Source organism: Loxodonta africana, chromosome 2 (genome assembly GCF_030014295.1).
Source record: "Loxodonta africana isolate mLoxAfr1 chromosome 2, mLoxAfr1.hap2, whole genome shotgun sequence".
NCBI lineage: Eukaryota > Metazoa > Chordata > Mammalia > Proboscidea > Elephantidae > Loxodonta > Loxodonta africana.
Genome location: NC_087343.1, coordinates 201,748,068 through 201,892,246, shown reverse-complemented (window position 1 = coordinate 201,892,246; position 144,179 = coordinate 201,748,068). Strand labels below are relative to the sequence as shown.

The 144,179-nt window shown below is 44.8% G+C and overlaps 1 protein-coding gene across 3 annotated transcripts; it reads left to right on the top strand.

The window, feature by feature from the left end:
* The first annotated feature begins 84,362 nt into the window (after positions 1-84,362).
* Positions 84,363-128,112, top strand: RASGEF1C (RasGEF domain family member 1C). 3 transcript variants are annotated; one of them, XM_064279285.1, is made up of 14 exons: positions 84,363-84,757; positions 84,938-85,060; positions 86,377-86,514; positions 92,229-92,231; positions 94,338-94,538; positions 95,510-95,584; positions 106,466-106,555; positions 108,570-108,672; positions 109,210-109,289; positions 109,371-109,466; positions 113,932-114,027; positions 116,399-116,522; positions 126,929-127,001; positions 128,088-128,112. In XM_064279285.1, the coding sequence occupies exons 1-14, from the start codon at positions 84,581-84,583 to the stop codon at positions 128,110-128,112; spliced, it is 1,404 nt and encodes a 467-aa protein (XP_064135355.1). In that variant the 5' UTR covers positions 84,363-84,580. The 3 variants fall into 3 exon arrangements, with proteins under 3 accessions (XP_064135355.1, XP_003404754.2, XP_064135356.1); XM_003404706.4 differs by lacking the exon at positions 92,229-92,231; XM_064279286.1 differs by lacking the exons at positions 84,938-85,060; positions 92,229-92,231.
* The last annotated feature ends 16,067 nt before the right edge of the window (positions 128,113-144,179 follow it).

Below are 144,179 nucleotides of genomic sequence, written 5' to 3'. Positions count from 1 at the left end.
TCTGCCATTTGGCATGGCAGCATTGCCCCTCAGCTTTGGGCAAACTGAATAGCTGCCCCATACTCCAGAACTGAGTTGCTGAAGATCTGACTCTTTGAAACTTAGTAGGCTATAGCTCTACCCTTTGAGACCCCAGAAGCCGTACCCCCACCCCCAGACATGGGCACCTCTGCTTTCTGTGCGCCTTCCAACAGTTCTGCTGAGCTCTGAGCTGCTCCAGGGATGGTTCTTTTCTTTTCTTGGAGGACAACAGATGTAGCTCCTTTGGCCTGTTTCCTCCTGTAGAATTCCAAAAGGCAGACAGCGTTCTTTCCTTGCACACTTTTTCTGTCCCCTTCAGTCTAAGCTGGTAGGTTTTCTCCTGTGGTAGTTGGTTAGAATCATCAGTCACAGGCTTAATCTCTTGAACAAGAGATTGTGTAGCCACATCCTTGGTAAAAATTCTAGGACGTGTGTCCTTAGTTTATAGAAGATTTTCCAAATCTGTTAAGTTTTGTTTTCATTTTGCATAGTCCATTTTTAAGACTATCTCTTTCCTTTAGCATTTTACTGTAAGCAGCAAGGAGAAACCACACAACCCCTTTAAAATCTTGCTTAGAAATCTCCTCAGCCAAATATTCAAATTCATCACTTACAAGATCTACCTTCCACCAAACATTTAAACATAATTCAGACAAGTTCTTTGCCACTGCATAAAAAGCATCGCACATCCTTCATTGTCCAATCACATGTCATCACTTTCTTTTAAAGCCTCACCAGAAGCACATTTAACATCCACATTTCTAGCAACATTCTGTTGCTTGTACTATATGTCTTCTCTAAGATGACACCAGAGACTTTCTCTATAGCTCTCCTCACTTCCTTCTGAGACCTCACCAGAATTGCTTTTGATGTCCATAATTCTACCAACAGTCTCTTCAAGGCACCTTAAAATTCTTCCAGCCTCTGCCTATTACCCAATTCCAAAGCCACTTCCACATTTTCGGTATTCGTTAGAGCAGCACCACTACTTCTCTGTACCTTATTCTGTCTTAGTTATCTTGTGTTGCTGTGACAGAAATATCAAGAGTGTGTGGCTTTAACAAATGGAAATTTATTTTCTCACAGATTAGGAGGCCAGAAGTCTGAATTCTGGGTGCCAGCTCTCAGTGGCATCACTAGGATTGGTGTTACCCCCCCATGCTAATTACCACAATATTATAGCCAAAACACCAGAAATTTTAACAAAATCAGCAACTATAAAAACACCAGCAGCAACAAAAACAACAGCACACGCTTGTAGCTCATGCAGACAAAACCACTTGATTCAGAGCACCCTTGTAATTGAGTAATAATGACAGCTCTGACTGAAACACATTAGAAGGTTCAAAAAGTATATTAGCATAGAGTTTTAGCCTTGTCAGGATATCGATACATGTTAGGTGGACTTATGAAAATTTTGTTGCTGTTATAACTAAACTGACCCAAAACCAAACCCACTGCCATCAAGTCGATTCCGACTCATAGCAACAATATAGGACAGAGCAGAACTGCCCTATAGGATTTCCAAGGCTGTAAATCTTCATGGAAGCAGACTGCTACATCTTTTTCCTGCAGAGGGGCTAGTGGGTTCGAATCACCAACCTTTAGGCTAGCAGCCGAGTGCTTTAACCAATGTATCACCAGGGCTTGCTGTAACTATCTCACCTGTATAGGAATATTTTTACAAAAAATAATGAATTTCTGCTGAAACACTGCACAGAGATTTTATAGACACTCATTTTGGTGTCACCCCCTCTGACAGTGTCACCTGATATGGTCTGCACCCCCCTAGGGACACCACTCCTGGCTCTCGGGGAAGTCTTTCTCTCTCTGTCAGCTCTGGAAGATGGTCCTTGTCTCTTTTGAGCTTCTGCTCCTGGGCAGTCTTCTTGTGGCTTGGCATGTGTCTTCCCTGTCTCCGTTTGTCTCTCGCTTGTTTAATCTCTTTTATATTTCAAAAAAGATTAAGTCAAGACATCCCCTACACTGATCCTACATAATTAATATAACCAAGACAACCCATTCCTAAATGGGATTGTGACCACAGGCGTAGAGTTAGGATTTACAACGCATATTTTTGAGGGACGTAATTCAATCCATAACAGGTGGTTGTTAGCAGCATTCAGTTCTTTGTGCGTGTAGGACTAAGAGTTTATGTTTTTTGCTGGTTGTTGGCTGAGGCTGCCCTGGAAGCCACTGTCAATTTCTTGAGGCCACCCATAGTTCCTAGGGGCCACAGTTCCTTGGCACATGGGCCTCCCCAACATGGCCACTTGCTTTTTCAAGCCAGCAAAGAGAGTTTCTACAGCAAATCTGCTAGCAAGATGGAGTTTTGCATAGCAGAGCAGAGCAGGGCAGAGCAGGGCAGAGCAGAGCAGAGCAGGGCAGAGCATAAGCTGATATCCCATCACCTTTGCCTTATTCTATTATTTAGAAGCAAGTCATAACTGCTACCCATACTCAAGGGGTGGGGATTATACAAGGGCATGAATACCAGGAGGCAGGGGTCATGGAGGGGGGCCAGATTGGTGGTAGATGCCCTAGAGTCTATCCCCCACAATAGGGTTGATTGTGTTTGCTAATATTTTATTTTTGCTGAAGTTTTCCCAGTTATCCTTTGGTTGAACAAAGCTTAGCTTGTTATGGATTCCTCAAAAAGGGTTCTTGAGTACAGTGTTCTCTGATTTCTTGAAAGCTGATAACTTTTCTGTACCGTTGACACTTGAAGGATTGTTTGGCTCTTTATAAAATTCTTGGCTTGCACTTTCTATCCTTGAATTTGTTGAAGATGTTGCTGTGGATCATTGTCTTTTGCCGTCAAGAATTTTTATGTAAACATGCTTTTCTGTCCTTTGTGTCTTGATTGTCTTTCCTGGAGCTCTAAAGGATTTTTTTTTTTTTTTAAACCTTTATCTTTAAAGTCTAATTATTGTACTAGGAAATATTTTGGAGTTATCACTTGGAATCAGTTTTCCCAAGTACATGGGCCCTTTGAATATGCGGATTCACATCTCCTTTTATTTCCAGAAAGTTTTTCTTGGATTATATTTTAAGTGTTAGGTATGTTGCATTATTTTGTTTTTCTTTTTCAGTGATTCCGATAATATGTATGCTAGTTCCTGTCTTCCATATCTATGACTTTCTCTATGATCCTGTTTATCATTTTCTTAATTTCACTTTTGTTTTGTGGTCATTTTCATCATTTCCTCAGTGAACCTTATTAAATTTTTAGTGAAATCCATTCTCCCTAAGACATCTTCTATTTTAGTGCTCATTTCTGAGATGATTTTGTCATTTTCTTCATTTTTTTTCCCCGAATTTGGGCAACTATATATAACAAAACATAATCATAGAAGTGATATCCCATTTCCTCTGCCACCTGCCCTCACCAAATTCCCTTTTTCAGCAGACGTGGCTGCCATGCCCATTTTCCTCAGGACACCCCAAAATAAATGTTTACCTATTTTTTATCGTTTCATGTTCTGAGTTTTTTTACTCTATGATTCAAGGTGTTCTTTTCATACCTCTGAATGTTTTCTCAAGGTAATTCAAGTTGGAATGTTGTGTTACATTTTTCCTTTGTAAATTGGTTTGTGTGGAGAATTTTTGTCAGCTCCTTATGGTGGATATTGTCTATTATCTTCTGTTCATTAAGCAATGTTTTTATGTTTTCTTGGACTGGCAATAATAGATGAATGTAGGCTGGAGTTGGGGATTTGAGTAACTAAAGATATTAAGTTTCCTAGTTCAGGAGTATTCTTCTGTTGGTGTTATAAAACGCCTTGTCTTTAATTGATAGTGTTTTTTGAGAGTGGGAGTGTCTTCTGAGTTTACAATTTTCTTTTTTTTGGTAGGTCCTTGAATTTCCATGCTTGCTTCTTCCTTATCCCTTTGTCAAATCAAGCCTCAAAGAGCTGTCTCCACTTCCAAGTCACCTCCCTCTCCCCTAGAAGCAGAGCCTTCCAGAGATAGCTACCTCTGGCCCTGCGCACTTTCTTTGAATTTGCCAGTAGCCAGTGCTTTGACTCACCTCTCAGGCCTGATCTCAGTATTTCTCCACTCAGGGAGGGACTTTCTCCTTCTGGGAGTTATTTTTTTTTCTAAGTTCTTGCCAGGACCCCCTTCTCTTTCCCACACACCCTCTCCTGACTTCCCATACCAGTGGGGGCTCTGGATCGGGCTCTGCAGATTGTTTTCTTAACTTACACCAATTTGTGTCCTAGGTAAGCCACCGGTGTGGGTATGAATGATTTTATTTACTCTTCTAGTTGATTCATAAGGGTTTTTATAATGGAGACATTTGGATTTAGGTGGTTGCCATTGCCTTATGGGGACATGGAGATGTCCCCGACATTTTTATTTGGAAAAGTTTCAAAAAGAATGGTATACTCTGTGTCTAAATCCATCAACTATTAACATTTTTGCAACTCTGGCTTTATCTCAGTGCTCATTATTTTTGCAGAATCACTTAGCAGGAAGTTGCTGGAATCATGACCTTCACCCTAAAGATTTCAGCATGTATCTCCTTAGAAGAAGGACATTATCCTACAAAACCCAAAATGCAGTTATTAACTGAATTTCACAAGAAATTTGACACCAGCAAAAAAGTATTTTCTCCTATATGGTCCGTATTAAACTTTCCCCAATAATACCCTTTCAGGCTTTTTTTTTTTTTAATCCAGGATCCACTCAGTGATTGTGCATTGCATTTGTTTATTTAGATGTCTTGAGTCTAGGACAGTATCTCCATATTTTTTCATCTTTTATGACAATGACCATTTTGGAGACTCCATGCCAATTGTCCTGTAGCATGTTCCATAATTTAAATTTGCCAGACTGTTTCCTCAGGATTCTCTTCAGGTTGTTTGGGGTCGAAGTTGTTTTAAAATTACAGAATGTGATGCTTCTTTAGGAAGAGAATCCTCTGCCCATCCTGGTGCCAGAGGATTGCCAGCAGGGGTGTAGGGGGAGGGGCTGGAGGTGAGGCAGGGAGGGGAGGCATGGACCCTTTGGCTGAGTAGCCACTTGGGGGTGGGGAGTAAGGGCATGGGGTTGAAGGCTTTTCTAGGGTTCTCCATGGAACCAGTTGAGTCCTGCCTCAGTTTCCCTTCCCACCTTCCAGGCATCCATCTAGCCTTCTTCCTGTCACTGTTACTGTGTTCTCCCCAGGGTGCTGGCTCCTACTGCCCCAGCTTCTGGACCTTACCGGGTTCCCAGTTTCAGCAGACAAGCCCATTTCCCATAGGGCCTCCCAAAGGGTCTCACAGGGAACTGATGTACTGGAAGGAGCCCAGGTCACTGAGGCTGGGTGTGAACCCGCCTCCACACACCCTCTCTGAGTGACTTCTCTAACACACCCATGGTCACTCTGGTCCTCAGACTCCCCACCCCCAAAAATGGAGCTAATAATGCTGGTGTCTGGCGTAGAGCAGGCATCCATTTCCTCCCCTTCTTGGGGATCCACATGCCATGGCTTATTTTCAGAAATGGCAGTGAGAGGCCCTGACTCACCCTTCCTTTTGGAGCACCCTGGGGTGGGGCTTCAGAGGGGTCTTGTGCCTCACAAAAACGTGCTGCCTAGGGCCAGACTACCCAGTGCACATCACTGAGGGTGCCCAATAGACTGTGCCAGGAGGGCCCTTTGGACTAGTCTGTAAAAGGCCCACCTGAATTGGGGGCACCTCAGCGCAGGCTACCAGTGTTGCCAGTTAAAGTCCTTTCTATCCTGCTCCAAGGATCATCCCAATGGGTGAATTTCTGCTTTATATGCAATGGAATCTGCTAGATATTGCCTGTGCAGAGTAAACATTTACTTGGTTCATTTGGTCAGTAAATTGTATGTTTGTTTGCTTGCTTGCTTGTTTGTTTGTAAACCTAGACAGCATTCAAAAGTGCTGGCATCTGATTAAATAATAACAAAATGACTGTTACTCTCTTTTATGGCTTAAGCACCTGCACAGTGCCAATGACTGTGCTGATCTCAGGCAATTCTCACAGAAACTTTCACTTATTTTACAGAGGAGAAAATGGAGGCCAGGGGCAGGGGGCAGGGAGGTCACCCAGCCAGTGTGGGCCTTGAAGGTCTTTCAAGTCTGTGCTGATTGTTCCTGTTGTTTGCAGTCTGTGCCATTTTCAAGCCATGTGGCCTGCTCACTCCTCTTACCCTTGCAGGGCCTCTGCGCTCTGCGGAGCTACCCATCTGTCCATCAATGTGATCATCCAACAGATAAATCCTAAGCATCTGCTCTGTTTCTAGCCTGAGTTGTGCTCAGCCCTAGAGCACCTCTATGTTAACACTCAGGTATCTTTCTATCCAGTGTGAGCCCTCTGTCCAATGCCACCACTGCACGGTCCAACCTCCTGGATTCCACCACTGCTTCCCTTCTTTTCCCCAGACACTGCCATCTACTCCAGCAGTTGTCAAGTAACTCACAAAGGTGTGTGCATACAGTAGGATATGCAGGGGTATGTATTCTCAATTGCATAATGTGCCTAACTGCTTCTGGTACCATTAGGGTGGAACTTTTTGGGAAATGGAGTCTGCTCTGGAGAGGCCAAGGAGGGATAGAAGGACATCAGATATAGGCCAGGTCACAGGTGCATGGTCAGTGAGAGTCACCCCTTCCTACCAGTGTAGGTTTGAGGGGAGCCTGGCAGACCCTGGCCTCAAGGCCAGCACACCTGGCTGTATGTTTTGGTTTGGAATTGGGTCTTGGGGCATCTCAAACACTCTCTGGGTATTACCACCCTGGTGTTACTCAGAAATGTTGTTGAATGTTGCTTTCTAATACAGAATACCTATTAAATGCTTGCTATCAGGCATGGTGTGCCAAGTTATTTACAAACATTATCTCATGAGAATGGAGATAAATGAAATAGAAAACAAACAACAGAGGGAAAAGTCCTTTGAAAAGATTAATAAAAAGATGATAAACTCCTAACAAGACTGACCAAGACAAAAGGGGAGAAAACACAATTTCCCAATATCAGGAATGAAAAAAGGGACATCACTGCAAATTTTACAGGCATTAAAAGAACAGCAAAAGATTTTTTATAAAGAACTTAATATCAATGAATTTGATGCTCCAAATAAAATGAACAAAGCTTGAAAGACACAATTTAGTAAAACTGAAACAAGAAGAAATAGAAAATCTAAATAGTACTATTTCTGTTAAAGAAGTTGAATTTGTAATTAAAAACCTTCCCAGAAAGAAAATTCCAGGCCCAAATGGCTTCGCTGGTAAATTTTATCAAACATTTAAGGAGGAAATACCATTACACATCCCTTCAATTTGCAGAAATTAATACTTCTGACAATAGCAAATGCTGGAGAGAATATGAACCCATAGAAATCCTTATAATGTATGTGGGACTGTAAACTGGTACAACCGGTTTGAAAAACAATTTGGAATTATCTAATAGAATTGAGTACTTGATGTATACACTGCAAAGGAGCGGTTCCACTTCTAGGTATATTCCCCCAGAGATTTTGTATACATGTGGTCCAGGAGAGTCCTGTTCTTGATAGCAACAACTGGAATCAACCTAAGTTCCACAGGCAATAAAATGAAAAAAAGAAATTGTGGTGCACTCACTTAATAGACTGTTAAACAGCAGAATTTTAGAAATATTATGTGGATGGTGGATGGAATCTTAGAAACATCAGGTTAAGTGGAAAAACCCAAGTTACAGAGACTACACAGGATGATCCTGTTTTTGTAAAACCTAAAAACAAGCAAACTATACACTATGTTGTTTAGGGATACATATTTATGAGGTAAAATATTCTTAAATGAGTTTTTTTTTTTTTTTTTTTGGAAACCCTGGTGGCAAAAGGGGTAAGAGTTCAGCTGCTAACCAAAAGCTCAGCAGTTCGAATCCACCAGATGCTTCTTAGAAACTCTATGGGGCAGTTCTATTCTGTCCTATGGGGTCACTATGAGTCAGAACCAATGGCAATGGGTTTGGGTTTTTGGGTTTTGTGTAGGGAGGAGTGCACAGATAGATGAAATGGATTGATTGAGTGGAGGGCCTTCAGATGTCTAATTTAATGTCATGCTTCAGGACTTATATATTATACATAATCTTTTTATGTAGCAAATGTACATAACATAATCATTTTCAGTGAATGATAAGCTATTAAGTGGAGTTCCAATATTTCCTTCTGTGCTGGATTAAATTGCCTTCCCCCAAAATGTGTGTACTTGTAAATATGACCCTGTTTGGAAAGAGGGTTTTCTTTGTTATGCTAATAAGGTCATACCAGATTAGGGTGAATAAGCCTATTCACTTCTGAGTTATAAAAGAGCAAAACAGAAACAGAAAACACATGTAGGAAGACAGACACCAAGGAACTCCAGGGACTACCAACAGAACCATGCTCTGATTTGGACTTTTAGCCTCTGAACTGTGAGAAAATAAAGAAAATAAATAATTATTGACTCTAGAGGACAGAGTAAAATTGCCCCATAGGGCTTCCAAGGCTGTAATCTTTATGGAAGCAGACTGCGACATCTTTCTTCCTCAGAGCAGCGGGTAGGTTCGAACCGCCATCATTTTGGTTAGCAGATGAGTACGTAACCACTCCACACCAGGGCTTTTGGAGGCCACTAAGTATCGAACCACACAATCATCAGGGCACCTCTGCACCAGGCTCTGGGCCCAGTCCCAGCGTGTCCCTGAGCTCACACTACAACCGCCTGTGCAGACTCATCAACAGGCAGTGCAATAGAAAGTGGTGTGGGCTGCAGCTGGGGACATTCGTCAGGGACACTCCCAGGAGGAGGCCATGCCCCAGCTACTCTTGAAGGTCAAATAGGAATTGGGCAAAACAGGTGAGGTTAGGGAAGGAAGTGAAGGAGACTTCCAGACGGAGGGAGAAGCAGGGTCAAGGCCCCCAGCAAGAGAGACTCGGCGAGTTCGGTGCCTAGTTCTATGTGTTGACTGTGAGCTGCTTGAGGGCATGCACTGGGCCACTCCATGGTAGCTACCCCTGCAGGCAGAGGCTCAGGTATGCAGGATGGCTCTGGGCTCTCTAGACCAATCCACTTCTTGTTTCCAAGTCAGCCTTCAAACCAAACCAAACCAAACCCATTGCCATCCAGTCGATTCTGACTTATAGCGACCCTATAGGACAGAGTAGAACTAACCTGTAATGTTTCCAAGGCTGTAACCTTTATGGAACCAGACCGCCACAGCTTTCTCCCACAGAGCAGCTGGTGGGTTTGAACTGCTGACCTTTCAGTTCGCAGCCCAATGCTTAATCACTGCACCACCAGGACTCCTTCTGCAGCCCTTGTAGGGAAGTGCGATTTACTGTGACACATTCCCATCAAAATGGTTTAACTTTTTACCACCTTAAATGTTTAACAGTATTACCTATCAGTCACCTGGAAAGTGCCCATATCCTGACCACACCGAGAGCTTTCCCCAGCTTAGTTTTGACAACTGGGCTGTTCTGACAAGCTGTTAAGAATAAAAAATTGCAAACTCAGTGGTTTTTGTGAAAACATGCAAGGCAGAGTGTGGAAATGGTTGAAGGAGGCTGAGATGACAATGTGACAGCTGCTCCCAGGATGTGAATTGCGGGCCTCCAGTGGCCTGCAGTTTGAAAACAGATGTTTCTGCATGAACAAAGCCAAATTGTATTAGCTCTTGGGATGATGAAAAGGACATTAAGTGTCTGCATGTCACAGGTCTGAAATGTTTGCTGCGGGAAATGTACTTATATTTTGCAAACAGCGAGTGTTAAGGAGGAACAAATTAGGTTATTGTGCTGGAACCAATTTTGTGAGCACAGTCGTTGACGGATGCACATTTCATGTGATAAATGTGGTCAGTGGCGTTGCCACTCACCTTAATGAAGAGAGAAAGAGAGAGATGCGAAGCCCAGCATCCTGTCCTGCTGCGATCTTCGCCCCCAGCTCAGACCTCGCCAGGGAGGACGGCCCAGTGGTCCTGCCTCTGAAAGGAGGGAGGGTAGCTAAAGGTTACAAGTGGTCCAGGCGGAGCAGGACTTTCAGGGAGAAAGTCAGAGACTTTCCTCTTTCTTTAACCTGTTCTTATGGAAAAATTAAAAAATGTCAACATGGAAAAAGTAGAATGAACGTGAACCACCACCATCTTGCTTCCACACTTATCAACTCATAACCAGTCTTCCTTTATCTCTGTGTTCTGCCCTGTTATGTGATTACAGCAAATCTAAGACATGCTCTCATTTCCTCTGTCATTACACTGATACCCATCTCTGAGTTGATAGGGATTTTATTGGCATAACCACCATACTGCCATTAATACACTAATGAAGTTAATAATTCCTTAATATCATCCAATAAAATAAAAACCAGCTGTGTCAAGTCCATTCCAACTCATGGAGACCCAGTGTGTTTCAGAGTAGAACTTTCCTCCATAGGATTTTCATGGCTGTGACCTCTTGGAAGCCAATCACCAGGCCTTTCTTCTGAGGTGCCTCTGGGTGGGTTCAAACCATCAGCCTTTTGGTTAGTAGCCAAGCACTTAACAGATTGCACCATCAAGGGACTCCAATATGCCCCACTTACTTCAAAATATCTTTTGGTTTGTTCAGATCAGGACTAAGAAAGATCCACACATTGCATTTGATTTTTATATCTTTTAAATCTCTTAAGGACTATAAATGACCTTTAATTTTTTTTTTAATTTTTGGTGAAAATATAGACAACAAAACATACACTCATTCAACAATTTTACGTTTATGGTTCATTGATAATGGTTACATACTTCACATTGTGTCATCATTCTCACTATCTCTGTCCCTATTGTTTCACCACCATTAACGTGTACTCTCTACCCCTTAAATTCTCATCTATGGTTTATTTAGAGTTACCATTGTCATTTCAATCTCGTATAGGTAATTCTTCAATAGGGCGCAGTGCTCAAGACAGCTAAATTGTTTAGTTTAAAATGACTTCATAAGGTTCAAGGTTCATGAGTTGTTTCTAGGCAATGGATTCGGGTGTCCCTCTAGTGTCGATGTGTCCAGTAAGTCTGGTTTCCAAAAAGAATTTGAAGTTCCATTCCTCAATTTTCCTTCTTTTGATCAAGATCCATCTATTGGGTCCCTGATCAAAATGTTCAGTAATGGTAACCAGGCACTATCTATTTCTTCTGGTCTTGTGGCAAGGGAGGTAGTAGTTCATGAAGGCAATTAGACCTGCAAACCATTCCCATCTCCACTTTATGGATCTCCTTCTCTGTTGCTCCAGGCCATTTAAGGCCAATTGCTGTATCTTGGATGGCTGCTTTTAAGATCTTAGGGACTACCCACTGAAGTAGGAGGAAGGGCAAGAACAGTTAAAATAATATTAGGTCAACTGACTGGACAGGCCCACAAGATGTTTGTCTCCTTTTGATAGCATTTAACGAGTTGGTCTACCCCCCATACTTCTTCTAAATGGGTGGTTAGATCTAGACTGTCCAAGAGAAACATCGAGTGAGTCACATGAGTAGTTTTAAATTTTCTAATAGCCACATTTTTAAAAAGTGAAATTAATATTTTATTTAACCCAATATATCTAAAATATCATTGCAACATGCAATCAGTATAAAAATTACTGAAGGTGTATTTTACATTCTTTTTTCATACTAAGTCTTCAAAATTAGGTGTGTATTTTATGCTTACAATGCATCACAGTTCAAATGCTAAAGTTTCATCAGAAATACTTGATCTGTATTTAGATTGCATAAAAATTACAGTTAAAAAAATAGATTCACATACCCAAGTTGTACCAAAAACACTTAGATCTATGCATTTTCCTTAGGACCTCTTGCTGTATCCTACTCCATTGAACGGAGGCACTGGAATTTGTTTAACCAACACCCTGTCCTGAATGTTCCTTGTTTTTCACCTCACCGCAGTGCACCAAGCCTCTTTGCCCTTGACAGGTGCTATATCCATCTTCTTATTCTCTCTGGATTAGGTCCTTAGGATAAATTCCTAGAAGCAGAATTGCTGGGACAACGTCACTGTGTCGATCCAGGCTGGCTTCTGCCTCCCTGATGTCCACTGTAGTTGCCCTGGGGAGGGTCCCCACAGCTTCAGAGTCACCACGCTCGTGGGCTTTCTGCGCACTCGTGCGCCTTCTCCCTTATCTGCAGCCTTGGCCCACTAACCAGCCTTCCCTCCTGAGCTGCCTGCTCTGGGCTCCCAACAGCCCCTCCTCACTCTCCTCTTCTTCCTCCTGCTGCTCTGGCCTCCTCCCCCAAGCCTTTTTCTATCTTCCTTTCCCCCAGTCTTCCCAGGAGGGCCAAGCTCAGATCCTTGGAATTGTGTGCTATCTTTCTGTCAGCAATTTCCCACCCTCATTCAAATGTTAGCGTGGGCTGCAGGGTTCACCTTCCCAATCTATCCAAAATCCAGGCATTTTTCTCCCTCTCTGTCATTCCAGGCTTCATGAAGCCATGGCCCATTCTTCACTCAACCTTCTTCGCCATTCTTCAGATGCAGCTGCTCAGATTTATGTCCCAGCCCTCCAGGGCTGTCCTATTGCACTTGGCCTAACCCTCCCTTCTCTGGGTCTTGGTACTTGCTATTCCTCACCTGGGATGTTCTTCCCATGGCTGGTCCTTCCTGTCATTCAGTCTCAGGCCAGATGTCACCTCCACACATCAGCCTGTGAGGCGGATATCATTGTACCCATTTTACACATGAGGTTATCAGAGCAAAAGTAACTTCCCCAGGGCCTCATAGACAGTAAGGACCAAGCCCACATCTGCCGTCTTGTCTGCTTGAGTCTAAAGCTAGTGCCCTGCTCACAGCCCACAGCAGACTCACTGCAGCTCCAGCTTGCTAGTGATGGTTCACTCCAAAAATAGGTGGGTCTCTGGAGTCTTGAGTATTAGGAGTCTTTCTACTGCAAGTGGAGAAACTCAACTCAAACAGACATAGGCACAAAAGGAAACTGTATTTGCTTCAGTAAATAAAAAGCCCACGGGTGGACTTCAAGCATGGCTAGATCTCAGTCTCACTGACTCTTGGCTCTGCTTTCTCTTATACAGGCACTTTTAACAAGAAGGCCCTCAGTAGCGTCACACTTACACCCTATCTTCCCTTGAACTGAGCAGAAAGAAGCTCAGCTCCAGCAGCTCAAATAAACATCCCAAGAACTGAGTCTGGTGGGCCCAGGGTGATGTGCCTGTCCCTCAGGCTGGGGGAATGTGATGCACTGAGTGACCAGGCCTGGATCACATCATAGGCCAAAGTAATTCCTGCCTGAAATGGCACTGTGGTCATGTGCCCCCTGCCACAGACAAGAGAGGGAGGACAAATGGGTTCTGTTGTCAGAAGGAGGTGGAACAGATGCTGGGCAGGCAAAAGCCTCAGAGGCCTGAGACCTTGGGCAGCTGCAGCAGGGCTGAGCCTTGGCACAGGACTGGGAGGCAAGCCCGCGGTCCTTCCCCCACATATGGTTTCTGCATACCAGCGAATGAGCTGCTGTGGCCTGGAAAGAGGGACTGGCAGATGCTCATCTGAGGGCCTGTCCTGGGGCTGCTAGAGCTAAGGGGGGCCAAAATTGGAGCCAATTAACAGCCTGTTTCTTTGGGGAAGTTGCTGCGTGAGCAATGCAGACTAAGTGAGAAAAGCAGGCCAGACCCTACACGGGGTAGGAAGGCAGGGCAGGATCAGGGAAGGATCAGGGAGGCTGAGCCAGAGGTCTAGTGGGTAGATGGCTCGAATGCATCCTTTCCCATGTTCCTGGGAGTGCCCCGTCGCTCTGCAGCCCTCTGCCTGCCTCCACCTTACTGCCCCTCCCCCATTCCCGCCTTCTCACTCATAGGGTCTCACTCCCTACTCCGATGCCAGCAAAGTAGCCATCTCCCAGAAGTCTTTCTTGTCCTGCAGGCTCTCCTCCAGACCAGGTTGGCCAAGGTGGGGTGGGAGTCTGCAGCCAGGCCCAGGAGGAGACTCTGGGCAGTACTGGCCCCTGCTGGCCCCTGACAGCTGTAAGTCCCCAGGGGAAAAAAAAAGTTGCCATCGAGTCGACTGTGACTCATGGTGACCTCCTGTGTGTCAGAATAGAACTGTGCTCCACAGAGTTTCCCATGGCTGATATTTTGGAAGTAAATTGCCAGGCCTTTCTTCCAAGGTGCCTCTGGGTGGACCCGAACCTTAAATCTTTCGGTTGTTAACTGAGCATGTAATTGTTTGCCCCACCAGAGACTCCTGGCAGTCCCCAGAGCAGCGATTCTCATTGTGGTTTTGATTTGCATTTCTCTAATGGCTAGTGATCTCGAGCATTTCTTCATTTGTCTATTGGCTGCTTGAATGTCTTCTTTGGTGAAGTGTCTATTCATTTCCTTGCCCATCTTTTAATTGAATTATTTGTCTTTTTGTTGTAAAGGTGTTGGGTTTTTCTGCAGATTTTAGAGATTAGACCTTTGTTGGATTTGTAATAACCAAAAAATTTTTCCCAGCCTGTAGGCTCTCTTTTTACTCTTTTGGTCAAGTCTTTTGATGAGTTTAAGTGTTCAGTTTTTAGAAGGTCCAGTTATCTAGCTTATCTTCTGGAGTTTGTGTGTTGTTGGTTGTTGTTTGTATCTTGTTAATGCTGTGTATTAGGGCCTCTAGCATTGATCCTATTTTTTCTTCTATTAACTTCATAGTTTTTGGCTTTACATTCAGGTCTTTGATCCATTTTGAATTAGCTTTTGTATATGGTGTTAGGTATGGGTTCTGTTTCATTTGTTTTGCAGATGGACATCCAGTTTTGCCAGCGCCATTTGTTTAAAAGACTGTCTTTTCCTCATTTGATGGACTTTTGGCCCTTGTCAAAGATCAGGTGACCATAGGTGGATGGATTTACATCTGGGTTCTCAATTCTGTTCCATTGGTCAATGTATCTGTCATTGTACAAGTACCATGGAAGCCCTTATCCTGAGGATGGGGTTGATGGGCCTGGAAGGCTAAGTCTTTGCCAGATGAAAGTGGGACCTTAGCCATGTCTGGAGCATCAAGTGCCCCCAGGTGGCTCTGTCTGCCAGGAGCCTGCAGAGAACAGGGAGGGCAGACTCCAGACACTGCCTCTGCCTGGAGGGCCACCTGTTGCCGAGGGACGTGGCTTCCCCCACGCCGTAGTCACGTCAGGAGGCTCCTAGGTTTGCTTATGGGATCCCCAAAGCCAGAAGGTCTGGAATTCTGCTCCACCAACAGCTGGGTGTCCTCAGCCCGGGTGTCTCGTTGATCGAGGGCCAGCACCACCACCTCCCCTGGTTGGGCTGAGGATTAAGTTCAGTAACAGGGTTGGTCACGGTTGTTAGTCATTAGGTGCTTATGGGAATGCCTGTTAAAGAACGTTTACTAGCCTATTCAATCCATGAGCTCATAGGTATTATTCTTAAGGACAAATACTAATTTTAAAATGTGAACGGATATGAGGAACGATATTAAGTGAAGAACTCAGGGAGAACACAGGCCTGGGAGGTGTCTAAAGCTGCTTCTTATGTCTTTCTCTAAATGTGACCCTGGAGTGTCTCGTTTAGCAAACACTGAAAGCAAGAGTTTCCTGGCCTGGAGGTCCTCAGCCAGAGGCCTAGCTCTGGACCAGTATGTAGCAGGGGCACCTGTACATGATAGGTATGCCCAGGAGGAGCCCCTTGCAGCCTGGCCTTGCCAACTTCACCTTGTTGGTACCTGGTGTACAGGTGTCCCCAGTCCTGTGAGGCTTCTCCTCCTGGTGAGCATCTTTGCCACACCCTGCCCCCTCAGGGATTCCATGTTCTGACAAGTGTGGAGACCTCCCCCCTACCCCACTCCAGGTTAGAATCAGAGTTTCTGCTACAAGACTGCATTGAACCAATTTTCTCAAGATGATGAAGGACCAGTACCAGTTCAAGTCCCCAGGAGAAGGTGGGGGCAGCCTTGCCCACGACATTTCAGCTTGGTGACCTCTTCGAGCTTCAGTTTTCCCTCTGTGAAATGCAGATAACAACAAAACTGCTTTGCAGCAAGTGTCGAGATAACAGCATCCATGCTCACATGTTTCTGCACATGCTGTCTGAATGTCAGCTGCAGGTACTGGCACCACTGTCCCAGAGGCTGTGGCCAGAAAAAGGCTGAACCCGGAATTCCATGTGGAGCCACCAGGCTGGGGTTTCAGACACATGCATGTGCACACACACACATCCTCCAAGCTTTTCTGACAAGGGCCTTTCCTCTGCCTGCTCTGTGTGTCTGAGAGAAGCCAGAGAAAACAGTATGTTTCTTTGTCTTCTTATAATACTAATGACTTCATCTTTCCTTGCTCTTCCCAGAAAAGATGATGATGAATTTGTTAAGTTCATCTGTGAGAGCCTCCTCTTATAACAATAATGAGACACATCTAAAAGCAGTTTCTTACTTCTCTGAGTTACTGTAGAAAAATGATCCTGTTCGGTGTCATTCGACATTTGTCAGGCCCCACACTGGGCACTCTCGTCTCCAGGGAGGAGAGGTGCCTTGGGCACCAGTCACCTACCTTCGATCTGTGTCTGCCCACACCTGGGATATGTCTGGGCTTCTCGCATGTATGCATCCAAGTCATGGATCACCGTCACCAAAATACTCACACAGGTCCTAACTCGTCCCCCAAATTTCCAAGTTGGCGGGGTGTTAGAGACTCGTGTCGCCCCCAAATGCGTATCACTTGGCTAGGCCATGATTCCCAGTATTGTGTGGCTGTCCACCATTTTGTGATCTGACGTGATTATCCTATATGTTGTAAATTCTTAGCTGTTAATGAGGCAGAATTAGAGGTAGTTATGTTAATGAAGCAGGACTCAATCTACAGGATTAGGTTGTATCTTGAGTCAGTCTCTTTTAAGATATAAAAAAAGAATCGAGCAGAGAGGAGAGGGATCTCATACTACCAAGAAAGACGCACCAGGAGCTGAATGAGTCCTTTGGACTGTGAGTCCCTGTGCCGAGAAGCTCCTAGACCAGGGGAAGATTGATGACAAAAACCTTCCCCTAGAACTGACAGAGAGAGATAGCTTTCCCCTGGAGCTGGTGCCCTAAATTTGGACTTCCAGCCTCCTAAACTATGGGAAAATAAATTTCTGTTTGTTAAAGCCATCCACTTGCGGTATTTCTGTTATAGCAGCACTCGATAACTAAGGGGGGAGAAATGAAAGTCTTCTTTCTCTGTCATTTAATATTTTCCAGACCTATGACAGACACCTTTAGTTAGAAGAAAATGGTCCAGGAAATGATAGTACAAATGGCTGCATCTGCCTTAAACTGTTGTGGTCAGTATGAAGGTCTGGTCTCCCAGTGTGTCGCCAGATGCCAAGACCCCTGACTCAAGGGTCTCCTTTCTTGGTGCCCCAAGCCCCAGACAACCCCAGAGGATGTGATCAATGGATGGCATGAGTAGGCAGGGCAGGGTGGGCAGGTGATGGAGACCATGAAGAGGTGGCTGGGGGGTGCTCCTCTAGGAGGACACCCTGGGATACAACAACACCACTTGGCTCCAGCCAGTGGATGTGACCGAAGACTAGTGTGGCCAGCTCCCTGAGTTTCTGAGAGAAGGCAGAAACCCTACCCTGGTGAAATACCCCAGTGTGTAAACAAGGTCAGCAAATTCACAGTTTAAAAAGGCATTGTGAGGAAACACTGAGCTTCTGTCAAGGGTGATGAAAAATTTCGGAAACCAATAATGGCGATGATCACACAACGTAATGGACGTAATTAATGTCCCTGAGATAATGCATGTAAAAAATGTTGAAATGGCACATATTTTGTTACCTATATATTCACCACACTCTCAAAAGAGGGGCATTGTGCAGAGAAGGACAATTGAACCATTGGTTGGTGGTCTTGGATGACTGACCTGGAGCGGCCCCCAGGCTTGCATTTGGCAGATGTCCATCAGAACCTGTGCTGGGTTGGAGGGTAGCGCCCACCCATGAGCGAGCAGGTGAAAGAGACAGTGAGCAGCAGGCCCTGGCGGGGCGACAAACCCAGAGGGCTGCTTGGAAAAGGGGCTCAGCAGCCAGGGAGGGGTTGGAGGTCAGCTTTCTCTGATCCTCAAGGGCCTTGGGCAGGCAGATTGGTAGGGAAAGGGCAATCTGAGTAGAGGTTCAGTGTGTGCGAAGTCATGGAGGCAGGAAGAGTGCTGAGAGTTAGGAAGGGCAGGTGGAAGGGCTGGGTGGAGAGGCTGCTACACCTGGGCTTCGGAGACCTCTGGAGGAAGGAAGGGTGCGGGCCTGGGTCTTGCAGGTTGTGGCTGGGCTCTGTGAGAGGGTCTGAGAGGAGCCAGGAGTGGGGGCATGTAGGCAATGTCCGGGGGTTGTGTGTGCACCAAAGGTCATAGCCTCTATGTCATGACTTCTGAAAGCCGCGCCTCTGCCCCCCATTTCCTTAGCAACGCCATGGTCCCTGGGACTCTAGCAGCCCCAGTCACACTCAGCCAGGCCCAGGGTTCTAGGCCCAGGAGAGGCAGGAAAACAGTCACTGCAGTGGAGGGACACGCAACCAGGGCTTCAAACCATTTCTTCTTGGTTCAATCATGGCCAAGGAAGCAACTCCAGAACAGATCTGAATTTTAAAAATTTGAGTGAACTGGAACCATAACTGGAACAGGAAAAATTATGATCAAAGCCCTGCTAGAAACTTAATCTCTCTCTTAGTGTCTTAGGCTGGGTTCTCTAAAAAAAAAAAAAAAGGTTCTCTAGAGAAGCAAAATCAGTAAAGCATGTAAATATATATATATAGAGAGAGATTTGTATCAAGGAAATGGCTTATGTGGTTGTAGAAGCTGAAACATCCCAAGTCCGTGGGTTAGGATAGAAGCTTCTGATGCACATAGCCACAGGGGCTGCTGAACCCAAGATCGGCAGATTGGAGAGCAGGGCTCTTGTTCACAGACTGTGAAGATCGACGAATCTCAAAGATCGGCAGGCAAGACTGCAGGTAAGCTGCTAGCTCAAGTCCCAAGGACTGGAGATCAGATGAACAGGAGCCAGCTGCAGGATACCGAACGAGCAAAACCCCACAAGCCTTGCCAGAATATCCACTTACATTCGATGCAGGCCACACGCCCAAGGAAACTCCCTTTCAACTGATCGGCTGCTCACAGCAGAGCCCAAGGGTAGGGTACGAGTTGCATAGCAGCCAAATCTTTTGCCGGTGGGTTTTTGGGCAGTCAGAAACAACGGTGCCCCCCTCAAAGATGGCGGCCAACTCTGCCACTTTGAATGTGTGTTGCTGTTTACAGCCGTGCCAATAATCCAATCTCACACACGAGGCTTCTGAGAGGGCTCGCTACACCTTTTCCAAGTCTCCCATTCCAGGGCTTTGACCTGTAATTTTTGCCATTCTAGTTCTGGTTTCAGATCACCCAAATTTTAAAAATTCAATTCTGTTCCAGTTTTGCTTCATCAGCCATGACTGAACCAGTTTGAACCAGTTCGAAGCCCTGCACACAGCCCAGAGGTGGCACCCAAAGGGCAGGACAGCAAGCTGGGAGTGACTAATGGCTGTCTGGCCATGGTAGGGGCCTGGGTACCCAAGGCGGGGGCCTGGGTGTCCGAGGAGGCACGGATCCCACTCGTATGAGCCCTCAATTTCCCTGTGATGTGGGCTCATGAGAGCCGCTTCTATTGGGATTAGGAGTGGGATCAGTGCTCCTTCAGTATGGCCCTTCTCCACCCCCACCCTGCTCACTGCACCTGAAAGTGGACCAAGGGCAGCCAGACAGGGCTGCCTTCTTTGTGATGAGAGGCACAGTGGGAAAGGTGACCACTGGATGTGTCCCTGCCTCCCTCCCACAGGCCAGCCCAGCCCACAAAGTAGGCCCCTGAGCCTTCCAAACTTGTCCTCTCAAGACCACTGTTCGAAATGACCTCCTAGAAGCTGCAGCTAGAAAACAAAGTGTTTATTTTTGCCAAATCTTTCCCGTTCTTAAAAGCGCCTGAGAAGTGTTTGTCAGGAGGTGTGGGTGACTCATCCAGACACTTGGAGAAGAAATTGGCTATTTTTTGCCCCAGACTCCTGCTGGCTGTAGTGGGGGCAGTGTCTCTGCAGCTCAGTAGACAGCTCAGGATGAGCCTCAAGGGGAAGATGGGGGAGCAGGGGTTGGAGACCAAGCACAGAGGCAGCTCTCAGATGAAATATTAATACATTCCAAGAGTTTTACGTTTTGTTGAAAACAAATCCCTAGGCCCAGAAAACAGCCAGAGTTTGCTGCAGTTCCTGTCAACTTAAGGGTCTCCCCATTCTCTCACGGATTTTGTCTGGGAACCCAGAACCTTGCGGGGGAGCAGGGAAACATGGTCCTTGTGGATGTCCCCTTCCCCCCATTCTCCAGTGTCTGAATGTGAGGGTCACTGCTGAGGCCCCCCTGTCTCCCGACCCCCTCTGTCCTCCCACCCCCCCCCATCCCCCACCAGCCTCCAGGGTACCGGCCCAGGCTGAGCACCCATCCACAGACTGGTTGTATTTCCTTCCACCTGAGGCTTCTTTCAGGGCTCAGCTTTGGGAAGCTGAGAGTCCCAGGCCTTTGCAGCTCAGAGGCTGTGAAACCTCAGCCGAAGATGGCCATTCCTCCCCCATGCTTGGTGGGGCCTCCTTCCTTGAAGAGGTCAAGGGAGTTGGGGCAGGTGGCAGCTCCACTCTTGGGCTGGGAGAAGGCTGCCAGGTGCATAGAATGGGGAGCTCCACCCAGTGTCTCACAGTGGGGTCCTATATCCTGGAATTTAGGGCCACGGCTTCAGACTCAGCCTGTCTCCTGGCACTCTGGGACTCAAGGGTGGCTCTGCAGTGCTTATAAGAACACCCCTTCTCTGTAGGCCCTCGCTGTGCAGAAAGTCAGTGAGGGGTCCTCCTGACTCCATACACAGGAGGGAGACTAGACTCCAAAGCCCTGTAGGCTCAGTCCCCCAACAATGCCTGTGATGTTGGGATGAGAGGGTGGGAAAGGCCCCCAGGCACAGAATTGGGCCGCTAGCTGGGCTGGGCACTGAGCAGGGAGGCATGGAGCCCAAGGGCCTTCAGGAATTCAGGTGACAAAGCTTAGCATGGGGACAGATCCCTCAGGGGTCTCCAGGTTCCAGACCTGACCCTGAGGCCAAGGAGAGTAGGAGTGGCAAGACCTGCCTTGTCGGGGTGCACTCGTTTGGGCTGCAGCACAGAGAAGGGGTCACAGCCAGCAGGTGGCAGGGAGCTGGCTGGCCAGGGAGCAGTCCAGGGAGCTCTGGTGCAGATGGGGCAATGAGGGCATGGCGGAGGCCACAACTTCATTCTAGGACCCGAGAGCCGAGGGAGGGTTTGACAGGTGAGAAGCCTGAGGGGCTGAGTTTGGAAGGTCCTTTGGGCAGAGGAGTCGAAAGAGGGGTGGTGGGCCTGGCCAGGGCGTTGACCATGACCCCAGTGGGGCAGGCAAGGGTGGGCGAATTGGGCCATTCAGCTGGGGCAAGAGTTTAAAAAAAGCATCTAAGCCAAGAACAGTTAGAACTTTCTTTCCCAATCCTTCTGGCTTCACACATCCATGTGACGGATGTGTTTTTCAGACAGAGCCTGATATTCATCCTCTGTGGTAAATAGACACTTGTTCCAACTCAGGACATAGGACACACTCTGCACCCTGCAGCTGCCACCCAGCTGCCCGGCTCCTTAGAGGCAGAGGGTCCTCACTGTCACCCTCACTTCAGGCCAGGCCCAGATGAGCAGTCTGTCCCCTTCCTGCCACCCCTCCTCCACAGCCTGGTGCTATGTCCATTTCCCTCTCAGAAACTGCCATTCATTCGTTCATCACTCACTCACTCACTCGTGCATTCATCCAGCAAGTGTTTCCTGAGTACCTACTATGTGCCATGCCGTTTTAGGTGCTGGGGGTGCGGCTGCGGCTGTGCCCTAAAGGAACTCTCGGCCCCATGGGGAAGACTTGTGACAGACAAGCAAATAAACGACTTCAGACTGGTAGCAATGCCACAAGGAGCGTGGAGCTAGGTGACTGGGGGCAGTACCACAGGGATCAATGCTGGGGTGGGGAGGGTGTCTCTGATGGAGGAGGAAGAGGAGGTGCCAGGCTAAGATTTAGAAAGAGCCAGTGGAGAACAGCAAGCGCATAGTCCAAGACAGGAATGAGCGAGCATGTTCAGGAGATCGCGTGGAGAAAAGAGGAGAGTTAAGGGACAAGATCAGAGAGGTGGGCTTGGAGCATGATCAGTGGGATTTCATGGGCCATGGGAGGAAATTTGGGCTGTGGAAAGTGAGGGCAGGTCATGTGATGTAGCCAATGACAGTGCTGACCACACAGATTCCAGAGCTGTGCTGGGATGTGTGCACAGCCTCTCCACGCTTACATGGGCTTAGTATCCTCACTGTGCATGGGAGAAACTGAGGCTCAGGAAGGTGCCCTGATGACTCCTCATATACCCTCAATGCTCACGTCCACCCACCACCCATCCCCCTCTCCTAGTCAACCAACCCTGCCAGTTCTTCCTCTGTAACCCCTGTTGCTCAGAGGACACTTTTTTCACTCAGTCCCTCTATGGCTGCCTCCAAAATGCATTGGCCCAGGCCCCTGTCTACTGTCCCCTCCCCACGGTGCTCATTCCCCTCCCTCCCAGGCGGGAGACTATGACCGCACTGTGACCACACCTTGCAGTCTTCTCAGCCCACTCCACAGCCCAGCCTCCTGGGATGCATCCAGCCCTCCACACTGCTTCCTGAGGCCAGGCGTTGAGTGGCTAAGGACACTGCCGTAGGACAGCCACTTCCCCTAAATTTCTACCCACCAACCCGAGAGGGGTCATGTGACTGGGGGCTGGTGGGTTCATTCTGCCCCCTCACAGCCATCCCTTGGCCCCTTCTCTCCTCTCAGTGCCCCTTGCCTGCCTCCTTCTCAGTCCTGAAGGTAAACATCCTCCCTGCCGCCCACTCCACACACTGGACCTGCAGCTCCCAGGGCCCGATAATGGTGCCATTATTTGTTCACTTGGGTACTGTCAATCTCTCTGCTGACAGGACATAAGGAAGCTCTGGGTTTGTCTGTCCCTTTTGCGGCTATATCAGAGTTGTGCGTAATGCCTGGACCGTTTGGGGAATGTGAAGTGTTGTCACTGCCCATGGTCAGTTGGCCAGCAAGTGGCCTAGCGGAGGTCGTTTGACCCCAGGCACATGCTTTGCTGCAAGGCACTGTGTCCTTTTGTGGCTGTGGAAGCTGTGGGTAAGCTGGACTTTTCACAGGGGAGCCCGAGCCAGTCCTATTCTTTATACTTCTGCCATTTTGTTTCATGCTAAGTGTAAAGAAAAACTCAATTTACCCATTTTTCCATCCAGGCATGCCAACACTCCCTAGATGGCCTCCTGTGCCCTGTTGACCATTCTGGTATCCAAGTAGCTGAGGGGCCAGCTGCCAGGGTGGGCCATCTTTGCCACCAGAGCAGGCACCTTAGCCTGCTGCTGGGCTCTCATCACTCCCAGCAGCCCCTGCCTGCTGAGGGAAGGCCCCCCCCACACATCTTGCTGTCCTGCAGACTGAGGCCCACATTTAGTTTCTGCCCATCCCAGCTCCTTTTCAAAGACCTGGCCTTGATCAGCCCTTCAGACCACCTGTCCTGGGGCAAGTCACCTTCCCTCCAAGTCCTTGAATGTCCCTAGAGCAGGGGGATGGGAACAAGAAGAGTGTCTTCACAGGACTGATGTAATTATGCTTGTGATTAGCCATCTAGCACTACTTGTTCAGTGTCATGAGCAGCCTGTAGGATCCTCGAGGGCAGAGACCCTGCTTCTCCTCCTACATGCCCGAAAGTCCCACCATAGTGGTGCCCAGGAGGGCACAGTCTGTGAGACAGAGTAAAGCCATTTAACCAGCTGCCAGCAAGTCAGCTCCAACTCATGGCAACCCCATGTGTGTTAGAGTAGAACTGTGTTCCATAAGGTTTCAATGGCTGGTTTTTAAGAAGTAGATCACCAGGCCTTTCTTCCAACCTTTCAGTTAGCAGCTCAGTGTTTGTACCACCCAAGGACATCATTAAAGCCACAGGACAAAGAAATTAAGTTGGAATCCCATCCAAACTCCAAATTGTCTTGGATTTTGTAGCCAGTGTCAATGTGAGGGTAGAATGTGCTTCCTAGCCCACCTGTAGGAACTTGGCCAGCCTTCCATAGTTGAGGGCTGTGGGAACCCTAAGCTCCTCAGGTGTCTGAGCAGAAGATGAAGGAAGGGGAGGAAGCCCAGGACCTGGACTGGGGGAACTGCAATCACCATAGGCCTCTGAGGGGGCGGCCAGCCACCACAGTACTGTCCTGAGGGGCTTGGAGAGTCAGGCTCCCTCTGTTACCTCCGCTCCCATCCACCCACCCATCCATCCACCCATCCACCCACCCATCCATCCACCCATCCACCCATCCATCCATCCATCCATCCATCCATCCATCCATCCATCCATCCATGCATGCATCCACCCAACCATCCACCCACCATTCATTCAACAAGTACTGGATAAGCACAGTTCATGTGCCAAGTGAAGCTTTCGGAGGCCACAGAGGGAACAGGCCAGACCAGGCCCTCTCTCAGCAGAGCCTCATCCCATGGGAAAGGCTGGCCACAGACAAGTGGATAAATAAGTAATTATGCAACGCTCAAAAAAAGGCAGGGTAAGAGGCTAGAGACTTGATGGTGGAGACACTGTCCTATGGGGTGGTCGGGGAAGACCTCCCTGAAGAGGTGGTATTTGAATTGAGACCTGAGTGATGAGCAGGAACCCACGTGCAAAGACATAGGCACAGGCATGCCAGGGATGGCATATGTACCCAGGCCTTGAGCAGAAATGAGCTTGGAGAGTCACAGAAGGGCAAGGCCAAACCAGAGTAGCTAGAGCAAGCAGGAGATGAGAGAGATATGGATATGAGCAGGGCAGAGCTAGCTCGGGGTGGGGGGGGCTTGTGGGCTGTGATGGACATTACCTGTACAGGTATGCCAGGAATGTGCTGTGGGCTGCAGCAGGGAGAGGGATTGCTAGACAACGTCAGGCGCCTGAGGGATCTTGGAGAACTGGCAGAGGCAGGGTCCATCCAGAGAGGCTGGGTCACCTCATGTTTTCTGGCTGGGAGAGAATAGGACCAAAAGGGGAAACTGAGGGACTGGCAGAGGGGGTGAGAGGCTGCAGCTCAGCAGTCATCCAGCCTATCTAGGGGCGGCAGAGAATGAGCTCCACTCTTCAGTGTTCTGCAGTGGCCAGGTGTGCGTGAGCAGCGTGAGGAGGGCGGGAAGACCTCCTGGAAACTGCTTCACACACACAATCCATCCCACTCCCTTTTCTCCCCCACCTCCTACCTGGTGAGGCCTGCCAGCTGCTGGGTCCTGCCTGTGTCCCCAGGGAACTGCCTTCCTCCTCATGGCTGGAAGCAACCTCTGCTCCTGTGCATCCACAGCCCACCCCATGATGTGGACACCAGGGAGCAGCGCAGAGAGAGTGCATGCCCTCACAGAACTTCAGGTTTGGTGCCACTCAGTGGTGGAGGACTGGACAACTGTATGGGCAGAAGAGACAAGGATGGCTTCTTCTAGGAGGAGGCATTGGAGGTGGGCCCTCCAGGGTTACAGTGTGAAGGGTGTTCTAAAGCAGAAAAAACAGTGAAAAGCCTGACTCAGAGGTGGGAGTGTGGGCACAGTAAGTCAATATGTAGGTCTGGTATAGTAACAATATTTTTTGTAAAATTAACTCATTTCTTATTAAAATAAATATATTTTGTGATGAAATTTTATATTCCTACCCTAAATCTCTAGCATCACTTCCCATAAATAGGTGACCATAAGCATTAATGTAATGAAACAGACACTATTAAATTTTTTAAAGAATGAAATTACAAAATACAAACAGCAGAGTTCTGGTTTTGAATGTCATAAGCAGACTTGACTTGATCTCTCCCACTGAATGGGGCTTAAACCCCAGCAGAATGCACAGAGCAGCTATTTGAGGATTCCGAAAACTAAATAGTAACAGCCAGATGGTGGGGGTGGGGGCCGCGGGAAGACCAGAATTTGAAGTACCACTGAACTGACAGTGTGTTTCCTGTTTTGTCTCCTCTGGAATTCCCCAGCATCAACTCAGGGCAGCCTGAAACCTGGAAGAGGCATCAGTGGCAACTGACAGAGCTCTAGAAGTCCTCTGGTTCTGGTTCAAGGAGCAGGAAAGTCTCTTAACGTTCAGAAAGAATGGGGGAAATCCTCTTATTCATTTATTCATCCATTTATTTATTTATTATCTTTCCCCTGTACTCCAATCCCTAAACAATCCCATGGGAGCATTGCATGGGACCTGCAAGAGCTTTAACTCCGAGGCAGGGGAAACTTTCCTCTCAGAGTGAAGGAGCTGTTGCCCAAAAGAGAGTAAGTGAACTCGTTGCTTTTCTTTCTCTCTCTGTCCTCTCATCATTTGGCCCTGCATGCAGTATAGTCATGGAAAGTGCAAAGCAGAATGGGGTAAATTAGGCCCTAGCTTTCTGGATGGAAGACTGAAAAGGAGATCCCCAGGAAACCAGAAAATACCAGATTGCAGAGAGGGCGGAGCTCAGGAAACCTACCCCATAAATTTGTTTATGAACTCCTGGGTTTATACCAAAGCTGCACAAATGTGGATCTGACCCTAAACAGCATACCACTTTGATAAATGAAGTACAAAACAGACTACCTCCCAGGTTTCAGACTGGCTCATGGGTGGTGCACATTCAAGACACATTGGCATAACAATTCAAAGATTTTGAAACAGAACTAACATTGAAACCACAGTTCATAGAAGGTTAGTCAGAACTTTTGGTCTGAGCTCAACTGGGTCAATTGTCTGTTAAATTAAAAAATAGCAATATAAACGCTGGTGGCGTAGTGGTTAAGTGCTATGGCTGCTAACCAAAGGGTCGGCAGTTCAAATCCACCAGGCGCTCCTTGGAAACTCTAATGGGCAGTTCTACTCTGTCCTATAGGGTTGCTATGAGTCGGAATCAACTCGATGGCACTGGGCTTTTTTTTTTATTATTGTCCATAGGATTTAAATAAGACCCAGAGTTCCATAACATGGTATTCAAAATGCCCAGGACACTATCCAAAATTGCTTGACATATGAAAAACTAGAAAATATCAACTCACATGAAAAAAGATAATCAACAGATGTCAATACCAAAATAATGCAGGTTTAGAATTTTATGACAAACACTTAAAACAGCTATTTTAAGAACACTTGAACAAGTAAGGGCAACTGGTCTTGAAACAAATGGGTAGATAGAAAGTCTCAGCAAAGACATAAGAGATGTAAAGAGGAAACACCTGGAAACTTTAGAACTTAAAAATAAAATATCAAAGAAATAAGTGAAAAACTCACAAAATGGGCTCAATAGCAGACTGGAGATGACAGAGGAAAGGATCAGTGATCTTGAAGATAGTTCAATAGAAAGTGCTTCATCTGAACAACAGAGGGAAGTTGAAAGAAAAAGTAACAGCTGTCAAGGGACCTGTAGAACAGTAGCAAAAGGTATAACATATTGTGTCATTAGAACCCCAGAAGGAGGGGAGAAAGCGAGCAGTTCAGAAAAGGTATTTGAAGAAATAATGACTGAAAACTTCCCAATTTAGTGAAAGACATAAACCTACATATTCAAGAATCTCAAAACAAGATGAATCTTAAACAGGATAAAATGCACATAAAAGTGATTCATGCCTAGATACATCATAATCAAACAGCTGGAAGCTAAAGACAAAAGGAAAATCTTGAAATCAACCAGAGAAGAGTGATGCTTTACTTATAAGGGAAGAATGATTCAAATTATCGTGAATTTCTCATTAAAAACCATGGAAGCCAGAGGGAAGTGGAACAACATTTTTAACGTGCTAAAAGAACAGTCTATCCATAATTCTATATCTATTGAAAATATCCTTTGGGAATGAAAGTAATACAAAAACATACCAGGTTAAGGAGAACAAAGAGAATTAGTTGCCAACAAGTCTGCCCTAAAAACACTGTTAAAAGAAGTTCTTTTGGCAGAAGTGAAATGATACCAGGAGGAATGAAGGAAGAACAGCAGAAATGACAAATATCTACATAAATAGTCTTCTCCCCTTCAATTTTTGAAATGTGTTTGATAGTTAAAAACAAAGATAACATTGTCAGCTGGAGTTTTCAATGTATGTGGATGTAGCACATATGATACCTATAATATAAATGTGGAAGGGTAAAGTTACCTACATGGTGGTAAGTTTTCTATGTTCTATTTGAAGTGATGAAATATTAATTCTAAGTAGATTATGAAAGTATGTGTATTGTAATCCCTAGAGTGACTATGGAAAAAACTATACAAAGAGAGATGGTAAAAAACCAAACAGATAAATGAAAATAAAAAACTCAAAAAATATTCAAAGGAGGTGGGGCCAAGATGAAGGACAAGACAAACACTTCCGGCGAGCCCTCTTACAACAAAGACCTGAAAAAACAAGTGAAACGAGTAGATGTATGACAAGCTAGGAGCCCTGAACATCAAAGGCAAAGTTACAAAATAAACTGAGCAGCAGGGGGAGGAAGAGATGGTTCAGAAAAGGAGAGGAGTTACCAAACCTGAATCACTGGGAGCCCTCAGGCACTATTCCCAGGAGCAGCTGCAGCGGGCTGATAATAGCTTTCCACTGCAGTTTTCTCAGGGAGAAGCGGCCAACCGCAAAACCTACTCACACCCCCAGAACCAGAGAAGAACGACACTTTCTACAAAACTAAGTACTTGTGTATATTTTACCATGCCCCCGCCCTCGAGACAGCTTCAGTGGCTGTTGATTTCCCTGGGCCTGAGATAGGCCCTGTTGAGTGCCTAGAGCCATCCTCCCAGCCTTGGAAAAGGAATAAATTCACAATTGGGGGAAAAGATAATTTGCCAGCTCCACTAACTGGGGGAGCTCAGGACAGAAGCTTCTCCTGTCCAGACATAAATGGTCTGTGGACTTTGAGTATGTTTCCCCCCTGCATGGACCTGTGTGGGCCTATTTCAGGAGAATAGGCCCTTGTTGGCAGACTCCAACCATTTCAGCTGTACGGTGGAGAGGTGGGTGTATGATGTGTGACACTGCTTTGCCTATTAAACGGGGTCCTCACCTACCCACATCAGGGGACTAAGGACTGGTAGCTCCACTCAGGTCACCCAGCCACCCATGACAGGGGTCCAAGGGTAACTGGTAACTACCAGTCCTTACAACTAAAAACATTGGGTACCCATGGTCTGTCTGCAGAACCCCCCCACCTGTATGCTCTAGGGAACAGGGACATGCTTTCCTCAGAGACACTTGGGAGACAATTCTTAGCCCCCTGCCTTTTTCAGACTGTGACCCCCTGCTGCAACCAGATACAGGTACCTACACCAATCACCCTTCCTCCCTCTAAGACTGTAGGACAGAGCCTATACCACACACTTCATGATCAGCTACCTAGACATCTGAGCTGAATTCATACAAGAAAAATAAATGGATTCCTAGACTGATATACCTGATAACAGCTCTAGCCATCTGGGGGCAGGACCTCAGAGCTCCAAAGGTAAAAATAAGCTAGCTCACTCAAGCAACCCATCTGGGCATATCAAAACAAAACAAAGCAAGAAGCTAGGACACAGTAAGCAAATATAAACTAATACAATAACATAGATGGCTTGGAGAAAACAGTCAATATCAAGTCACACAAAGAAACACCATGATCGCCTCAACAAGCTCTCAAAACAAAGAATAAAGGGATCTTCTAGGTGAAAGTGCCTTCCTGGAATTACCGGATGCAGAATACAAAAGATTAATGTACAGAACCCTTCCAAACATCAGGAAGGAAGTCAAGCAATATGCAGAACAAGCCAAGGAACACACAGATAAAGCAGTTGAAGAAATTAAAAAGGTTATTCAGGAAATAATGCAAAATTTAATAAGCTGGAAAAATCCACAGACAGCAATCAGAAATTCAGAAGATTAACAATAAAATTACAGAATTAGATAGCTCAACAGAAAGTCAGAAGAGCAGAATTGAGCAAGTGGAAGGCAGAATTTCTGAATTTGAAGATAAAGCACTTGGAACCAATATATTTGAAGAAAAATCAAATAAAAGAATTTTAAAAAATGAAGAAACCTTAAGAATCATGTGGGACTCTATCAAGAAATAACCTATGAGTGATTGGAGTACCAGAACAGGGAAGGATAACAGAAAATACAGAGATAATTGTTGAAGATTTGTTGGCAGAAAACTTCCCTGATATCCTAAAAGATGAGAAGATATCTATCCAAGATGATCATTGAACTCCACATGAGGTAGATTTTAAAAGAAAGTCACCAAGACATATTATAATCAAACTTGCCAAAACCAAAGATAAAGAGAGAATTTTAAGAGCAGTTAGGGATAAAGGAAGAGTCACCTACAAAGGAGAGTCAATAAGAATAAGCTCAGACTACTCAGCAGAAACCATGCAGGCAAGAAGGCATATACAAAGTATTTGAGGAAAAAAATTGCCAGCCAAGAATCATATATCCAGCAAAAGTATCTCTCAAATATGAAGGTAAAATTAGGACATTTCCAGATAAATAGAAGTTTAGGGAATTCGTAAAAACCAAACAAAAACTACAGGAAATACTAAAGAGAGTTCTTTGGCTAGGAAATCAATAATGTCAGGTATCAACCCAAGACTAGAACACTGGACAGGGTAATCAGATGTCAACACAGGCAGGGAAATCACAAAAATAAATCAAGATAAAAAAAAATGCTCAAAACAGGGAAACAGCGATGTTATTATCTAAAAGAAGACAACAATAAAACAATAAAGAGGGACTAAGAAATACAGTCATAGATCTTTCATATGGAGAGGAAGACAAGGCAATACAAAGAAAGGTTAGGTTTAAATTTAGAAAAATAGGGGTAAATATTAAGGTAACCACAAAGGAGACAAACTATCCTATCAAAATAAAATACAAGAAAAAAATAGACTCAGCAGAAACAAAATCAATGAAAATGAATATGAGGAAAAGACGATATATAAACTACTCAGCACAAAAAATTAAGTGGGAAAAAGAAACTGTCAACAACACACAAAAAAGACATCAAAATGATAGCACTAAATTCATACCTATCCATAATTACCCTGAATGTAAATGGACTAAATGCACCAATAAAGACATAGAGAGTGGCAGAATGGATTAAAAAACACAATCAGTCTATATGCTGCCTACAAGAGACACACCTTAGACTTAGAGACACAAACAAACTGAAACTCCAAGGATGGAAAAAAATATATCAAGCAAACAACAATCAAAAAAAGAGCAGGAGTGGCAATATTAATTTCTGACAAAATAGACTTTAAAGTTAAATCCATCGTAAAGGATAAGGAAGGACACTATATAATGATTGAAGGGAAAATATACCAGAAGGATATCACCATATTAAATATCTATGCACCCAGTGACAGGGTGGCAAAATACATAAAACAAACTCTATCAGCATTAAAAACTGAGATAGACAGCCCCACAATAATAGTAGGAGACTTCAACACACCACTTTCAGTGAAGGACAGGACATCCAGAAAGAAGCTCAATAAAGACACGGAAGATCTAAATGCCACAATCAACCAACTTGACCTCACAGACATGTACAGAACACTCCACCCAACAGCAGCCAAGTATACTTTCTTTTCTAGTGCACATGGAACATTCTCTAGAATAGACCACTTATTAGGTCTTAAAGCAAGCCTTAGCAGAATCCAAAACATAGAAATATTACAAAGCATGTTCTCTGACCATAAGGCCATAAAAGTAGAAATCAATAACAGAAAAAGCAGGGAAAAGAAGCTGAACAATACCCTTCTGAAAAAAGACTGTATTATAGAAGACATTATGGATGGAATAAAGAAATTCATAGAGTCCAATGAGAATGAAAACACTTCCTATAAGAACCTTTGGGACACAGCAAAAGCAGTGCTCAGAGGTCAATTTATATCAATAAATGCACACATACAAAAAGAAGAAAGGGCCAAAATCAAAGAATTATCCCTACAACTTGAACAAATAGAAAGAGAGCAACAAAAGAAACCCTCAGGCACCAGAAGAAAAAATAATAAAAATTAGACCAGAATTAAAAGAAATAGAAAACAGAAAAACAATTGAAAGAATTAACAAGACCAAAGGCTGGTTCTTTGAAAAAAATTAACAAAATTGATAAACTATTGCCCAAACTGACAAAAGAAAAGCAGGAGAGGAAGCAAATAACCCAAATAACAAACTAGATGGGCGATATTACAACAGACCCAACTGAAATGAAAAGTATCGTATCAGATTACTATGAAAAATTGTACTCTAACAAATTTGAAAACCTAGAAGAAATGGATGAATTCCTAGAAACACACTACCTACCTAAACTAACACAAACAGAGGTATAACAACTAAATAAACCCATAACAAAAGAAGAGACTGAAAAGGTAATCAAAAAACTCCCAACAAAAAAAGCCCTGGCCGGGATGGCAGAGTTCTACCAAACTTTCTGAGAAGAGCTAACACCACTACTACTGCACAGAAAAGTACAGAATACTCCCAAACTCATTCTATGAAGTCAGCATATCCCTGATACCAAAACCAGGTAAAGACACTACAAAAAAAGAAGATTATAGACCTATATCCCTCATGAACTTAGATGGAATATCCTCAACAAAATCCTAGCCAATAGAATTCAACAACAAACCAAAAACATAATTCACCATGACCAAGTGTGATTCATACCAGGTATGCAGGGGTGGTTCAACATTAGAAAAGCGATTAATGTAATCCATCATATAAATAAAACAAAAGACAAGAATCACATGATTTTATCAATTGATGCAGAAAAGGCATTTGACAAAGTTCAACACCCATTCATGATGAAAACTCTCAGCAAAATAGGTATAGAAGGAAAATTCCTCAACATAATAAAGGGCATCTATACAAAGCCAATAGCCAACTTTATCCTAAATGGGGAGTCTGGAAGCATTCCCCTTGAGATCAGGAACCAGAAAGGATGCACTTTATCACCACTCTTATTCAACCTTGTGCTGGAGGTCCTAGCCAGAACAATTAGGCTAGATAAAGAAATAAAGGGCATCTACATTGGTAAGGAAGAAGTCAAAGTAACTCTGTTTGCAGATGACATGATCTTATACACAGAAAACCCTAAGGAATCCTCAAGAAAACTACTGAAACTAATAGAAGAGTTCAGCAGACTATCAGGATACAAGATAAACATACAAAAATCACTGGATTCCTCTACACCAACAAAAAGAACATCAAATAGGAAATCACCAAATCAATACCATTCACAGTAGCCCCCAAGAAGATAAAATACTTAGGTATAAACTTACTAGAGATGTAAAAGACTTATACAAAGAAAGTTACAAAACACTTTTGCAAGAAACCAAAAGAGACCTACGTAAATGGAAAAACATATCTTGCTCATGGATAGGATGACTTAACATTGTAACAATGTCTTTTCTACCAAAAGCAATCTATAGATTTAATGCAATTCCAATCCAAATTCCGAGGACATTTTTTAATGAGATGGAGAAACAAATCACCAACTTCATGTGGAAGGGAAAGAGGCCCTGCATAAGTAAAGCATTACTGAAAAAGAAGAACAAAGTGGGAGGCCTCACTCTACCTGATTTTAGAACCTATTATACTGCCACAGTAGTCAGAACAACCTGGTACTGGTACGACAACAGAGACATAGACCAATGGAACAGAATTGAGAATCCAGACATAAATCCATCCACACATGAACAGTTGATACTTGACAAAGGCCCAAAGTCAGTTAAACGGGGAAAAGACAGTCTCTTTAACAGATGGTGCTGGCATAACTGGATATCCATCTGCAAAAAAATAAACCAAGACCCATACCTCACACCATGTACAAAAAATAACTCAAAATGGATCAAAGACCTAAATATAAAATCTAAAACGATAAAGATCATGGAAGTAAAAATAGGGCAACGTTAGGAGCCCTAATACATGGCATAAACAGTATAGAAAACATTACTAACAATGCAGAAGAAGAACTGGGAGCTCCTAAAAATTAAACAGCTATGCTCATCCAAAGACTTCACCAAAAGGGTAAAAAGATTACCTACGGACTGGGAAAAAGTTTTTAGCTATGACATTTCCGATGACCACCTGATCTCTAATATCTACATGATACTGCAAAAACTCAACTACAAAAAGACAAATAACCCAATTATAAAATGGGCAAAAGATATGAACAGACACTTTACTAAAGAAGACATTCAGGCAGCTAACAGATACATGAGGAAAGGGTCACGATCATTAGCCACTAGAGAAATGCAAATCAAAACTACAATGAATTGCATCTGACTCCAGCAAGGCTGGCATTAATCAAAAAAAAAAAAAAATGCAAAATAATAAATGTTGGAGAGGTTGTAGAGAGACTGGAACACTTATACACTACTGGTGGGAATGGAAAATGGTACAACCACTTTGGAAATCGATTTGGCACTTCCTTAAAAAGCTAGAAATAGAACTACCATACGATCCAGCAATCCCACTCCTTGGAATATATCCTAGAGAAATAAGAGCCTTCACATGAATAGATATATGTACATCCTTGTTCATTGCAGCACTGTTTACAATAGGAAAAAGATCGAAGCAATCAAGGTGCCCATCAAAGGATGAATGGATAAGTAAATTATGGTACATTCATACAATGGAATACTATGCATCGATAAAGAACAGTGATGAATCTGTGAAAGATTTCATAACATGGAGGAATCTGGAAGGCATTATGCTGAGTGAAATTAGTCTGTCGCAAAAGGGCAAATATTGTATAAGACCACTATTATAAGAACTGGAGAAATAGTTTAAACAAGGAAGAGAATATTATTTGATGGTTATGAGAGGGGGAAGGGAGGGAGGGAAGGAGATGGGTATTCACTAATTAAATAGTAGATAAGAACTATTTTAGGGGAAGGGAAAGACAACACACAATTCAGGAGAGGTCAGCACAGCTGGACTAAACCAAAATCAGTTTCCTGAGTAAACTGAATGCTTCGAAGGCCAGCATAGCAGGGTTGGGGGTTTGGGGACCATGGTTTCAGGGGACATCTAAGTCAATCGGCTTAATAAAATCTATTAAGAAAACATTCTGCATCCCACTTTGGGCAGTGGCATCTGGGATCTTAAACACTAGCAAGCAGTCATCTAAGATGCATCAGTTGGTCTCAAACCACGTGGAGCAAAGGAGAATGAAGAACACCAAGGACACAAGGTAATTATGAGCCCAAAAGACGAAAAAGCGCCACAAAAACCAGAGACTACATCAGCCTGAGACCAGAAGAACTAGATGGTGCCTGGCTACAACTAATGACTGCCCTGACAGGGAACCCTACAGAGAGCCCCTGAGGGAGCAGGAGAGCAGTGGGATGCAGACGCCAAATTCTCATAAAAACACCAGACTTAATGGTCTGACTGAGACTAGAAGGACTCCAGTGGTTGTGGCCCCCAGGCCTTCTGTTAGCCCAAAACAGGAACCATTCCCGAAGCCAACTGTTCAGACAAGGATTGGACTGGACAATGGGATAGAAAAAGATGCTGGTGAAGAATGAGCTTCTTGGATCAAGTAGACACTTGAGACTATGTTGGCATCTGGTATCTGGAGGGGAGATGAGAGGGCAGAGGGTGTCAGAAGTTGGTGGAATGGACATGAAAAGAAAGAGTGGAAGGAAAGAGTGGGCTGTCTCATTACGGGGAGAGCAGTTAGGAGTATATCCAGTGCTATATAGGAGTATATAGCAAGGTGTATATAAACTTTGGTATAAGAGACTGACTTGATTTGTAAACTTTCACTTAAAGCACAATAAAAAAATTTTTAAATATATTCAAATAATTCAAAAGAAGCAGAAACGGAGAAACAAAAGAATTTATAACAGCAGCCCCAAAAAATAAGAAAAAGAAAATGATAGACATGGATCGAAACATATCACTAACTATATTAATTTTAAATAACCTGAACACAGCAATTAAAAGGCAGAAGCTATCAGAATGGTTTTGGAAAATGATCTAATTTTATACTGTTTAAAAGAATCTCATTGAGTGTATAATGATACAGATAGGATAAAAGAAAAAGAATACAAAAAGGATATACCATGAAAACAGTAATCAAATAACCAGGAGTGGCTTTATTAATATTAGAGTAGACTTCAGAGCAAAGAAAATTACCAAAGATAAAGAGGGACATTACATGATGGTAAAAAGGTCATTTACAAAGAAGATATAACAGTCCTAAATGTATATGAACCTAATAATAGAGCTTCAAAATACATGAAGCAAAACTGGCAGAACTGAAAGGAGAAATCCACAAACATAGTCAGAGACTTCAACACTCCTCTCTCATTAATCATTAGAATGAGTAGACAGAAATCAGCAAGGAGGTAGAAGAACCTTATCTACTTGACATTTATGGAACACTCCACCCAACAACAGCAGAATACACATTCTTTTTAAGTGCATATGGAATATTAACCAATTTAGGCCATTATCTTGGATCGTAAAACACACCCTAACAAATGTAAAAGAACTGACATCATACAAAGTGTGATTTTGTATTAGACAAAGTGAAATTCCCACCATAATGGAATTAGATTAGAAATCAAATATAGAACAAAATATTTCCAAACACTTGGAAATTAACCAACACACTTCTAAATAATCAATAGGCTGTGAGGAAAATAAGCCAGTGATGTAATGTCGAGTGTCTGCTGGAGGCAGTTCTGCACATGTGATCTGAGAAGTCCTTGTTGCATCCCAGCTGACCTCTGATGACAAGCAGGAGTTGGTTGTGTGAAGAGTGAGGGACAGGTATCTTGACCAAGGCAGCTGCAAATACAAAGGTATGGAGGCAGAAAAAAGAGTTTAAGGAGAAGAGAGAAGGTGAGATTGTATCCAGTTCACAGGTCTTGCCCTCTGGTGGCCTCCTTTCAATGCCTCAACCTGCCTGCCTTCTCAGAAACCCGGCCCCAGGCAACATGGAGAGCAACCCTGCCATGGGGCTGCAACAAATTCCACAGAGCTTCCATGGTGCTCAGGAATGAGGACCTCGGATCAGGCCCTTGATGTCATTAGCTCTCAAGGTCCATCTAGTCTTTGCACTGGTCACCAAAGGTGAGACACATTCCAGGCCCTGTGGTGCCATCGAGCCCCACAGTTCTCTGGGACAATTCCCACCAGGCTGTCTTTGCTCCTCATACTGCTGGACCTCTGTGAGGCTGTTTTATTAGTTTTGTAGGGCTGCCATAACAAAGTACTACAAACTTGGAGGCTTAAAACAGCAGAGATTTATTGTTCTAGAGGCTAGAGGACTGAAATCAGGATGTTGGCAAGGCCATACTAACTGACAAACTTTGTAAATAATAATCAGCGTAAAGCTGGTTCCTATAAGATGTAGTCAGTTGCTTAGGAAATCCCCTAAGTTTTTTGAAAGAACTGAGAACAAAGGTCACATAAAGTGATTCTGACCCTTGCACTTGCACTCTCTGAAGTTTCTAGGGGAAGATCCTTCCTTGTGTCTTTCCAGCTTCTGGTGGTTCCCAGCGATTCTTGATGTTCCTTGGCTTGCAGCTACACCACTTGAATTTCTGTCTCAGTAGTGACTTCATGGCTATCTTCCTCTGTGTCTGCATCGGGTCTCCTCTTTTATAAGGGCACTACTCCAGTGTGACCTCATGCTAACTTAACTGATAGCATCATCAAAGATCCTATTTCCAAACCAAGGTCACATTTACACGTACTGAGGGTTAGGACTTCAACATATCTTTTGGGAGCAAAGATCAGCCCATAACAGCTGCCCAGGGACTCATGGATGCAGATCTTTGCTACCTCCCTGGGGCACCTTTTTTGGAAACTGGCTTGGGCTCCTCTGCCTTTGGATACCACTCACCTCTCTGGCAAGGTTTTCACTTCCCTGGGGATGTACCCAGAAGCAAAACATAGAGGGAGCTCAAGCCAGTTTCCCTGCCAACTGCTTCCTGTCTCCCAAGCCTGGGAAATATTTTTCTAGTCTGGGGCTGTAGGGGAGCCTTTCCTTTACCCATGATGCTTTCTTCCAGCTTAACACAAAGGCCAAGAAGACAATCCTGTATTCTCTGCTTTCTGCTGCCACTTCCTCCCTGGTGCTCTGAGTACAGGCTGGCTGGCTGTGTGAGTGTGGAAGAGGTATGGAGAAAGGTGAACATTAACAGGGAAATCAGTTACTATTCTCAGTGATACTATGCTTTTCCCCTACCTTCCTTAAGTGTCCATGACTGTGATGGTTAAAATTGTGTGTCAACTTGGTTGGGCTATGATTCTCAGTGTTTTGGCAGTCATATAATGTTGTGATCACTTCCATGTTGAGATTTGATATGTGATCACCTCCATAATGGGATCTGCTGTGAGTAGCCAATCAGTTGAAATGCAGTTTCCTTGGGCGTGTGGCCTGCATCAAATATAGCTCGGGGGCTTTTTCTTGAGCTAGATCCTGCAGCTGGCTCCTGTTCGTCTGACCTCTGGTTCTTGGGACTTGAGCTAGCAGCTTACCTGTGGTCTTGCCTGCCGATCTTGGGATTCATTGATCTTCGCAGTCTGTGAGCAAGAGCCCTGCTCTCCGACCTACTGATTTTGGGTTTTACCAGCCCTTGCAGCTACATGAATCAGGAGAAGCCTCTATCCTGACCCACAAAAAAAAAAAAAAAAAAATTCTTTTTTTTTCAGACTTGGGATATTCCAGCCTCTAAAACTGCATGAGCCATTTCCTTGATATAAATCTCTCTCTCTATATATATATATATTTATACACTTTACTGGTTTTGCTTATCTAGAGAACCCAGCCTAAGACAATAACCTTCCAGGGGCTGGGCCAAATGCAGGACATGTGCTCACTTCTCAGTGTTCTATCCTCTGTCTTTTGATACATTTCCCTTATACCACTGCATTGTGTTATACTCTAAGGACAGATGCTATAAATATGTATGTAAATATCAGTCTATCAAGGAAAATGCCTTAAAGCATTTGTAGGATGTATTTATGAGCCCGCACTAGGGGTCTGCCTGATTTTATAGGCGGGCTCATAAGCTGCATACAGTTATTGCTGGTGTGAGACTCTGAATAGATATTCTCCTACTCTTTTTCTCACACTGTGCTAGTATCCAAAGGGTTAATTTTGTGCTTTTTACCTTCAAGTGCATTTTAAATGCTTCCTCAATACTGCATCATTGGTGACAAGTATGTTGCATGACTAAGATGCCTTCTCTGAAACAGGGAAGCTTTCTCCCCAGAGGCAGAAATGACAGGCATGTGCATCAAGGTTCTCTGGGCATGATGCTGGGATTGTATTAGGATAGAAATATGGATGTGGGCAACTCGGGGGTCTTTCCCAGAAGACCCTGCTACAGGGAGCCAGGTGACGTGACCTCAGGTGGTCATGTGTGTCACCAACATAGGGGATGCCCTCCCCAGTGTGAAGCCCACCCCTGCTGACAGTCTGGAGAAAGGTCTCTTATTTCACAGAGAAGCCTGCCCAGGTGCCTGGGGAGCAGGGGTATCCAGCCTGGTAGCACCAGAAACCAACTGCACATTGAAGACAAGTGGGTGCCTTGATTGGTCCCTGGAGTCCTCACTGCTTCCCAACTGCTCCAGACACAGGCCAGACCTGAGAGAATGGATTCTTGTAGGAGAGACTGGGAGGAGTACTGGGATGAGCCACCAGGAAGAGAGGAGGTTTGTGGGAAAGACCTGTGAGTTAGCAAAGAGGTGGCATTCAGAGAGACAAGGTGTACCCTTGTCTACCTTCCACAGGATAAATGAGGCCATGTGCCCTCAAAACCATGTATGACCACAGCTGGACAGTCATGAGCCCTACGAGCAGGAGTGTCACCTGGGACAATTTTCAATGTCAGAGTTCATTTCAAGTAACAGAGGCCTGGCTCAAACTGGTCAAAATGAAAAATGGGAATTTACGGTTTCACATGTGTAAAGTCTACTGGAGGAGCTGACTTCAAGTACTGCTAGTTCAGGACACAAACAATGTGCTCCAGGCTTGGCCTCAGGTCTGCTTGCCTTGGGTGGTGATTGTGGTGGTGGGGTCTCAGCTAGATGGCCACCAGCAGCTCAGACCTTCATTTGCTCAACCTCTAGTCCCACTGGAAAGTATCAGGAGGGTAGGATGAACACTTGCTCCCTCCTGAAGGCCACTAAAATACAGTAACGGGACCTTTGTCCAAAAAAAAACTCCCAAGGACAGGGAGAACAGGAGTAGCAACGATAGCAAGAATCTTTAGGAAACTGGAAAGCAGATGGGTGAGTAACCAATAGAGCCAAATCTGAGCGATGAAGGCTGAGAAATCAACTAATTAAGGGGGTGGCTACAGTTAGGAGTTGAACCTACAGCTCCTTTTCCCAAACCCAGTATCAGGGTTTCCCCAAAATGGCCCACCCAGATCTCCCCACAGTGATTCCTAGACAGCTGAGGAAAGCGCCCAACATGGCAGATGGAAACCAAGACAAACAGGGAAAAAAGGAAAACTGGAGGAAACAAAATTAGTTCAGGAAGAAGAAAACTTCAAATCAAACCTACTACTAGTATTCTCAGAGAGATATTACATCTATGAGAAACAGAACAGAATATTATATATAAAAAAGGAACATTCAGAGGACAAAAAAGACTTCATAGAAATTAAAAACATGTCGATAAAAATAAACAATAGAATGATTAGAAGATAAAAATTGAAAAACTCACAAAGTAGAGCAATAAATTTTTTTTAATGTAAAATAGGAGAGGAGAGATAAGAAATTGGAGGAAGGGTCCAGGAGGTCTGTCATGGTTTGAATTGTGTCCCCCCAAAAATATGTGTCAACTTGGTTAAGCCATGATTCCCAGTATTATGTGGTTGTCCTCCATTTTGTGATTGTAATTTTATGTTTAGAGGATTTGGGTGGGATTGTAACACCACCCTTACTCAGGTCACCTCCCTGGTCCAAGGTAAAGGGAGTTTCCCTGGGGTGTGGCCTGCACCACCTTTTATCTCTTAAGAGATAGAAGGAAAGAGAAGCAAGCAGAGAGTGGGGGACCTCATACCTCCAAGAAAGCAGCATCAGGAGCAGAGTGCATCCTTTGGACACGGGTTCTCTGCACCTGAGAACCTCCTTGACCAGAGGGAGATTGAGGACAAGGACCTTCCTCTAGAGCCGACACAGAGAGAAAGCCTTCCCCTGGTGCTGACACCCTGAATTTGGACTTGTAACTTACTAGACTGTGAGAAAATAAATTTCTGCTTGTTAAAGCCATCCACTTGTCGTATTAGTTATGGCAGCACTAGATGACGAAGACAAGGTCCAACATCGAGTACTGTCTTGGTCATCTAGTGCTGCTATAACAGAAATACCACAAATGGATGGCTTTAACAAAGGGAAGTTTATTTTCTCACAGTCCAGTAGGCTAGAAATCTGAATTCAGGGTGCCGGCTCCAGGGGAAGGCTTTTACTCTGTCAGCTCTGGAGGAAGGTCCTTGTCATCAGTCTTCCCTTGGTCTAACAGCATCTCAGTGCAGGAACCTCGGGTTCAAAGGACACGCTCCACTCCCAGAGCTGCTTTCTTGGTGATATGAGGTCCGTATGTCTCTCTGCTCAGTTCTCTCTTTTACATCCCAAAAGAGATTGGCTTAAGACACTAATCTTGTAAATCTCATCAATATAACTGTCACTAATCCATTTCATTACATCATAGTTGATAGGATTTACAACACATAAGGAAATCACATCAGATGACAAAATGGTAGACAATCATACAATACTGGGAATCATGACCTAGCCAATTTAACAGATATTTTGGGGGGACATAATTCAATCCATGACAAGTACCAAGAAAGCTGGAGAGAACACGAAGGCAAAAAAATCATCAGTGAAAAAAATTTTTTTCCAGCACTGGAAACCCTGGTGGCGTAGTGGTTAAGTGCTACAGCAGCTAACCTAAAAGTCAGCAGTTTGAATCCACCAGGAGCCCCTTGGAAACCCTATGGGAAAGTTCTACTCTGTCCTGTAGGGAAAGTTCTACACTGTCCTGTAGGGTTTCTATTAGTCGGAATTGACTCAATGGCAACAGGTTTGGGTTATTTTTTTTTTTTTGAAGGACATGAATTTCTAGCTTGGGATGCTGGAAAGTGCACAGAGATGTAAGAAGACCCACATCAAGGTGTATCATTACTAAATTTCAGAACACTGGGGACTGGGTGACTAACCATCCTGGTTTTCCTGGAACTGAGGGGTTTCTTGGGACACAGGACTTTCAGTGATAAAACCTGGACAGTCCTGAGATGATTGGTCACCAGGATGGTTGGTCACCATACTGAAGACAAAGAGAAAATTCTACAAAGTTCAGAGAGAAGCAAGAAAACAATGAAGCAATGCCTTCAAAATTATGAAGAAAAATGATTTCTAATAGAGAATTTTATACCCTAATAAACTATCAACCTTACTGTCAAGTATGCAAGTACTATCAAGCATGTAAGGTCTCAGAAAATATACCACTTCTCAAAATGTTACTGAAGGAGGTGCTCCACCAAAATGAAAGAATAAACCAAGAAAAAGGAAATACAAGGTACAGGAAATTGGAGACCCAACACATAAGAGATGAGTAGGGACTCTTACGGAGGTGGTGAAGGGTGATCCCAGGGTGAAAGCTCCACAACAAATTTGGAGGACGGCACAGCCATATTGTAGCAGTGTGACCCAAGAGGCCTGCTTCCATCAGGCCATATTTTTCACCTGAAGATCAGAAGCCCAGGAGAGGCAGGCCCAGATTCTCATCTGCACTTGACTTGTCTTGACCATGTGCTGATGAGTCTGTCCCTCCATGCTCTTCTAAGGACACATATATCCTTCACAGAAGTTTCCACCTATTCCCCCTGAGAGCTGGAAGCAGGCAATGGTGAGCTCAGAAGCAGAAAATGGTGAGCTTAGAAGCAGAAAATGCAGAGCAGCCCACTCCTTCTGACCATATTTTTGCTGCTTCTCCATTATCTGTCAGCCCTGCCAGACGCCCACCTCTGTGAGCCCCTAAGACTCATGGATGACTTTGCTCATGACTTCCTCAGAAGGGCGTTGTCATCTCCCAGAGAAGCGGAGTTCAGACACCACCCAGCTCACTACTTCCGGAGCTTTCTCTCAGCAGGTTTATACAATTGCTGTGTGCTTGCCCTCTGCTTTCAAACCTAGACACTGTGTTGTTTAGGGATAGAGAACATGAGAGTGTTAGAACTGAACAGAAAAGCAATTAACACAAAATCAGGGTAGCTGTTATCTCTGGAGGAAGGTGAAGAGAGTAGATGCTGCCACTTCTGAGGAGTGCTTCTCAGATTTAACAAGCATGAGATGCACCTAGAGACCTTGTTAAATGCAGATGAGGGGATAGGGCTGAGAGTCACCTTTTTTTTTTTTAACTCTTGATTTATTATTGTGATTTCCCTATCTGGGTTAATATCTGGTTGCTCTGTCCTGTGTTCTAGTCTTGGGTTGATATCTGATGTTATTGATTTTCTAACCAGAGAACTCCCTGTAGTATTTCTTGTAGTTTTGGTTTGGTTTTTACAAATTCCCTAAACTTCTGTTTATCTGGAAGTGTCCTAATTTTCCCTTTATATTTGAGAGAATATTTTGCTGGATATATAATTCTTGGCTGGCGATTTTTTTCTTTCAAAGCTTTATATATGTCATCCCATTGCCTTCTTGCCTGCATGGTTTCTGCTGAGTAGTCCAGCTTATTCTTGTTGACTCTTCTTGGTAGGTGACTTTTTGTTTATCCCTAGCCACACTTAAAATTCTCTTTTAGCAAGTTTGACTATACTATGTCTTCATGACTTTCTTTTGGAATCTACCTTATGTGGGGTTCAATGATCATCTTGGATAGATGTCTTCTCATCTTTCGCGATATCAGGGAAGTTTTCTGCTGGCAAATCTTCAACAATTCTCTCTGTATTTTCTGTTCTCCCTCCTTGTTCTGGTACTCCAATCACTCATAGGTTATTTCTTTTGCTAGAGTCCCACATGACTCTTAGGATTTCTTCATTTTTTTTAATTTCTTTGTCTGATTTTTCTTTGAATATATTGGTGCCAAGTGTTTTATCTTCAATATCACTAATTCTGACTTCCAGTTCCTCAGTTCTGCTCCTCTGACTTTCTATTGAGTTGTCTAATTCTGAAATTTTATTGTTAGTCTTCTGAATTTCTGATTGCTGATTCTCTATGGCCTCTTGTAGCCTATTCAATTTTTCATTATGTTCTTGAGTAACCTTAATTTCCTCACCTGATTTATCTGTGTGTTCCTTAGCTTGTTCTGTGTTTTGCGTGATCTCCTTCCTGATCTCTTGAAGAGCTCTGTATGTTAATCTTTTGTATTCTACCTCTGGTAATTCCCAGAATACCTCTTTGTCCAGATGATTTCTTGATTCTTTGTTTTGAGAGCTTTTTGAAGATCATGGTCTGTTTCTTTATGTAATTTGATATTGACTGTTGTCTCCGAGCCAGCTATAAGTTATTGTATTAATTTATTTTATGTTTGCTAACTGTATCCTAGCTTCTTGCTTTGGTTTGTTTTGATATGCCCAAATAGGCTACGTAAGTGAGCTAGCTTGATTATTTGTACCTTTGAAGCTCTAACATCCTGTCACTAGATGGCTAGAGCTGTTACCAAGTATGTGAGCCTAGGAGTCCATTCACTTTTCTTGTATGTATTCAGCTCAGGTACCCAGGTAGTCATGGTGCAGGCTCTGTCCTAGAGAGGCAGAGATGACTGGTGTAGGCACAAGTATCTGGTTGCAGCAGGGGTCATGCTCTGAGCAAGGCAGGTGGCTGACAACTGTCCCTCGAGTGTCTGTGAGGAAAGTGCATCCCTGTTCCCTAGAGCTCACAGGTGGGTGGGTTCTGCAGCTGGACCATGGGCACTCAGGCTTTTAGTTTTAAGGACTGAGAAGCACCACTTATCCTTGGACCCCTGTCATGGGTGGCTAGGTGACATGGGTGGAGCCACCAGTCCTCAGTCCCCTGATGTGAGTAGGTGAGGACACTGTTTAATAGGCAAAGAGGTGTCACATGTCAAAAACCCACCTCTGCACTGCACAGCTGAAACAGTTGACATCAGATCTCAGGCACATACACCATTGCAGTCTTCCAGCAACATCCTAAGCTCCTGAAATGGGCCCACACAGGTCCTTGCAGGGGTGAAAGGTATTCAAAGTCCATGGACCATTTGAGCCTGGACAGGAGCCACTTCTGCCCTAAGTTCCCAGCTTAGGGGAGCCAGCAGATTATTTTTCCCCCAATTGTTAATTTATTCCTTCTCCAAGGCCAGGAGAATGGCCCAGAGTATGCAATGGGACCTATCTCAGGCCCAGGGAAATCAACAGCCACTGAAGCTGGCTTGGGGGCTGGGAGCACAGTAAATTAGACACAAGTACTTAGTCTTTGCCAAGAGCACTGTTCTTCTCTGATTCCAGAGGTGTGAGTAGACTGTGCGGCTTGCTGTCTCTCCCTGAAGAAATCGCATCCCAAATGCTGCCAGCCCCACCACTGTTGCACCAGGGGATCGTGCCTGAGGGGTGCTGGTTCCCAGCAAGTCAGATCCAGCAACTCCTCATGGCTTCTGAACCATCTCTCACTCCCCCTGCTGCTCAGTCCAATTTTCTAACTTTGCCTTTGATGTTCAGGGCTCCTAAAATCAGGGCTCCTAGCTTGTCATATTTATAATCATTTCACTTGTTTTTTCAGATCTTTGTTTTAAGAGGGATCACCTGAAGCGACTGACTGTTTCGCCATCTTGGCCCTGCCTCCCCCCCATTTTTTTTTTTTTAACCTTCCAGGTGATACTGGGTTCTAAAGTACAGGTTCTGTTGTTTCTTGAGCAATGGATACATGGCAAGCTTAGAAGCAGAAAATGCAGAACAGCCCACTCCCTCTGACCATATTTCTGCTGCTTGTCCAGGACCTGTTCCACACTGCAGCCCTGCCAGTTGCCTACCTCTGCTGAGCCCGTTTACCAAGACTCATGCATGACCTTGCCCACAACTTCCTCAGAAGAACCTTGTCAACTCACAGAGAAGGGGAGGTCAGACTAGGACCTAGAGACGCTGCCCAGCTCACTCTCCCTGGAGCTGCCACTCAGTGGGGCTGGGCTGCTCCTCCTTACACAGCTAGCTAGTGCTTGCCCTATGCTTTCAAGCCAGGCACTATGTTATTTAGGAATAGACACACAGGTAGAACTGTAAAGAAAAGCAAAGGAATCTTTAACCCAATAGTCAGATAGTCATTAACTGGGGCGGGAGTTAGGAGGATTGGAGCAGAATTGATTGGCGAAGGTGCATAATGGATTTTAAGATGCTGGTAATGCCCTTTTTCTTAACCCAGGTAGTAGTTCACAGGTGTTCTTTTATTATCATTATTTAAATTGGACATATTTATGCACTGTTCTGTAAGAATGATACATTTAAGGGAAAAAGTGAGAGGAAAAATGTTAAGAACATCTTTCCAGGGTTGTCTTCAAACAAGGCCAAGGATTCACACTGATTGGATAGCCTGGGTCCCCTGCCATGGGTGGTAGGGGGAACACTGTGTTCCCATTGGCCGGGACCCAGTTTTCCCCTCCCCTACCAAGGCCGAGGGTGGAGCCAGTGGGGAGGACTGATTCCTGGATGCAGGGAACTCTGCTGGCTGTGCAGGCAACAACACAGCCCCTTCTCTGTGGTTTAGGAGAAACTTTGGGCAGGATATCTCGAGCCCCCTGGTCCTTTGGTCCAGTGCCTCTGCTAGAAATGTGTCCTCAGGAAATAATCCAGGATGTGGACCAAGAATGAAAGTAAGGGCCTGAGTAGATTGCAAAGCAGGAGAGAGGCCATCTTCCCTCTTTGGAGAGCTCTTATTTTTAGTTACTGATGTGGGATGGGTCTTGGTTGCTGTTACCTTGCAGCCAACAGATTGCCTGTAAATCCAGCCTGAGCATTCCAAACCTGAGTTTCCCAGGATGTGCACCCAGCAGGCTCTGCTACCTGAGCTGAGGGCCATATGGAGCCCAAAAATAACTCAGGTCACTCCTCCCCTCACAACCTCCCAGGGCAAGGCCAGGTTCTTGCCCAGCCTGGCCAAGCAGAGCCTCTGGGCTCAGGCCTGGGGGAGACCCTGATTCTCTCAGGGGCCTATCTACAGAAAATAGCACCTATGGCACTTCCTTTTAAATTGCTGAATGATCTCTCACATCTGGCGATGGAAACTGTGATGACCAATAAAACTGCTTATTAGTGACCCTCTTCAATCTCATGTGCCTTACCTGCCATGCCTTAATTACACCTCTGGCCTCCCTCTCCCCAGCATCCTTCAGACACCAGGGAACAGGGAGGCTTCATTGGACCAAAACTGAAATAAGTGTCTGGCTCCATGCTTTGTCAGGGAAGGGAGAAGAGGAGGACACCAGGGTTTGTTGGGGTGGTACAAGAGGCTGCCAATTCTCAGAGCAGCTGGCAGGGTCCAGGCCCCCACCAGGTGGGCCCTTTCCTCCCTGAGGTTTCTAGGCGAGTTCAGAGAAGGGCTGGGCTGTGGGCTGGGGCCTCTCCTTCAGCCCAGTCTATCAGGGGAGACTCAGGGGGCTCCCTGCCTCCTGGAGGCTGGGCCAAGTTGGGGCCCCCATTATGCAGGTTACCCACCCCCCACCCCCCAAGCTCCAGCCCCTGAGTCTGGCTTCCTCACTGAATCATGGGGCCATAGCTGTCCTCCATTCAGCTAGACATGGAGTCAGGAGCTCTGTGATCCAGGTGAGTCCGCAAGTCACCAGCTGGTGACCTTGTCCACAGGGCCTAGGTGTTTTCATCTGTGAGGTGGGGCAGTCATTCCTAGATGCCTGGAATCCTAACACCTGTACCTGTGGTTGTAATCCTGTTTGTGAACAGGGTCTTCCTTGTTAGGTTAATGAGGCCATATCAATGTAGAGTGTGTCCTAAACCTAATCAGTTCTGAGACATAAAAAGAGCAGAGTAGACACAGAAACAAGCAGAAAGGGCACAGAGGGATGCAATGTGAAGATCGCCAAAGAACCAAGAAATAGAAAAGCTGAGACAAAGATCTGCCCACAGAGCTGACAAAGAGAAAGAGTGAGAGCCTTCCCCTATAGCCAGTGCTCTGAATACGAACATCTAGTCTCCTGAGCTGTGAAAAAATTAATTCTCTTCTTTAAAGCCACCCACTTGTAGTTCTGTTGCAGCAGCACTAGGGAACTAAGACAGTCTCTGAAGAAAGTAGGAAAGGAAAGAAGGGCCATCCTAGCAGGCTGTGCCTTCCTGATTCTCCCACCGCATTTATACACTTGTCCCAGCAGACAGTTCGCCTTGTCTCCTTGAAACTTTGCCCGCTTCGGAGGCCCCACAGCAGGGTAGGCTCTGAGTGGTCAGTACTCACCCTGGAGCAGGAAGGATGCCCAGTTGGGCACTGGTGCAGCATCAGAACACCCACCTGCAGGGTGCTTTTTGGGGTCTTCTCCTCTGTGTCAGCCACAGGGGACCCAACCCCACACAAAATCCAAGCTGTCCTTAACTGCTGGGGGGAGGCACCATCTCCAGTGCAGGTCCTGGAGACATAAATCAGGGAGAAACAGATAGGCCTGAGGGGGTGAGGAATCAGAGGGGTGGGCAGAGAAACAGAGGCAGAAGCACAATGCCTGGGCCAATTACAGGAAGGAGAAAGCCATGGATCAGAATCCAACTCAGCCTCCTCCTTGCCTGGCCTCTGGGTTCAGCCCTCAGGTCAGGCCCACCTCCAGGTGCATAGTCTGGGGTGGCGGGGGTGGGGGGGGGTGGCTCTGACTGGCCCAGGCTGGGCTGATGCTGCCTCTTGGCCAGGGGAGAGTGGGGCCTCCATGGACAATCCCAAGGCTGTTAGTATTCAGCACATACACACACAACACACAAACCAGTTGCCCTCAGTGGATTCTGATGGATAGTGACCCCTTGTGTGTCAGAATAGTACTGTGTGCCATAGCTGATTTCCATAATCCTGGCTGGTTTTTCAGAAGTAGATCACCAGGCCTTCTTCCAAGGCACCTGCGGGTGGACTTGAATCACCAACCTTTCAGTTAGCAACTGAGTTTGTTAGTTGCCTGCACCACCCAGGGACTCCAGTATACAGCAGAAAAAAAAAAACAAAAAACTTTGCCATTGAGTTGATTCCAACTCACAATCACCCTATAGGACAGAGTAGAACTTTCCCATAGTATACAATAGAGGGTGGGGTTATCCCCCAAAGCAAAACCCTAATGTCCTTGCCAGAAGAAAAGGAGTGGTTGCCAACAGATGGAGGTTCCAAAGAGGTGGATTTGGGCCTTGGAGGGGCTGCAGAAGGTTCAAGAGTGGTCGGTGGAGAACCTCTGCGCATTGGGTTCCCATGGGACTAAACACAGTGCCTGGAGGGGCTGGCCTGTCCCAGGAAGGGCTGTTGACTGCCGGCGCCTGCACATGCTTCTTCTCTCCTGCTGTCCTGGCCACCACTGGTCACACCTCGGGAGTCTGGCTGTGTCCCCTGAACTCTGTGGCTTGGGGGGCAACAGCATCAATACCCAGGGGGAATGGTGGGCAGGACCAGGGCCTGAGGCTCAGACACACCTGTGTCAAGTCCCAGCTCTGCCATCTATTCGAAGTGTGAGCTGGGCACCCGCCTTTCACTCTCTGAGCCTCACTCTCCTTATCCGTAATATGGGAGAGCTAAAAAAAAAAAATTTTTTTTTTAAGGGATAAGATGGGGGTTGAGTGGAGAGGAGCTGCCTAGTCAGCCTTCCCAGGCCAGGACCCCATGTGTTTCCACAAGGCCTCCTCCCCTTCCACCCACTGACTGGACCACTTGAATGCCTTACTCGTCTGCCTGCTCCTCACCATCCCCTAGTAATTTCAAGCTTCACTGCCTCTGTCTGCATCAACTGAAGTCACTTCAACACCACACGTCTCTACTACATACCGACGATGTACTGGCACAGGGGGTGCTGCAGTGATTGAGCCAGGCTGCAGCTAGAAGCACTTAATGGGGGGATACCAATGTCTGTATGGGGCTCGTTGAGGGGAGGGGGTGGTCAGGAGGGCAGCCAGCGCCAGCAGAGCAGGTCCAGTGCGTGCTAAAGCTTGGTAATCCCTCATCCCAGGTGCAAGTGGGGCCCTCACCAGGACAGGCCAGAGAGTGGACTTGGGTGTCCTGCAGCTCAAACCTTGGTTCAGCCACTTCCAGTTGTGGCCTAAACCAAGGCATTTCCTCTCAGTGTCCCCCTGTGACCTTGTCACAGAGTGATGGAGTGGGCAGGCACCTCCCTCCCCAGCCCTGCCGCCCGCCACACCTGGGGTTTGTTCTACTATCCCTGGGTTTTTCATCCTCACGGCTCCCTCAAATGACTGAGTTTTGCCTTCAGCATGAGTGAATGACATGAAAAAGTAAAGGCAGGCACACATTCACGATTCATATTTCAGGGCCCATTGCAGCCTTTCCACATGAAGAACATCGTTTGTATCATGCTGTATGTGCTGTCTTGTTATGCTGTAACCATTGTCTGTGCTATTATTTCAGTGACAGCAGAAACTCCACCAACGGGTCTGCAGTCATTTACTTGTCCATTCTCCATTGGTTAACCACTGATGGTGCTCTCAATTTTGTTCATTGGTTATAATTAATGGCGAAGCACACTCTCTTCTTTGCACAGCTTCTTCCTCTTTTAGGTTGTTTCCTTGGGATAAATTTCCAAGGATTTGGTTGGAATGAAAGGACACTCTTGAACATAAGGTTCTTAGTACATTGAGCTAAATCTTAGTAGGATTCAAACGGACTGTGACAGTGGACACTCCCCAATAGTGTTTAAGGGTCTGCTCCACCATGGCTTAGCAGCCTTGGTTATCTTTACTAAGTTGTGCTCATTTAGTGGGTATAAAGCAGTAACCTTGGAGTCACACTGTGTACAAGTCTGAGTCACGCACAGGCCCTCAGCAAGGCAGAGAGAGAAATGGAAATGTCTATTTAAATGGCACATGCAGAGCTGCCCACCATACCTCTCAGCGCCTCCTGGCAGTGGGAAGGACCTCGAGCTCAAAGACACCATCTCTGTCATGGCCTCCGAAATTCCCTGTCCCTACATCACACACCCACCAGCTGTCTGTCAGTTTGTCCTTCTGCAGTGGCTTGCATGTTGCTGTGATGCTAGGAGCTATTCCCCCAGTATTTCAAATACCAGCAGGGTCACCCATGGTGGACAGGTTTCAGTGGAGCTTCCAGATTAAGACAGACTAGACTAGGAAGAAAAGCCTGGAATCTACTCCCGAAACCTAGCCAATGAAAACTATGGATCACAATATAACACTGTCCAATATAGTGCTGGAAGATGAGACTCCTAGGTTGGAAGGTACTCGAAATACACAGTGGCTGCAACAATGGACTTGGAGCATACCAGCAATCATGAAGATGGTGCAGGATCAGGCAATATTTTGTTCTGTTGTAGATGGGGTCTCCATAAGCTGGAGCTGACTTGACAACAGCTAACAATAACAATAAGAACAACAGTGTCATGTACATCATGTGGGGCTGGGTTCACAAAACCACGGATTAGGAGACTTATTGGTGACGTAAGGAATTTCCAAGGGAAATTGTGACAGTAAATGATTTTCCCATTACTTTTAAAATTTACCCCGGACATCAAAACAATAGAAAACTGTGAGGAAGCTAAAAAAAAAAAAAAAAAAAAGAATGAAGAAGCTATTTGTGCCCTGCCTTGGGAAGATCTCCAAAATGCATTTAGTGAAAAGAGTCCAGCTAAGGTGAATGTGCACAATGTGCTACTTTTTGTGTATGATAAAGACAGAAAAGGGGGGAATATCTATTTCCTTGTCCTTATATAAAGAGGCTTTGGAAGGATAGATATTGTCTTAGTTTCTTAGTGTTGCTCTAACAGAAATACCACAAGTGGGTGACTTTAACCAACAGAAATTTATTTTTCACAGTTAGGAGGCTAGATGTCCGAATTCAGGGCACCAGCTCTAGGGAAAAAGGCTTTCTTTGTCAGCCCTGGGGGAAGGATCTTGTCTCTTTTCAGCTTCTGTTCCTCAGTTCCTTGGTGATGTCCACATAGCATCTATCTTCCGCCATCTGTGCTTCCTTGCTTCTGTGCCAAATCTGCTTCTTCTATATCTCAAAAGTGATTGCCTTAAGACACACTCTACACTGACATGGCCTCATAGCAAAGAAAATCTTATTCCCAAATGGGATTCCATCGACAGGTATAGGGGTTAAGATTCCAACACATATTTTGGAGGTACACAATTCAGTCCCTAACAGTATGAAACTATAAAAACAATTATTGTACCGAAAAGGGGGGGTTTTGGAGGGGTGGGACCTACACCCTCCATGTGCTCTTCACTAGACTGCGTTTACACATGGGAATGTGAGGCCCTTTCTCCCTGCCCACCCCCCCCCCCACTCCGCCCCAGACCCTGCACTCTCCCTGACCCCTCCACTTGTCACTACCTTCTCCAGGCACTTGGCCCCTGCTGCCTACTCACACATTCCCCTAATCACACTACGTTGCCCACTGGCCTAGTGGCATAGTTGCACACTATGTTACCCGGCTCCACTGGGCCTTTGCACACATTTTTTCCTCTGCCTGGCGTGCCTTTACCTCCTGGTCTGCCTGCAGACTCCTTCCTGCCCCAGTCCTCAGCTCAGAGCCTACCCCTCACTCACCCCTAGCCCCTCTCTGAGTTCCTGGGAAGGCTGGATGGAGCCCATGATGGAGGAAGGAGGCTGGGTTGCCTCAGGCAGGTGGAGAAGCAAGTATGTCCTCTGTGCCCCCCGCTGTCCTCACGTAGAGACCAGGGGATGGCTCCCACCATGGGTGGTGGCATTTCTGACCTCACACACCCTCTTTTGAGGGATTTCCGAGGAACAACCACACACAGGGTACACCACTCCCTGTCATCTCAACCCATGTGCATCCTCCAAACATCTTCACCAGTGGGGCACTCTATGCATGTCTGCACCATGCATTGTCTGCCTTCCCTTCCCAATCCTTGAGGTCTTGCTTGAACCCCAGTGGCTGGAACAATGCTAGTACTTGCTGCATGTTACGTTGAATGCAGGCACACATGAATGAATGAATCACCCTTGGCAACAGTGGAAGGGAACTGGGCCTGCAGCAGGAAGATAATCCCATTCATCCAGACTACACTGGGTCTGGCTGGCAACACCGTGGGTGGTCAGTGGCCCAGCACAGCCCTCCCCTCTCTGGGCATCCCTGTGGGTCTCAGTGGTTCTGCCTTCTCCTCAGTGCAAGCTCTCCAGGACAGAGCAGTTCTGCCCCTCCGTGTGTTCAGCACGCAGAGCCAGGCCAGGCCTGGAGGAGCTTTCCAGCTCGTCTTGAATTTGTGGCATTCCTGGCCTCCCTCAGAAAGACACTGTCTTAATTTTCATAGTGCTGCTATAACAGAAATACCACAAGTGGATGGCTTTAACAAAGAGAAATTCATTTCCTCACAGTCTAGTAGGCTAGAAGTCCAAATTCAGGGCATCAGCTCCAGGGGAAGGCTTTCTCTGTCAACTCTGGAGAAAGGTCCTCCTCATCAAACTTCTCCTGGACTAAGAGTTTCTCCGTGCAGGAACCGCAGGTCTGAAGGATGCGCCCTGCTCCCAGCACTGCTTTCTTGGAGGTATGAGGTCCCCCTGTCTCTCTGCTCACTTCTTCCTTTTATATCTCAAAAGAGATTGGCTCAAGACACAATCTAATCTTGGAGATTGAATCCTGCCTCATTAACATAACTGCCGCCTATCCCGCCTCTTTAACATCACAGAGGTAGAATTTACAACACATAGGAAAATCACATGAGTTAACAAAATGGTGGACAATCACACAATACTGGGAATCATGGCCCCGCCAAATTGATACACATATTTATGGGGAACGTAATTCAATCCATAACAGGCCCCTCTTCACTTCCTCCCACTGCATTTGGCAGAGGTTCCCAAAGTCACTTCCATTCCTGCTGTTCTCTCCTCTTGGAGAAAATTGGACTGGGACCTCAGGCAGGCCAGTTGCTGCTGTATGGAAAGCTTGATGGTGGCAGTGTTCGGTGGAGAGAGAAAACATTTCTGCTCATGGTATTAGGCTCAGGTGCTGGGGCCTGGGCATGGAACAGAGCCAATGCCCATCCCTCACCAACCACGCCTCCCCTGCCCTGAGCTTATGCAGCCCCCTGTGCACCCATGTGAGCAGCAGGTTCCCCACAGTGTTGGACAGGAGCTAGTTTTGTGAAATTTCAGTTTTATCACTGAAAATTGAATGTTTACAGCTTGGCTGGGGAGGTGAAAATAAAGCTGTTACCAGGGCTGGAACAGAGTGGGCTATAGTCCACGCTGATATCCACACACCAGCAGAGCAGCCCTCCCGAGGGCTTCCTCTGTTCCCCAACATCAGCTCTGACTCCCCACATCCCTCTTGTCCCTATTTTCAGAGTCAGGTCACCCAGGGAGCCAGGAGAGACAGAAATGGGCCCAGGCTAGGTCCCACCTTGGGGCGGCAGGGGTGGGGGCAAGCAGGCGATGAGGAGATCCTGAGCCTGGAAGGCCCCTTGTGGCCAGCCTGAAGAACTTCCAAGGGGGCACTGGGCTCTTGGGGGCCCTTGGGGGCCAGGGCAGTCCAGGCTTCGTCTGCACTTCTCCCTGAGGGTGGCAACTGGGTGTGGACCTGCTGCCAGCCCAGTCCCTGTAATCAGGGACATGTGTCCCTATTTTACAGGTCAGAAGGGATGTGTGGCTCAAGTCACTGAGTGCCCAGTGGAGGCGGGACATGGGCTGGGTGGGTCTGAGGCCAGAGCTGATCTCTATGGCTGGCACTATCCTACCTCCCGCAGCCACCCAACTCCAGGGCTGCCTGCACTGGCACCCAGCCTTGCTGCTCCCTGGCCAGGTGACCCCGGAGAAGTGGTCTCCCCTCTCCGTACCTCAGAGAGATGACGTGGGCACCTGCCTATTCCGTTGTTGTAAGAATGGCAAGTGTAACACCACACACAAGCCTTCTGCCCCGGCAAGTACTGTGTCCTGTTTACTGGGAAAGGGAGGGGCCAGAGCCTGGGGGCCTTGCAGAAGGAGAGCTGTCCTGGACCTCCCCTGGCTCTGCCCAGAAAACCTGCTGAGTGACCAGGGCCAGTCCTGCCCTGTCTGGTCTGGTCCATCTAGTGGAGGTTAAAAGGCTTCCCAGAACTGGGGAGGGAGGGTCTCCTTGATCACCCTCTTGTCATCATTTCCCTTCCAAGTCTTCCTTTCACTTCCGGGCTTTGAGGGAGTTCTTTTCAGAAGGACAAATTGCTCAGGACCTCTCAGAGTCAAATCCAAGTCCCCAGACACCTAGCTATTGTCAGTCAAGGAAATCCTGAGCTTTGTGGAATATTAAATAGAAGAGTGTCCAGTCCCTGGGGCCATTGGGCAGAGCAAAACTGTCTCTAACGGCAGGCAGGGCAAGGGACACATAGGAATGACTGGCAAAGGAAAGGAGAAGCATTCATTTGTTCATTCATTCATTCCTTCAGCTACTACTTATTGAGTGCCTGGTATGTTGCAGGAACTGTGTGAGGCCCAGAGATATTACTGGAACTAGACAGACCTCATAGAGCTTATAATTTAAGGGGAAATAGACCTTAAACAGTAATTGCGGAAATTTATATATATATATATATATATACTTTTTTTTTTTTTTAGGTAGTAAACTTGCTTAAAATCAAACGGCTCAAACAGGGGCACCATGAAAAGTAACCCTGTTCCTGCCCCAGCCCCCACGGGGGAATCCTGAGCAGAACCCCTGCTCCCTGTTTATTCTGTATTTCACAGAGATATTCTGTGCATGTTCATATACACACATACAAACCCCACAAATGTCACCATAGTGTAACCACATTCTGCTCTGGGCCTTCTTTTAACCACCTAACCCCCTACCCTGGTGATCGGTCCAGCTCTGCTGGTATCAAGCTTATCGTCATGGTGGTATGTGTTACTAACCCAAGTCCAGGGCAGGGGCTGGCAGAATGGCATCCTTCCTTTCCTGAGGTCTTTGTTTTGCATGTCCCTGAGAAGAGGAACCGTGCTTGTCCAACATCCTTGAGGCACTACACTGGGCTTCCTCATTTGAGAATGGGAGGGGAGGGGGGCAGGTGGCATGTGTTATGGACTGAACTGTGTCCTCCCAAAATATGGGTTGGAATCCTTACCCACATACATATGGATGTAATTCCATTTGGGAATAGAGTTTTCTTTGTTATGTTAATGAGAAAAATGTCGGTGTAGGGTGTGTCTTAAACCTAATCATTTTTTTTGTTTGTGTTTATGCTTTAGGGGAAAGATTACAGAGCAAATTAATTTCTCTTTAAACAATACACAAATTGTTTTCTGACATTGGTTGCCAACCTTGCAATGTGTCAACACTCTCCCCTTTCGACCTCGGGTTTCCCATTTCCATTTGCGCAGTTTTCCTTTACCTTCCTGCCATCTCATCTTTGCTTTTGGTTAGTGTGCCCATTTAGTCTCTTATACTTGGTTGAACTACGTGTGTTATTTTTGTTTCATAAAGAAAAAAAAAATTTTTTTTGTTTGTTTCATAGACCTGTCTAATGTTTGGCTGAAGGATGAACTTCAGGAGTGACTTCAATACTGAGTTAAAAGGATGTCGGGAGCCATTCTCTCAGAGGTTCTCCAGTCTCTGTCAGATCAGTAAGTCTGGTCTTTTTTTGTGAGTTTGAATTTTATTCTACATTTTTCTCCTGCTCTGTCTGAGACCTTCTATTGTGATCCCTGTCAGAGCAGTCAGTCGCGGTAGGCGGGCACCATCTAGTTGTTCTGAACTCAGTCTGGTAGAGGCTGTGGTAGTTGTGGTCCATTAGTCCTTCGGACTAACCTTTCCCTTGTGTCTTTTGTTTTCTTCATTCTCCTTTGCTCCAGATGTGCTGGGACCAGTAGATAGATGTATCTTAGATGGCCACCCACCAGCTTTTAAGACCCCGTATGCTACTCACCAAAGTAGGATGTAGAATATTTTCTTTATAAACTATGTTATGCCAGTTGAGCCAGATGTCCCCTGAGACCATGGTCCCCAGCCCTCAGCCCAGTAATTTTTCCCTCAGGGAGTTTGGATGTGTCTATGAAGCTTCTGTGACTTTGCGTTGGTCAAGTTGTGCTTACTTCCCCAGTATTGCGTACTGTCTCACCCTTCACCAAAGTTACCACTTATCTATTTCCCCTACCTGCCCCCTTGTAACCATCAAAGATTGTTTCTTTCACTGGTAAGCCTTTTCATGAGTTTCTATAATAGTGGTCTCAAAAAGTATTTGTCCTTTTGTAGTTAACTTATTTCACTCAGCACAATGCCCTCCAGATTCATCCATGTTGTGAGATTTCACAGACACATCATTGTTCTTTACCATTGCATAGTATTCCTTCATGTGTGTGTACCATAGTTCATTTATCCATTCATCTGTAGTGGACACTTCTCTCCATCTTTTTACTATTGTTAATAATACTCCAGTGAACATGGAAGTGCATATGTCTATTTGTGCGATGGCTCTTATTTCTCTAGGATATATTGCTAGGAGTGTGTTTGCTGAATAGTATGGTATTTCTATTTCTAGCTTTTTAAGGAAGCACCATATCATTTTCCAAAATGGTTGTACCATTTTGCATTCCCAGCATCAGTGCATAAGAGTTTCAATCTCCTTGCAGCCTCTCCAACATTTCTTATTTTATTTTTTTGATTAGTGCCAGTAACGTAGGAGTGAGATGGCATCTCATTGTAGTTTTGATTTACATTTCACTAATAGCTAGTGATCAAGATTATTTCCTCATATGTCTGTTAGCCTCCTGAGTGTCTTCTTTGGTGAAGTGTCTGTTCACATCCTTTGCCAACTTTTAAACTGGATTGTCTTTTTGTCGTAGAGGTGTTTGATTTTCCTATAGATTTTAGAGATTAGGCCTTTGTCGGATATGTCATAGCCAACATTTTTTTCCCAGTCTGTGGATTCACTTTTTACTCTTTTGGTGAAGTCTTGATGAGCATAAGTATTTAATTTTTAGAAGATCTCAATTATATGGCTTATCTCCTGGTATTTATGTATTATTAGTTATGGTTTGTATTCTATTTATTCCATATATTAGGGCCCCGAGCATTGATCCTATTTTTTCTTCCATGATCTTTATAGTTTTTGGTTTTATGTTTAGGTCTTTGATCCATTTTGGATTAGTTTTTGTGGATGATGTGAGGTAAGGGTCCTATTTAATTTTTTTTTTTGGTTTACAGATGGACATACAGTTTTGACAGCACCATTTGTTAAAAAAAAAGACTGTCTTTTCCCCCATTTGATGGACTTGGGACCTTTGTCAAAGATCAGGTGACTGTAGGTGAATGGATTTACATCTGGGTCCTCCATTCTGTTCCATTGGTGAATGTATCTGTCTTTGTACCAGTACCAGCCTGTTTTGACTACCTTAGGTAGTATGAGGCCTCTTACTTTGTTCTTCTTCACAATGCTTTACTTATCTGGGCACTTTTTCCTTTCCATATAAAGTTAATGATTAATTTTTCTGTCTTGTTAAAGAATCCTGTTGGTATTTGGATCAGGATTGCATTGTATTTGTATATTGCTTTGGGTAGCATAGACATTTTCACAATGTTGAGGCTGCCTATTCATGAACATGGTATGTTTTTCCATTTATGTTTTGTAGTTTTCTTTGTATAGGTTTTTTACATCCCTGGTTAGATTTATTCCTAAGTATTTTATTTTTTTAGGGGCTATTATAAATTGTATTGCTTTCCTGATTTCCTTTTCATCGTTCTCTTTATTGGTGTGTAAGAATCCAACTGATTTTTGTATGTTTGTCTTGTATCCTGCTACTCTGCTGAATCTTTCTGTTAGCTTCAAGTAGTTTTCTTGTGGAATCTTTCAAGTTCTCTATGTACAGTATTGTAACATCCATGAATAGGGATAGTTTTGCTTCTTCCTCACAATTTGGATACACATTATTTGTTTTTCTTGGATAATTGCTCTAGCTAGGACTTCCAGCACAATTTTAAATAGGAGTAGTGATAAAGGGCATCTTGTCTTGTTGACCTCCTCAGGGAGAATGTTTTTAGCCTCAGTCTGTTGAAAATGATGTTGACCGTTGGTTTTGTATACATGTTCTTTATTATGTTGAGGAAATTTCCCTTCTATTCCTATTTTATTGGGAGTTTTTACCTGTTGGACTTTATCAAATGCCTTTTTTGTATCAATTGAGATAATTTTGTGATCCTTTTGTTTTATGTGGTGGATTACCTTGATTTTCTAATGTTGAACCATCCTTGAATACCTGGTATGATCCCACTTAGTTGTGGTGTATTATTATTATTATTTTGATAGGATGCTGAATTCTATTGACTAGAATTTTATAGAGAATTTTTGCATCTATACTCTTGACAGATATTGCTCTGTAATTTTCTTTTTTTGTGTTGTCTTTGATGGAGTTATGCTGGCTTTATAGAATGAATTTGGAAGTAGTCCTTCCTTTTCTATGTTCTGAAATAGTTTGAGTAGTACTGGTATAAGCTCTTCTCTGAATTTTTGGTAGAATTCTCCAGTGAAGCCACCTGGGCCAGAATTTTTTTGGTAGGAGTTTCTTTTTTTTATTATTACCCTTTCAATCTCTTCTCTTGATATGGATCTGTTCAGATTTTTTTACCTCAGTTCGTGTTCCTTTAGGTAGGAAGTGTTTTTCTAGAAATTTGTCCAGTTCCTCTAGATTTTCAAATTTGTTGGAGTACAGTTTTTCATAGTACTCTGCTATAAACCTTTTTATTTCAGTTGGGTCTGTTGCAGTGTCCCCCATTTCATTTCTTATTTGGGCTATCTGCATTCTCTCCTGTTTTTCTTTTGTCAATTTGGCCAGCGGTTTGTCAATTTTATTGATCCTTTCAAAGAACCAACTTTTGATTTTATTGATTCTATTGTTTTTCTATTCTCTGTTTCATTTATTTCTGTTCTGATCTTTATCATTTCCTTTCTTCTAGTGGCTCTGGGCTTCTTTTGCTGTTCTGTATTTCTTCGAGTTGTAAAGCTAACATTTTGATTTTATCCCTTTTTTCTTTTTTGATGTGTACATGTATTGCTATAAATTGACCTCTGAGCGCAGCTTTTGTTGTGTCCCAAAGGTTTTAGTATGATGTGTTTTCATTCTCATTTGATTCTAGGAATTTTTTGTTTCCATCTTTGATTTCTCCTATTACCCAGTGGTTTCTAAGCAAAGTATTTTTCAGTTTCCATGTTTTAAAAACTTTTTTCCTTGTTCTTCCTGTTACTAATTTCTACTCTTATGGCATTGTGATCAGAGAAAATGCTTTGTATTATCTGAATGTTTTGGATTTCATTGAGGGCTGCTTTTGGCCATACATGTGGATTATTCTGGAGAATGTTCCATGTGCATTGAAAAGAATATATACTTTGCTGCTGTGTTGGGTGGAGTGTTCTTTACGTGCCTATGAGTTCAGGTTGGCTAATTGTGACCTTTAGTTCTTCTGTATCTTTGCTGAGTTTCCTTCTAGATGTTCTTTCCTTTATTGAGAGTGGTGTGTTGAAGTCTCCTAGTATTATTATGGAACTGTCAATTTCTCTTTTCAGTGCTGTGAGAGTGTGTTTTATGCATTTTGGAGCTCTGTAATTGGATGCATAGATATTTATGATGGTTATGTCCTCATGGTGGATTGTCCCTTTAATCATTACATAATATCCTTTCTTGTCTTTTATGGTGGATTTTGCCTTAAAGTCTATTTTATCTAAGATTAGTATTGCCACTTCTGCTCTTTTTTGTTGCTGTATGCTTGATGTATTTTTTCCCATCCTTTGATTTTTAATATATTTTTGTCTTTGTTTCTAAGGCGTGTCTCTTGTAGATAACATGTTGATGGGTCTGGTTTTTTTTATCCATTCTGTCACTCTTTATGGGAGCATTTAAGCCATTTATGTTCAGTGTGATTATCGATAGATATGAGTTTATTGCTGTCATTTTGTGTGTTTTTTTTTTTTTTTATCTGTGTGTGGTGCCGATGTTTTCTTTGTTCCTCTTACTCACCTGTGCTGAGTTCTTTTTGTTTGTGGAATTTCTTTTGTTTTTGTAGATTTCGTGTTTACTGAGAATTTATGCTTTTCTTCTTTATTTTGTTGAGTAGATTTGTTACTTTCCTTGTGGTTACCTTGATTCTTACCCCTATCTTCCTAAGTTTGAACCAGTCTTTTATTACTTTATGTTGCTTTGACTTCCTCTCCATTTGAAAGTTCTATGCCTACACTGTTTATTCCCCCTTTTATTGTTTTGACATTATTGCCATTTACAGATTGACATCTCTGGTTCCCTGTTGTAAATCTTTTATTTTTGTTTTATCCTTGAGAGTTCATTTCCTAGATTGGTATCTGGCTGGTGCAATCTTGCATCCTAGATTCAGACTGTCATCTGATGTTGTTTGTTCTCAAACCACAGGACCCTTTTTAATAATTCTTGTTAAGGTTGCTTTGGTGCTTACATGTTTCCTTAATTTCTGTTTATCTGGAAATGTCGTAATTTCACCATCATATTTGAATGAGAGTTTTGGAGGATAAATTATTCTTGTTTGGCAATTTTTTTCTCTCAAAGTTTTATATATGTCATCTCATTGCCTTCTTGCCTGCATGGATTCTGCCAAGTAATCAGAATTTAGTCTTATTGTTTCCCCTTTGTATATGACCTTTTCATTTTTATCAACCTGCTCTCAGGGTTCTTTCTTTGGTTTTGGCAAGTGTGATTATGCAATGTCTTGATGACTTTCTTTTGGAGTTCATTGAGCTTCCTGGTTGGTCAGCTTTTCATCTTTCATAAAATTAAGGAAGTTGACTGTCAGCAAATTTTAAATGATCCTGTCTGTGTTTTCCATTTTCTTTCCTTGTTCTGGAGCTCCAATCACACGCAATTTTTTTCTCTTGATTGTATTCCACTTAGCTCTTAGGTTTTCTTCAGTTTTCCTCATTCTTTTTTCTGATTTTTCCTCGAAGTGGTATCCATAGGTTTGTCTTCAATTTCGCTCATTCTGTCTTCCATCGTTTCAAATTTGCTCCTAAAATCTTCTATTGCTTCATCCATTTCTGAAATTTTGCTGTTTATCTTTTGGATTTCTAATTGCTGTTTTTGTATGATTTTTAATTTTTTATTTATTTTGGCATTTTGTTCTTGTATTATTTTCCTGAATTATTCCATTGTTTTATCTGTGTTTTCCCTGATTTTGTCTGTATTTTCTATGATTTTGTCTATTTTTTCCTTAATTTTGTCTGTTTTCCTTGATCTCTTTCCTAATCTCTTGGCGCCCTGAATATTAGACTTTCAGATACCCTATCAGGTACTTCCAGTGTCTTTTCTTCTTCTGGAAGGTCATTTGTTACTTTATTTTGGTTGCTTACCAGAGCCATCCTATCCTATTTTTTTTTTTTTTTGATATTGTCTGCTGTCTCTGAGACGTTCAGGAGTTATTTTCCTCATTTATTGACCATAGGTTTGTTTGCTTTCCTGCTTTTTTGTTTTATTTGATTACATTTGGGCGAGTGGACTGGGTGTGTTTTGTTTCTTGCTCATCTGTGAGCATGACAGTTCTCACCACCTTGTCCAGGTGGGCAGGGCAGGTTGCTCAGCTATGGTGCAGCAGGGCAGGTCTGGCAGGGGGGAGGGGCAGAGATGGGTCATTTGTCTGCAGTAGGGTGAGTTTGGGGGTGTCACAGTGGGGCAGAATGAAGCCGAGCATCTGGAGGTCCATGCTGGTCCTACATGGGGGCCCAGCACTTGGTGGGGTGGGGCCAGAGGACAGCACGGTGTAGGGTTCAGGGTTCCAGGGGTCCATGCTGGTACCACTTGTAGGCATGGCACTTGGCAGTGTGGGGTTCAGGGGTCTAGGGGCCTGTGCTGATGCCACTCAGTAGCACAACACTTGGCAGGGCAGGGCCGGTAGGTGGCATGGTAGGGGTCTGGAAGTCTGGGGGTCCACACCAGTGCTGCTCAGGAGCACAGTGCTTGGCAGATTAGGGCCAGAGGCCAGCACTGGCTAGGATCTGGGGTACTGATGTCCATGCCAGTGCTGTTTGGGGGAGCAGTGCTTGGCAGGGCAGGGCCAAGGGCAGCATGGAGTAGGGTCCAGGAGTCCAGAGGTTCATACCAGTGCCTCTTGGAGGCATGGCCCTCAGCAGGAGGTGCAGAGAGGCAGGAGGGAAGGAAGAGGATGTGATGTGCAGAGCTAGGTGGGAGAGAGAGAGAAACAAAAGCAAAAAAAAAAAAAAAGCTAAGATAGCATCTGTGAATAATGCAGGGTCCAGGCAAGGGGCCTCCTTTCCAGCAGACCATGGAAGTATGTCCTGCATGATCCAGAGCTGCCTTCAGGCCCTCAGATCTTGACTCCTGGCTTTGGATGGAGAGTTGAGGACCTTATGAGTGGTGGAGGGCCAGTCTGTCTGCTGCTGCTATGTTTGCCCCCAAGGCTACTGGGCACTGGTGGCTACATACTTCTCCTGTCTTGCCCTTACTCTCTAACACTCCACAAAATTCCAAAGCCAGAGAACCAGAGAACAGCCTGATGGTGGCAGCTGGAAAGGGACAGCCAAGTGTGGTTGGATCTGTCATTCCACAGCTCAAGCCTTGAAGCCCTCCCTTCCTTCTCTCCCCCCAGTGCTCTGAAACTTCTGGAAAATAGACAGAAGCTCCTGCTCAGGCTGGGCAGAACCCACCCATCCCTAGTCTGGGAGTGGCCCTGCTGTCATTGTGGGGGCTTGGGACACCAACCTCTGATTGCAGGGGAAGGATGAGGAATGTGTAGCCATCATGTTGAACAAGCAGGACTTTCTTGGGGTCTTTGCATGCTCAAGAGAAGAGTTGAGACTCTTGGGCCAACATGGTGCTATAGACAGAAGCACCATGCCATCCCTCCACAGCAAAGACCCAAAAAACTCAGTAAAACAGAAACAAACATCAATCCTGGAACCCTACATGTCAAATGAAGAGATAAAGAACTCAAGCAAGCACTGAATGGAATAAGAAACAGACAGAAAACAGAGAGCAAGGAGAGCTACAGAGTGGAGATCCCCCATTAGCTAAACGCAGCACGGATTTGCCATCTTGGACTCCTGTCAGAGATCAGCAGACAGGGACTAGAGGAAAGCAGCTTCACAGAGCTCAGAGGAGACAAAAAAAAAAAGAGCTCAGAGGGGACAAAGCACCTGGTAATCAGTGATACACACTTTCCTACCTGCCCCCACCCTTCTTACTCCTGCTCAGCCTCCTCTGCTTCCCAGCAGGCCACAGTTGCTCAGCCAGGAGGCACCAGCACCTTACCACTTGGGTTTGCCCCACCCACACTGGCCAGCTCCTTCAGTGTCATTTCTTTTTTTTTTTTTTGCAATCAGAACTTTTTTTTTATTGTGCTTTAAGTGAAAGTTTACAATTCAAGTCAGTTTCTCATACAAAAACTTATACACACACCATTATGTGACCCTAGTTGCTCTCCCTACAATGTGACAGCACACTCCTCCTTTCTACCCTGTATTTTCCGTGTCCATTCAACTAGCTCCTGTCCCCCTCTGTCTTCTCACCTCACCTCCAGACAGGAGCTGCCCACTTAGTCTCCTGTCTCTACTTGAGCTAAGAAGCACACTCCTCACCAGTATCATTTCATGTCTTATAGTCTAGCCTAATCTTTATCTGAAGAGTTGGCTTCGGGAATGGTTTTAGTTTTGGGCTCACAGAGAGTATGGGGGCCACGACCTCTGGGGTCCCTCCCGTCTCAGTCAGACTTTTTTTTTTTTTTTTTGGTGCTGTCATTTTTAATTTTTTTATTTTTTAATTTAATTTTATTTATTTTTTTTATTCTTTTATTGAGCTTCAAGTGAACGTTTACAAATCAAGTCAGTCTGTCACATATAAGTTTATATACATCTTACTCCTTACTCCCACTTGCTCTCCCCCTAATGAGTCAGCCCTTCCAGTCTCTCCTTTCGTGGCAATTTTGCCAGCTTCCAACTCTCTCTATCCTCCCATCCCTACCCCAGACAGGAGTTGCCAACGCAGTCTCAAGTGTCCACCTGATATAATTAGCTCACTCTTCTTCAGCATCTCTCTCCTACCCACTGTCCAATCCCTTTCATGTCTGATGAGTTCTCTTCGGGGATGGTTCCTGTCCTGTGCCAACAGAAGGTTTGGGGACCATGACCGCCGGGATTCCTCTAGTCAAAGTCAGACCATTAAGTATGGTATTTTTATGAGAATTTGGGGTCTGCATCCCACTGATCTCCTGCTCCCTCAGCGGTTCTCTATTGTGCTCCCTGTCAGGGCAGTCATCAATTGTGGCCGGGCACCAACTAGTTCTTCTTGTCTCAGGATAATGTAGGTCTCTGGTTCATGTGGCCCTTTCTGTCTCTTGGGCTCTTGGTTGTCGTGTGACCTTGGTGTTCTTCATTCTCCTTTGCTCCAGGTGGGTTGAGACAGTGTCATTTCTTGCTGCTGTTGCTTTTTTCAGCTTCCTTTGGTTTCTCCCCTCTCTCTCACCTCCTTCCCTTCCTTTCTCTTGAACATCTCGCTCCTTGTGCCATCTCTGCTTCTTCTTGACAGGTTGTGAAGCACTGCTTAGCTGAGGAACCACTTCCCTGGTCTGTGTCGCCATGCAGGTGGGATCCCTGGGGCCTTTTTTTGTTTTTCTTTCTGTTTTTCTTCATTTCTCAGTTTCTCATCTCTCTGTAGTTACCTTCTTTCCCTGTCTCCTAAACACTTGGAGCTGTGTGCCATCTCTGCCCCTTCTACCCGGGCTGTACTTCCTGGATTGGGAACCACTTCCTCAGTCTGCCCAGCCATGCCAGTGGGATCCCTGGGGGCATTTCTTTTGTTTTTTCTTCATTTCTCAGTTTCTCATCTCTCTCTACTTTCCTTCTTTTCCTGTCTCCTGAATACCCAGTGCTGTATGCTCTCTCTGCCCCTTCTAGATGGGCTGTACCCCAAGGCCTGGGAGCCACTTCCCCAGTCACCAGTGGAATCCCTGGGGCATTTCTTTTCTTTTTTTAATTTTTATTTATCTATTTTTTCTGTTTTTCTCTTTGGTGTTCTTCATTTCTGTGTCTCTCTCCACACCAACCGCAGGCTTCCTCAGCACTTTGTTTTTTGGCTTCTGTTTCTCCTATTTCTCTTGTTTCTCATGCGCACTTAGCTCTGCACATCACAGCGTCCCCCCTCCATCCCGCCTATATGCACCATGTGCTGAACATCACACCCCTGAGCAACACAGACACAGCCTACTGGAACTTACCCTGCACTGACCCCCTCATCCCTGCCCTGTCAGTCCCAGTACATGCCACAAACAACCCATCCAAGCCCCTCCATTTCAGCTTAAGCTGCCCTGCTGCACCATAGCTGAGCAACTGGCCCTGCCCATTGGACAAGGAGGTGAAAAGTATCCTGCCCACAGATGAGCAAACAACAAAGAATGCACAGCCCACCTGCTCAGACATAACCAAATAAAACAAAAAAGTGGGATGAAACAAACAAATCTACAGTAGTAAATAAAGAACATAACACTGAATGTCCCAAAGACAGCAGACGATATCAAAACATATTTAAAAAACAGGACAGAATGGTTCCAGTAGGCGTCCAAAATAAAACACAAGATAACTTTCCAGTAGAAGTTAATGGACTGGAACTACCTGATAGGGAATTCATATCTCTAATCTTCAGAGCTATCCAAGAGTTGAAGCAAAAAGTAGACAAAAACGAGGAAAAATAGACAAAATCATGGAAAAAACAGACAAAACAATGGAAGAATTCAGGAAAATAATACAGGAATAAAATGTCAAAATAAATTCACAACTAAAAATCATACAAAAACAACAATTAGAAATTCAAAAGAAAAAACAAGATTTCAGAAATGGACAATAGAAGGGCTGAGGAGCAGGTTTAAAACAATGGAAGAACAAATCAGCAAAATTGGAGATAAATACCTGAATACCACTTTGTCTGAGAAAAAATCAGAAAAAAAGGATGAAGAAAAATGAAGAAACCCTGAGAATGATGTAGGATACAATCAAAAGCAAAAATTTGCAGGTGATCAGAGTTCTTCAGAACAGGGGGAGAAGATGGAAAACACAGAGATGATCCTTGAAGAATTGCTGACAGCGGACTTCCCTAATATCATGAAAGATGAAAAGCTGACCATCCAAGAAACTGAACAAAACCCATATAGGATAGACCTCAAAAGAAAATCACCAAGGCATATCATAATCACACCTGATAAAACCAAAGACAAAGAAAGAATCCTAAGAGCAGCTCAAGAAAAATGAAAAGTCACATACAGAGGGGAACAATAAGACTAAGCTCTGATTACTTGGCAGAAACCATGTAGGCAAGAAGGCAATGGGATGACATATATAAAACCTTGAAAGAAAAAAATTGCCAGCCAAGAATAATTTTTCCTGCAAAACTCTCGTTCAAATATGATGGTGAAATTAGGACATTTCCAGATAAACAGAAATTAAGGAAATACGTAAAAACCAAAGCAAACTTACAAGAATTATTAAAAAGAGTCTTTCGGTTTGAGAACAAACAACATCAGACGACAGCCTGAATCTAGAATGCAAGATTGCACCAGCCAGATACCAACCTAGGAAATGAACTCTTAAGGATAAAACAAAAATAAAAGATTTACAACAGGGAACCAGAGAGGTTAATCTGTAAATAACAACAACATCAGAACAATAAAAGAGGGAATAAAGGACTCTCTAACAGAGAGGAAGGCAAAGTGATACCAAGTAATAAAAGACTGGCTCAAACCTAGGAAGATAAGGGTAAATTTCAAGGTAACCACAAAGAAAGTTAACAAACCTACTCATCAAAATAAAGAAGAAAAGCCTAAATTCTCAGTAAACACAAAATCTACAGAAATAAATGAAAAAAAAAATTCACAAACAAAAGGAATTCAGTACAGGAGAGTAAGAGGAACAAAGAAAACATGAAACAAAGAAAACACCACAAAAAAGGCACCAAAAGGACAGCAATAAACTCACACCTATCAATAATTACACTGAATGTAAACGGCCTAAATGCACCCATAAAGAGACAAAGAGTGACAGAATGGATTAAAAAAATAGGATCTATCACTATCCTGTCTACCAGAGAACCAGAGACACACCTTAGAAACAAAAACAAAAATATATTAAAAATCAAAGAATGGAAAAAAATATTTATCAAGCAAATAGCTACCAAAAGAGAGCAGGAGTGACAATACCAATCTCAGATAAAATGACTTTAAGCCAAAACCCACCATAAAAGACAAAGAAGGGCATTATACAATGGTTAAAGGGGTGACCCATCATGAAGATATAACCATCATAAATTCTATGCACTCAATTACAGGGCTCCCAAATACATCAAACAAACTCTAACAGCACTGAAAAGAGAAGTTGACAGTTCCACAACAATAGTAGTAGACTTCAACACACCACTTTCGGTAAAGGGCAGAGCATCTGGAAGGAAACTCAACAAAGATACAGAAGATCTAAAGGCCACAATCAGCCAACTTGAACTCATATACTTATACAGAACACTCCACCCAACAGCTGCAAAGTACGCATTCTTTTCCAGTGCACATGGAACATTCTCCAGAATATACCACATCTTAGGCCACAAATCAATCCTCAACAAAGTCCAAAACATTGAGATAATACAAAGTATATTCTTTTATCACAACATCATCAAAGTAAAAATTAATAACAGGAACAGCAAGGAAAAAAAAACCTTAAACTGAATAATACTTTGCTTAAAAACCACTGGGTAATAGAAGAAATCAAAGACAGAATTAAAAAATTCCTAGAATCAAATGAGAATGAAAACACATCATACCAAAACCTTTGGGACACAGCAAAGGCAGTGCTCTGAGGTCGATTTATAGCAATAGATACACACTTCAAAAAAAAGAAGAGAGGGACAAAATCAAAACATTAGCTACACAACTCAAACAAATAAAAAGAGAACACCAGAAAAAGCCCAGAGCCACCAGAAGAAAGGAAATGATAAAGATCAGAGCAGAAATACACGAAATAGAGAATAGAAAGAATCAACAAAACCAAAATTTGGTTCTTCAAAAGGATCAACACAGTCGACAAACCACTGGCCAAAGTGACAAAAGAAAAGCAGGACAGGATGCAAATAACCTAAATAAAAAATGAAATGGAGAACATTACGACAGACCCAACTGAAATAAAAAGGATCATTATAGAGTGTTACGAAAAACTATACTCCAACAAATTTGAAAACCTGGGGAAAATGGAAAAATTTATAGAAACACATTATTACCAACACGAAATGATGTTGAAAATCTGAATGGACCCATAACAAGAGAAGAGATTGAAAAGGTAATTTAAAAACTCCCAACAAAAAAAAAAAAGCCCTGCCCCAGATGGCTTCACAGGAGAATTCTACCAAACATTTAGAGAAGAGCTTCACCAGTACTACTCAAACTATTTCAGAACATAGAAAAGGAAGGGGTACTTTGAATTCATTCTATGAAGCCAGCATAACCCTGATACCAAAACCAGGCAAAGACACCACAAAAAAAGAAAATTCCAGACCAATATCTCTCATGAATATAAATGCAAAAATTCTCGACATAATTCTAGCCAATAGAATTCAACATCATATAAAAAAAATAATATACCACAACCAAGTGGGAATCATATTAGGTATGCAAGGATGGTTCAACGTTAGAAAATCAATCAACATCATCCACCCCATAAACAAAAGAATTATATGATCATCTCAGTCAATGCAGAAAAGGCATTCAATAAAGTTCTACACCCATTCCTGATAAAAACTCTCAATAAAATAGGTATAGGAGGGAAATTCCTCAACATAATAAAGGGCATCTATACAAAACCAGGGAAACCCTGGTGGCGTAGTGGTTAAGTGCTATGGCTGCTAACCAAAAGGTCAGCAATTCAAATCCACCAGGGGCTCCTTGGAAACTGTGTGGGGCAGTTCTACTCTGTCCCTTAGGGTCTCTATGAGTCGGAATCAACTTGACAGCAATGAGTATACAAAACCAGCAGCCGACATCATTCTTAATGGAGAGCGGCTGACAACAATCCTCTTGAGAACAGGAACAAGACAAGGATGCCCTTTATCACCACTCCTATTTAACATTGTGCTGGAAGTCCTAGCTAGAGAAATAAGGCAAGAAAAAGAGATAAAGGGCATCCAAATTGGTAATGAAGAAGTTAAATGTCCCTGTTTGCGGATGCTATGATACTATACATAGAAAACCCAAAAGACTCCACAAGAAAACTACTGCAACTAATAGAAAGATTCAGCAATGCAGCAGGATACAAGATAAACATACAAAAATCAGTTGGATTCCTATACACCAATAAAGAGAATGACAAAAAGGAAAATAAAATACTTAGGAATAAATCTAACAAGGGATATGAAAAACAGATTACAAAGAAAACTACAAAACACTACTACAAGAAACCAAAAGAGATCTACATAAATGGAAAAACATACCATGTTCATGGTTAGGCAAACTCAGCATTGTGAAAATGACAATTCTACCCAAAGTGATCTACAAATACAATTGCAATCCCAAATGAAATACCAACAACATTCTTTAAAGAAATGGAAAAGCTAAGAGGCCCTGGATAAGTAAAGCACTGGGGACTGAAGAAGAATAAAGTTGGAGGACTTGCTGTACCTGACCTCAGAACCTACTCTACAGCTATGGTAGTCAAAGCAGCCTGGTACTGGTACAACAGAGACATTCACCAATGCAACAGAATTGAGAACCCAGATGTAAATCCATCCACCTACAGTCACCTGATCTTCAACAAGGGCCCAAAGTTCATCAAATGGGGAAAAGACAGTCTTTTTAACAAATGGTGCCGGCAAAACTGGATGTCCGTCTGCAAAAAATGACACAGGATTCATACCTCACACCATACACAAAGACTAATTCAAAATGGATCAAAGACCTAAATATAAAACCAAAAATTATAAAGATCATAGAAGAAAAAATAGGATCAATGCTAGAGGCCCTAATACACAGCATTAGCAGGATATAAACTATAACTAACAGCACACAAACTTCAGAAGATAAGCTAGATAACTGGTATCTTCCAAAAATTAAACACTCATCAAAAGACTTGATCAGAGGAGTAAAACATAACCTACAGACTGGGAAAAAAAAATTTGGCTATTACAAATCTGACAAAATTCTAATCTCTAAAATTTACAGGAAAATCCAACACCTCTACAACAAAAGAAAAATAATCCAATTAAAAAATGGGCAAAGGAAATGAACAGACACTTCACCGAAGAAGACATTCAAGCGGCTGACAGACAAATGAGGAAATGCTTGAGATCACTAGCCATTAGAGAAATGCAAATCAAAACCACAGTGAAATACTATCTCACCCCAGCATTACTGGCACGAATCAAAAAATAGAAAATAACAAATGTTGGGGAGGCTGTGGGGAGACTGGAACTCTTATGCATTGCTGGTGGGAGTGCAAAATGGTACAACCATTTTGAAAAATGATATGGCACTTCCTTAGAAAGCTAGAAATAGTAATACCATATGATCCAGCAATCCCACTCCTAGGAATATATCCTAGAGAAATAAGAGCCATCACATGAATAGACATACGCACACCCATGTTCATTTCAGCATTGTCTACAATAGCAAAAAGATGGAAACAACCTAGATGCCCATCAACAGATGAATGGAAAACAAACTATGGTACATATACACACAATGGAGTGCTATGCAATGATAAAGCACAGTGATGAATCTGTGAATCACCTCACAACATGGATGAATGTGGATGGCGTTATCCTGAGTGAAATCAGTCAATCGCAAAAGGACAAATATTGTATAAGACCAGTAGTATAAAAACTTATAAAAAGATTTACACACAAAAAGAAACAATCTTTGATAGTTACGACGGATTGGAGTGGTGAGGATAGAAGAACACTAAAAAGACAATATTGGCAAAGCCAGTACAACTTGTACAAGGCAGGGTCATAGAAGCTCCATAGGCACATCCAAACTCCCTGAGGGATCAAATTATTGGGCTGAGGGCTGTGGGGACCATGGACTCAGGGAATATCTAGCTCAATTGGCATAACATAGTTTATAAAGAAAATGTTCTGCCTTCTACTCTGCCGAGTAGCATCTGGGGTCTTAAAATACTGTCAACAGCCATCTAAGGTACTCCACTGCTCTCACCCCGTTGGAAGCAAGGAAAAATGAAGAAAACTAAAGACACAAGGGAAAGATTAATCCAAAGGACTAACGGACCACAACTACCACAGCCTCCACCAGACTGAGTCCAGTGCAACTAGATGGTGCCCAGCTACCACCACTGACTGCTCTGACAGGAATCCCAGTAGAGGATCCCACACAGAGCTGGAGAAAAATGTAGAACAAAATTCTAACTCATGAAAAAAGACCAGAATTACTGACCTGACAGAGACTGGAGAAACCCAAAGAATACGGCACTGGACACCCTTTTATCTTAATAATGACGACACTCCTGAGGTTCACCGTTCATCCAAAGAGTAGACAGGCCCATAAAGCAAAATGAGACTGAAGGAGCACACCAGCCCAGGGGCAAGAACTAGAAAGCAGGAGGGGGCAGGAAAGCTAGTAAGAGGGACCCCAAGGTTCGAGAAGGGAGAGTGTTGACATGTTGTGGGGTTATTAACCAAGGTCACAAAACAATATATGTACAGTTTAATGAGAAGCTAGTTTATTCTGTAAACCATCACCTAAAGTACAATAATAAAAAAAGATTTATAAATTTAAAAAAAAGAGGGAGAGAGAGAGAAGAGTTGACACTCAGGAATAGTCTTAACCTAAGTTCATTTCATTTCTGACCCTCTTCAAGGTGAGAAGTTCTTCCCCTGGCCCTGGATGAAAATTCCTAGGATCTTACTGATTATTCTTTGGCAATAAAACTATGCTACTATTACTATAGGTCTCCAAACAGTGTCAGTTCAGCACATTGAAAATCAAAATGATCAGAATTCCAAATGTGATGTAAAGCTGAACTTTCTCCCCTTCCCCAACTAGGGCCTGCACATGGAGAAGCCAGGACAAAAGGTGTGGTCCTTATCTCTTTCCCTCCGCTTCTCCCTCCTCTCGCCTGCAACCTCTGGCCCTCCAAGAGGAGTGGGGAAGTGGCCAGAAAAGGTAGTGACACATGGTGACTGTGCCCTCTCATGCTTTAAAGATACCCACCCAACCCTGCACTAGGTGCAAATCATGCCCTCACCTAGCTTGAATCATCTCAGGCTGGCCTGGCAGGCATCGTTACCACCCAGGCCTGACTCTGCCCCTGCAACTGGAGGCTGTCCTTGTACTAGAGTCAGGGCAAGGCTGGCCCAGCTTTTCCAGCCTTGCCAGGGTTCCAGATTTCCGCTGCCACCACATGGTCCCCAGCGCTCTGCCCACTGCATCACAACATACCTGGGTGCTCACAGATGCCATTGGGGGGCTCCCTGAGAAGGCGGTTAGAACACTGTCTTGAAGTGTCCTGCTCTTCCTCATTCTTTATACAGTGAAACATTTCGGCTTAATCTAAACCCATTGCCATTGAGTTGAATCCAACTCGTAGTGACTCTATAGGACAGAGTAGAACTGCTGCTCCATAGGGTTTCCAAGAGGTGGGTGGTGGATTCGAACTGCCGACTTTTTGTTAGCAGCCAAGATCTTAACCACTTCACCACCAGGGCTTCCATTTAGGTTTAACTAGATGAAATTGTGATTTTGGTAAATTAACGCAATTGGGTATCAGCAATGTCATGTCGTTTAAACTCATAACTAGTTTATATTGAAAATATGTATTCAAACAAAGTGGAAAATCAACAAGAAAATTTCAGGATCCCCCAAAAGGCAAGGGAGTTCATTTTTATTAAAGACCTGCAGTGTGTCCAACAACATGCTAGATGCTGTGCGGGGGGAGGCGAGGGTTCTCGTTTAGCCCACAGAGCAGACTGTGGGGAGGTTTTATTATCCAGTGTGATAGACACATTATATGAGGGTCCAGGGAAGAGGGTCCCCAAGCTCACACAGCTGCTCCATGGGAGAGCCTGAGGAACATGAGTCTGTCCAAAAGGTGGGAAAAGGTGTTCCTGTGTTGTCATTTGATGGTTAAGAACATGGGAAGAGTATATATACCCACAAGACTTGAAAGCAGGGTCTCAAACAGATACCTGCACACCAAAGTTCATTGCAGCATTATTCACAATAGACAAAAGGATGAAACAATGCGAACGTCCATCAACAAATGAATAGATAAACACAACGTGGTATATACGTTACAGCAATTTCGTGAGTTAGAGCCGCCTGCCGCAAATAGCCGATTCTTGAGACGGGTGAGGTGGGTAGCAAGAGCTTTATTAGATATACCGGTATATGGAGACAGAGGGGAATGATCTCCTCCTAAAGTCGTCTGTCTCACCAGACTACCGATGGTTCGGGTTTTTAAGAGAAAAGGGGCTGTAAGTTTTAGGGACTTGTGGAATGTGCGCTCTCTTCTGTTTGGTTTTGGTGGTCGTTTCTCAAACATGTTGATGTTTTCCTGCCATTATCCCATCAGCTCAGGGGGCAGCTGGAGCCATCCTTCGTCTTATTTGACAGGCTTAGATCAATATCACTTGTTTTCCACAGTCTTAAAGGAAACATTGGTTAACACTTAACCATTTGGGGAGCTAACATCAGGATCTTACTTGGAGGCAGGGATGGGCTAGAGGAGGGAAAGAAGAAAGAAGAGAAAAAATGGCTCAGGTACGGTTCAAGATATGGCTGAGCAGCCTGTTTCATATACATACAATGGAATATTATTTAGCCATAAAAAGGAATGAAGTTCTGATACATGCTACAACTCGGATAAACCTTGAAAATACGCTGAATGAAATGTCAGACACAAAAACACAAATATTGTATGATCCCACTTTTATGGCAAATGCATAGAGATAGAAAGATTTGTGGTTACCAGGGGCTGGAGTAGGAGTGTGTGTGTGCGGGGGGTAATGAGTTATTGATCAGTGGGTGCACAATTTCTGTCTGGGGCCATGAAAAATTTCTGGAAATGGCTAGTGGTGATCATCACACAACATCGTGAATGTCATTAATTCCACCGAATTTTACACTTAAAAATGGTTAAAATGGCAAATTTTATGTTATGTGTATCTAACCAAAATACAATAAAAAAAGAAAAATGTGGGAAGCAACCTGAATATCTAGCATGGGGAATGATTAAACAAGTCACAGGCTTGGGCCAGGACACATCACCATGAAGGTCCCAGCAAGCTTCACTCAGGAAAGATTAGCCTACAGGGATATGTGGAAAAGCCATCAGAGTAGAACCATGGGCCACTGTATAGACCCTTGATTCAAAACTGGGGTTACAGAGGTCTGACTCTGTCCACAAGGAGATCTGGGTACAGAAGACACCATAACAACAGCTATAGCTGGCATTTATTGGGGCCTTTGTGCCAAGCACAAGACAGCAACATCCCCAGCACCCAGCAGTGCTGACAAGGAGAAGGTGCTGATGCCCTCCAAAGCTCAGGTGCTGCCCTAGGGGCACTAGGAGGGTAGCAAGCACTGCAGTGAAGCAGGAAAGGCTCCATACAAAAGGAGGCATCTTAGCCATGTCCTGAGGAGCAGAAGAGTGAAGATGGTGGAGAGCCCATACTGGAGGAGGGAATAGAATGTGCAGTGGCTCAGAGCTGGAGAAGTCTGTTTGGGGAATAGTACATGCCGAGTTCTTTCTTTCTTTCTTTTTTTTTTAATTTTTAGTGTGCTTTAAGTGAAAGTTTACAAATCAAGTCAGCCTCTCAAACAAAAATTTGTATACACCTTGCTATATACTCCTAATTGCTGTCCTCCTAATGAGACAAGCTGCTCCTTCCCTCCACTCTCTCTTTTCGTGTCCATTCTGCCAGCTTCTGACCCCCTCTGCCTTCTCATCCCCCCTCCAGATAGGAGATGCCAACATAGTCTCAAGTGTCTACTTGATCCAAGAAGCTCGTTCTTCACCAGCATCTTTTTCTATCCCATTGTCCAGCCCAATCCCTGTCTGAACAGTTGGCTTTGGGAATGGTTCCTATCTTGGGCTAACAGAAGGTCTGGGGGCCATGACCCCTGGAGTCCTTCTAGTCTCAGTCGTCTGGTCTTTTTATGAGAATTTGGGTCTGCATCCCCCTGCTCTCCTGCTCCCTCAGGGGCTTTCTGTAGGGTTCCCTGTCAGGGCAGTCATTAGTTGTAGCCGGGCACCATCTAGTTCTTCTGATCTCAGGCTGATGTAGTCTCTGGTTTATGTGGCCCTTTCTGTCTCTTGGGCTCATAATTACCCTGTGTCTTCGGTGTTCTTCATTCTCCTTTGCTCCAGATGGGTTGAGACCAATTCATGCATCTTAGATGGCCACTTGCTGGCATTTAAGACCCCAGATGCCACTGTCCAAAGTGGGATGCAGAATGTTTTCTTAATAGATTTTATTATGCTAGTTGACTTAGATGTCCCCTGAAACTGTGGTCCCTGAACTCCTGCCCCTGCTATTCTGGGCTTCAATGCATTCAGTTTATTCAGGAAACTTCTTTGCTTTTGGTTTAGTCCATTTGTGCTGACCTCTTCTGTATTGTGTGTTGTCTTTTCCTTCACCTAAAATAGTTCTTATCTACTATCTCATTATTGAAAACCCCTCTCCTTCCCTCCCCCCTCTTGTAACCATCAAAGAATATACTCTTTTCTGTTAAAATATTTCTTGAGTTCTTATAGTAGTGGCCTTATACAATATTTGTCCTTTTGCAGCTAATTTCACTCAGCATAATGTCTTCCAGATTCCTTCCATGTTATAAAATGTTTCATGGATTCATCATCGTTCTTTCTCAATGCGTAATATTCCAGTGTGTGAATATACCATAATTTATTTATCCATTCATCCATTGATGGGCACCTTGGTTGCTTCCAACTTTTTGCTATTGTAAACAGTGCTGCAGTGAACATGGGTGTATATATATCTGTTCGTGTAAAGGCTCTTATTTCTCTAGGATACATTCCAAGGAGTGGGATTGCTGGATTGTATGGTACTCCTATTTCTAGCTTTTTAAGGAAGTGCCGAATCTATTTCCAAAGTGGCTGCACCATTTTACACTCCCACCAGCAGTGTACAAGTGTTCCAATCTCTCCACAACCTCTCCAACATTTATTATTTTCTGTTTTTTGGATTAATGCCAGCCTTGTTGCAGTGGGATGGAATCTCATTGTAGTTTTGATTTGCATTTTAAAAAAAAATTTTTTTTTTTAATGGCTAATGATCGTGAGCATTTCCTCATATATCTGTTAGCCACCTGAATGTCTTATTTAGTGAAATGTCTGTTCATATCCTTTGCCCAGTTTTTAATTGGGTTTTTTGTCTTTTTGTAGTTGAGTTTTTGCAGTATCATGTAGATTTTAGAGATCAGGTGCTAATCGGAAATGTCATAGCTAAAAGCTTTTTCCCAGTCTGTAGGTAATCTTTTTACTCTTTTGGTGAAGTCTTTGGATGAGCATAGGTGCTTGATTTTTAGGAGCTCCCAGTTATCTAGTATCTCTTCTGCATTGTTAGTAGTTTTGTATACTGTTTATACCGTGTATTAGGGCTCCTTTTTTTTTAGTGTTGCCCCTATTTTTTCTTCCATGATCTTTATCGTTTTAGATTTTATGTTTAGGTCTTTGATCCATTTTGAGTTAGTTTTTGTAGATGGTGTGAAATATGGGTCTTGTTTCATTTTTTCACAGATGGATATCCAGTTATACCAGCACCATTTGTTAAAAAGACTGTCTTTTCCCCGTTTAGCTGACTTTGGGCCTTTGTCAAATATCAACTGCTCGTATGTGGATGGATTTATGTCTGGATTCTCAATTCTGTTCCATTGGTTGTACCAGTACCAGGCTGTTTTGACTACTGTGGCGGTATAATAGGTTCCAAAATCAGGTTGAACGAGGCCTCCCACTTTGTTCTTCTTTTTCAGTAATGCGTTACTTATCAGGGGCCTCTTTCCCTTCCATATGAAATTGGTGATTTGTTTCTCCACCTCATTAAAAAATGTTTTTGGAATTTGGATGGGAATTATATGGTATCTATAGATGGCTTTCTGTAGAATAGACATTTTTACAATGTTAAGCCTTCCTATCCATGAGCAAGGTATGGTTTTCCACTTACGTAGGTCTCTTTTGGTTTCTTGCAGTAGTGTCTTGTAGTTTTCTTTGTGTAAATGTTTTACATCTCTGGTAAGATTTATTCCTAAGTATTTTATTTTCTTGGAGCTACTGTAAATGGTATTGATTTGGTGATTTCCCCTTCAATGTTCTTTTTGTTGGTATAGAGGAATCCAACTGATTTCTATATGTTTATCTTGTATCCTGATATTCTGCTGAACTCTTCTATTAGTTTCAGTAGTGTTCTTGAGGATTCCATTGGGTTTTCTGTGTATAAGATCATGTCATCATCTGCAAATAGAGATACATTTACTTCTTCCTTACCAATCTAGATGACCTTTATCTCTTTATCTAGCTTAATTGTTGGCTAGGACCTCCAGCACAATGCGGAATAAGAGTGGTGGTAAGGGGCATCCTTGTCTGGTTCCCAATCTCAAGGGGAATGCTCTCAAGCTCTCTCCATTTAGGATGATGTTGTCTGTAGGCTTTGTATAAATGCCCTTCATTATATCGTAGAATTTTCCTTCTATTCCTATTTTGCTGAGAGTTTTTATCATGAATGGGTGTTGAACTTTGTCAAATGCCTTTTTTGCATCAATTGGTAAAGTCATGTGGTTCTTGTCTTTTGTTTTATTTATGTGATAGGTTACATTGATTGTTTTTCTAATGTTGAGCCATCCCTGCATACCTGGTATGAAACACACTTGGTCATGGTGAATTATTTCTTTGATATGTTGTTGAATTCTATTGGCTAGAATTTTGTTGAGGATTTTTGCATCTAAGTTCATAAGGGATATAGGTCTGTAATTTTCTTTGTTTGTAGTGTCTTTACCTGGTTTTGGTATCAGGGATATGCTGGCTTCATAGAATGAGCTTGGGAGTATTCCATCCTTTTCTATGATCTGAAATACCTTTAGTAGTAGTGGTGTTAGTTCTTCTCTGAAAGTTTGGTAGAACTCTGCAGTGAAGCCATCCGGGCCAGGGCTTTTTTTTTTCTTGGGAGTTTTTTGATTACCTTTTTAATCTCTCCTTTTGTTAGGAGTCTATTTAGTTGTTCTACCTCTGTTCGTGTTAGTTTAGGTAGGTAGTGTGTTTCTAGGAATTCATCCATTTCCTCTAGGTTTTCGAATTTGTTAGAGTATAATTTTTCGTAGTAATCTGATATGATTCTTTTAATTTCAGTTGGGTCTGTTGTAATATCGCCCGCCTCATTTCTTATTTGGGTTATTTGCTTCCTCTCCTGTTTTTCTTTTGTCAGTTTGGCCGATAATTTTCAATTTTGTTAATTTTTCAAAGAACAAGCTTTTGGTCTTGTTAACTCTTTCAATTGTTTTTCTGTTTTCTATTTGATTTAGTTCTGCTCTAATTTTTATTATTTCCTTTCTTCTAGTGCCTGAAGTTTCCTTTTGTTGCTCTCTTTCTATTTGTTCAAGCTATAGGGATAATTCTTTGATTTGGCCCTTTCTTTTTGGATGTGTGCATTTATTGATGTAAATTGACCTCTGAGCACTGCTTTCTCTGTGTCCCAAAGGTTCTGATAGGAAGTGTTTTCATTCTCATTGGACTGTATGAATTTCTTTATTCCATCCTTAATGGCTTCTATAATCCAGTCTTTTTTGATCAGGGTATTGTTCAGTTTCCAAGTGTTTGATTTCTTTTCCCTGCTTTTTCTGTTATTGATTTCTACTTTTATGGCCTTATGGTCAGAGAAGATGCTTTGTAATATTTCAGTGTTTTGGATTCTGCTAAGGCTTTCTTTATGACCTAATATGTGGTCTATTCTAGAGAATGTTCCATGTGCACTAGAAAAGAAAGTATATTGGCTGCTGTTGGGTGGAGTGTTCTGTATATGTCTGTGAGGTCAAGTTGGTTGATTGTGGCATTTAGATCTTCCGTGTCTCTATTGAGCTTCTTTCTGTATATCCTGTACTTCACCGAAAGTGGTTTGTTGAAGTACACTACTATTATTGTGGAGCTGTCTATTTCACTTTTCAGTGCTGGTAGAGTTTGTTTTATGTATCTTGCAGCCCTGTCATTGGGTTCATAAATATTTAATATGGTTATATCTTCTTGGTGTATTGTCCCTTTAATCATTATATAGTATCCTTCCTTATCCTTTATGATGGATTTAACTTTAAAGTCTATTTTGCCAGAAATTAATATTGCCACTCTTGCTTTCTTTCAATTGTTATTTGCTTGATTTATTTTTTCTATCCTTTGAGTTTTAGTTTGTTTGTATCCCTAAGTCTAATTTGTGTCTCTTATAGGCAGCATAGAGATGGATCATGTTTTTAATCCTTTCTGCCACTCTCTGCCTCTTTATTGGTGCATTTAATCCATTTACATTCAGCGTAATTATGGATAGGTATGAATTTAGTACTATCATTTTGATATCTTTTTTTGTGTGTTATTGACAGTTTCTTTTTCCCACTTAATTTTTTTTGCTGAGTAGTTTATATATTGTCTTTTCCTCATATTCGTTGTTGTTGATTTTGTTTCTGCTCAGTCTCTATTTTTTTCTTGTATTTTATTTTGATGTGTAGGATGGTTTGTCTCATTTGTGGTTACCTTTTTTCTTATTTACCCCCGTTTTTCTAAATTTAAACGTAACTTTTATTTCTTTGTATTGCCTTGTCTTCCTCTCCATATGAAAGATCTGTGACTGTATTTCTTAGTCCCTCTTTATTGTTTTAATGTTGTCTTCTTTTACATAATAACATCGCTGTTTTCCTGTTTTGAGTATTTTTTTATTCTTGATTTTTGTGTGTGTGTGTGATTTCCCTGCCTGGGTTGACATCTGATTGCTTTCCCCAGTATTCTAATCTTGGGTTGATACCTGATATTATTGATTTTCAAACCAAAGAACTCCCTTTAGTATTTCTTGTAGTTTTGGTTTGGTTTTTACAAATTCCCTGATCTTCTGTTTATCTGAAAATGTCCTGATTTCTCCTTCATATTTGAGAGACAGTTTTGCTGGGTTTATGATTCTTGGCTGGCAATTTTTTTCCTTCAGTTTTTTATATAAATCATCCCATTGCCTTCTTGCCTGCATGGTTTCTGCTGAGTAGTCTGAGCTTGTTCTTATCAACTCTCCTTTGTAGGTGACTTTTTGTTTATCCCTAGCTGCTCTTAAAATTCTCTCTTTATCTTTGGTTTTGGCAAGTTTGATTACAATATGTCTTGGTGACTTTCTTTTAAAATCTACCTTATGTGGAGTTCGGTGAGCATCTTGGATAGATATCTTCTCATCTTTCACGATATCAGGGATATTTTCTGCCAACAAATCTTCAACAATTCTCTCTGTATTTTCTGTTATCCCTACCTGTTCTGCTACTCCGATCACTCGTAGGTTATTTCTCTTGATAGAGTCCCACATGATTCTTAAGGTTTCTTCATTTTTTTTTTAATTCTTTTATCTGATTTTTCTTCAAATATATTAGTGCCAAGTGCTTTATCTTCAAGTTCACAAATTCTACCTTTCACTGCCTCAGTTCTGCTCCTCAGACTTTCTATTGAGTTGTCTACTTCTGTAATTTTATTGTTAATCTTCTGAATTTCTGATTGCTGTCTGTCTACGGATTTTTCCAGCTTATTAAATTTTGCTTTATTTCCTGAATAACCTTTTTAATTTCTTCAACAGCTTTATCTGTGTGTTCCTTGGCTTGTTCTGCACATTGTCTGATTTCCTTCCTGATGTTTTGAAGGGTTCTGTATGTTAATCTTTTGTGTGTACTTCTGCATCTGGTAATTCCAGGAAGGCACTTTCATCTAGAAGATCCCTTGATTCTTTGTTTTGTGAGCTTGTTGAGGTGATCATGGTGTGTTTCTTTATGTGACTTGATATTGACTGTTGTCTCCAAGCCATCTATAAGTTACTATATTAGTTTATTTTATGTTTGCTTACTGTTTCCTAGCTTTTTGCTTTGTTTTGTTTTGATATGCCCAAATGGGTTGCTTGAGTAAGCTATCTTGATTATTTTTGCCTCTGGAGCTCTGACATCCGGTCCCCAGGTGGCTAGAGGTGTTATCAGGTTTATCAGTCTAGGAATCCATTCACTTTTCTTGTATGAATTCAGCTCATGTTTCTAGGTAGCTGATCATCAAGTGTGTGGTACAGGCTCAGTCCTACAGTCTTAGAGGGGCAGGGGTGATTGGCGTAGGTACCGGTATCTGGTTGCAGCAGGGGGTCATGCTCTGAACAAGGCAGGTGGCTGAGAATCGTCTCCCAAGTGTCTCTGAGGAAAACATGTCCCTGTTCCCTACAGTGTACAGGTGGGTGGGTTCTGCAGACAGACCATTGGCACACAATGTTTTTGGTTGTAAGGACTGGGAGGAACCAGTTATCCTTGGATCCCTGTCATGGGTGATTGGGTGACCTGTGTGGAGCCACCAGCCCTTAGGCCCCTGATGTGGGTGGGTGAGGACCCTGTTTAATAGGCAAAGCGGTGTCAAACATCAAACACCCACCTTTTTACTGCACAGCTGAAACAGTTGTAGCCTGCCAACAATGGCCTATTCTCCTGAAATAGGCCCACACAGGTCCATGCAGGGGAAAAGGTATTCAAAGTCCATGGACTGTTTATGCCTGGACAGGAGCCTCTTCTGTCCTGAGCTCCCCCGGTTGGTGGAGCTGGCAAATTATCTTTTCCCCTAGTTGTGAATTTATTCCATTTCCAAGGCTGGGAAGATGGCTCTAGGCACTCAACAGGGCCTATCTCAAGCCCAGGGAAATCGACAGCCACTGAAGCCAACTTGGGGGTGGGGAGCATGGTAAAATAAATGCAAGTACTTAGCTTTTTCTGAGAGCGCCGTTCTTCTCTGGTTCCGGAGGTGTGAGTAGGCTGTGCAGCTGGCTTCTTCTCCCTGAGGAAATTGCGGCTGAATGCTACCATCCGCCCGCTGCAGCCACTCCTGGAAACAGTGCCTGAGGGCCCCCGGAGATTCAGGTCCGGTAACTCCACGCCGCTTCTGAACCCTCTCTTCTTCCTCCTGCCACCCAGTTCGTTTTCTGACTTTCCCTTTGATGTTCAGCACTCCTAGCTTGTCATAAATGTACTTGTTTCACTTGTTTTTTTGGGTCTTTGTTGTAAGAGGGCTCGCCGGAAGCCTCTGTCTGTTCTGCCATGTTGGCCCCACCTCATGGCTAGTTATTTTGCTGTACTGTGGTGGCTTGTGTGTATTTCAAATACTAGCAGGGTCACCCATGGTAAACAGGTTGCAGCAGAGCTTACAGACTAAGAGAGACCAGGAAGAAAGGCCTGGAAATCTCTCAAAAAATTAGCCAATGAAAACCCTATGAATCACAATAAAATACTGTCCTATATTGTGCTGGAAAATGAGCCCTCTAGGTTGGAAGGCACTCAAAGTAAACAGTGGCTGCAACAGTGGACTCAAGCATATCCGTGATCATGAAGATAGCCCAAGACCAGGCAACATTTCATTCTGTTGTACATGGGGTCACCATGGGTTGGAGGTGACTCGACAGCAACTAATAACAATAAAACATACCGAGAGTATATGATGAAGAGTGAGGGAAGTTGAGCCTGGATAGATCAGCAGGTCCTAATCACAAAGAGCTTTGAATGCCAGGCTACAGAGTGCAGCCTTTCTCCCCTCCCCAGAATGTCCATTCATTTATTCATCAAACACACAAGGGCAGCCATTTTCATTGCACCTGGCAGAAACTCAAACAGGCTCATACAGCCATGGAGAAGCCTATGGACCAGCTTCAGCACAGCAGGGTTCAGGGCCTCAGACAATGTCCTTGGAAACATGTCGACTTTTCTGGTCCCTCCTGGGGACAAGATGGCCCCAACAGTGTTGGGCTTATGTTCCACCAGCTGAGGGATCCCAGTGGAAAGAGATTCTCAAGTGCCACACGAATTCTAGGATTGAGTCTGAGCCCCCTAGTTTGGACCAGGCCCATCCTTGAGCCAATCTCTGTGGCCAGGGCAGGAGGAATATGCTGATAACCCTGGCCTTGTCAGAAACGACCTAAATGGCTGGGACTAAGAAGAGAAATGGTTCTTGGGGAGAGTTGAGGGACTGTTAGAGGAAGGAGAATGGATGCTGTGATGTGGGGTGGGTCCTTGCAGACCTTCCTGGAAGTGATTACTAGGGTCCGGTGGGCAGAGTGCCTGTAAGGGGCAGGGCCTGCCCAGCCAGGAGCCCTGGGGCCCTGTAGACGCCAGCTCAGCCTGCCTCAACTGCCCCTTGCCATTGCAGGCAGGCATGCCCCGCACACTGAGTGCCTCCGATATGGTGACCCCAGGCAGCTTTGGACCACCCCCCACCGAGTCCACAGATGGCGAGCAGACCGGGCAGCCCCTCCTGAAAGGAGCTCCATCCTCAGCCTCCCTGGACACCCTGATCCAGCACCTTGTGCCTACACCCGACTACTACCCCGAGGTAGGTGAGCCCCCCAGCAGAGAGGAGGGGCAGCAGGGTGGGCTCCCTGCACCAGGCATGGGGGAGACAACAGGGCCGGGACTGGCCTTGGGCCTAGGGGGCCAGGAGGGCAGGCTGGGAGGCATGTCTAAACCAACTGCTCTCATGAGCATGAGCTACCTTTTCCACATGTCCCCCCAGAAAGCCTACATATTCACCTTCCTGCTGAGCTCTCGCCTCTTCATCGAGCCCCGGGAGCTCTTGGCCCGGGTGTGCCACCTGTGCATCGAGCAGCAGCAGCTGGACAAGCCGGTGCTGGACAAGGTGAGGGGCAGGGCCGGACAGGGGCTCCAAGTATACCCAGCTCGGGCCAGTGCCCCCCTGACATGCCCTCATGGCATTAGCCTCTCGAGGATGCAGTGATGGTCCTCATTCTCCTAACAAGGCACCTGAGATCAGAGCGGGTTCTGTCTGAGTCCCAGAGCCGAAGGCACAGACCCAGCACCTTTAACCCCAGTGCTGTTTTCCAATGCCCTGGGCACAGTTGTTAAAAGCACTTAGCTGCTAACCAGAAGGTCAGCCGTTCAAACCCACCAGCTGCTACATGGGAGAAAGATGTGGCAGTCTGCTTCCGTAAAGATTTACAGCCTTGGAAACCCTATGAGGCAGTTCTACTCTGTCATATAGGGTCGCTAGGAGTCAGAATTGACTCAACGGCAGTGGGATTGGTTTTGGTTTGGTGGGAGCCTCACACTAAGCCAGACCTGGGGTAGCCCTGCAACCTCTGCTGGGCTTCTTCTGCCAACACACTCCCTTCTACCCTTCCTTCTCTGCTGACTGCCTAACCTTCCTGGGCTCCCCATGTCCATTTCTCTGTCCCTGTACAGATTCAACTGGGTTGTGGCTCTATTTATGCAAGTGTCAGTTGGGCTCTATTATTATAGTGATAGAAGCCCAACTTCAACTGGCCCAAGGCGAAGGGACCTGTTTGGCCTGATTGGTGCCCGTAACTTCTGGCTCCAGAGGTTCAAATGGCATCACTGAACTTAGTCTTTCTCACCCCTGACCCTCTGCTATGTTTTCCCCTGGGCTGGCCTGATTCTGGGGCAGGCTCTCCCTGCATGGTGACAACCCAGCATCAGCATCCACATCTTCAGGCTCACCTTCTATCCTTCTCTGACCCCATGGGAAGAGCAAACACCTTCCTCAACAGGTCATTGGCCTAGCTTAGGTCGCATGCTCATCCACGAACCAGTCACTGTGCATGGTATTCAGTGCTCTGACTGGCCAGCCCTGATCCTGGACTGACCTGGGAACCCTGGGGTGAGGTCAGTTGCTCCAGAACCCCATGGGCTGGGAAGGAGGGAAAGTGCCTCTGATATAATCACCCCAGAAGACCGAGGTGCTGTCACCACAGAAAGGGACGCCAAGAAGGCAAAAACAAGAGGTGACCCACCCCAAAATGTATGTCTGCCGCCCCTGCTGCCAGTGTCGTCTGCCCCCCTCAGCATCAGCCACCACCCCTGCACCACTGTCAGCCCAGACTCGGGTCACCACAGGACACACAGAGTGTGGTTGATGTGGCCCCACATCCTGAGCACCCTTCACCAAGTGCAGGCACCCCTCGGCTTGCCTTGCAGGCCCGAGTTCGGAAGTTTGGCCCCAAGCTGCTCCAGTTGTTGGCCGAGTGGACAGAGACCTTCCCGCGAGACTTCCAGGAGGAGGCAGCCATCGGGCACATGAAGGACGTGGTGGGCCGCATTGCTCCCTGTGATGAGGTGGGTGCCTGGGGCATACCAGTTCACTGTTTCTCTCTGCACCTTCACTGACAGGACCTGAGCCAGTTCCCTGGCTGCCTTCTCAGGATCCTCCTCTCCCCCCACACTGCACACTGAAGTCCCACCAAGGGGTTGAGGCACTTGCCCAAGGCCACACACCTGATGAGTTTCACAGCTGAAGCGGAGCCAGACATGTGGTTCCAGGCCTTCTCTCCTGGCCTCTCTCCTGGCCTTCTCTCATCGTTGGCATCAAATGGCAGGCAAGGGAAGACCCACCTGTTGGCTCTGTGGTCACAAGTCAGGCCCAATGGTCTGCAACTCACTAGGAGGGCCTGGCAGGGCTCACATCCTGCAGCCTTATGCCACAGAAGCCTCCCTCCTCCTGCCCCTACACCATGACCAGGTCTGGGCTGGCAGTCAGTGCTCCTGGACAAGGAGGCAAAACTCAGGACCTGTCAGTCAGGGGCAGAAAAAGGGCTTTGGAGGAGGAACTGCAATAATGATGGTCAGAGTGACTACCACCTGCTGAATGCACAGGTTCTCTTGGAACCATCTCAGCCTCCAGGGGCTGAGCCTGTGTAAACCCTGCAGGGTGGGGACAGAGGAGGAGAGAGGGCCCCCCGCAACTAAAACCCACACCACAGGGTAAAAGTGACTCCTGGGCCCTGCACTTAGAAACCCTGATGGCTTGGGAGGCAGAGGGTATACTGGGAAGTGAGGTGTCCCTGAGCTCCGCACTCCCAACTGTATCACTTCTGGGAAGCACCTAAGGTCACTGAGCCTCACTGCCATTGTGGGTGAAAGGAAGACAATAGCCCCACCTCCCAGGATGATGGTAAGATGACAACGGCCCCCAGAAAGGGGATGGAGGGCTCCTGGTTTGCTTAGGAGGAGAGGGCTTATCAGCATCTCCAGAATTACCATGTGGCAAGCACTGATGTCAATTTATCTGGAAGGAGAGAACGTTATATGTCATTTCCCTTGGAGGGAACTGAACGTGGCAACCTGGTAGCTAGTGATGTACCCAAAAGTGGATCTGGACACGGCAGAGCCAGCGGCACATGAAACAAAAGGAAAACTGCAGAGGCAGGCTAGGCAACAGACAGCCATAAAGCCCAAGACATAAGTAAGCCTTTGAGAGGAAAGCTCTGTTGTGGGGTCATTTCACATAGCTGGCAAGTGGCTGAACAGTTCTGAGGGCCCAGTGAGATGAAGTTCAGGTCCTCTCTCTCCTCCTCATCTACATCCCCTGATTCATCTCCAGATCCTCACACCCAGCTTAGGATGCAGCATGGAACAGTGTCAGGGAAGGCTTATTGATTGGATGGATGAGAGTGGGTAGAGGTGTGGGGAAATTCTATCTGACTAGCTGGATAGATAGTTGGCTACTTTGATGGATGGGTATACAGGAGAAGAGATGTTTGGGTAATTGGGTAGGCAGGTGGATTTATGGGTAAGTGTATGTTGAAAGATTGACAGAAAAATGGGAAGGATAAAAGTAGTAATGCTGAATAGATAGGTGGATAGAAGGATGAATGGGTGGGTGAGTATATAGATGGATGGTTGGGTGAGTGAGAGGGAGGATGGATGGATGAGCTGGTGGATGGGTGGGTGGATGGCTAGATGAATGGATGGGTAGATGGATGGGTAGGTGGATGGGAGGGAGGGAGGATGGATGGATGGATGGATGGATGGATGGATGGATGGATGGATGGATGGATGGATGGATGGATGGATGGATGGATGTGTAGATGGGTGGGTGGGTAGATGAATGGATGGGCAGGTACGTGATGGGTGGAGATGGAAGGACAGGTGAGTGCGTGGAAGAGTGGTTTTCCTTACCTGAAATGCTGCTGACATTCAGAGGCACACATTGGTGTTCTGGCCACGTTGGTGGAGGATAGTATGTAAATCCTGGGATGGCTTCCCACGAGGAAACCAGTGCCTCTTTGCAGAACCCCTGAGAATCTGTCAGGCTTGACATCAGGCTGTGCTAGGAAATCTATCTTACCACCCAATAGATGAAAAACAGATGCAGTTGAGACTTATGAATGGGCTTCGGGGGAGCAGTCACCCACTAGGTGTGGGTTTTCAGAGCAGAAAGGAATCACTCAAGGCATTTCCTATTCCTCCCCTTCTGAGCCAACGAGGCATGCTGAGGGGGCTGGGATAGAACAGAGGTTCCCTGGCTCCCACTCTACCCACAGACTTCCAGGTTCAGGCCAGGGGTGTTCCCATGTGTCTTTATTATCCTAAGTTGCCTTTCCACAGAAACACCTTTTTCCAAAGAGAAGGTCCTCTGGGTGCAGGTTTTCCTACCCTGGCAGGTGAACTGCAGGTTGCTCCTGCCTCAGTCCTGGACATGGGTAGGGCATGACATAGGAGCTGGGGAACGTTGAATGACAGACAGATGAGGACAGGGCACGGAGGACTCAGACCCCCTGAGCACAGATCCAGAACCAGAATCACATCTGTGTGACCTTGGGCAAGGTGCTTCATCTCTCTGAACTTCAGTTTCCTCATCAGGAAAATAGGGATAGTAAACACTAGCACTGTACAGCTATGCAGTATGGAGTCCCTAAAGTCACATACACTCTTGGTTCATGGCCCAGCACATGGTGAGCACTTGGGAAATGTGAGCTATGATTAGGACCAAATGGTTCCCAAAACTCAGGCATATGGGGATTATTTTTAAACTTTTCATTATGGAAAATTAAAAAAAAAAAAAGTCACCATAAATTGCTGTGTTCCCATCACCCAGCTTCAACAATTATCACCATTTTACCAAACGTGTTTCTTCTAACCCCCCACACACTTTCCCTCTCACCCCCCACATTATTTTGAAGCAAATCACATGTTATATCTTTTGTTCTGAAAATATTTTGGCATGTATGTGAGGATTAACTTTTAAAGGATTTCTCACACAAGGCTGGAATCAAATAATAGAAAGCGCCATGCACAATGCAACAGGTGTTTTCAGAGCTGTGTGTCACTGGGCAAGTTATTTGACCTCTCTGATACTTCATTTTCTTTCTATAAAAGGGAGGATAGTAATCCCTCCCTCACAGGGCTGTGAGGAGAACAAGGGGTGCTCAGGGACTACAGGAGACAGCTCGAGACCCAGGGCCCCTTTTGTTCTGGGTTCCCTATCAGGTGGCAATGAAAAGTGGCACCTTCTCTTTTCTCCTGCCCCCCCTGCCATTTCCTCACTGCCCTCCCCACTATTCAGCAGCTGGTAACGAAACACTGTAGAAGAGGTGAGGAGAATATTCTCCACGATTGTGGGTTCTGGGAATTCCCAGGGAAGCCTCCCAGCACCTGGCCCTTGAGTTGAGACACTTCTGGGCCACCCTATGCTGGGCAGAAGACCCAGGAGTGTCGTGCCCAGCCTGACTTTGGAGGAGCTCCCAGTAAGTTGGACTTCGTGGTTATGGCTTAGGGACACCAGTGCTGAGGTTGATAGACATTTGGGGAGCCTGGGGATGGCCCAGAGGTTGCAGTTGTGACAGCCCCAAGAAGGGGGAAAAGGAGAGGAGGACAGTGGTGCTCTGGCCACACCCGTTGGGCTGGCTGCTGCTGCAGGAGGAGGCAGACCTGACGGGCAGCTCCTCCCCTTGGACCTATGTTGCCATTCCCACTCACTCACGCCCACTGTCCACTGAACTGACCCCACTACCTTCCCAGCATCCTCCGAGGGCAGAAGTGGTGGAAAGCTGACACCAAAGACAACCTGGTGGGGATACAGAGTCATGGGAACCTTGAGAGCACCTGCCCAGTGGGGGCTGAGCCCAGGAGGATATCAGCCCTGGGCTCAAGGAGTTTTCAAGAACTACGGGCAACAGGGTCCAATGCCCGATCGGCCAGAGACGAGAGTTTCTAATTATGAAATGCCCAAAAGAATTGGAGGCACCCAGAGAGCCAGCCTCGGACGACTTCCACACTCGAACCTGCTGTGTGCCTGTGGCAGGTGGCTCAGTGGAAATAGATGGAAAAGACAGCTCCAAACCTGCTGTCCTTACAGACATTGGGCAAGTTTCAATGCGCCAAAAGAGGGTGCTGCATGGTCCTGGCATGCACTGAGCTCTGTAAGCATGGGCTCATGAGAGTGACAAGGGAGCACCTTGGCGCCCTTGGTGGCTCAGAGACTTCCCAGGTGATCTCCCAGCCTCTGTTCGTAACAGAAATTAGTGTGAATAAGAGGAGGTCAAAGACAAGAGAAGAATATCACCCCCCATTCAGAGGGGAGCAGTAGATTTAGGAAAGAATCAACAGGTCAACTTGAAGTTTATATCACTGGAAAAAGTCTATATGAATTAACAAACAGGAAATGGTGATTATTTGGAGTGAGTATTGGTTAAATGTAAACCAGTAACCAGTTGCTGTCAAGTCAACCCCAACTCATGGCGACTGCATGTGTGTCAGAGTAGAGCTGTGCTCCATAAGGTTTTCAAAGGCTGAGTTTTGGAACCAGATCACCAGACCTTTCTTCCAAGGTCCCTCTGGGTGGACATGAATCTCCAACATTTCAGTTAGCAGCCAAGCATGTTAATCGTTTTTACCACCTCAATAGAAACAAGTCCTGCAAAACTATCTGCATTAAAAATAATAATAAGGTAGCCATGTGGTTATATCAAATGACAGGCAGACACTGCATTCTTGATGATGTCTAGGTGGGGAGAATGACTGACAAATACTTGGAAGGCCATGTCCATGCAGTCATTCAATAGAGGTATGTGCCCAGGCCTAGCCACCATGCTGGGGATGAGTAACAGGCAAAGAGTGGCCAGTGCTTGTAGTCTAGTGAGAGGAGGCTCACGTGATAGCTCTAGAATCAAGATGCAGGAAGGCCGCTGGCCCTGAGAACTGATGCTCAAGCTTCAAGCCAAAAGATGAGGAGAGCTTGCCAAAGGGAGAAGGGCGCAGAGGCCCTGCAAGGACACAGGTGATCTGTACATGGAGCACTAAGAGGGGAGCAAGGGGCATGTGGAGGTCACTGGGCGTGGCCAGAACCGCCCTCAGGGGCCTTAACCATGCTTTGGAGGCAGGCATTTCAAAGACAGGGGCTGTGTGATCAGATCTGTATTTCAACACTCAGCCTACAGAGTGGAGGGTGAAACCGGCATGGATGCAAGCGGACTATTTAGAAGGCCTGGACCATGGAGAGAGCCCTGGTGACAGTGGTGGGGACACATGGAAGTAGAAGGCAGTAAAACCAACAGGACTGGTGGTGGCTGGAGTGGCAGGAGAGAGACAGTGGTGTCAGGGATGACCTCCAGCCTACAGGCGTGATGGCTGCTGAGCCATTCACTGAAAGAGGGATGTGGGAAGAGGACCAGCTCTGAGAGAAAAGAGTGTATTAAGCCTGGAGTGCCTGGAACTGCGGAGAGCTCAGGTGGACCACTCTCTGTGCAGCTCTGGAGAGCAGAGGGAAGGCCGAACATGCACATGTGGGCAAGGTCCACACCAGACACTGACTGACACTATGGATGTGCACTGGAAGATCCAGGAACAGAGGACACAGTGAGGACACAGGGCTGGACAGAGGCAGGAAGAGCCCAGCATGTAATGAGGAGGGATGGAGACATGCCTGCAGACAGAGGCAGGAGGAACTGGAGGCTGAGGCCAGGACAACAGCCAAAGCAGATTTAGCCTGAGACATTGGTTTAGTGACAGTAGGCCCCAGGGTGACAGCGAGAGTCAGTTCACTGTGGCAGCAAGTGGGGGTGTTTGAGGGATGACTGGGAGGCGAGGAAAGGCGACAGCAGTGGTAGCCCTCTTGTGAGATGGTTGGCTGTGCAAGAAAGAGCGACTAGAGGGCAGGTGGAGGTGCAGGACTCACAGATGGCCCATCGTGTCACAAGGACTGGCTATGACTGAACCCTACTCACCTCTTCCTGCGCTCAGGTAGAACCCATAAGATAGCACCCTGACCACACTTTTGGATGCACAGAGCAAAGAAGGGCCATTACTTCTGTGGGTGACCAAGCAGAAAGACGGGCCTCAGTTTACCCAAACTGCCCCAGCTAATCAGTGAGAGCCTTCTCTCTTGGTTACATGCAAGGACTGTCCACTGACAGCCGCCTGTCCTGTTCTGTGTCCTGAGGGCTCTGCCCTTCCCAGAACACTGGGCACCAACAGCCCCTGGGCATCAACCACCCTCCCTTGGCCCCCATCAGAGACTTCAAAGAAGTGTCGAGGCCCAGATGCCCCACCTGCCCCCACAATGATGCTTCTCGCTGGGTTTGTGTGGTTCAGAATTACATAAAGGAAAATGCTCTTTTGTTATCTAAATTACCTGACAACACTGACTAGTCATATCTCCTTATTTCCTGAGCCCTCTGGGGCCCTGTCCAGCTGATTCCTCATCATTCTTGGGAGACCAGGCTCTGACTGCCATACCTCCTGCCTCTGGCAATACCAGGCCAGCTCCTTGGCTCAAGTGGGATTGAGTCCCCTGTGATGGTTAAAGTTATGTGTCAACTTGGGTGGGCCATGATACTCAGTGGTTTGGCAGTCATATGATGTGATCACTTCCATGATGAGACCTGATATAATGTGATCACCTCCATGATGGGATCTGCTGTGATAGCCAATCAGTTGAAAGGGAGTTTCCTTGAGCTTGTGGCCTACATTGAATATAAGTGGACATTCTGGCAAGGCTTGTGGCTTTTGCTCACTCTGAAGCCTGCAGCTAGCTCCTATTTGTCCAGCCTCCAGTTCTTGGGACTTGAGCTAGCAGCTTACCTGTGGTCTTGCCTGCCAATCTTCGCAGCCTGCGAGCAAGAGCCCTGCTCTCTGACCTGTCAGTCTTGGGTTTGCCAGCCCCTGCGGCTACGTGAATCAGGAGAAGCCTCTCTCCTGACCCACAGAATTGGGATATTCCAGCTTCTACAACCATGTGAGCCATTTCCTTGATATAAATCTCTCCATATATACGTTTATACACTTTACTGGTTTTGCTTCTCTAGAGAACCTGGCCTAAGACACTCCCTTTGGTGGGGCCATTTGTCATAGGCTGGTGAGCTCAGGGCCCTGCTCTGTGGTTATTGACCAAAAAACCCTTCAGGAACATGTCGACATGTCACCTAATAAGCCCACCCCATTTGGCACATTCCTTGATACAGCTGACCCTGGGAAGAGGAGTGGATAGTCAACTTCTCCTTGGGAAGGGAAGGATGGGCACCCCTCGAGGGCAGGGCCATGGCTTTTTAATCCCTGTGCACCCAGCCTAGGATGTGGCCCAGAGCAGGAATCTGTGGTCCAAACTGAGTGGTAAGGTGAGGGTTGGTACAGTGAGTGGTCATGAGCACCCACCCTGTGCCAGACCTGGCTCGCTCTGAGAACACAGAGGGGAGCAGCACAAAGGAACACACCAGGTTGTCTCCAACAGTAGTTAGGGCTCTAAAGAAATCACAGAGGGTGACGTGGGGCAGAGGACAGGGCGGTGAGGCTGAGGGCAGGAAGGCTTCTGACAAGGCCAACTGGCCCAGGGCTTGCCCCTTCCTTGTCTCCCTCTTCTCTCTCTCCTCTGTCACCCTGGATTGCCCACTCCCCTGACAGCTCAGGTAGCTGGACTCCTGATGTTTGTGCTTCTCAGCTCCCACCATAACACGGCGGCCTTCTCTCCAAATGGCCTTGAGTTTTCTTCCCAAGCCTAACTTGCCTGGGATTGGGGCCTATTTGGGGTGGGGCAGGTCCTGGCACGCCTGCTGGTACCTGGCATTTTCTCCAGAGACCTGAGTCCATTCTGCTGACTCTGGGAGATGCAGAGATGAGTATTCTGGTCTGAGCACCCCTCTTCCACCCCGCCCGCCCCACTGCAGGCCTACCGAAAGAGGATGCACCAGCTCCTGCAGGCCCTGCACAAGAAGCTGGCGGCTCTGGGCCAGGGGCCGGAAGGCCTAGTGGGTGCCGACAAGCCCATCTCCTACAGGACCAAGCCACCAGCCTCTATCCACCGGGAGCTCCTTGGCGTCTGCAATGATCCCTACACACTGGCCCAGCAGCTGACCCACGTGGAGCTGGTGAGCAGGCCTGATCACCCTCTGTCCAGATCCAGAGCTGGAATGACTGGGGGAGCCTCTGCACTCCTTGGCCCTCTTACCTGGCCCAGGCCCCTCATCTCAGCATAACACGGGGCCTGAGCCTCTTACAGCAGGGCGTCTCTGGAGGGCCCTGAGCTCTGGAGCAGTGTCCCACTCTGTCCTGTGGCAAGAAGCAGGAGGGCAGGAGAGCCTAGGCCTGGGGCAGAGTGATGGGTTCAAACCCTGGCTCTGATACCACCTGCTGTGTGATCCCCAGGACAAGTGCCTTCCCCACCTACACCTCAGTTTCCCCATCTGGGACTCACCCCAACACACTAAACCTGCCCCAGCTTTCAGAGCTGCCCCAACAAGCCCTTCCTGCTTGTGAGGAGGACCCCCGGCCTCACCCCAACAAATTGCACTCCTTGTGGATGTAGAAGGCCAAGGGGAGGCTGGGGAGTGGGCTTCATTCCTGCCAAACCTCACCATTCATGGCCCCTTTACTGCTTTCCAGACACTACTCATTGCTTACATGCACTGTCTCATTTCATCTTCCCACCAGGTAGTACCATTATTATTCCCATTTCGCAGATGAGGAAACCCAGGCCTAGAAAGGCTAAGTGATTTGCCTGAGTTCACACAGCAGTGCGGGCAGAGCTAGGATTCAATTCTGACTCCAGACCCCACGCTTTTAGCTGCCAGGCCTCCTTGGAAGAGGCAGTCCCTGGATATCACACCCAGCAAACGCTCCCTGTGGGGCCATTCTCCAGGACCCAGGCACTGTGGCTGGCCTCAGAGGCTGGGGAGGGGTGGGGTATGGCTGCCCCCCTCAGGGAAAGGAGCTTTATGACAGCCCAGAACCCATACCCTGGGCCCCAGAATGAAGGACAGGTGTCCATAGGCCCCATAGGGAGGGCGGGGGCACCCAGGGAGCAGGGCAGGTGCACCATGCAGGAACGATCCCCCTGCAGGAACGGCTGCGACACATCGGGCCTGAGGAGTTTGTCCAGGCTTTTGTGAACAAGGACCCTCTGTCCAGCACACAGGTAGGCTGTCCCAGCAGTGGCTCCCGCCCACTGGTCTCTCTGGGGGAATCCAAAGAGCATTAGCTGGGCGAGCTTTGAAGGGGCCTAGAGCCGGCAGATAGGGCATGGAGGGACCCTGCCCACACCCCTCCAGCTCGCAGACGGTCCCGAGCTCAACATATGCGACAGCCCAGAGTCCCGGGGTAGCCTGGGCAGGTGGGAAGTGCCCAGCGTGGTCATCCACCTGGCGAGGGAGGGAGGGTCGCCGGGCAGGCCACCGCGAGAGCCTCGGGTCAGGCCGTGGCCCTGGTTGGGGATGAAGGTGAAGGACGCTCTACAGCGCTCGGGAACCCCGAGGCCCCTCCCAGTGCGATTAGTGGGCGCCGGTGCCCTCCAGCGGCCACTCGGGGAAGCGCAGGCTGATGCGCGCCTTCCGGGACAGGTAACCGCGCCCCCTTCCCCTGGTAAGGAGTGGAGCTGTTACTATGGGCCTCCCTTAAAACACCGTCCCACACACCTGGATTTCAAGACTTCTCCCATCTCTCTGAGCCCAACCAGCAGGGTGCCTGGCGTTTTAAAAAGTCGGCTAACTCCAAACCAGAACTGGAAAAAGGGTATCTTCTACCCTCACACCTGAAAAAAAAAAAAAAAAGTGGTACAAGTTAAATGAGAGAGCATCTTCGTCTATCAGATATGCAAAAATGAAGTAGTTGGAGAACACACTGTGGGGATCAATGTGTAGGGAAACACATTCTCATACATTGTTGGGGGGATTGCAAAATGGGCACAGCCACTTTGCCAGGCGCCTTGGCAATGGCAGCAACACTTTAAACGTACACCCTTGGCCCCAACATTCCACACTTAATAATTTATCCTACAGATATGCACATCCAGGTTCACAAAGATGTGTGTACAAAAATATTCTGGATATACCATGCGTATTATTACCAAAGACTGGGAGCAAACTACCTTATCACCCATCATGAGGACTGGATTAAAAAATTATAATAATCCATAAATGGAATGCTATGCAACTATTGAAAAGAATAAGTATGGAACAATCACCAAAATCCATTGTTGAGAGGAAAAAGTAGAGTGAACAGTGACAAGAGTATGTGACCATTTGTGTAACAACAACAAAAAAGGAAGGTGTATGTATACTTATATGCTTGCCCAGGTGCATAAACCATCTCAGGAATGCTGGTTGCTCTGGAGAAGGCAGTCTTGGGACCAAGGGTCAGAGATGGAAGGGAGACTTTGCTACTTCTAAGAAGATGTTTTGGGTTTTTTGCCATTCTCAAGTATTAGTTTTTATTGTGAAATACTTATTGTGAATCAAGATTGGAAACCCTGGTGGCATAGTGGTTAAGTGCTACGGCTGCTAACCAAAGGGTCAGCAGTTCAAATCCACCAGGCGCTCCTTGGAAACTCTATGGGCCAGTTCTACTCTGTCCTATAGGGTCAGTATGAGTCGGAATCGACTTGACGGCACTGGGTTTGGTTTGGTTTTTTTTATATCGAGATTGCACATAACATTTATTTATCCACTCTACTGTAGATGGACATGTTAATTGTTCTCAACTTTTTGGAATTATGAACATTGCTGCCATGAACATTCTTATACCTGTTTCCTGGTGTACATGGACACACATTTCTCTAGGGCATTAGTTCTCAAAAGTTTTGGTCTCAGGACTCCTTTACATTCTTGAGAATTCTTGAAGACCTCAAAGAACTTTTACTTATATGCGTCACATCAATCAATATTTATTACATTTGAAATTAAAAAATAATTCTCAAGTATTTATTCAAAAATAATAATGCCCCATTACATGTTAACATATTTTATGGAAAATAACTATATTTTCCAAAATAAAAAGTTACTAAGAAAAGTGATTTTTTTTTCTTTTTAATTCTCTCTTTTAATTATAAAAGGAACAAAAATCACTATAACAAATTAAATCCATAGAGTGAAAATAAAATGAGTAGTGCTCAGAGAAACCCCGAGAGTATGGCCCCTGACACCCTTTTAACTCAGTACTGAAGGCGCTCCCGAGATTCACCCTTTAACCAAAGATTAGACAGGCCCAAAACAAAATGAGACTAAATGGGCACAACAGCCCAGGGGCAAGGATGAGAAGGCAGCAGGGGACAAGAAAGCTGGTAATGGGGAACCCAAAGTCCTGAAGGGGAGAGTGTTGACATGTCACAGGGTTGGCAACCAATGTCACAAAACAATATGTATATTAATTGTTTAATGAGAAACTAATTTGCTCTGCAAAACTTCATCTAAAACACAATAAAAAAAGTGCAAAAAAAAAAATAACGAGTAGTGCCGCTAGTCATGCTACCCAGAAGTAAACACCACCAATAGTTTAGAGTGTCTTTCCCAGATTTTTTATAAGTATAAATTTGAAAGTACTATATTATAATAATTTTAAAATACAGTTACATTGTTGATGTAAATTTTAAACAATACAGCATTATTTGCATTAAAAAATCAAATTCCCCTCCATCTCACTGGTAACCACTTTTAAGTTTTGTGTGTATCCTTCATATATTTTTCAAATTAGTTTTTAGTCTCATACTTGATGTATGAATTTTTTTCTATGTCTATTCAATAGAAAAAATTCATACAAAAATATACAAGTTTTCAAAAAGAAAAGTGATATCGTTTTATAGTATTTTTACAAATCTCTTTCATGTCTGACTGAAAAAAGACATCTGGATTCTCATATTTGCTTTTATATTAATCTCTTGGCATACGTTATATCAATTGAGGAAAACCCAACTCAACAGATATGTAGTCGGAAAAGGGAGGTGTATTTTATAGTTGTTTCAGATGATTGTGAGTATTCTTCTTTGATACTATACTAACACTCAGCAAGTGGTAGCTTTTAAAGGTTAATTGCAATGTGGAATCTGAAAACACACCTATGAACTTTCTGTACTCTGTTACACTAAATATTTTTTTTATATTGGTTAGTCTTGCACTTTGAAGAAGTCTTTTGCTCATGCATGATTTTTTAAGTTCACAATTTGGTCATTTGGAAAATACGAGTTCACTGAGTGTCATGGATTGAATTATGTCCCCCCAAAAATGTGTGTATCAACTTGGTTAGGCCATGCTTCCCAGTATTGAGTGGCTGCCCTCCATGTTGTGATTGTAATTTTATGTTAAAAGGATTAGGGTGCGATTATAACACCACCCTTGCTCAGGCCACCTCCCTGATCTAATGTAAAGAGAGTTTCCCTGGGGTGTGGCCTGCACCACCTTTTATCTCTCAAGAGATAAAAGGAAAGGGAAGCAAGCAGAGAGTTGGAGACCTCATACCACCAAGAAAGCACCGGGAGCAGAGCACATCCTTTAAACCCTGCGCAGAGAAGCTCCCTGTCCAGGGGAAGATTGATGAAAAAGACCTTTCTCCAAAGCCAACAGAGAGAGAAAGTCTTCCCCTAGAGCTGATGCCCTGAATTTGGACTTCGAGCCTACTAGACTGTGAGAAAATAAATTTCTTTTGTTAAAGCCATCCACTTGTGGTATTTCTGTTATAGCAGTACTAGATGAGTTATTCAGATCTTCCAAATGTTGACACGTTTCATTACTATGATATTTTACAATCACATTCATTAATATCACTACCGATCTCACTTTATAAAAAGTCTTTAAGTATTGGGAAGCTGTCAAGCTCATAGAAATGGATACATGTTTTATAATTCCCAATTTTCTATTGCAACCTTGGATTTTATCATTGGCAACAAATACCGTCAGTTGTTTTCCTTGAAGTAACAGGCTCATTTCTTTCATTTTCAAGAAAATATCTGCCAAATACGGAAATCTGGATAACCATAGTTTGTCTGTGAGCCCTTCTTTCAAGTGAAAATGGTGTTCCATGAAAAAAAAGTGGCTAGTTGGGCTCACAACCGCATAAGTACTTTCCGTCAAGACAACTTCAGCACATAGAAGTGCTTTCTGTGTACTCTCTGTATCTTCACATAGAACATTAAAGAGATGTGTACTCAAGGGTCAAAATTTAATAAAACTTAAAAAGTTTTATTGTCTCATCAAGGACTTTCTTAGGTTACAGTGGGCTTCATACGTATGTATATACTGTGTGGCAGTGAAGAATACAATGACCACCAGTGTGGTTTGGTGCCTCTGCTTGATTCGTGCTAAAGCACCTGCAATTTTTCCCACTATTACTTTTGCACCATCAGTGCAAATATCAATACAGTAAAAAGGCAAATAACATCTTATTATGAAAATAGTTTTGCCATTATAGATCCTTCCAAAGGGCCCCAGGGACCCCCAGGAGACAACTGACGACACTGAGAACTGTTGCTCTAGGGTATCCGTAGGAGGGGAATCACTGATCGCAGGGTGGGCACATGGTCCACTTTACCTGGTAACGCTGGATGAGGTTGTAGCCATGAACACGCCCAGTAGGAGTGTCTGAGAGTTATCCCCACTCCTCATCCACGTTGACACTGACAATGTCAGGCTTTTAAGTTTTCGTTAAGCTTTTAGGTTGAGCACCATTTCATGTGTCTCGGTCATTCTTGTCTGCTCTTCTATGAAATACCTGTCCCTGACTTTTGCTCAGTTTTCTGCTGGTGGTTTGTCTTTTTAATGATTTGTAGGTGTTTTAAAATATATATTCTAGATAATAATCCTTTGTCAGTTTCATATGGTAAATTTTCTTGTCTTGGTTGGTTGCTTTTCTTTTCACTGTCATTAGGATGTCTTTTGATGAACATGTGTTCTTCATTTTAACCTGGTCACATTTATGAAACTTTACCTTGATCATTTTTTGGAGTTTAAGAAATCTTTTCCTACTCTCCACCCAGGTCATAAAGATAACCTCCTATGTTTTCCCTCTGCAAGTTTTTAAATTTTGTTTTTCATGTTTAAGTCTTCAATCTATCTGGAATTCATTTTGTGTTTATATGGCTTGAGGTGGGGATTAATTTTCTTTCTTTTTTTTTTTCCTACACAAATAAGCAATTGTCCTGACCCATTTATTTATGAGTTCCGTTATCCACTGGCCTGCCCTGGCAGTCTGTCACTCCATTGTTTTCCAGGTTTCCATGTATGTGTGGGCCTCTTTCTGGACTCTGTTCTGCTCCACTGGTCAATTTTTCTGTGTGTGAATAGAAAACAACCCGATTTATATCACACATGGTTATCTTCTTTGTTGTATCTCCTACCTGCTTGTTACTAGTTTAAAGGCTATTTTTTTAATATATCAATTTTACATCTAGCTATATTGTAAATTCTTATTAATTCTAATAATCTGTATTCTTTTAAGTTTTTATATTATAGTATAGGGTCGCTATGAGTCAGAATCGACTCAACGGCACTGGGTTTGGTTTTTATATCATATATCAGTTATATCATATATCAATTATATATTTTTTGGTTATCTACTGCTGCTATAGCAGAAATACCACAAGTGGATGGCTTTAACAAAGAAAAGTTTATTCTCCCCCAGTCCGGTAGACTAGAAGTCTGAATTCAGGGTGCTGGCTCCAGGGGAAGTCTTTCTTTCTCTGTTGGCTCTGAAGGAAGGCCCTTGTCATCAGTCTTCCCTTGGTCCAGGAGCATCTCAGTGCAGGAACCTCAGGTCCAAACGATGCAGCCTGCTGGTGGTGTGTCTTTTTTGGTGGTATGAGGTCCCCCTGTCTCTCTGCTCACTTCTGTGTTTTATATCTCAGAGAGATTGGCTTAAGACACTATCTAATCTTGTATATTTCATCAATATAACTGCCACTAATCCATCTCATTTCATCATAGTGATAGGATTTACAACACATAGGGAAATCACATAAAATGGTGGACAATCACAGAATACTGGGACTCATGACCCAGCTAAGTTGACAGATATTTTGGGGGGACACAATTCAATCCAGGACAATTATAAAGAATTATATCAGAAGAATAAGGATCGGCAGTTTTGTTTCCAACTCTTATTCTTTTTTCTGTGGTTGTCATAGAACAGAACCATTCATTGATATGACATGGGCATGAGTGATAGATCTTGTTTTTTAAGTCTCTGAAATATTGAACTTTTTGGTTATTGCAGAATAACCTAGCCCAGTATGATTAATAGAATTTCTTTTTCTTGCTTATTGTGTTAACTAGCACGTCTGGTACAACTCTGAATAGAATTGTTGATAATTGGCTTCCTTCTCCTGATTTTAAAGGGAATGCTTTTTAAAATGCTATAGGGTTGTTGTTTTGTTTTGTTTTTTAGATGCCCTATATCAGCTTAAGGAAGTACCCTATTCTTAGTGTGCTAAGAATTCTTATCCTAAGTGGTTGTTGAATTTTATTTAATGCTTTTTCTGGACTCGTTAATCATATGGGTTTTTTTGTTTGTTCTGTTTTCTCCTTTAAATTGTTAAGTGATTACTTATATTAGTTTTTTTTTTAATGTCAAAATGCATTTCTGAGATAAACACAACTTGGTCGTGATAATATCTTTTTCACAGATCTCTAGATTCAGTTGCTAATGGTCTGTTTAAGATTTTTGCACCTATAATCATGACTGAGATTGACCTGTTCTTTTTCATTTTCACACTGCTTGTCTAGTCTTTGTTTCCTCCTCTGTTCTCTGCAAATAAGTGTAAAAGATTGGAATAACCTGTTCCTGGAACATTTGGTCAAATCTGCCAATGAAACTATTTGAGCCGATCTTTTCTTTGAAAGATTTTTTGTTGTTGTTGAGAATATACATAGCAAAACATATTTCAATTTAACAGCTTCTACATATACAATTCAGTGACACTGGTTACATTCTTCAAGTTGTGCCACCATTAGCACCCTCCTTTTCTGGAGTTGTTCCTCCTCCATCAACATAAACTCACTTCCCCCTAGTTTCCTATTTAATCTTTTCAGTTGCTGTTGCCAATTTGATCCCATATAGACAGATTTTGAAAGAGCACAAGGAAGACATTCTTTACTGGTTAAACCAAACTATTTTTTGTTTTTAAGAATACTTCAGGAGATATTTTTTGGTTTAAGGTTTAAAGATTATTTCAGGGTAACAGATACAGGAGTTCATTTAGCCTCCATGGCTCCAGAAAGTCTGGATTTCATGACAATTTGAAATTCTGTTGTACATGTTCCCCCTTTTGATCAGGATTCTTCTATAGACTCTTTGATCAAAATGTTCAGTAATGATATCCAGGCACTGTCCAGTTCTTCTGGTCTCATGGCAAAGGAGGCAGTTGTTCATGTAGGCAATTAGCCACACATTCCATATCTTCCACCTATCCCTGATTCTCTTTCTTCCTCTGTTGCTTCAGGCAAATAGAGACCAGTTGTTCCTTGGATGGCCACCTGCAAACTTTCTAGACCCCAGGAACCACATGGCAAACTAGGGGGTAGAACAGAAACACTATACGTGTTATTAGGCCAATTAACTGGAAAGTCCCATGAAACCATGACCCTAAACCTCCAAACCAAGGAACCAAATCCCATGAGGTTTTTGGTTGTATATAAGCAGCCTCAGAATCTACTCTTAGTGGTTACAAGGGGCGGAAGGGAGGGGAAGAACGGGTAGGGGTTAACAGTTTCGGAAAACTGCATTGATTAAGGGTAGGTTTGCACAGCCAAATATTGCAATTACGTCAATAGGTTGTATAGCTGTAAAAAAGTCGAATTAGCAAAAGGCTGTGTGATAGATATACTTACAAGAAAGACAAAACAAAGAGATGACTTTTATATAGTGATTCAAGTTTTTTTGTTTTTAATGGTTATATGACTGTTTAGGTTTTCTTGCTCTTCTTTAGCTGTTTTGGTAATTTATATATATATTTTTTAGAAATTCGACCATTTTCCCTAGGTTTTCACATTTACAAACATGAAGTTATTCCCAATATTCGCCAGCAATTTTTTTAGTCTTTTCACATCCATATTGATTCATCTCTAATATTGTTTATTCAGTCTTCCCAGAAGTTCATCAATTTTATCAGTCTTTTAAAATAAAGAGCATTTGTTTTAATTCTATATACCTTATTTTTATGCAAATAACACGCACCTTCTACATATGTTTGCCAGCTGCACACTCCCCCCTCAAGGTATTTTCATAAGTGCCGCTATGCCAATTTTTTTTTACATGTTGCTGTAAAAAACAATTAGGCACATTATTTGTGTTAAAATATGGTATTGCATCTTTGTTTACTATTTCATTTATTATCTTTATTATTTACTTCCACCTACTTTCTTTACAATTTACTCTGTTTTTTTAATGTCTTGAGTTGGATGCTCAACTCAATTTTAGCATTTCTTCTTTTCTAATAAAAACATTAAAAAAAGATTTGTTTCCTTTTAAATACATTTTTACTTCAGCCCCAAGTTTTATTTTTCAGTATTTTCGTTATCATTTTACTTTCCCTCACGATTTTATCCTTAGCCTGTAGATTATTTTTAAATGTTTTTAAATTTCCAATTTATAAAGTTTTTAATTTATTTCTAGTTTAATTCTAATATTCTAATCAGAGAATGGAATCTGAATGATATAGATTTTTTAAAATTTTCTAGACCGCTTTATGGCCTAGTATGTGGTCAGTTTTTATGAATGTTTGAAAAGGATATATATCCTTAGATGTTGTTCAAATTTATATTTGTATTTTTTTATTTTAAATTTCTTTATGCTATCAGCTGAAGCCCTGGTGGCCCAGTGGTTAAGAACTTGGCTGCAAACCAAAAGGTAGCAGTCTAAATCCACCAGCCGCTCCTTGGAAACCCTACGGGGCAGTTCTACTCTGTCCTATATGGTTGCTACCCAAACCAAAACCAAACCCACTGCCTTTGAGTCAATCCCGACTCATAGCGACCCTACAGGGCAGAATAGAACTGCCCCATAGAGTTTCCAAGGAGCGCCTGGTGGATTTGAACTGGCAACCTTTTGGTTAGCAGCTGTAGCACTTAACCTCTATACCGCCAGAGTTTCCATATGGTTGCTATGAGTCAGAATTGACTGGACAGCAAAGGGTTTTTTTTTTTTTTTTTTGGAACCTATGGATTGCTGGCACATGTGCTAAAATCTTCCATTGTGACAGTAGGATTCAATTTGTCCTTTTAGAGAGCTTCACCTTCCTAACCAGTTTTACTCTTCAGATTTTGAATCTATGTTATTAGGGTGCAAACAAGTTTAGACTCAGGGAATATTCCTGAAAAATTGAAACTTTTGTTATTATGTATTCACTCTCTAATCTCTTATAATGCTTTTTGTTTTAAGGTCTATTTTGTCTCACACTAATATAAACTGAAACTGAACCCAAACTCATTGTGGTCAAGTTGATTCCGACTCATAGTGACCCTATAGGACGGAAGTAGAACTGCCCCATAGAGTTTCCAAGGAGCGTCTGGTGGATTTGAACCGCCATTCTTTTGGTTAGCAGCCATAGCTCTTAACCACTACGCCACCAGGGTTTCCCACATTAATATAGCTATGTGCTATTTGTCACATAATACGTTTTACTGTTTACTTATATCCTTGGGTTTGTGAGTAAAAAAAAGAGTAGCTCTTAAAAATAGCAAGTAGTTGAATTTTTTTTTTAATCACAGTGGTTGTAATTGATCTGTATGGATTTGCTTTTGCTATCTTCTCTTATACTTTTCAATTATCTTTCTCACCGTTTCTGTTTCTCTGTTCCTCTTTTATTGACTTCTTTTAGAATAATAGATCCCCTTTTCGTCTTTCCCCTCTATTTGTTGAAAATTATCTTGACAATTTTTACTTGCATATTTAAGTTAACAAAAGTTAACAATGTTTACCGATACACTTACCTTCCTCTTCAAAAAGATTAAGATCCAAGAATGCTTTATTGTTAAAAAAAACAAAAACCGATGCTGTCCAGTTGATTCCAACTCATAGAGACCCTATAGGACAGAGTAGAACTGCTCCATAGGGTTTCCAAGGAGCGCCTGATGCATTTGAACTGCTGATCTTTTGGTTAGCAACCGTAGCACTTAACCACTATGCCACCAGGGTTTCCTGCTTTATTGTTAGTCACTCCTATTTATCCTATGTAGTACTTGTCTGGGGTTTTATTTTTATCTTTTTATTTATTTATTTATTTATTTTTGCTTTAGGTAAAAGTTTACAGTGCAAATTAGTTTCTCATTCAAAATTTATACACAAAATTTTTTTACCACATTGGTTGCAATCTCCACAATGTGTCAGCATTCTCCCCCTTTCTCTCTCTACTCCAGATTCCCCACTTCCGTTCATCCAGTTTTCCTGTCCCTTCCTGCCTTCTTATCTTCACTTTTAGGCAGGTGTTGCCCATTTGGTCTCATGTGCTTGACTAAACTTAGAAGCACGTTCCTCACGTGTGTTATTGTTTGTTTTATAGGCCTGTCTAATCTTTGGCTGAAAGCTGGATTCTGGAGTAGCTTCATATCTGAGATAGCAGGGTTTTATTTTTATCTTGATTGTTTTAACTCCACAATTTGGATATTATTGTTAATGTTTTATAAGATCAATTTTTTTTTTAGATTTACTCACACTTATCTTTTTTTTTTTTTTTTTTGCTCACCATTCCTTCTTATATACAAATCTTCCTACTCTGATCATTTTCCCTCTTCCCAAAAAATGTCTTCTAAACTGTGGTGTATTTGTACAGTGGAATGTTCTATATCAATTAAATCATGTTTCCAAAGGAGAGTTTGTGGCACAGGAAGATATTCATGTGGAAAACCATGAAGATATATATATTACACATTTCAAATTCCATTTTTAAATATACAGAAAAAAAGACTAGAAGGATACACATTAAAACATTGGTATTTCTGCATGGTTTTGAGGCTTTCAACATTTTCTGGATTGTCTATAATGATCTTGGACTGTCTTCATGTTCTAAAAAACTCAGAGTGTAGTCCTGTGTCTTTTCTAGCCCTGCTTCAGTGACAAGACTAATAACCTAGAGGCTTACGTGAAATGGTTCAATCGGTTGTGCTACCTCGTGGCAACTGAGATCTGCATGGTGAGTAGAAAGCCAGGGGGCCTGACCTAGCATTGCCAAAGGCTGCTGGGGATCGGGAGGAGCCCACTTGGGAGGGACCAAGAAGGGCGTCTTGAGCCCCAATCCATCTCCAAGCCCAGAGCCAGGCTGGGCACCCCCACCCCCACCCCACCAGCACACTGGGTGTCACCCAGCTTTTCTGCAGTGACATTTCACCTCTCGGTACAGCCCATGACGGATTCAACAGCCAGTCACCAAGGGGTTTGGTGGAATCCTACCCGACATGGCTCTGTTTCCTCCCTCTTTGCCATTTGCCTTGGGCAGCCTGACCTGCAGCTGGTTTCATTTAGCTCTCTCAGGATTTAGAGGTAAAAAATGATCCAACCTCAAAGACAAGAAGGCAGGAAGGGACAGGAAAACTGGACACAGGGAACCCCGGGGTAGAAAGGAAAAAGGGGAGAGTGCTGACACATTGTGGGGATTACAACCAATATTGCAAAACAATTTGTGTATAAATTTTTGAATGAGAAACTAACTTGCACTGTAAGCTTTCACCTAAAGCACAATAAAATTCAAAAAAAAAAAAAAAAGATCCAACCTTTCAGAATTGGGAGATTGCACAAAAGGCATCCACATCTCTGGCTCCTGCTGAAAAGCAGGAAGACCCAGGAACATTGGGCTGAAGAGCGTGTCACTGAGTTGCATCCTGTCTGGCCTCTTCTGTTTCCTTAGAGCAGAAGCTTCCTCCTTGGCATTCCCTCTTTCCATCATGTGGAGCCCAGGGGGTCACTTATTTCCAGTTGGCTCTCCAGAAGCAGATACTGAGACAGAGTTTAGGGTACCAGTACCATTTGCAATTGAATCAACTCTGACTCACGGTGAAAGTATGTCAGAGTAGAACTCTCCTCCATAGCTTTTTCAATGGCTGGTTTTTCAGAAGTAGATCAGCAGACCTTTCTTTTGAGGCACCTCTGAATGGACTTGAACTTCCAGTCTTTTGGTTAGCAGCCAAGTGTGCAGTTTGCACCACCCATGGACTCCAGAGTTTGGGATACAAGGTACTTTTTTAGGGGTCACCAGCAGGATTGCTCAGAGGGAGCAGCTGGTCTGAGATGCAGACTCAACAAGGTCCGGGAAACCTGTGGGAGATTCTCAGAGAACGTTTTCTGTGGGAGTGTCCACTTCGGGCCCAAAGGGTTGGCCTTTGTCACTGGGTGTGGGCTGGCTTGTCAGACCTCAGGTGGGGCAGGCTTGCTACAGCTGAGGCCTACCCTTGAAGGGGGATTTGGGTGGCACACCTCTGCATCCACCACAGCGTGTTTCTTTGTGGCAGTGAAAACTGCTCCTGTGTTGAGTGGGCAAGCAAAATCTATCAGTGTAAAAGAATGCAACTCAAGGTACTGGGTGCACAGCCCACTTCCTACACTTACTTCACCGGCCTGACGGCTGAGATGGGGAGTCCCTGTGAGACCTGCACTGAGACCAGTGTTGTGCAGGGCTCCAGCCCATCCTGGGCCCTGGGGAAGGAGCACAGTTTGGGTCTGAGTCACCCAGAGGTGTGAAACCCCAAGCACTTCATAGCAACAGTCATGCCATCATTCCCCCTTTGACAGAAGTTGGTGGAGGGGCTGCTCGGGGTCAGGACCCTGGGGGCTCAGCAGCATGTCAGGGTCAGTGTGCGGCCCCAGGAGGAGCAAGTTTGGTGCTGGGAGGAAAGAAGAGGGAGCAATGCTTTCTGCTTCCCAGAAGCAGATGTCGGAGGAGAGGAGTTTCAGGGGAGCCATTGAGCCTATCCCAAAGGTGCCTCTCAGCACTTCCTGCTGTGCCCCAGGAGTCCTGCCTGGGCCCCCTATCCAGCTCCTCTATGGGGGTGGGCTCTGTGCTGGCTCTACCATAATGTGCAGGGGATACCCTGAGCCCCTGGGCTGCAAACTGCCTTGGTCATAGAGCTTCTCAATCAGGAAACAGGCAGAAAGAAGGTGAACGAGGGTGGGTGCGAACTCTCATCGCTGAGGCTCTGGCACCCTGTCCCCAGCCAGCCAAGAAGAAGCAGAGGGCCCAGGTGATTGAGTTCTTCATCGACGTAGCCCGTGAGTGCTTCAACATTGGCAACTTCAACTCCCTGATGGCCATTATCTGTAAGTATGTGGCCCAGGCCTGGTGTCCTCTGTGTGAGGACCCCCCAGTGAGGTTGGAGTGGGCACAACCAGACAGGCTGGTGTAGGCCAGGGCCCTCCTGTGAGCAGTAGATGGTTGGGGTGGTCTGTGTGCAGGCCCAAGGTGGCCAGCAACCCCACATCCCTACCCCTGAGGTCCAGGGGGAGATGTCCACTTGAGGCAAGCCCTGCCCCTCAGAGTGCCTGGCTCAGTGGTGTGTCATGTCTCCAAATCCAGGGAAAAGGTGGGGGAGGGAGGTGTCAATGTAGCCACTAGTCACAGGGATGAGGCTAGAGTGGTGGGGACGGGGCCTCAGGGTCTGCATACACAGAAGCCAAGCCCGCCTCAATACAGCATCCACCACCACCCACTATTCAGCAGGCAGAGACCACCAACTGACCTTGGCCCTGGTCAGAGTGCAGTCTGAGGGGCTGGGCCAGTGGGGGCCCCCTGTGCATGGGAATGAGTGGTATGGTCAAGGCCTGAGCAGCCCTCCCAGCCTGGCCCTCCTTTTCCAGCTGGCATGAACATGAGCCCTGTGTCCAGGCTGAAGAAGACCTGGGCCAAAGTGAAAACGGCCAAGTTTTTCATCCTTGAGGTAAACAAGGGGACTGGGCCGCCAGGCACCACTGGCCATCCCTTGGACAGAGCTGCCCAAATGTGTCCTGTCTCCTTCCAGCACCAGATGGACCCAACAGGGAATTTCTGCAACTACAGGACAGCCCTGCGTGGGGCCGCCCACCGTTCCCTGACCGCCCACAGCAGCCGGGAGAAGGTAGGTCAGAGCCCCGGGCCATCAGAGCACCTGCTGTCTTCAGACCACCTCAGCTCTGGTGGGCTATATCAGGGGACCTGAGTGCTGACTCGAAGGCCACCTCATCTGTCCCCTGCCTTACCGCAGCATCTGTTATTAGCCATGAAGCCTTGCTTGTATGGGTAATTCGTCCCCTCCCAAAACAGGTCAGCCCACCATCAAGCAGCTCTAACTGATAGGAAGTGCTTCCTTGCGTGGGGCTGAAGTCTGGACCTGCAGTTTTCCTTTGTGAGGGCCCACCAGTCCTTGAGAATCCTCAAGCCCCCTCCCTCTCTCCTCCAGAGTCAGCACCCTGCTCTTGCCCTGCCATACTTCCCCACTTGGGTCCATTTTATCCCTCAACAGCTCCATTTGTCAGGGTTTCTTTGGTGTCAAATCTAACTGTGGTTTCAAGTACATAGGGTCTTACACCTCCCTTATTCTAAATGTGATACCTTCATTAATGTGGCCACCGATCACATTTACGTTTTTGGCAATGGCTAAACCAAGCTTCACTACAACCATCTTTTCACAAGTCCTGTTCTTATTCATTTTCATTCGACCCTGGTCAATTTTATTTCTCCTCCAAATTCTCCTAGTGGCCTCTGACACAGGAAACCGTGCCCAGGCCCTGGGATTGGAATGACTCTCTGGTTTATAGCCTGTCCCCAACTTGATGATTAGAGTTGTCCGTCTCCCTGGGAAGAAAACGCTAAGACTTGTGACATTTTCATTTGGTCCCTTGCAAGAGCATGGGAGGAATCGGGTCCCTGCTGGGGTTTATGGAGGTCTGTTTTCCAGCTTGAAGGATAATAGGACAAATTGCTGTGTTTGAAATTCTAAGTGACTCTTTCTGGATTATTTTGGGTGGATATCAGTGTCGGCAGTCAGAAGCAAGCATGCTTGTTCCACCCACCTGGTCTCCCTAGCCCACCACTCACCACAGATCCTACAGCAGGGGGCAGGTGGGCAGACAGTAACCACACTGATGTCCATGTCCTGTCAACTCTCTTTTCCTGCCTAGGCTGTGAGCATTTGAAAATATCATGCTTTAGTAACTATGGGTCCCAGGAGGCTGATGCGGTGTGGGGGGAGGGGGGACACACTAATGAGGTGAGATCTCACGGCCCAGAGCAGGTGATCCTGACCCCCAGGAGTCTGGAGGCTGGAGCCACATGACCTCGTGGAGTCTCAGGGGACACCCGACTTCTCCAGTCTCACTTTGAGGAGGGGCAGAGCCAGGAAGCGAACACCAGCCTATCTTGTTCTGAATCTCATGGTCTTTGCATATCACTAGGCTGCCTCCCTTCTCCCTGAGGATAGGGGTGCTATGTGGCAGTTACAGGGGTGTTGGCATATGGCCCAGGAGTTAGATTGTGGGGTAGGGCTGCAGCCCTTTTATTGAGATTTAAGACATGGCACTGGTTCTCTGGACTATTTTCCTTCCATCCATGCTGAGGCAGGGTGGCTGCGGGGCAGGGTGGCCAGACTGGGACTTCACTCTGAGTCACTTTCTAGCTCTGGGATGCCAGGTTGCTGTCTGTTCTGTTGGTGAGTGACATACAGAGCCTTGCGTTTAGACTGGCTGCATTCTCTTCTAACTTCCAGAGAAGACAGGGCCATGGGTCTAGCCCAGCAAAGTTCTTCATAACTGGATGGGAGGGTGGAAGGGAGGGAGGGAGGGAGGGAGGGAGGGAGGGAGGGAGGGAGGGAGGGAGGGAGGGAGGGAGGGAGGGAGGGAGGGAAGGAAGGGTGGCAGGAAGGAAGGGTGGCAGGAAGGAAGGGTGGCAGGAAGCAAGAAACTATAGAAGAATGGGTGCTTGGAGATGTTCTCATAGCCTCCTGGTGCCTCCAGCTAAAGTCAGAGAGGCTGGAAGTCCTCAGTGGTCATAGCCTTTTGTGCTTTCTTCCTGCCTGTGTTTGGCTCCCCTCTCCCCTGGTCTCTATCATGGGGCATACTTAACACAGGCTTCCCTGGGTGAGCCACAGTCTTAACTGAGTTCTGGTCAAATTTCTCAGATTCAGAAAGTGGGTTTTCAGTTATAAAGGGCCCCTTTGGTTCCCACAGGAGCAGGGAGACCAGCTAGAATGCTAATGCCATTGTGCAGGCCTGGTGTGGTGATAGCCAGGACCAGCATGGAAGTGGTGAAGAGTGCTCATATTTGGAAAACCCTACCTTGTTTAGGATCAGCTCCTATGTCCCTGCCTCCAGGAGCCCCGGACCAGACCCCTGAGGCGCTGTCTCTGAGTGCTGAGTCTCCTTGTCCTCAGTCCCCCTCCTGTCATGGCGCATCTCCCTACTCCAACCCCATTCAGCTGTCTTGCATCAACCCTGGCTCTGTGCCTAATGGAGACTCAGCACCAGTGGTGGTGGGGGCAGCGGGCAGAGGCCACCCTCCTTCCAGCACAGTGAGGAAGCAGACAGGACAGGGGCTCTGGGGCCTGAGCTATCTGTATCCTAGCCCTGTGTCTGTCACTTACTGCTGTGTGAGGTCGTGCAAGTTAGTTAACCTCTCTGGGTCTTGGTTTCCTCATCTGTAAAATAGGGGTCATAAGCACCCTCTCCATAGGACAGTGATACAGATGTAATGTGCATATCAAGTTTAGCACATGAAGCATTCACACCCACCACCAGTGCCTCCATGATGCAGAATAAGGCAAAAGCGAAGGGCTCTTTGGGAGCACAGACAAGGGCTGAACCCAGCCTGTTGTTAATTGCCATTGAGTCGGCTCTGACTCATGATGACCCCATGTACAACAGAATGAAATGTTGCCTGGTCCTGCACCATCTTCACAGTCATTGGTGTGCTTGAGTCCATTGTTATGGCCACTGTGTATTTTGAGTTTTTTTTCCAATTTAGAGGGCTCATCTTCCAGCACTATACTAGGCAATATTCTGTTGGGATCCGTAGGGTTTTCAATGGCTAATTTTGGGGAGTATATCACCAGGCCTTTCTTCCTAGTCTGTCTTAGTTTGAAAGCTCTGCTGAAACCTGTCCACCGTGGGCGACCCTGCTGGTATTTGAAATACTGGTGGCATAGCTTCCAGCATCATAGCAACACACAAGCCACCATAGTATGACAAATTGACAGACAGGTGGTGACGGGCCAGCCTAGAGATTAAGAAAGACTTGCTGGCAAGGCTTCCATATTTTGTGGGTTGTTTCCATGACTGTGTCTCCCACCACCCTGAGGTCGGGAATGTGTCTGATACACCCTCAGTGTCCCCCAAGCCCTGGCATCTGGAGCAGGGAAGACCTGAGCAAATATCTGCAGAATTGACATAAATCTAGGGTGACCAGCTCATCCCATTTTGCCCAGGACTGTTCAGTTCTAGCACTGAAAGTCCTGCATCCCAGGAAATCCCTGAATCCTGGGAACCCCACTGAATCTGGGCCTAGTCCTGGTTCTGGGGGTCACTGAGGCCTTGGGCCAGGCTACCATTCTCTGGGCCTCAGATTCCCTATCTTCCCCGCCCAGCTGAGCAATCCACACTTCTGTGCGGCACAGAGCAGTTTGTGGCCACAGCCTCATAGTCTGTGTCCACTTGGATGCAGCATGACCCTGAACCAGAAATGCTAGGCCTGGTGCCTAGTTCCAAGGGGTCGGCTAGAGGTTGTCTCTGGCTGGACTGGGAGCCAGTGCTCCAGCTCTGGAGTAAGTCCCCCTTGTAAAGGAGTATATAGTCAGCGGGTGCACAGAGCGGGCAGAAGCAAGACATCTGACTGAGGAAACACAGCATATGGTTGATAAGCCCTTCCCTTCAGGAGGTGGAGCAGGGGTGCTTGGGGTCTTAACATAAGTGCTTCAGGACAATTTCAGCATCAAGAAAGACATCAGATGACAGATGTTAAGTAAAAAGGGAGGCTATACCATTTCAAAGCAGATGTTTCATATCCCATGCGTATTTAACAGTGGGCACTGCATGGGCCATTCCCCACCCCACCCCCAGATGAACGGAGCTATGGCCTGAGTCTGTGAACCTGCAGGTGGGGCGGGCACCCACCTGTCTTCCCACCAGGCAATGGAAGAAACAGTCCAGGATCATTGCAACTGTGCATCGAGACTTTCCCCCAACCCCAACACAAGGGGGAACGTCACCATATACAGTAAAAGCTCAACCAGCACTGACCTCTGATGGGGCCTGAGAGGAAACACGGTCTGGCCCCACCGACATGGGGCCATTACTCCTTTCTGTGGTTTCCACACTGGCCCCCTGGTGCACACAAATTAGCTTTATAACCCACGAAGTCCCACAGGCCGACCAGGCCAGCCTTGAAGGTCTTCCACCCTCTGCCTCCTGAACTGTATCTGAGGCCAGCTGGCTAGGCCCTGCCTCTGTCCCTGGACAGGGTGGCTGGACGCTGGAAAGGCTGCCTCCGCCGGCCGTTGCTCTGCCCCTGCAGGGAGGCCAGCCGGGCGCTAACCTGCCTCCTCTGCCTTCCAGATCGTCATTCCCTTCTTCAGCCTGCTCATCAAAGACATCTACTTCCTGAACGAAGGCTGTGCCAACCGCCTCCCCAATGGAAATGTCAACTTTGAGGTAGGACCCAGGGCCCTGGTCAGTCTACCACACAGTTAGATGGGCCCCAGAAAAGTCCCAGAGCAGGAATGCTGGCCCTGAGCTGGTTACTAACAGGGGGCTCCAAGGCAGAGTGCTGCAGCTCACAGTTGGCTGAACCCTTTCACAGCCAACATGGGGCAGGAATGCCCAGGTCTCCCCATACCCCATGTTCTGGAGGAGGAGGCAGAGGCACCCGTGCATGCCCACCACCCCCCCCGCCCCCCCCCCCCCACACACGGATGAATGAATGTGCTGACCCTGCTGTGAGTCAGGCCTCGGCCCAGCCCTGCATAGGATAATGTAGTCACTTTCAGCCCTGGAGGAGCGTCAGACCTGTAGATCCCTGGTGACAACTGGCAAGTGCTTTGACAGGGCCACACAGGGTCAGTGTGCGGATTAGGGAGGCCTCCCAAGGAGGACCTTAAGCAGTGAGGAGGAGGTTGTCAGGTGGAGGCAGAGGAAACAGAAGGAAAGGAGGCAGCTACTCCCTCACAGACACTCTCCAGTGTCAGCTCAGGTGCTCCCTCCAGGAAGCCCACTTTAACCTCCCAGGCAGAGGGAGGCCCACCATCAGCAGGCTGGGCATCCTTGGTCCTCCACGCTCCTCAGTAGCAAGGCCAGGCTGATGCCACCCCACGTCCTGACTACCCATATGGGCCCACCCAGCACTTAGGTCTCTGAGTGGCCCTGCAGTGGGAGGAGGCTAGGCATGGTGGGGGAGGCCCAGGAGTTCTGTGGGTGCTGGGCAGTGGCAGCAGGGGCCCCTGAGTCAGACAGTGCCTGCCAGACAGCAGTGGTGCCCCCAGTCCATAGGAAGGAGAGAGATGGAGAGCTGTCCCACCCTGTACTGGCACTGGCCTTGTATATACCCAAGTGGTTATGCGGCCCCACCGTGCCTCGAACTCCAAAGGGCTAACAGCCGTAGGCCGGTCACTTTCCCTATCTGAGCCTCAGTATTTCCCTGTATAAAACAGAGCTTCAATCATGGGCCTCACAGAGGGGCTAGGAGGATGGGCCATGACTGGTCCCATGCAGGTGTTCTTGCTGACAGGGGTTATCAGGATCCAGACTGCCTCAGATGTTGGAGCCCTTGGCGGGAGCAGCCCTCTATTGGTGGGTCTCATGCTGACACCCTGGCCAACCTCCACACGCTGCCCGAAGGCTGGCTTGCCTCTGAGGACCAGCAGATCTGGGAGGGTATCTGGTCCAGCAGGTGGGGGGGGCCCTGGTTCTCAGGGGCCCTGTACCCCTGAGGTAGGGGGGTACAATCCAGGCTGCAGGGGACATGGATAAAGCTTCAGGGGCCCAGGAGCCTGGGATCATGCTCCCCAGAAGACCCCAACACACACAGCCTACCTGAACTGGTCCTCAGACCCGAGGCAGGTGGGAGACTCAGGAACGGGGTGGTAGGGGCCAGAAGCCAGGCTGAACCTGGCCCCCAGAGCTAATCAAGGCTGCCTCAGAGCAGGGTTTCCCACCCCGTAGTGCATTTTGGACTGCTATTTACTAAAAATCCTTCTTTAAGTGGGCATACTGTTTTTTTAAACTTAAATAAATATCTTTAAGTTTTACATAAATAAAACTTTACTTAAATAAATGTACTTAAATGTATTTGTTTAAATACATTTCCATCATTCTATAAATCAAAAACACGTATCACTTGCCATAAATAGGGGATAACCATGAAAATAGATACAATGAAAACACAATAATGTTCAACTTCAGCTAGGTGCAGCTGCCTGCTGAAGGCTGTAGCCTGAGGGGGCGACTAGTGAGCCCTGAAGCCCCTAGATGGTACAAACAGTTAACTGTGCTGGACTGCTAACCAAAATGTTGGATGTTCCAAGTCTACCCAGAGGCACCTCAGAAGAAAGACCTGGCAATCTACGTCCAGAAACTCAGCCATGTAAAACCCTATGGAGCACAGTTCTACTTTGACACATAGGGGGTCATCATGAGTTGGACTCAACTCAATGGCAGCTGGTTCTTGGTCGTGAGCCCTGGGCATGGTCACAGTGGATGCAGATGGGTACTTTAGTAATCACAGAGAACAAAGGTGGTCTGGAGAGGAAATCGCTTTCTCTCTGCACTATTCTGTCATTCATTGTCCTGAGTTCCTCCTGACAGCCCCTCCTCCCCTAGTCTGGGATGCAAGGCCAAGAAAGCAGCTTCCCTTGCTGGCCCAGACCCCCACGAAGTGAGGTTTTAGGCATCCATATCAGGACTTTGGCACTTGCTCCCCCCACCCCAGTATGCCTCACTGAGGGCTGAGGGAAGAGGCCACGTACCCTTCAAGGTGACCTCCAGGCTCTGGATTTACCTCCATTCTATGTCTTTGTGACCCTGGCAGAAATTTCTGGAGCTGGCCAAGCAGGTTGGAGAGTTCATCACATGGAAACAAGTGGAGTGTCCCTTCGAGCAAGACCCCAGCATCACCCACTACCTGCACACGGCCCCCATCTTCAGTGAGGACGGTAAGGTGCCCCACAGCCTCCCTGACCTCTGGGGCCTTTAGTCCAGCCACCACTCAAGTCCCTCTGCTCTGAGCAGGGATATAACATGCCGACCTCTGCCAGCTCCAGGAGGGAGCCAGGAAGGCTGCCTCTCCTTGACTGGCTGGTCACCACCCATGGTGTGCAAGATGGGGCCTACGGAGCTGTAAGTTGGCCCCAGGACCAGGCTCCCACTGGACATAGTTTGGACACTGGTGGACATCATAAATCTGAACCTCATTGGGCTGACAGCGGTCTTTCCTCAGCTGGGTGTGTGTGTGAGAGAAAGAGAGAGAGATATACACACATTAGATGAGGTTTCTTTTCTTGAAAGTGCTGTTAATGTCTGTCCTCTCCCAGCATTCTCAGCTGGTCATATGTCAGATAAAAGAAATTTGCTTGCAAATTGCTAAGTGGACAAACCCCCAGGGTCTCCGTTGTCTCCCTTCTCCAGGAAAAGAAAATGCTGGAGAAGGAGAAGCAGTCAGCAGACTTTCAGTGGTCTTCCCCAGCGGGGCAGAATGCCTGATGGCTAGCTGCTCTCTGGATTCAGGAAACACAGGCTCCCAACCCACCGTGGTGCACAACAGGCCTGGCTCCTCATCACCATAAGCATGTTACAAATGTACCCACACCCTTGCTCACAAGAACCTTTTCTGCAAAAAAAAAAATTAGGGGGAAGGATTTTTTAATGACTTTGCTTTTGAATTATTAATACTTCAAATTTGTCGTTTCATTTTTTATATTTTGGAGTCAATAACTTTTTAGAGGTGGTCTCACCCATATCTGTAGCACCCCTCCCCCAAGAAGCTCAACAACCCAAAGTACTAAACCTGATGGATAAACTAGACCCAGGCTGCCCCACCCCCAGTAAGCTGTGTGGCACTTGGAAGTTTCCTTACCTCCTCTAAGCCTTACCTGCTGCATCTGTAAAGTGGGGTAATAAGAGAATCCACTCGCCGGAGTCATGGTAAGAAGTAGGACACATCACACGCCCTGAGCCATTCTCCTGGCTTTGGAGAGGGAACAAATTAACAAACTGAAAAAATAATCTGCCACTCCCCTAAGCTGGGAACACAGAGCAGGCACAGCCCCTTTGCCTAGCCACAGGCATAAGGAGTCCATGGACTTTGAATGCCTTTCACCCCTGCATAGACTGGTGTGGGCCCATTTCAACAGCATAGGCCCTCATTAGCACAGAATAACAGGGTATATACCTTAAGCCTGTTTTCATCTGTATCTGCTATAAGGGGGAGTGACAGATTTGTGACATTTGACACCGACCTGCCCATGAAGCAGGGTCCTCAGCTACCCACATCAGGGGCCTGAGGACTGGTGGTTCCACCCACTGTACTGAGCAACCTATGATGGGGTCTAAGAATAAGTGGTAACTCCCAGTCCTAACAGCCAACAGCATTGGGTGCCTTTAGTCCAGCTGCGAAAATCACCTACCTACACGCTCTAGGGAACGAGGACATGCTTTCTACCCAGACACTCAGGGGCAGCAGTCAGCCCCCCGCCTTGATCAGTGCATGACCCCTACTGCAGCCAGATACCTTTGCCTACTCCAATCACCCTGCCCATCTAGGACTATAGGTGAGAGCCTGAACCACACACTTGGTGACTGACAACCTGGACACCTGAGCTGAATCCTTACAAGAAAAGTAAATGGACTCTGGGCTCACATACCTAGTAACAGCTCTAGCCACCTGAAGACAGGATGTGAGAGTTTCAAAGATACCAGTAATCAAACTAGCTCACACGACCAGCCTATTTGGAGGTATCAAAAAAAAAAAAAAAACTAGGACACAGTAAACGAGCATAAAATAAACATAATAACTCATTGATGGCTTGGACACAACAATCAATATCAAATCACATAAAGAGGCAGACGATGATGGTGTCAGTGAGCCACAGAAACAAAGAATCAAGAAACCTTCCAGAGGACGATAACTCTTGGAATTACTGGAGGTAGAATTCAAAAGGCTAATATACAGAACTCTTCAGCAGATCAGGAAGGAGATCAGGCAAAACACAGAACAAGCCAAGGAACACACAGACAAAGCAACGGAAGAACTTAAGAAGGTTATACAAGAGCATAATGACAAATTTAACAGGCTGTAAGAATCCATAGACAGCAAACAGAAATTCAAAAGGTTAACAATAAAATTTCAGAATTAGACAACTCAATAGAAAGGCATAGGAGCAGAATTAAGGCAATAGAAGTCAGAATTAGTGAGATTGAAGATAAAGCACTTGACTCCAACTTATTTGAGGAAAAATCAGATAAAAGAATTTAAAAAAATGAAGAAACCCTAAGAATTATATGGGACTCTATCAAGAGAAATAATCTATGAGTAACTGGAGTACCAGAACAGGGGGATAACAGAGAATACAGAGAGAATTGTTAAAGATTTGTTGGCAGAAAACTTCCCTGATATCATGAAAGAGGAGAAGATATCTATCCAAGATGCTCATCGAACCTCACACAAGGTAGATCCCAAAAGAAAGTCACTAAGACATGGTATAATGAAACGTGCCAAAACCAAAGATAAGAATTTAAGAGCAGTAGGGATAAATGAAAAGTCACCTACAAAGAAGAGTCAATAAGACTAATCTCTGATTACTCAGCAGAAACCATGCAAGCAAGAAGGCAATTGGATGACATACATAAAGCCTTGAAAGAAAAAAATGACCAGCCAAGAATTATGTATCCAGCAAAACGGTCTCTCAAGTATGATGGCGAAATTAGGGCATTTTCACATAAACAGAAGTTTAGGGAATTAATAAAAAACAAACCAAAAGTACAAGAAATAGTAAAGGGAGTCCTCCGGTAAGAAAACCAATAACATCAGATAACAACCAAGACTAGAACACAGGACAGAGCCACCAGATATCAACCCAGATAGGGAAGTCACAAAAATAAATCAAGGCTAAAACACTGAAGATAGGGGAACAGAGACGTCAACATGTAAAAGATGACAACATTAAAAAAAAAAAAGGGACTAAAAAATGTAGTCTTTCATATGGAGAGGAAGTCAAGGTGATATAAAGAAATAAAAGATTGTTTTAAACTTAGAAAAATAGGGGTAAATATTTAGGTAGCAGCAGAGGAAACTAACACTCCTACACATCAAGATAAAAAACAAGAAATCATAAAGACTCAGCAAACACAAAATCAACGACAATGAAAAAGACAAAAAAAAATACATAAAGAAAAATGACTCAGCACAGAAAATTCAATGGAACAAAGAAAGTGTCAACAACACACAAAAAAATACATCAAAATGACAGCACTAAACTCATACCTATCAATAATTACACTGAATATAAATGGACTAAATGCACCAATAAAGAACAGAGACTGGCAGAATGGATTTAAAAACACAATCCATCTATATGCTTCCTACAGGAGACACACCTTAGACTTAAAAACACAAACTAAAACTCAAAGAATGTTTAAAAATATGTATCAAGCAAACAACAATCAAAAAAGAGCAGGAGTGGCGATATTAATCTCTGACAAAATAGACTTTAGAGCAAAATCCACCATAAAGGGTAAAGAAGGACACTATATAATGATAAAAGAGTCAATAGACCAGGAGGACATAACCATAATAGATATTTACACACTCAATGACGGGGCTCCAAAATACATAAAACAAACTTTAACAGCATTGAAAAGAGAAATAAACAGCTCCACAATAATAGTAGGAGACTTCAACACACCACTTTCAGTGAAGAACAGAACATCCACAATGAAGCTCAGTAAAGACACGGAAGATCTAAATGCCACAATTAACCAACTTAATCTCATAAACCTATACAGAACACTTCACCCAACAGCAGCCAAGTGTACTTTCTTTTCCAATGCACATGGAACATTCTCCAGAATAGAGCACATATTAGGCCACAAAGCAAGCCTTAACAGAATCCAAAACATCAAAATATCACAAAGCATCTTTTCTAACCATAAAGCCATAAAAGTAGAAATCAATAACAGAAAAAGCAAGGAAAAAAATCAAATATGTAGAAACTGAACAACACCTTGCTCAAAAACTACCGGGTTAGGGAAGAAATCACGGATAGAATAAAGAAATTCATAGAATCAAATGAGAATGAAAACACAGCCTACCAGAATCTTTGGGACACAGCAAAAACAGTGCTCAGAGATCAATTTACAGCAATAAATGCACACATCCAAAAAGAAGAAAGGGCCAAAATCTAAACACTAACTCTACAACTCGAACAAGGAGAAACGGAGCAGCAAAAGAAGCCCTTGGGCACTAGATGAAAGGAAATAATAAAAATTAGAGCAGAATTAAATGAAATAGAAAAACTATTGAAAGAGTTAACAAGACCAAAAGCTGGTTCTCTGAAAAGGTCAATGCAACCAATAAACCACTGGCCAAACTGACAAAAGAAAAACAGAAGAGTAAGCAAATAACCCGAATAAGAAATGAGATGGGTGATATCACAATAAAACCAACTGAAATTAAAAGAATCATAGCAGAATACTATGAAAAATTATACTTCAACAATTTGAAAACCTACAGGAATTGGACAAATTTCTGAAATACACGATCTACCTAAATTGACACAAACAGAGGTAGAACTACTAAATAAACCCTTTACAAAAGAAGAGATTGAAAAGGTAATTTAAAAACTCCTAACATCAACAACAACAAAAAAAGCCCTAGCCCTCACGCTTCGCTGGAGATTCTACCAAATTTTGAGAGAAGAGTTAGCACTGCTACGACTAAAGGTATTTCAGAGCATAGAAAAGGATGGAATACCTCAAACTCATTCTATGAAGCCAGGATGTCCCTGATACCAAAACCAGGTAAAGACACCACAAAAAAAGAAAATTGTAGGACAATATCTCTCATGAACACAGACACAAAAATCCTCGGCGAAATTCTAGTCAATAGAATTCAACATGACCAAGTAGACTTCATACCAGGTATGCAGGGATGGTCAACATTAGAAAAACAATCAATGTAATCCATCACATTAATAAAACAAAAGACAAGAACCACATGATTGTATCAATTGGTGCAGAAAAGGCATTTGACAAAGTCCAACACCCGTTCATGATATAAACTCTCAGCAAAATAGGAATAGAAGGGAAATTCCTCAACATAATAAAGGACAATTATACAAAGCCAACAGCCAACATCACCCTAAAAGGAGAGTCTGAAAGCTTTCCCCTTGAGAACAGGAACCAGACAAGGATGCCCTTTATCACCACTCTTATCCAACATCTTGCTGGAGGTTCTATCCAGAGCAATTAGGCTAGAAAAAGAAATAAATGGCATCAAATTGGTAAGGAAGAAGTAAAAGTATCTCTATTTGCAGGTAATATGATCTTGTACACAGAAAACCCTCAAGAATCCACAAGAAAACTACTGGAACTACTAGAAGAGTACAGCAAAGTATCAGGATACAAGATAAACATACAAAAATCAGTTGGATTCCTCTATACCAACAAAGAGAACGTTGGAGAGGAAATCACCAAATCAATATCATTTACAATAGCCCCAAGAAGGTAAAATACATAGGAATAAATCTAACCAGTGACGTAAAAGACCTATACAAGGAAAACTACAAGACGCTACTGCAAGAAACCAAAAGAGACCTACATAAGTGGGAACACATGCCTTGCTCATGGATAGGAAGACTCAACATTGTGAAAATGTCTATTCTACCAAAAGCAATCTATAAATACAACACAATCCCTATTCAAATTTCAAAGGCATTTTCTAATGAGATGGAGAAACATCACCAACTTCCTATGGAACAGGAAGAGGCCCTGGATAACTAAAGCATTACTGAAGAAGAAGAACAAAGTGAGAGGCCTCTCACTATCTGATTTTAGAACCTATAATACGACACGGTAGTCAAAACAGCCTGGTACTGGTACAACAATAGATACATAGAACAGAATTGAGAATCCAGATGTAAATTCATCCACTTGTGAGCAGCCAATATTTGACAAAGGCCCAGAGTCTGTTAAATGGGAAAAAGACAGTTTCTTTAACAAATGGTGCTGACATAACTGTATATTCATCTGCAAAAAAAATGAAACAAGACCCACCCTCACACCATGCATCAAAGACATAAATATAAAATCTAAAATGATAAAGATCATACAAGAAAAACAGGGACAATGCCAGGAGCCTTTATACAGGGCATAAACAGAATGCAAAACATAACTAGCAATGAACAAACACCAGAATAGAAACTAGATAACTGGGAGCTCCTAAAAATCGAACACTTATGCTCATCAAAAGACTTCACCAAGAGTTAAAAGACAACCTATAGACTGGGAAAAAATTTTTGGCTGTGACATATCTGATCAGGGTCTAATCTCTAAAATCTACAAGATACTGCAAAACTTCAACCACAAAAAGACAAATAACCCAATTAAAAAATGGGCAAAGGATATGAACAGGCACCGCACCAAAGAAGACAGTTAGGCAGTTAACAGATACATGAGGGAATGCTCACGATCATTAGCCATTAGAGAAATGCAAATCAAAACGACAGTGAGATACCATCTCACCCCAACAAGGCGAGCATTATTCCAAAAAACACAAAATAATATAAATGTGGGAGATACTGCTGGTGGGAATGTAAAATGGTACAACCACTTTGGAAATCGATTTGGCGCTTCCTTAAAAAGCTAGAAATAGAAATACCATACTATCCAGCAATCCCACTCCTTGGAATATATCCTAGAGAAATAAGAGCCATCACACAAATAAATACATGTATACCCATTGCAACACTTCACAATAGCAAAAAGATGGAAACAACCTAGGTGCCCATCAATGGAGAAATGGATAAACAAATTATGGTATATTCACACAATGGAATACTATGCAATGATAAAGAACAACGATGAATTCAAGAAACATCTCATAACATGGATGAATCTGGAAGGCATTATGTTGAGTGAAATTAGTCAGTCAGAAAAGTACAAAATATGAGACCACTATTGTAAGAACTCGAGAAAAGGCTTAAACACAGAAGAAAACATTCTTTGATGGTTACGAGGGTGGGAAGGGAGGGAAAAGGGTATTCACTAACTAGACAGTAGATAAGAACTATCTTATATGAAGGGAAGCACAACACACAATACAGGGGAAGTCAGCACAACTGGACTAAACCAAAAAGTAAGAAGTTTTCAGAACACAACCAAACACTTCGCAGGAGAGTGTAGCAGGGCCGTGGGTCCGGGGTCCATGGTTTCAGGGGACATCTAGGTCAATTGGCATAAAAAGTTTATTAAGAAAATGTTCTGCGTCCCGCTTTGGTGAGTGGCATCTGGGGTCTTAAAAGCTAGCAAGCAGCCACCTAAGATGCATCAATTTGCCCCAACCCACCTGGAGCAAAGAAGAATGAAGAACATCAAAGACACAAGGAAAATAGTAGCCCAAGAGACAAAAGGGGCCACATAAACCAGAGGCTCCATCGGCCTGAGACCAGAAGAGCTAGATGGTGCCCGGCTACCACCAATGACCACCCTGACAGGGAACACAACAAAGAGTCCCTGAAGGAGCAGGAGAAAAGTGGGGTGCAGAACTCAAATTCTAGTAAAAAGAGTAGACTTAAGGGTCTGTTGAGACTGGAGGAACCCCAGAAGACAGGCCCCCCCGACTCTCTGTTAACCCAGAACTAAAACCATTCCTGAAGCCAACTCTTCAGACAAAGAATAGACTGGACTTTAAGACATAAAATGATACCCGTGAAGAGTGTGCTTCTTAGTTCAAGTAGATACACAAGACTAAATGGGCAGCTCCTGTCTGGAGGCGAGATGAGAAGGCAGAAAGGGATAAGAGCTGGTTGAATGGACACAGGAAATCTGGACTGGAAAGGGGGAATGTGCTGTCACATTATAGGAACGGCAACTAGGGTTACATAACACTGTGTGTGTAAATTTTTGTATAAGAAACTAACTTGAGCTGAAAACTTTCGCCTAAAGCACAATTAAAAAAAAAAAAGATAGGATGCAAGATAAACATACAAAAGTCAACTGTATTTCTATGTACTAGGAATGAACAGATGGACACCAAAATTAAAAATACAACAGTATTTATAGTCACTCAAAAAATGAAATACTTAAGTTTTAATCTAACAAAATATGTATAGGATTTGTATGCTGGAAACTACATAATGCTGATAAAAGAATTCAAAGAGGATCTAAATAAACAGAGACATACTGTGCTCATGGAGTTGAAAACTGAGCATAATAAAGATACACACACACATAGGCACGGAAGACAGATGCCATGTGATGAGTGCCAAGAAACCAAGGAACACCTGAGGCTAAAGACAAGGAAGAAATAGACATGACCAAGACCCTGATTTGGACTTTTAGCCTCCAAACTGGTAGCAGTTTTAATGCAATTCCTACCAAATCCCAGGAAGATTTTTTTGTAGATATAGATAAGATTATTCTAAAATTTATATAGAAAGGCAAAGGAACTAAAATAGCTATGACAGCTTTGGAAAAAAGAATAAAGTGGGAGGAATCATTCTACCTGATATTAAAACCTAATATATAGCAACAGTAATCAAGACAGCTTGGTTTGGCAAAGGATAGACACATAGATCAACGGAACAGAGTAGAGAAGCCAGAAATAGATCCACATAAACATACTCAACTGATTTTTGACAAAGGTGCAAAAGCAATTCAATGGAAGAAATACAGCTTTTCAACAAATCATCCTGGAACAATTAAACATTCATAGACCAAAAAATGATCCTCAACCAGTCTTACACCTTATACAAAAATTAACTCAAAACCGATCACAGACTTAAATGTAAAATATAAAACTTTGGGGAAAAATCATTGGAATCTAGGGCTAGATAAAGAGTTCTTAGACCTGACAGCAAAAGCATGATCCATAAAAGGAAAAATTGATCAATTGGGCTTACCATAATCAAAATTAAAAACTTTTGCTTGCAAAGGATCCTGGTGAGATGACCAAAAGATCAGCTACAAACTGGGAGACAATATTTGCAAACCACATAACTAACAAAGAACTAGGATCTAGACTCAACATGGTGCAATAGTAAAAAAAATCCAATCAGAAAATGAGCAAAAGACATGAAGAGACATTTTACCAAGGAGAATACACAGATGGCCAATAAGCACATGTAAAGATATTCAACATCATTAGCCTTTAGGAAAATATTAAAACCACAATAAGATATCACTATACACCTATCAGAATAACTAAAACAAAAACTAGTGACAACACCAAAAGCTGACAAGGATGCAGAGAAACTGGATCAGACATACACTGCTGGGGGAATAGCCACTCTAGAAAACAATTTCGTAGGTTTTAAAAAACTAAACTCACAACTACCATAAAAAATGCTCCGCAACTACCATATAGCCCAGTAATTACACTCTTGGGCATCTATCCCTGAGAAATGAAGACTTATGGTTACACAAAAGCCTGTGGTATATCCATACTGTGGAATACTGCAGTAAAAAGGGACAAACTATTAATACACACAACAACTTGACGGATCTCCAGAGAATTATGCTAAAGAAAAAAGCCAATTCCAAAATGTTACATAATGTTATGGATTAAATTGTGTCCCCCCAAAATATGTGATGAATTTCTGGCCCTGGTACCTGTAGATGTAATCCTGTTGGGAGGTAGGGTTTTCTATGTTATGTTAATTAGATCTTACCCAAGTAGAGTGGGTTCTAAATCTAATAACTTTTAAGTTATAAAAAGAACAGATTACACACACACACACAGAAGACAGATGCTATGTAATGATCATCAAGGAACCAAGGAACACTCAAGGCTACTGACAAGGAAGGAATTGACATGGCCAAGACCCTGATTTGGACTTTTAGGCTCTAGAGCTGTAAGAAAATAAATTTCTGTTCTTTCAGCCCACCCCCTTGTGGTGTTTGTGTTACAGCAGCACTAGATAACTAAGATACAGCCTGTGTGATTTCATTTATATATAACATTTTTGAAGTGATAAAATATAGTAATGGAGACCCAATCAGTAGTTGCCAAGGGCTACAGACAGTGGGAGTGAGACAGAAATGAGCGCGGCTATAAAAGGGCAACATGAAGGATCTTTGTGGTGAGGGAGATGTTCTTTATCTTGACTGCATTAATGTCAATATCTTGGTTGTGATATTGTATTATAGTTTTTCAAGTGGTTACCATTAGGGGAAACTGAGTAAAAGGTGCACAGTCTCTCTCATATTATTTCTTACAACCATGTGTGAATTTACAATTATCTTAAAATAAGAACTTTAATTTTATAAAAGCCAGTCAGGCAGTGGGCATAGAACAGGTTATTGTCATCAATCATAATTGCCTAATTTCTCTTCATTTTCTCTTTAGGTCTTTATCTGGCTTCTTATGAAAGTGAAAGCCCAGAGAACCAAACAGAAAAAGAGAGGTGGAAATCTCTAAGGTGAGTCTGTGCTCCAGGGTAGGGCCTGGGGGTGGAGGGAGACGGTTGGGGTCTGTGAGGCCAGTCCAGGGCCAAGGCGCCTTTGAGATCCCGGTCATCAGCCTTCTGGGGGCCCACATCATGTGAAAACCGGGTGAAATTGTGCACTACAGATTAGTAACTAAACACAATTAATCCCATGCTAGGGCTGCCACTCAGATGAACTAGGAGAATGGGGCTGCCCAAATTTGAGGGAGCAGAATTGCCTTTTCAGTGGGCCTGGCAGGCGGAGCTGAAACTGCAGAGGCCATGGCTCCACCATTTGAGACCCCAGAGATTATGGCCCTATTGTTTGAGACTGTGGCAACTCTGCTTCCTGTGTTCCTCAGCTCTTCAGCTTCTGCTTCCTGGTTCGTTGGCCTCTTGGCCTCTCCCACCTTAGTGCTCACTGGGGAAAGTGTTCCAAAGCTCTTTAGCTCCACCGATAAGCGCCTGGAGGCACACCACTCTGCCAGTAAACTTCAGCTGGAAGGCACTCAGCTCTCTTGCTCCGTGGGTCTTAGCTAGCCTAGCCCAGCTCCGCCCACCAGGCCCACTGGAACAGCAGCTCTGCTCCCTTTCATTTGGGCAGCTCCATTCTCCTAGTCCATCTGAGTAGCGACCTTACCCCCTCAGACCCAGCAGGCCCCATTCTTCTGCCCCTTGGGTATGGCAGCCCCGCCGGTAAGCTAGTGCATTCCGTACTTACCGGTTAATCCACCCCTAAGTGGGGGACAGGGATAAGGTTGGGACTGTGACTCCCCAGGGCTGGTAGCCATCTCTGTAGGTGGTCTAGATATGTGTCCCAGTGTCAGAAACTCCCAGTCTGTATTTTTATGCCAGAAAATGAGATACACGCCATCTTTTGTTTTGTTGGGCATGTGAACATAACCAAGCGCAGGGCAGGAATGATTCACAGCGAAGGGCTCTGAGAAGTCCAAAGAGCTTACAGAACACCCCTCTCAGGTGGGAGTATGTAATAAGGACATGCAGGGGCTAAGGAGATGGGTAACATCAGGGCAGAACACCCAATGGCCTGACCACACTCCGGACCATTTAAATCTGCAGGTCCTCTATTTTGGGGAAGACATGAGAAGCACCAGGCTGAAAGAGGAGGAAGAGATGGAGTCAGCAGAAGTCTTCTGCAGCCCTGCCTCAATGGCCCAGGGGTGGGGGGTGAGCTGTCACCAGTGCCTCCCAACTTTGCAAACGATTATCCCATGGCCCTGTGGCCCACCACAGTGGCCATGCAGGATGCAGGAGACCTTTTGTAACCATAACCCTGGTAGGGCCCTGGGCCTGCCACACCAGACATACAGGGTGGCACATGCCCAGAGGTCATGTTGCTGGTCAGTGGGTCCATCCTTGGCAAGGACATGGCACTGCCCCTAGAGGATTGGGCAGCTGCAACCGTGCGATCTCCCTGAGCGTTGTGTGCCACGGAGGCTGACACTCCTACGATCTGTCTCCTGGCGACCTGGGAACCTCTGCAGCACCAGCAGGCACCATGGGGAGACATGAGACCTGCTCAGAGCTCCCTGTGGCCCCCGGCATCCTGCTGGTGGGCCCCACCCCACCTCTCCAGATGGGTCTGTTCCTGCAGCTCTGTGCATCCCTCCTCCAGGTCCTGCTGGTCTCAGGGGATGGCTTTCTAGTGACAGATGGCAAACCGGTCAGCAGGACACATTTGAGAAACAGAGTGGACAATGTGTACATTACAATCCTGCCACCCAGCTGTCTTGTATAAACACACATTCGTACATCCTTGTAAAGCACATCCACACTGTTGTCTCTGAGCCTGGGGGGATCTTCTGCCAGAATGCAGGGCCATTTCCCAGTGCAAGCCCAGGAGTGTGACAGCTGTGGTCCAGAACAGAACATGGTGGTTGTCTTCACTCCAGAGAAGCTGTGTCGTGCTGGCAGTGCCTATCTTGTAGTAGGTGCTCAGTATACCTTCAGTGAATGGATATTGACAGTCCCTCCAGCAGCTAGATGCCTCTCTCTGAGAGTAGGGGCTGGAGCCTGAGAAGCACCATCAGCAACTGGGAAGCATGGGCTCCTACTACAGAATCTGTATCAGGAAGCAATCAGATCCGCTGTAGAGTAGCTGAGACCCCATCTTGCATGTGATAAGGTCACTCAACCAGGAAGTCAGGGAGTGGGGTGTGCACCCACTCCTTTGTTCAGGGTACCCTCCTCCTGGGTCTCCAGGGGCTGCCAGGTCTGCACAGCAGAGCAGAGCAGAGGGGCCTGTTTGGGATGCACTGACCCACCCTGGATGGCTCCTAGGCCCCGCTCAGTACCAGACTTGGCTGTCCTGGCAGCAAAGCTTCGGGTCCCATGTGGAACACAGGCAAGGCCACCAGCACTCCAGGTGCCTCACCTGGCTCGGGAAATTGTGCCTAGGTGACCCCAGGACCCCAACAAGGACCCCAGGACCACCAGCAGCCAGCAGCCTGGCAGAGGTGTAGGACCATGGCACATTAGGGTGGAAAGGAATATGCTCCGCACACAAAGCAACCCCCCTATTGATCTCAGAGACCCCAGAGGGGCAAGTTGTACAGGGAGCTGGCAGCAGAGTGGGAACTGGACTTCAGCTGAGCCTAAGGCTCTTGCCCCTCATCACACCACATACAGCTCCTGGCAGAGGCGCTCAGGCCAAATCCAAGGAGCCTTGGGGATCCCCAGAGCTGGCTAAACCACTTCCCCTATACCATCCTTACCTAGCACCCTCCTTCAGTCCTTAGCATTTCCTTAGGCTACATTAGAAATGACTTTCTGCAGACATCAGCAGGGACTGTCCCTGCTTCCCAGCCTCACGAAGTACTGCCTTTCGGGGCCAGTGGCACAAAAGGAGCTATGCCTAGCTGGGTGACATGTGCCAGCAGGTCAGGACTGCTGACCATGGAGCTCTTGGAGGCCCATCTAAGGCCCGGCTCTGGCTGGAGGAGACTGTCTCCTGCCCTGGCCATAGAGACAGGTCCCACTGAGGACTCCTGGATAACCCCAAATGCCCAAGGCCATGCCGTTCACCTGGCTCCATCTCCTTACTCCCGAGCTCCTCGGTGCAGGGGCCTGTGGGGAAACCCCAGAATCCTGAGCTCAGCTGGGCGCATTGTCATGGGCCTCACTGAACCAAGCACCGTCAACCCTCACCCTGCCTCATGCAACCCCTCATGCATGCCCAAGAGCCTGGCTGTCACACCAGTGCCACGCCCTCCCCCCAACAGTGACTGCCCTAGCTCAGTCCTCCATCTCTGCGGAGTGATCAGGTGATCACAGCAGCCTCCTCCCTGGCTGTGGGGAGCATGGAAGGATACTAGGAAAGCAGTATGTGGCCTGCAATAGCAACACTAGTGACTGTGTTAACGAAGGGTGAGGCCCAGCCCTATTGCCCTAGGCCTTGCACATGCTGTTCCTGCAGCCTGGCATGCCGTTCCCCACCCTGCCAACCTAGCCCCTGCAGCCTCAGGTTCAGAGCCCTGTTCTCAAGGTGATTCCTGATTACCCCTGTCTTAGTCATCTAGTACTGCTGTAACAAATACCACAAGTGGGTGGCTTTAACAAAGAGAAATTTATTTTCTCACAGTCTAGTAGGCTAGAAGTCCAAATTCAGGGCATCAGCTCCAGGTGAATGCTTTCTCTCTCTGTCGGCTCTGGAGGAAGATCCTTGTCATCAGTCTTCCCCTGGACTAGGATATTTTCCATGCAGAAACTCCAGGTCCAAAGGATGCTCTCCCCCCAACACTGCTTTCTTGGTGGTATGAGGTCCCCACTCTCAGCTTCCTTCCCTCTCCCTTTATCTGGTGTAGATAAAAGGTGGTGCAGGCCACACTCCAGGGAAACTCGTTTTACATTGGATCAGGGATGTGACCTTAGTAAGGGTGTTATAATCCCACCTTAATCTTCTTTAACAAAATTACAATCACAAAATGGACGACAATCACACAATACTGAGAATCATGGCTTAACCAAGTTGACATATTTTGGAGGGACACAATTCAATCCATTATAACCCCCTCCACACCTGCTTTCTCCACCGGGCACTGTTCCTCTTCCCCTGTGGAGTGCCCAACTGTCTGCCAGACCTCTGGTGGCCCAGGCACAGCGGGTGTCGGGGAGGGCGAAGGTGAGGCCTGGGCTCTCCAACACTCACCCACAGCTGGGAGAGGGGTTCCGGGCAGCCCGCAGCCAGCCCAGCGGTGACCACAGGGCTGAGGGGGTCAGGTTGAGTGGACTTATATCAAAGATCATGGAAGGGGGCTTCTGAGCAGCTGCTGGGTGACAGGCACGGGTACAGCCAGGAGGAGTGCCATCCCCAACCATTGCCCAGTAGCCCTCAGATGGGGATTATTATGCCCCTTCTCCAAGTGCAGCCTCAGAGGCCAGAGAGGGATGGGCCTTACTTATATCACACAGCTTGCTCCTGGGTCATGTGTACCACCAGTGCCACTCCAGGATTCACGGCCCTTCCTGTAGAGGTCTCTTTGGCCACCCTGCCATCCCAGCTTCAGTCCCTACGGCCCCCACACAGCATCACCTGCCAGGAGCTTGGGTAGAATGGCCCCAGGGGTCTGTGAGGCAGGTGTCAGCGGCACAAGTGGCCAAGAGTGATGCCCAAGGAAATGGCCCAGCACGTGGTGAAGGGGGATCCCAACACGCAGGCAAGGGGTTTGAAGCTGCCAGATCCTGGTCATGCCACAGGCACCTGGGCCCACTGGCTTGGGGATCCTGGGGTGGACAGCAGCCCCACTGTCCCCAGGAGGTCAGGGAGGGCACATGGCTGCCTCTCTCCTTCATTGCCTAGATCTTTCCCCTCGCCCCTCTAAAGTGGGGGTGGGAAGGTTCTCCCTAGATGGGGTTTGGCCTCAGAGGCCCCTGGGCCCAGCTGGGATTCAGAATAGATCCATTTTCACCTGGGTGCTTCTGTGGGTCTTCTGAAGCCCCAGCACCCACATTGCTATGTCACTGGGGACCCCCAAACCCCAGGCAAGGGTGTCTCTGCCAAGGCCAGCCACCTATCCTAGGAACCCAGCTTATTCAGGCCCTCTGCACACATCTGTTCATCCCACCTGGCAGCCCTTCCAGCTTGGCCACAGGTCCCTTCCCCTAATACCTCAAGGACAGACAGATGGCCACTGACATGGCCCCTGCCTTCAGATCTCCCAGGCAGGCATTGGACCTCAGTCCTCTGTATCCCCCCATACTGCAGGGTTCATATGAGACAGGCCCACCCCTACGCTTTCAAGGGGTTAGGAGCCAGATAATGAGCTCTCAGTTGAGCATCGCAGTTGAGATGTGCTTCAGGTGTGTCTTAGGCTGGATTCTCTAGAGAAGCAAAACCAGTGAAAAATCAAAACTCATATATATATGAGAGAGAGAGATTTATCTCAAGGAAATGGCTCACACAGTTGTAGAGGCTGGCAAGTCCCAAGTCCATGGGTCAGGCATCAGGCTGGAGGCTTCTCCTGACTCACAGAGCTTCAGGGTCTGACAAACCCAAGATTGGCAGATCAGACAGCAGGCTACTGGCTTATAGGCTGCAGAGGCTGATGAATTCCAAGACTGGCAAGACTTGCTAGATCAAGTCCAAAGGACCCGAGGTCAGATGATGATGAGCTGGATACAAGATCCAGAGTGATAGCTTTGCTGAAACATCCATTTATATACTGGAGGCAGGCCACACCCCCACCCCCAAGAAAACTTGTTTCAACTGATTGGCTGCTCATAGCAGATCTCATCCTGAAGTTGATTACATCATTACATAACTGCAAAATTACATCATTACATAACTGCCAAACCATATCATACCTGCCAAACCGCTAAGAATCATGGCACAGCCACATTGACACACAACCTTAACCCTCGTAAGGTGGGACCTCCATCTCACAGCCTGAAACAAATGTTCACTTCGAGCACCCAGCCCCAGGCCAAGTGCTTTACATGCAACAAAGCAAACCCCGTGACGCAGGGGCTATCACTACCCTCCTTAGTCAATGACTGAACAGACGGTCAGAAACCAAAGCCATTTGCCCAAGGACACCCCGCTCACAGGGATGGGGCCTGGATTTACCAGGGTCCATCAGCCTCCAGAGCTCTGCTCCTAAGAGGCTGCTCTGAGTGGTGAGAAGCCATGTGGAGGGGAGGGGCTCTGATGGTCACCAGGTTTCCCACAGTCACTGTTACACACTTCTCTCCTCTGCTCAGACCCTCTCCTCTTTTGTGGCAGCCTGGTCTCCCCTGGGGTTTCATATGTGCTCAAGACAAGGAACCCCTCCACACCCTGCTAGCTCCTCTCCTTCAGAGCCCTCAGTGTGGTAGCTATGGGCACATGCCCTCTAACTTGGGGCTACAGCCCTCTGTGAACCCTGCTGGGCAAAGCCACACCATGCCCCAGCAGCAGGTTAGAGCAAGTCTCACTCCCTATCATGTTACTCCTGGTCACCAGGCATCCAGGCTGTGTGGCTCATGTCCTGCCGCACAGTGTCTTCAGTGAAAATGACTCTGTCCATGTTTACTCACCAGGACTCAGGCGGGAGTCTTAGGGCCATGGGCTGGGAGACAGACCCAAAGGGAGACCTTGAAACACATGCCAAAGGGGCCTCTCAGCCACAAGTGGGCCCTTGCCTCCTTTGGCATCCCACCCTGGGAATGAATAGAGCTGATGCATAAGCTAGAACCCCCACTACTGACCAACAGACCTTCCTCAAGTGAACAAGCTGAGAAGACATTCAGCGAAGAAGGAAGAGGAGGAAATTGGGTATGTCAGGATACACAATTTGGATATGTCAATAGCAATGGCAGGAAAGGCCAGCAGAGGTCAGGGATAGCTCTGCTGTGCAGACCAAGGGTTTGAACTTAACCCTGAAAGCTTTGGGGAGCCACTGAAGAGTTTTAAGTGGGGAGAGGGGAGGTGACATGTTAAGTTTGAGAAAGATCTCTTTGATACTTTTTGACCCAGTAATTCTGCTCTTGTAATCTAACCAGGAAGGATTACCCAATAAGCAAGGTATGCATGGGCTTAATTATGCTTACTTTACTAATCTGTAGTGCACAATTTCACCTGTTTTTCACATCATTGACATGGTGAAACCCATGTGAAATTGTTCACTTCAGATTAGTAAGTAAACACAATTAAGCCCGTGTTACCTTGCTTACTGTAAGCTGGTGCATACAGTGTTTACTGGTTAATCTGCCCCTGAATCTATTCTATGAGTTGAAATTGACTCGATGGCACCCAACAGCAACAATCTAGCCTACAGAAAAAAATCTGAGATTGGCACAGCATTTACGTAATGGAGAAGTAACTAATGGCAAACGTTATTCCTGTTCCTGTGACAGTGTGTGGATTTTGCTTGTCAGCCCAACCCAGCAGCCTGGAGAGCCCAGTCAGAAGCCCCGACCGTGGAGGAGCCACTCCAGAGTCCAAGTGAGAGACTGGTGTGTTCTCCTGGTCTCTGAGTGCCCACCTGACTGCTGGCAGTGAGGTGCCATCTAGGTAATAAGATTAGAGCAGTAGACAGATACACTTTTCAATGAATTTATCCACTCCTGTTGCTCTTGTTGGCAATTACATCCTTTTAATTTACATAAGTATTCACCTTTTTTGGATTAAAAAAGTAAAACAGCAATCTAGAGCAAAGTTTGGTTTAGATTAAGATCTCCAAATTCTAAAATATACTTCAATGTCTTTATAGTTAATCTTTCGATCTCATACACCGAGGCATTTGGCATTTGCTAGGAGGCTCTTCTCTTACATGGCTATATCTTATCTTATGAGGCTTTATCTCTTACTGATGCAGGTAAGAGCAGGTGGTGGGCTGGATCAGAGTGGTAGCAGTGGATGTGGAAAAGGTGGTCATATTTGGAATATATTTTGAAGGGAAAGACAACAGGATTTGCAGATGGAGTGTAAATCAAATGTGAGAGAAAGGGAGAAGTTGATGTGACCCTAAACTTTTTTCTCAGCAAAAAGTGGAGTTGCCATTTACTGAGATATGGAAAGACTAAGGGAGGAAGATGATTGGAGAGGAAAACTAGGAACTTGATTTAGAGCATGTTCAGGTTGAGAAGTCCATTAGACAGGCAAGTGAAAATGTTGAGTACAGATTGGAATTACATGATTCGGGGGTTCAGGAGAAGATCAGGCCTGGGTATACAAATTTGGAAAGCTTTAAAGTGAAAATTGCATGTACAGCCAGGGGCATTCAAATGTTTACAAGTTGAGAAAATAAAGAGGATCCAACAAAGGACACTGAGAAGGAACTTTTAGAAGTTAAGAGGAAAATTAAGGAAGAGTGGTGCCCCAGAAGTTGACGAAGGAAGTTTTGAGAGGAAGGGCAAGATCATTTGTGTCAAGTGCTGCTGAGAAGTTAAATAAGACAAGAACCAAGAGCTGCCATTGGTTTTGGCAACATAGACATAAATGGTGACCTCAAAAGGAGGAGTTTCAGTGAAATGTTGGAGATGAAAGTCTGACTGAAGATGATTCAAAAGAAAATGCAAATATCAACTACCCGGTAGAAAAACGAGTAAGTGATAAAAAACACTACCCAGTAGAAAAATGAGTAAGTGATAAAAACAGATCATTCCAGAAGAGGAAATACAAATGACTGAAACATGTGAAAACACAATCATGGGTGATGTATAAATGTCCAACTTCACTCAAAAGGAGACCACATTGTTATGCGATTTTTAATCTCTTAGACTGACAGAAAAATAATTGTAACATTATGTGGACAAAACTGGTGAAATAGGCATGTATGCATTGTTGTTTGCAGGGTAAATCGATATAACCTTTATGGAAGTGAATTTGGCAGTATCTGTAAAATTACAAATACATGCATACTGTGACCCAGAAATTCCACCTCCAGCAGTTTATCCTACCACCAAGCTTATACACCTGTAAATGGAATCTGCATAAGGCTATTGACTGCAACACTATTTGATAGCAAAAGATTGGAAACAACTCAGTGTCTGTAAATATGAAAGTGGTTAAGCTTCACTGCATAGCCCTCCCATAGAATACTATGCAGCTATAAAAACAAGTGAGGACGCTCTTTATGTGCTGGTATGAAAAGGTACCCATGACATGAAGAAAAAATAAGCAAGGTACAGAACAGCATATATAGTATATTAGCAGAACAACTTTAAAGACATTCTAAAATAGATAAAAAACTAATAATGATGATTACATGTGGAGTGGATGGAGCCCTAGTGGCACAGTTGTTAAGCGCTTGGCTGCTAATGGAAAGGCTGGGGGTTCGAATCCCCAGCCACTCGGCTATAGAAAGATGTGGCAGTCTTCTTCCATAAGGATTACAGCCTTGGAAACCCTATGGGGCAGTTCTACTCTGTCCTATAGGGTCGTTATGAGTTGGAACCAACTCAACAAAACATGGGGTGGATAAGGAGCCCTGGTGGAACAATCATTAAGCACTCAGCTGCTAACCAAAAGGTTGCCGGCTCTGTGGTAGAAAAGACCTGGCAATCTGCTTCTATAAAAATTACAGCCTAGGAAACCTATGGGGCAATTCTACCATGTCATATAGGGTGCCCATGAGTCAGAATCAACTTAACAGCACACAATAACATAGGACGGATAGGCATTCCCTGGGCAGAGAAAATGGTTTGCACTCAACTACTAACCTAAAGGTTCGTGGTTCAAACCCACCCAATGGCACAATAAAGGCCTGGCTATCTCCTTCCACAAAGACTATAGCCAAGAAAACCCTATGGAGCAGTTCTACTTGGTAATACATGGAATTGGAATCAACGAGATGGCAATGGTTTTTTGGGTTTTTTTTTAATGGATGAATATGGACTGAGTGGATAGAGGAAGGCTTTCTGATTATTTACTAAAAATTAAATTAGTTAAAATTTAAGAGAGAAAGAATATATCTGAGACTCTGGAGGGAGAGGAAGACCCTGGAGCTGTGAGAGATTTTACTGGAAGTGGAGTTCCCGGGCAAGGTCTGTACATACTCAATTTCACTGCAATATTGCTTTCCAGAACAGTCGCACCAGTTTACACTCCCACCAGAAGGGCCTAGGGTTTCTGGTCCCCCCAAATCCTTACCAATATCAGTATCATTAGTATTATCAGGATTATCTTCCTGCTGAAAGCTATGTGCCACCAAAATAAGGAAAGAAATCAAGAAAGACTAAGAAAGATGATGAGAGTCAGGAACCACAGGATCCAAAGTAGGAAGAGAAAAGGGAAGTCCTGGAAGGTGGCAAGAGAGCACCCAGGGCAGACTGGAGCCAGTAGGAAGGCAGAAGCTCCAGGAAAAGCCTGAACTAAGAGAGGGCTGGCAGGTGTGACTATACTGTCACTACAGAGTGCCCCTGGGTGACGGAAAAAGGGAGGGAAAGTGAAGACGGGATGGCTGGCTTTTGTTATAAGCCCTTTAACACTTTATAAATAAATACAAAGTAATACTTTGATGAAAAATCAATTTAAAATTAATTTCTGAAGCCAACTATAAAAATCAATTCAAAGCATTTTACAGCAAGAAATTACAGTAATTCACTATGGGGACCTATGGCCTTGCAAGGGAGCTCTGTGCATGGAAATGAGCTCTGTGCATGGAAATGAGCTCTGTGCATGGAAATGAGCTCTGTGCATGGAAATGAGTGCATGCTCTGAGCAGAAAATTGGGAAAAGGGAATGAAGATGGATTTCTCTTTCAAGTATGATCTCCCCAAACACACACAAAAAAACATGACCCCAGACACTCAGGACAGCCAGAGGTGGAAACCTCCTGACTGGGGATGGGTGGAGAAGGTCAGGGGAGGCTCTTTTGGGCAGTGAGGGTGAAGGATTTCTCCCAAGCATCCATAACAACACTTTCAAAGAGCAGGCTGGAGGAGTTTCCATGTCCAGAATGGTAGTATGAAGACCTTTACAGTCCCACCCCCCAGAGAAATAAGCATAAATGGTGAATATTATTTTCTAAAAATGTATTTAAGTCTCTGGAATTGTCTTAGGAGCATACAGCAAACTCTTATTCAAGAAAATCTATTGAAACTTGGTAACAACAGTGAGAGTCTGTGGCATTTGAACCACAAGCCACTCCTTCCCTCCCTCCTCCTAACTCAACATGACAGAAACTCCACTCAAGGTGGATGTAGCCAAAAACACAGGGCTCCCTTATCTCCAGCTCCCACTCAAGGGCTGTGTTATCTCCCCAGGAGGGACAGGCTACCAGCATTTCTCATCCTGCTCCTCTCCAGCTACATGTTGCAGAGGCTAAATTCTGGGTGAGTTCAGCTGAGAGGTCAGGGATTCCTTCCTTCCAGTCCCCATTTGTAGAATGGAGATTCTACCCCAGGTGTATCAGATTGAGAATACTGGAACCCTGATCATCCTCCCCCAACTTGGTCATAGGCCAGAGGTTTTATGCTAGAAGAGGCAAGCCAAGAAGATCAGAGACTACAGCCTCCACCCAGTGTCCCACTCATAAAGCAGGGGTGACAGTCTGAGAAAGTGGGCACTGTACCCACCACCTTCTATAGAGCAGTAGCTCAGAGATTGTGCACAAAGGGAGAGACAAGCCATAAGGACAGACAGCTTCCAAGCTCTCCCCAAAGGAACTGACTTTTTTTAAAAGCAGAGAGTAGGGAAGCTCAAGCCCAAGGGCACTCTCAATAACAACAGAGATTTTAGCGGCAATTAAGAAGAGGCTGGCAGCTTCATGAAAGAAACAAGCTAAACCATAAGGCAGCTAGTTTATTGGAGAGAACCAAGTAAACAGATAGCCAAGAAGAGTCCTCATGGGTTCAGAACAAACCTCAAAGACTGGCCTCAAAAACTACCCCTGTGAAAGTGCTCAAATTTAATTGAATCAGACTATGGAACAGGTCATGTCTCAGACCATTGTTGAAAACAACAGAGCAATCACCCAGCAGTTATGGGAGCCTAACATCTGGGTGTGATACCAACAAAGGCTAATAGGTATCAAGGAATGACACAAAGAGACACCTGTTAAAATCACTGTCATTGAAGGGTGACTATAAGCATGCCCAAGGCTGACTCTCTGAGAAGTGGCATTAGAGACTTCATAGTGTGGATGAAATAAACTTCACTAAAATAGTCCAGCAAGTCACTAAAAAAATAAACAAGCAAACAACAACAAGCCTCAGGGGAAGAGAGAACAAGTACACAGAGTTTCTAAAATATTTTTTCTAAAATGTCCAGTTTCCAAAAAAAATCACAAGACATGAAAAGAAACAGGAATGTATGAACCATACACAGGGACAAAAGAAGGCAACTGAAACTACCTGTGAAAGGGCTGCAATGTCATATTTAACAAAGACTTCAAAGCAGCCATTATAAATATGTTCAGAGAATGAAAGGAAACTATGTAAAAAGAAATAAAAGAATGTATGATGGAGGCAGGTGCAAGATGGCAGCATAGTCAGATGCTTCCGGTGATCTGTCTTACAACAAAGACCCGAAAAAACAAGTGAAACCATTATATTTATGACAAGGTAGGAGCCCTGAACATCAAAGGCAAAGTTACAAAACAGACTGAGCAGCAGTGGGAGGGAGAGACAATTCAGAAGAGGAGAGGTGTTAGTGGACCTGAATCACCAGGAACCCTCAAGTACCATTCCCTGGAGCAACTGCGGTGGGGCTGGTGGTAGCATTCCAGCCACGGTTTCCTCAGGGAGAGACAGCGAGCCGCACGGCCTACTCACACTTCCATAACCAGAGAAGAACAGCGTTCTCGGAAAAAGCTAAGTAATTGCATTTGTTTTACTGTGCCCCCAGCCTCCAACCCAGCTTCAGCGGCTGTCGATTTCCCTGGGCCTGAGATAGGTCCTGCTGTGCATCCTCAGCCATTCTCCTAGCTTTGGAGAAAGGACAAATTCACAATTGGGGGAAAAGATAATCTGCTAGCTCCACTAAACTGGAGAGCACAAGACAGAACTGGCTCCTGTCCAGGCATAAATGGTCCATGGGCTTTGAATAACTTTCCCACCTGCAAAGACTTGTGAGGGCCTATTTCAGGAAAATAGGCCCTTGCTGGCAGACTGCAACTGTTTCAACTGTGCGGTGGAGAGGTGAGTGATGTTTGACACCGCTTTGCCTATTAATCAGGATCCTCACCTACTCACATCAGGGATCTAAGGACTGATGGCTCCACCCACATCACCTAGCTACCCATGACAGGGGTCCAAGGATAAATGGTACCTCCTAGTCCTTACAACCAAAAGCATTGAGTGCCCATGGTCTGTGTGCAGAACCCACCTACCTGTACGATCTAGGGAACAGGGACAGGTTTTAATCACAGACACTTGGGGAATGGTTGTCAGCCCACTGCCTTGTTCAGAGCGTGACCCCCTGCTGCAACCAGATACCTGTACATACACCAATCACTTCTGCCTCTCTAAGACTGTAGGACAGAGCCTGTACCACATGCTTGATGACCAACTACCTGGACACCTGAGCTGAATCCATACAAGAAAAGTGAATGGACTCCTAGGTTCAGATACCTGATAACAGCTCTAACCATCTGAGGACAGGACATTACAGCTTCAAAGGCAACAATAAGCTAGCTCACTCAAGCAGCCCATTTGGGCGTACAAAAGATTAATACACAGAACTCTTTAAGACATCAGCAAGGAGATCATGCAAAACACAGAACAATCCAAGAAAACACACAGATAAAGCAGTTGAAGAAATTAAAAAGTTTATTCAAGAACATAGTGCAAAATTTAATAAACTAAGCAAGAATCCATACAGAGAGAGCAATCAGAAATTCAGAAGATTATCAATAAAATTACAGAATTAGACAAATCAATAGAAAATCAGAGGAGCAGAATTGAGAAAGTGGAAGACAATATTAGTGACATTGAAAATAAAACACTTGGACCCAGATATAAATCCATCCACATATGAGCAGCTGATATTTGACAAAGGCCCAGTGTCAGTTAATTGGGGAAAAGATAGTCTTTTTAACAAATGGTGCTGGCATAACTGGATATCCATTTGCAAAAAAATGTAACAGGACCCATACCTCATACCATGCACAAAAACTAACTCCAAATGGATCAAAGACTTAAACATAAAGACTAGAAAGATAAAGATCATGGTAGAAAAAATAGGGACAACGTTAGGAGCCCTAATATAAGACATAAACAGAATACAAAACATTATTAGAAATGACGAAAAGAAACCAGATAACTGGGAGCTCCTAAAAATCAAACACCTATGCTCATCTAAAGACTTCACCGAAAGAGTAAAAAGACCACACAGATTGGGAAAAAATTTTCAGCTATGACATCTCCGACCAGTACCTGATCTCTAAAATCTACATGATTCTGTTAAAACTCAACCACAAAAAGACAAACAACCCAATTAAAAATTGGGCAAAGGATATGAACACGCACTTCACTAAAGAAGATATTCAGGCAGCTAACAGATACATGAGAAAATGCTCTCGATCATTAGCCATTAAAAAAAAAAAACCATTGCTGTCAAGTCGATTCTGACTCGTAGCGACCCTATAGGACAGAGTAGATTAGCCATTAGAGAAACGCAAATTAAAACTACGATGAGATTCCATCTCACTCCAACAAGGCTGGCATTAATCCAAAAAACACAAAATAATAAATGTTGGAGAGGCTGTGGAGAGATTGGAACTCTTATACACTGCTGGTGGGAATGTAAAATGGTACAATCACTTTGGAAATGGATCTGGCATTTCCTTAAAAAGTTAGAAATAGAAATACCATACAACCCAGAAATCCCACTACTCAGAATATATCCTAGAGAAATAAGAGCCTTTGCACGAACAGATATATGCACATCCATGTTTATTGCAGCACTGTTTACAATAGCAAAAAGCTGGAAGCAACCAAGATGTACATCAATGGATGAATGGATAAATAAATTATGGTATATTCACACAATGGAATACTATGCATCGATAAAGAACACTGACGAATCTGTGAAACATTTCATAACATGGAGGAACCTGGAAGGCATTATGCTGATTGAAATTAGTCAGATGCAAAAGGACAAATACTGTATAAGACCACAAGTATAAGATCTCGAGAAATAGTTTAAACTGAGAAGAAAACATTCTTTTCTGGTTATGAGTGGGGGAGGGAGGGAGGGTGGGAGAGGGTTATTTACTGATTAGATAGTAGATAAGAACTACTTTAGCTGAAGGGAAGGACAACAATCAATACAGGGAAGGTCAGCTCAACTGGACTGGACCAAAAGCAAAGAAGTTTCCTGAATAAACTGGATGCTTCGAAGGTCAGCGGAGCACAGGCGGGGGTATGGGGACTATGGCTTCAGGGGACATCTAAGTCAACTGGCAAAATAAATTCTATTAAGAAAATATTCTGCACCCCACTTTGAAGTGTGGCATCTGGGGTCTTAAATGCTAACAAGCAGCCATCTAAGATGCATCAATGAGTCTCAATCCACCTGGATCAAGGGAAATGAAGAATGCCAAGGTCACAAGGTAATTATGAGCCCAAGAGACAGAAAGGGCCACATGAACTAGAGACTTATATCATCCTGAGACCAGAAGAACTAGATAGTGCCCGGCCACAACTGATGACTGCCTGACAGGAAGCACAACAGAGAACCCCTGAGGGAGCAGGAGAACAGTGGGATGTAGACCCCAAATTCTCATAAAAAGACCAGGCTTAATGGTCTGACTGAGACTAGAGGAATCCTGGCAGTCATGGTCCTCAAACCTTCTGTTGGCCCAGGACAGGAACCATTCCTAAAGACAACTCATCAGACATGGATTGGACTGGACAATGGGTTGGAGAGAGATGCTGACGAGGAGTGAGCTACTTGTATCAGGTGGACACTTGAGACTATGTTGGCATCTCCTGTCTGGAGGGGAGATGGGAAGGTAGAGGGGGTTAGAGACTGGCAAAACGGTCACAAAAGGAGAGACTGGAAGGAGGGAGGGAGCTGACTCATTAGGGGGAGAGTAGGTGGGAGTATGTAGTAGAGTATATATAAGTTTATATGTGAGAGACTGACTTGATTTGTAAACTTTCACTTAAGGCACAATAAAAATTATTTTAAAAAAATAAAATAAAACACTTGGCACCATTATATTCCAAGAAAAATCAGATAAAGAATTTTATAAAATGAAGAAACCCTAAGAATCATGTCACACTCTATGAAGAGAAATAACCTGCAAGTGATTGGAGTATCAGAACAGGGAGGGATAACAGAAAATACAGAGAGAATTGTTGAAGATTTGTTGGCAGAAAACTTTCCTGATATCGTGAAAGATGAGATGATATCTATCAAAGATACTCATCGAATGCCATATAAGGTAGATCTCAAAAGAAAGTCACCAAGGCATATTATAATCAAACATGCCAAAACCAAAGATAAAGAGACAATTTTAAGAGCAGCTAGGGTTAAAAAAAAAAAAGTTACCTACAAAGGAGAGTCACTAAGAATAATCTAGCACTACTCAGCAGAAACCATGCAGGCAAGAAAGCAATGGGCTGACTTACATAAAGCATTTAAGGAAAAAAATTGCCAGCCAAGAATCATATATCCAGTAAAACTGTCTCTCAGTTATGAAGGGGAAATTAGGACATTTCCAGATAAACAGAAGTTTAGGGAATTTGTAAAAAACCAAACCAAAACTACAAGAAATACTAAAAGGAATTCTCTGGTTTGAAAATCAATAATATCAGATATAAACCTAAGACTAGAACACAGGACAGAGCAACCAGATGTCAACCCAGCTAGGGAAAACATAAAAATGAATCAAGATTAAAAAAAAAAAACACTCAAAACAGGGAAACAGCGATGTCATTATGTAAAAGAAAGCAACATTAAAACAATAAAGAAGGACTAAGAAATGTAGTCATGGATCTTTCATATACAGAGGAAGTCAAGGCGATACAAAGAAATAAAACTTAGGTTTAAACTTAGAAAAATAGGGGTAAATATTAAGGTAACCACAAAGAAGACTGACTATCCTACTCATCAAAATAAAATACAAGAAAAAAAGACTCACCAGAAACAAAATCAACAACGAATAAGAGAAAAAGACAATATACAAAGATAAACCACTCAGCACAAAAAACTAAGTGGGAAAAAGAAACTGTCAATGAGTTTATTGCCGTCATCTAAATGACGGCAATAAACTCATACCTATC

Bases quoted from the DNA above. Each gene is read 5' to 3' on its own strand.
- RASGEF1C (XM_064279285.1), top strand. From the start codon at position 84,581: ATGCCCCGCACACTGAGTGCCTCCGATATGGTGACCCCAGGCAGCTTT. The intron at 95,585-106,465 runs GTAGGCTGTCCC...TGTCTTTTCTAG, and splicing joins ACCCTCTGTCCAGCACACAG to CCCTGCTTCAGTGACAAGAC. The intron at 109,467-113,931 runs GTAGGTCAGAGC...TCTGCCTTCCAG, and splicing joins CCCACAGCAGCCGGGAGAAG to ATCGTCATTCCCTTCTTCAG.